We start from the raw sequence: 119,290 nt of genomic DNA, 5'->3' as shown, positions 1-119,290 counted from the left end.
TCGACGTCTTGCTCAAAAACAAATTAAACAACTTTTTGCGTGCTTTGAGGACAAAACAGTGCCACTGACACAGCCCGCTACCAAAGCCTGTGGGCTCTCCTTCTCCGTGGCCAACGTGAGTAAAACATTTAAACGTGTTAACCCTCGCAAGGCTGCCAGCCCAGACGGGCATCCCTAGCCACGTCCTCAGAGCATGAGCAGACCAACCATCTGGTGTGTTTACAGACATATTCAACCAATCCCTATCCCAGTCCGTTGTCCCCACATGCTTCAAGATGGTCACCATTGTTCCTGTTCCCAAGGAAGCTAAGGTAACTGAACTAAATGACTATCGTCCCATTGCACTCACTTCCGTCATCATGAAGTGCTTTGAGAGACTAGTCAAGGATCATATCACCTCCACCCTACCTGAAACCCTAGACCCACATCAATTTGCCTTCCGCCCCAAATTGTCCACTGACGATTCAATCGCCATCACACTACCCTATCCCATCTGGAGAAGAGGAATACCTATGTAAGAATGCTGTTCATTGACTTCAGCTCAACATTTAACACCATAGTACCCTCCAAACTCGTCATTAAGCTCGAGACCCTGGGTCTCGACCCCGCCCTGTGCAACTGGGTCCTGGACTTTCTGACGGGCCACCCCCAGGTGGTGAAGGTAGGAAGCAACATCTCCACCCCGCTAATCCTCATCACTGGGGCCCCACAAGGGTGCGTTCTCAGCCCTCTCCTGTACTCCCTGTTCACCCATGACTCCGTGGCCATCCAACTCAATCATCAAGTTTGCAGACGACACTACAGTGGTAGGCCTGATTACCAACAACGATGAGACAACCTACAGGGGGGAGTTGAGGGCCCTCGGAGTGTGGTGTTAGGAAAATAACCTCACCCAACGTCAACAAAACAAAGGAGATGATCGTGGACTTCAGGAAACAGCAGAGGGAGCACCCTCCTATCCACATCGAGGGGACAGTAGTGGAGAAGGTGGAAAGTTTTAAGTTCCTCTGCGTACACATCACGAACAAACTGAAATGGTCCACCCACACAGACAGCATGGTGAAGAAGGCACAACAGCGACTCTTCAACCTCAGGAGGCTGAAGAAATTTGGCTTGTCATCTAAAACACAAACAAACTTTTACAGATGCACAATCGAGAGCATCCTGTCGGACTGTATCACCGCCTGGTATGGCAATTGCACCGCCCTCAACCGCAATGTTCTCCAGAGGGTAGTGTGGTCTGCATCACCGGGGACAATCTACCTGCCCTCCAGGACACCTACACCACCCGATGTCACAGGAAGGCCAATAAAATCATCAAGGACAACAACCACCCGAGCCACTGCCTGTTCACTCCGCTATCAACCAGAAGGTGAGGTCAGTAAAGGTGCATCAAAGCTGAGAGACTGAAAAACAGCTTCTATCTCAAGGCCATCAGACTGTTAAACAGCCATCACTAACATAGATAGGCTGCTGCCAACATACAGACTCAAATCTCTGGCCACTTAAATAAACAGACTTAATAAAGGTATCACTAGTCACTTTAAATGACGGCACTTTAATAATGTTCACATTGAGATGTCACTTTAAATAACGCCACTTTAATAATGTTTACATACCCTACATTACTCATCTCATATGCATATACTGTATTTTACACCAGCTACTGCATCTTGCCTATGCCGCACGGCCATCGCTCATCTATATATTTATATATACATATTCTGTTCATCCCTTTACATTTCTGTGTATAAGGTAGTTGTTGTGAATTTGTTAGATTACTTGTTAGATATTACTGCATAGTTGGAACTAGAAGCACAAGTATTTCGCTACACTTGCATTAACATCTGCTAACCATGTGTATGTGACCAATATGATTTGATTTGAGCAATAAAACTGCAGCTATATAAATCTCTAACAGCATCTCTCTCCTGCAACAGAATCCATAATCCCTGGTGCATCTCTCTCCTGCACCAGAATCCATAATCCCTGGTGCATCTCTCTCCTGCACCAGAATCCATAATCCCTGGTGCATCTCTCTCCTGCACCAGAATCCATAATCCCTGGTGCATCTCTCTACTGCACCAGAATTCATACTCCCCGGTGTATCTCTCTCCTGCACCAGATTTCTCATCTGTCTTCACAGTGCCAATGATTTTGGTCGGCACACATTTTTAGCAGTCCCCATGCCTCTCCTAATGTGCCAACTAAACAGCACAACTCTGGAAAAAATTCCACAAGAGATGCTTCAGTCAGAGCAGGCTGTTCAATTATTCATCAACAGAAAGTTAAATGAGAATGTGGCCTATTTACAAATCACCACAATCAACACGGCTCCAAGTGGCTGCTCGGGGCTCCAAACCACAAGACCTACAGTATGTCTGATTCCTATTCCAAGATCACAAAGTAACAAGCCATCCAAACCCTGGTTCAAATGCTTTCACCTCACATTGTACTCTCAAAGACCGTTTCATTCTCTACAACTAGAGTATTGATGTTTTTCCATGTCAGGGTTTTTGTGCCAGCCATGCCTCTATGCCTCTTAAGGACAATCTACCCAATTCCCCCATTATGTTTCTCCCAGTCCTTTTAGCTGTTTCATTTCACAGACAGGAGGCACAGAGACAGTGGATAAAGCCAGGGAGAATTCCGCTGCGAGCTTTCAGGCTGTATTGATTTGAAGGAACCTACCCAGGTGTCTCAAATATCCTAGGGCTGTGCTGTTAACCTTTATGACATAACATGATGATGTTGTAGTAAAGCAGCAAAGTGACTTTTAAAACCTCTTCGATGTAAAGTCCCCTCTTTTGGAGACCTGCGTGGTCTTGATACCGGTTTCGCCTATAAATCGCTATGTGGACACCATAGATCGAAATGGATTGCATTGAGTGGTAGCCCTGATTCTCACGGACACAGGAAGATGTCTCTTCTGCCTGTGTGAAATATGATGTGGAATCTGACTCCACTTGAAGCTGGGATGTCCTTCCGACTGTCCTTCAACCCCTTGCTGAACCCTATGTCACAACCACTAACAATGTATATGCCTGGAATCCTTCTCATAGTGCAGCAGGAGAGAGTGGGTTCGTCACTGTAGCACATTCAGAGATCGATTTACAGCCAGTAATCAAAAATATTTAATTGATTTTAAACAGAAAACACTTTCTGTTTGTCATAGATGGACAAGATTAATATGAGATGAAAGGTGAGTTCCTAATAAGTTTAGGTGTAAGGGGTGCTACTGGCGGCAGAGAAGTCAGGTGCAGGAGAGCAAAAACTGTTTCCAACGGCGCAGTTTAATAATAAAAATCATCGGAAAACAGAACAATCAATCAATGGGTACAAAACCCGTCGCACACCAGACATAACGTGAACTTACACTAAACAATTCCGGACAAGGACATGGGGGGAACAGAGGGTTAAATACACAACATGTAATGATGGAATTGAAACCAGGTGTGTGGGAAGACAAGACAAAACAAATGGAAAATGAAAAGTGGATCGATGATGGCTAGAAGACCGGCAACGCCGACCGCCGAACGCCGACCGCCGAACGCCGCCTGAACAAGGAGAGGAACCAAATTCGGCGGAAGTCGTGACAGTACCCCCTCCCCCCTTGACGCGCAGCTCCAGCAGCGCGCCGACACCTGCCTCGGGGACGACCCGGAGGGCGAGGCGCAGGGCAATCCAGACGAAGACGGTGGAATTCCTGCAGCATTGAAGGGTTCAACACGTCCTTGACCGGAACCCAGCACCTTTCCTCCGGACCGTACCCCTCCCACTCCACGAGATACTGAAGGCCCCTCGCCCGACACCTCGAATCCAGTATGGAGCGAACGGAGTACGCCGGGGCCCCCTCAATGTCCAGAGGGGGCGGAGGAACCTCCCGCACCTCAGACTCCTGGAGCAGGCCAGCCACCACCAGCCTGAGGAGAGACACATGGAACGAGGGGTTAATACGGTAATCGGGGGGAAGCTGGAACCTATAACAAACCTTGTTCACTCTCCTCAGGACTTTAAATGGCCCCACAAACCACGGACCCAGCTTCCGGCAGGGCAGGCGTAGGGGTAGGTTTCGGGTCGAGAGCCAGACCCGGTCCCGGGGCCTCACTGCGGTGACTGTCTGTATTCTCTTTTTGGCGCAACACGGCCCGCTGAAGGTGAACACAGGCAGCTTCCCATGTCTCCTCCGCACACCTGAACCAGTCGTCCACCGCAGAAGCCTCGGGTCTGGCTCTGATGCCAAGGCGCAAGAACCGGCTGGTACCCCAGTACACACTGGAAGGGAGAGAGGTTAGTGGAGGAGTGGTGAAGCGAGTCCTGTGCCATCTTGGCCCAGGGCACGAACGCCGCCCACTCCCCCGGCCGGTCCTGGCAATAGGACCACAGAAACCTGCCCACATCCTTGTTTACTCTCTCCACCTGCCCATTACTCTCGGGGTGACACCCTGAAGTAAGGCTGATCGAGACCCCCAGACGTTCCATGAACGCCTTCCAGACCCTAGACGTGAACTGGGGACCTCGATCAGACACTATATCCTCAGGCACCCTGTAGTGCCGGAAGACGTGCATAAACAAGGCCTCCGCAGTCTGTAGGGCCATAGGGAGAGCGGGCAGAGGGAGGAGACGACAGGACTTAGAGAACCGATCCACAACGACCAAGATCACGGTGTTACCCTGTGAGGGGGGAAGATCGGTAAGAAAATCCACAGACAGGTGCGACCAAGGCCGTTGTGGAACGGGTAAGGGGTGTAGCTTCCCTCTGGGCAGGTGCCTAGGAGCCTTACACTGGGCGCACACCGAGCAGGAGGAAACATAAACCCTCACGTCCTTAGCCAAGGTAGGCCACCAGTACCTCCCGCTCAAACAGTGCACTGTCTGACCGATCCCAGGATCACCAGAGGAGGGTGACGTGTGGGCCCAATAGATCAACCGGTCACGAACAGCAGACGGGACGTACAGACGCCCAGCGGGACACTGGACAGGAGCGGGTTCTGCACGTAACGCCTGCTCAATGTCCGCGTCCAGCTCCCACACTACCGGCGCTACCAGGCAGGAGGCGGGGAGTATGGGAGTGGGATCCATGGAGCAGGCGTTACGTGCAGAGCCCGCTCCTGTCCAGTGTCCCGCTGGACGTCTGTACATCCCGTCTGCTGTTCGTGACCGGTTGATCTATTGGGCCCACACGGGAATGGGTGAACACAAAACGGTGAAAAATATGGCCCACCTTGCCTGGCGAGGGTTCAGTCTCCTCGCTCCCCGGATGTCCTCCAGATTGCGGTGGTCAGTCCAGATGAGAAAAGAGTGTTTAGCCCCCTCAAGCCAATGTCTCCACGCCTTCAAGACCTTGACAACAGCCAACAGCTCCCGGTTGCCCACATCATAGTTTCGCTCCGTCGGGCTGAGCTTCTTCGAGAAGAAGGCACAGGGGCGGAGCTTCGGTGGCGTACCCGAACGCTGAGAGAGCACAACTCCTATCCCAGCATCGGACGCGTCCACCTCCCCTATGAACGCCAAAGAGGGATCCGGATGGGCCAGCACGGGAGCCGAGGTAAACAGAGCCCTCAGGTGACCAAAAGCCCTGTCCGCCTCAGCCGACCATTGCAAACGTACCGGGCCCCCCTTCAGCAGTGAGGTAATGGGAGCCGCTACCTGACCAAAACCCCGGATAAACCTCCGGTAGTAGTTGGCAACCCCTAAGAACCGCTGCACCTCCTTTACCGTGGTGGGAGTCGGCCAATTACGCACGGCTGAAATGCGGTCACTCTCAATCTCCACACCTAAGGTGGAAATGCGGTCCCCTAGGAAGGAGATGGACTGCTGGAAGAACAGGCATTTCTCAGCCTTGACGTACAGGTCATGCTCCAACAGGCGACCAAGCACCCTGCGACCAAGCACCCTATATCAGAATGTCATCAATATACACCACTACACCCTGCCCGTGCAGGTCCCTAAAAATCTCATCTACAAAGGCTTGGAAGACTGATGGTGCATTCATCAACCCGTACGGCATGTCGAGGTACTCATAGTGCCCTGAGGTGGTACTGAAAGCCGTCTTCCACTCATCTCCCTCCCGGATACGCACCAGGTTGTAAGTGCTCCTGAGATCTAGTTTGGTGAAGAAGCGCGCCCCGTGCATTGACTTAATCGCTGTGGCTATGAGCGGTAGTGGGTAACTATACCTCACAGTGATCTGGTTCAGACCTCGATAGTCAATACACGGGCGCAGACCTCCTTCTTCTTCACAAAAAAGAAACTCAAGGAGGCAGGTGAAGTGGAGAACCGAATGTACCCCTGACGCAGGGATTCAGAGACATATGTTTCCATAGCCTCCGTCTCCGCCTGTGAGAGGGGATACACATGACTCCTGGGAAGTGCAGCGTCTACCAGGAGATTTATCCCACAATCGCCCCGTCGATGGGGTGGTAATTGAGTCGCCTTCTTTTTGGAGAAGGCGAGAGCCAAATCAGCATATTCAGGGGGAATGCGCACGGTGGAGACCTGGTCTGGACTTTCCACCATAAAAGCACCAACGGAAACCCCTAAACACCTCCCCGAGCACTCTCGCGACCACCCCGTGAGAGCCCTCTGTTGCCAAGAAACAGTTGGGTCATGACAAGCTAATCAGGGTAGGCCTAGCACCACGGGAAATGCAGGAGAGTCAATAAGGAAGAGACTAATTCTCTCCTTGTGACCCCCCTGCGTCACCATGCCCAGAGGAGCGGTGGCCTCCCTAATCAACCCTGACCCTAATGGTCGACTATCTAAGGCGTGAACGGGGAAGGGCACAGCCACGGGAACAATGGGGATCCCTAAACTATGGGCGAACGATCTATCTATAAAATTCCCAGCTGTGCCTGAATCGATGAGCGCCTTATGCTGGGAATGCGAGGAAAACTCAGGAAAAGTGACATACAAAAACATATGTGCAACAGAGGGCTCTGGGTGAGAATGGTGCCGGCTCACCTGGGGTGACGCCAGAGCGCCCTGCCTGCTGCCTCGATACCCAGAGGAACCAACCCGGCACCGACCGGCAGTGTGACCTCTGCGGCCACAGATGGTGCACGAGCTGGAACCCCCTCCGGTCTCCCTGCGCACCGCCCCTCCCAGCTCCATAGGTATTGGAGAGGGGGTGCGGGGGGATGGAACCGACAGACCCCGATCTGAACGTCCGCGGGTAGCCATCAGGTTATCCAGCCTGATGGACAGGTCCACCAGCTGGTCGAATGTGAGGGTGGTGTCTCTGTACGCCAACTCCCGACGGACGTCCTCACGCAGACTGCAGCGATAATGGTCGATCAGGGCCCTGTCGTTCCATCCCGCGCCGGCAGCCAGGGTCCAAAACTCCAGGGCAAACTCCTGGGTGCTTCTCGTCCCCTGCTTCAGATGGAAGAGGCGTTCACCCGCCGCTCTACCCTCGGGCGGGTGGTCGAAGACTGTGGGTGAACTCCTCAAACTGGTCCAACGCCGCATCTCCCTCTCTCCACACGGCGTTGGCCCACTCCAGGGCTTTCCCGGTGAGGCACAAGACGAGGGCGGACACCCTCTCACGGCCCGAAGGAACCGGGTGGACGGTTGCCAGGTATAAGTCTAGCTGCAACAGGAACCCCTGGCAGTTCGCAGCCGTCCCATCGTATTCCTGGGGAAGGGAGAGACGAATCCCACTGGGACCAGGAAAAGGAGGGGTGCGTAGTGGAGACCCTGGTTGTGCTGGTGGAGGCGCTGGTAGAACTCCCTGTCTCTCCCAGCGGTCCATTGTCTGGACAACGCGGTCCATGGCGGTGCCAAGATGGTGGAGCATTGCTGTGTGCTCCCGGATGCGCTCCTCCACCCCTATACCCGGGGTACCTGCTCCTGCTGACTCCATATAGTTTGGTCCGTAATTCTGTAAGGGGTGCATACTGGCGGCAGAGAAGTCAGGCGCAGGAGAGCAAAAACTGTGTTTCCAACGGCGCAGTTTAATAATAAAAACCACCGGAAAACAGAACAATCAATCAATGGGTACAAAACCCGTCGCACACCAGACATAACGTGAACTTACACTAAACAATTCCGGACAAGGACATGGGGGGAACAGAGGGTTAAATACACAACATGTAATGATGGAATTGAAACCAGGTGTGTGGGAAGACAAGAAAAAACAAATGGAAAATGAAAAGTGGATCGATGATGGCTGGAAGACCGGCAACGCCGACCGCAGAACGCCGCCCGAACAAGGAGAGGAACCTACTTCGGTGGAAGTCGTGACATCAGGAGGCCAAGCTAGAGCTCTGAGACATTCACAGGAATGGTGTCAGACATTTTGATCAACAGAGACCTTAAGAAAATATATACATTTTCTCTAACACTAAATATATATATATGTATTTTACATAAGCAGAGGTGAAAGTAGATTTTATTTCTTACCCGTACTTAACACCCAACGCACAACCATTTATTTTTATGCTACAAGAATGACAGGGTAGCCGCATGGCTGGGTCTCTCTGTTTTTCACTGACAGTTGCAATTTAACAATCATATTTGGTATGATTGCCCTTCTGACTGTAGGCTATGTGACTGTAGGCTATGTGACTGTAGGTTATGTGACTGTAGGCTATGTGACTGTAGGTTATGTGACTGTAGGCTATGTGACTGTAGGCTATGTGACTGTAGGTTATGTGACTGTAGGTTATGTGACTGTAGGTTATGTGACTGTAGGCTATGTGACTGTAGGTTATGTGATGAACCTCTCTGGCCAAATCATGCTTTCTGGCATAGTAGACCAATGGTGTTTTATTTATTTCTGTAGTCTATAGACAGGAGAAAGCTAATTTGGGTAAATCATTTTGGCAATTTAATAAAATGTACTTTATGGAAAGCTTAGCTTCCCCTATTCTTATGGACACGCCGTCTAAGGCTTTTAATGTGGCATAAACACAACCAGTCATGATGTTTTAATGTTATTGTCAAACAATCACTTAACAAAGGAGCTCCTGTAGGCTACCCGCGAACATTCGTTCACTCACAAAATAATTTCAGCATCCAAACCCCAACAATGGACTGTGCACCTGCAATTTAATGAATGGAAAGAGACATCAGTTACAAAACACTTACGTGTAGTGTAATGAAATTCTGTGATTGTCATTAGGCCTACACTTGTAGCCTGAATTAATGCATCCACTGTTATCCATGCGTGCCTCGGTCTCGGCCACTCATCTTCGCTTTGACAAAATATAAGTGTTCTCCTCAAACCACAACGCAATTTGGAGCGTACACCACCTGGTTTCCAGTAAATTCACTAATGTTTCATGCGGCTGACATGCAGTAATGGTGTAATAGCCTATAGTTTTGGGGCATGTTGTATTAACTGTGATAGGCTAAATCTTATAGTTAAGATTAAGATATACATTAAGATATACATTAAGATATACATTTATAAAACGACTAACTATAAGATTTAGCCTATCACAGTTATATATGCATTTCAAGCCTTATTCATGCAGTTTTGTTGAATAGGAAATACATAATATACAATATTTCATATTTTCATATTTCTATCAAATTTCTACTGTGTATTTGAGATTGTGTCCTCAAAAGTTACTATACCTCAGCAATGTATAGGTATTTGTAACAGAAAGGTGAGATTTTAACCTTTCTTGGAGTATGCAGCATTACTTGTTAGCCTATTGTATAAGGCCCTCATGATAAAAAATTACTTTTGGGGATTACATAGATTACATTTTCGATTACATTTAGTTACATTTAAGAGGTTGTAGCCCTTTCCTGCAGTAAAATGACCAAATCACCCTTTTGTGGTCTCATGAGTGGAACTGTATTCATATTTTTCATAATCAACAATATTTCACAAAATCTGCAGAAAATCCGGTGTTTATGTCAAACGGTTTTGTTATATTTCAATCTTCTGTGGTGTATATAAAGTGTAATATTGGGATGCAACCAAAACATTTTACATATCAACTCTATAACTGACATGGTACAGGTGTCTTGTTTTTTTAAAGCCCATAACCATGGGTGTGAGGTGTATACCTTTATTTCAAAGTAGATTTGTTTAAGACTACCAAGACACACTCTGTGTGACCCACTGCAGTAAAAGGTCAAATGACACTTTAGGGAATGCTAACGTGTCTTCTCCCTGTTTTCATCCCAAGCATAAGTGAAATGGGAAACTAAAACTGTGTGCCTGATAGGCAGCCACTGTGAGAGTGAATGAAATCAGACAGAATAAGAGGAATAAGAGGAAGGACTATGAATTGGACTATGGTTTGAGTGGGATATTCTGCTTCAGTATTCTCTTCCTATATGAGGTTACTAGCCTACTATATTCAGCAGGGATTTAAGACTAGCTCAGTGGAAATGTTCCTATGTATAGGTGCTCCAGGCATGCAGGCAGCAAGCTTGATCAATGACCAGCTTTGTCCTCCTCACACACCTCCTAAAATGTGTGATCTGGCCATACACACGCACGCACACACACACACACACACACACACACGCACACGCACACGCACACACACACACACACACACACACACACACACACACACACACACACACACACTCCTTGAACCATATCCCCAAAATATGCAAAAAGTACAATGTTTTGATTAACACTATTGAAATGTGGTGAAGGTTTCCGCTGACTCTGATCCCCATCGTAGCAGTACCAATAATATTTCATCGCATCAATGAAACTGAGGGGAGAGCGTGAAAACGAACGGAACTGACGTCAGTCATGTAAACTGTTGAAGTGATCCATGGTAACCGAGTCCTTAGCAGTGCAGCAACCACTCAGCCTGTCATAGCTAGTTATGCATTGAAGAAACCACTCTTCGGACCGGCTCTCTCCGGTGCAAAATATCGGGTTCAACGTGAGTAACATCAATTCACCAAGCTCTTTCATTCGTGCAAATACAAATCGACGAATTTCCGGAATTTGAGTGTGGTCAAATGAATGCTACACCTAACGATAGCCATCTAACGTTAGTTAATGCTGAGGACCTCTTCATGAAACTGCAACATTTCTGTGAAGATGGTAGGCACTGTTAATTGGTTCAGCAAATAAGGGCAAATATTACAACGTTATGCTAGCAGCTATTGCATTAGTTTCTTTCCTGCGCAAAATGAGAGATTAATATCCAGCAGTTGAAAGATTGATGTCTTGATGTTGTTTTATTTTACGGTTTCGAGGAGAAAGATCCCGTTGCAGGAGAACCTGCTTTGACCATTGTGCCATTGATCGCTACATCACATTCTTATAGTAACAACATTTGAAGGATCGTGAAGATGGCGACTGGAGCGGGTTGGCAGCAGTACTACAGCCCTGCTGTTGGCAATCCATCGACCGGAGCAGGGAAATATAATTCTGGCTCATCATCAACAATCACCATGGAATATACCCAAGATCTGCACCTCAAAATGAGCAAGAAAATAGCACAGCTGACAAAGGTAAGGATTGTAACTGTTATAGTTAGATATTCGGGTATCAAGGGTCCTTGTATCAGGTGCTGTGACCCTGCTACTGCACCTGTCAAGGGCTCGGGTGCTGAGGAGGTAACTGACCCCGATCCTGGCGTCCATCAGCGAATCGATGCTCTGACTGTACAGAACGCAAATGTAACAATTATGTTGCTAGTTAACGTAGTCATTACGTTTGTAGAAAATGAAATGCCTAGTTTGGTCATGGGTATTATTCAATCATACAATTGAACACGGGACGCCATTACTGTATTACTCAGTGTCTTGTACTGCTCAATAATAATAACTTTTAACCCGAGGTGCTAACAGCTGTTTATGCCACCAGCTGGAATGAATTGATAGTGTGTGTGTGTGTTAATCACATCCTAAAGCCATTTTCAAATTGAGAACATTTAATTGTTACCCCTTTTAATAAAGCCTATGTTTTGCTACAAGATAATTTAGGAGGCAAGTATCCCATCCACACTAGGAGCAAGATCCATTGAAGTAAAGAAGAGCGAGTGGTTCCACATTATCCTAGAACCTGACCTTGTATGGGCTATTAACCCTTTAAAGTGGGCACAGCTTTTGCTCGTGGCAGGGTTTCACATTTCAGTACATTATATGTGAGTCGGCTAAAGTACAAGACAGACTAGGCCACCAGACTAGTACTTTACCTACTCTAGCCTTGCAGTTTTCCATTTGATAACCAATCCAAAAGGATGGTCCTACGAACTAACCCAAAGTGTGTGTGACCATGTTGTTTGTACACCCCAGCAGCCCCTCTCCTCTGTCTGTGCTTCATCTGTTAAGATATTTATTTGTCTTGTTCCGCCCTGTCAAACAGACACAGACAGACCTCAACTGATTTAAAGACTAGTGGCAAGTGTCCTCTTGTCCAGGTCATAACTCAGTCAAAACATTGCAGTAGTGGACATGGGTCTGAAAGGGGATACATCTAACCTGCCCTACAGAAGCATTAGAAGGCAGCTCCATTGTCTGTTTCTGAAGCTCTAGTTTGGTCAAACCACTGTCTCCTACTCCCTGCAGTAAGGTCCTGATTCATAACGTTGGCAGTGTCATTCCGAGTAGGTTGACACTACAGTATTTTGAAGCTCATTGGGATGCAAGACTCATATTTCTCAGCTTTACAGCACAGCATTAGATGTTTGTTTCAATCTCATAGTCACCTGAATGAGTGATGCAGAAAATAAAGTTTGGATGCAAAGGCATTTCAAACTGATGGGCCATATTTTAGCCTACTGTAATCATCTTTTTGAACGGAAGCCTAATATCCATGTGATTTATATTTCATTTATTGGTATTTTTAATCAGATCTTGTGTCACACCGTTTGCACAAAATCCTTTCTGTAAAATGTTTATTTTTCTTGTACCGCTGCCTGCGCGAGAGCGGTATTTTATTGTCCGTTGAATGTTATATAGGATGGCTGTCAAGACTGTAAGTTGGCCATAGCAACCAGCTCCATATAGTTCAAGGCAATATCATGCAGGTATTAAGATGCATGTTTTTCTGAAGCAACTGGCCTTAACCAGTCTTTTGTCCTTAGCTTTGGCTATGAGTCAGGTTATGGGTTTCTAGATAAAAACACCTGAAAACAGAATATTATGCAGATATATTATGCACCCTTAATATTGTTCCAAGGACAAACAGGGTACTATGTGCAAGGCAGTCTAATTGTATAGCCTATTTTAAGTACAGAGCTGATAAACAGCTGGATCTAGCTGTAGGCTTTAAAAGCTTTCCACCTGAATAGTCAAACTACAACACTATCATACACAACAGGGCTACAGACTTCGATAATTTAGTCACATTTTTGCGACCCTTTGAAATGGCTGTGCGAGTTATATTTTTAATTGGTAGCATCGGTGCGAGTTGCACATTCTACCTGGACACCGCAATCAAAACGGACTATTTCTTGCGTGGATAAGACCATGATTTGGTCGAACAGTAAAGTGCATTATCCTCATTATTCCTGAAATGATTGTGTCTGCCCTGCGTCTGTGCCTGTTTCGTTAGGGTCGGCTGCTGTGATGAGCTCACTCACTCACTTTCCTCTTACGTGGGCACTGAAAAATGCATTCTCTATGTATAACATTTAAAAATGCAATTTGGAAGCAACTACTGTTGTACTTGTTGAAAAGCCCATCTCCACTTTCTGTACTGTAGGTATACTTTTTATTTTTAAACTCTCAATATTGAGCTAGAAGCCCACTGTTTTATAATACTTAATTTCATAAAACAACAAACCTTTGAATGTAGTTTTTATAACCGTGTGTTGAGCTACTTCTGCGCATTTAGCCCCCCAGTCAGCCCTGACATCAGTATACTATTTTCCCCACTTCATTGGCAATTACAGGCTCCCACTGAACAGTTTCCACAAGACCCAAAAGAGATCAATGCAAAACACTCAGTTCTATCATGGTGAAAATCCTGTGTTCCAACGGCACGTTGTGTTAGCTAATCCAAGTTTATCATTTTAAAAGGCTAATTGATCATTAGAAAACCCTTTTGCAATTATGTTAGCACAGCTGAAAACTGTTGTTCTGATTTTAGAGACGCAATAAAACTGGCCTTCTTTTGATTAGTTGGGTATCTGGAGCATAAGCATGTGTGGGTTCGATTACAAGCTCAAAATGGCCAGAAACAAAGATCTTTCTTCTGAAACTCGTCAGTCTATTCTTGTTCTGAGAAATGAAGGTTTTTCCATGCAAGAAATTGCCAAGAAACGGAAGATCTCGTACAACGCTGTGTACTACTCCCTTCACAGAACAGTGCAAACTGGCTCTAACCAGAATAGAAAGAGGAGTGGGAGGCCCCGGTGCACAACTAAGCAAGAGGACAAGTACATTAGTGTCTAGTTTGAGAAACAGACGCCTCACAAGTCCTCAACTGGCAACTTCATTAAATAGCAAAACACCAGTTTCAACGTCAACAGTGAAGAGCGACTCCGGGATGCTGGTCTTCTAGGCAGAGTTGCAAAGAAAAAGCCATATCTCAGACTGGCCAATGAAAAGATTAAGATGGGCAAAAGAACACAGACACTGGACAGAGGAAGTTTGGAAAAAAGTGTTATGGACAGACAAATCTTACGTTTTTGAGGTGTTCAGATCACAAAGAAGAACATTCGTGAGATGCAGAAAAGATGCTGGAGGAGTGCTTGACGCCATCGGTCAAGCATGGTGGAGACAATGTGATGGTCTGGGGGTGCTTTGGTGGTGGTAAAGTGGGAGATTTGTACAGCGTAAAAGGGATCTTGAAGGAAGGAAGGCTATCACACCATACCCTGTGGACAGCGCTCAATTAGAGCTAATTTCCTCCTACAACATGACAATGACCCAAAGCACAGCTCCAAACTATGCAAGAACTATTTAGGGAAGAAGCAGTCAGCTGGTATTCTGTCTATAATGGAGTGGCCAGCACAGTCACTGGATCTCAACCCTATTGAACTGTTGTGGGAGCAGCTTGACCGTATGGTACGTACGAAGTGCCCATCAAGCCAATCCAACTTGTGGGAGGTGCTTCAGGAAACATGAGGTGAAATCTCTTCAGAACACCTCAACAAATTGACAACTAGAATGCCAAAGGTCTGCAAGGCTGTAATTGCTGCAAATGAAGGACAGAATAATTATTTCAATAAAAAAATAATTATTTACAACCTTGTCAACGTCTTGACCATATTTCCTATTCATTTTCCAACTAATTTCATGTATGATTTCAAATCAAATCAAATCAAATTTATTTATATAGCCCTTCGTACATCAGCTGAAATCTCAAAGTGCTGTACAGAAACCCAGCCTAAAACCCCAAACAGCAAGCAATGCATGTGAAAGAAGCACGGTGGCTGGGAAAAACTCCCTAGGAAAAACTCCTGAGAAAGGCCAAAAACCTAGGAAGAAACCTAGAGAGGAACCAGGCTATGAGGGGTGGCCAGTCCTCTTCTGGCTGTGCCGGGTGGATATTATAACAGAACATAGTCAAGATGTTAAAATGTTCGTAAATGACCAGCATGGTCAAATAATAATAATCATAGTAATTGTCGAGGGTGCAACAAGCACGTCCGGTGAACAGGTCAGGGTTCCGTAGCCGCAGGCAGAACAGTTGAAACTGGAGCAGCAGCATGGCCAGGTGGACTGGGGACAGCAAGGAGTCATCATGCCAGGTAGTCCTAGGGCTCAGGTCCTCCGAGAGAAAGAAAGAAAGAGAATTAGAGAGAGCATATTTACATTCACACAGGACACCGGATAAGACAAGAGAATACTCCAGATGTAACAGACTGACCCTAGCCCCCCGACACATAAACTACTGCAGCATAAATACTGGAGGCTGAGACAGGAGGGATCAGAAGACACTGTGGCCCCATCCGATGATACCCCCGGACAGGGCCAAACAGGCCGGATATAACCCCACCCACTTTGCCAAAGCACAGCCCCCACACCACTAGAGGGATATCTACAACCACCAACTTACCGTCCGAAGACAAGGCCGAGTATAGCCCACAAAGATGTCCGCCACGGCACAACCCAAGGGGGGGCGCCAACCCAGACAGGAAGACCACGTCAGTGGCTCAACCTACTCAAGTGACGCACCCCTCCCATGGACGGCATGGAAGAACACCAGTAAGTCAGTGACTCAGCCCCTGTAAAAGGGTTAGAGGCAGAGAATCCCAGTGGGAAGAGGGGAACCGACAAGGCAGAGACAGCAAGGGCGGTTCGTTGCTCCAGCCTTTCCGTTCACCTTCACACTCCTGGGCCAGACTATACTTAATCATAGGACCTACTGAAGAGATAAGTCTTCAGTAAAGACTTAAAGGTTGAGACTGAGTCTGCGTCTCTCACATGGGTAGGCAGACCATTCCATAAAAATGGAGCTCTATAGGAGAAAGCCCTACCTCCAGCCGTTTGCTTAGAAATTCTAGGGACAATTAGGAGGCCTGCGTCTTGTGACCGTAGCGTACGTGTAGGTATGTACGGCAGGACCAAATCGGAAAGATAGGTAGGAGCAAGCCCATGTAATGCTTTGTAGGTTAGCAGTAAAACCTTGAAATCAGCCCTTGCCTTAACAGGAAGCCAGTGTAGGGAAGCTAGCACTGGAGTAATATGATCAAATTTTTTGGTTCTAGTCAGGATTCTAGCAGCCGTATTTAGCACTAACTGAAGTTTGTTTAGTGCTTTATCCGGGTAGCCGGAAAGTAGAGCATTGCAGTAGTCGAGCCTAGAAGTAACAAAAGCATGGATTAATTTTTCTGCGTCATTTTTGGACAGAAAGTTTCTGATTTTTGCAATGTTACGTAGATGGAAAAAAGCTGTCCTTGAAGCAGTCTTGATATGTTCTTCAAAAGAGAGATCAGGGTCCAGAGTAACGCCGAGGTCCTTCACAGTTTTATTTGAGACGACTGTACAACCATCCAGATTAATTGTCAGATTCAACAGAAGATCTCTTTGTTTCTTGGGACCTAGGACAAGCATCTCTGTTTTGTCCGAGTTTAAAAGTAGAAAATTTGCAGCCATCCACTTCCTTATGTCTGAAACACAGGCTTCTAGCGAGAGCAATTTTGGGGCTTCACCATGTTTCATTGAAATGTACAGCTGTGTGTCGTCCGCATAGCAGTGAAATTTAACATTATGTTTTCGAATGACATCCCCAAGAGGTAAAATATATAGTGAAAACAATAGTGGTCCTAGAACGGAACCTTGAGGAACACCGAAATTTACAATTGATTTGTCAGAGGACGAACCATTCACAGAGACAAACTGATATCTTTCCGACAGATAAGATCTAAACCAGGCCAGAACTTGTCCATGTAGACCAATTTGGGTTTCCAATCTCTCCAAAAGAATGTGGTGATCGATGGTATCAAAAGCGGCACTAAGATCTAGGAGCATGAGGACAGATGCAGAGCCTCGGTCTGACGTCATTAAAAGGTCATTTACCACCTTCACAAGTGCAGTCTCAGTGCTATGATGGGGTCTAAAACCAGACTGAAGCGTTTCGTATACATTGTTTGTCTTCAGGAAGGCAGTGAGTTGCTGCGCAAATTTCATGGACAAGGACATTTCTAAGTGACCCCAAACTTTTGAACGGTTGTGTGTGTATGTATGTATGTATGTATGTACAGTTGAAGTCGGAAGTTGACATACACCTTAGCCAAATACATTTAAACTCAGTTTTTCACAATTCCTGACATTTAATCCTAGTAAAAATTCACTGTCTTAGGTCAGTTAGGATCACGCACTTTATTTAAAAAATGTGAAATGTCCGAATAATAGTAGAGAATTATTTCTTTCATCACATTCCCAGTGGGTCAGAAGTTTACATACACTCAATTAGTATTTGGTAGCATTGCCTTTTAAATTGTTTAACTTGGGTCAAATGTTTCGGGTAGCCTTCCACAAGCTTCCCACAATAAGTTGGGTGAATTTTGGCCAAGTTCTCCTGATAGAGCTGGTTTGATTGAGTCAGGTTTGTAGGCCTCCTTGCTCGCACATGCTTTTTCAGTTCTGCCAACAAATGTTCTATAGGGTTGAGGTCAGGGCTTTGTGATGGCCACTCTAATACCTTGACTTTGTTGTCCTTAAGCCATTTTGCCACAACTTTGGAAGTATGCTTGGGGTCATTGTCCATTTGGAAGACCCATTTGCGACCAAGCTTTAACTTCCTGACTGATGTCTTGAGATGTTGCTTCGATATATCCACATCATTTTCCTTCCTAATGCTGCCATCTATTTTGTGAAGTGCACCAGCCCCTCCTGCAGCAAAGCACCCCCCACGACATGATGCTGCCACCCCCGTGCTTCACGGTTGGGATGGTGTTCTTTGGCTTGCAAGCCTCCCCCTTTTTCTTCCAAACAAAAGGATGGTCATTATGGCCAAACAGTTCTATTTTTGTTTCATCAGACCAGAGGACATTTCTACAAAAAGTACGGTCTTTGTCCCCATGTGCAGTTGCAAACAGGAGTCTGGCTTTTTTTATGGTGGTTTTTGAGCAGTGGATTCTTCCTTGCTGAGCGGCCTTTCAGGTTATGTCGATATAGGACTCGTTTTACTGTGGATATAGATACTTTTGTATCTGTTTCCTCCAGCATCTTCACAAGGTCCTTTGCTGTTGTTCTGGGATCGATTTGCACATTTCGCACCAAAGTACATTCATCTCTAGGAGACAGAACGCATCTCCTTCCTGAGCGGTATGACGGCTGCGTGGTCCCATGGTGTTTATACTTGCGTACTGTTGTTTGTACAGATGAACGTGGTACCTTCAGGCGTTTGAAATTTCCTCCCAAGGATGAACCAGACTTGTGGAGGTCTACAATTTTTTTTCTGAGGTCTTGGCTGATTTCTTTTGATTTTCCCATGATGTCAAGCAAAGAGGCACTGAGTTTGAAGGTAGGCCTTGAAATGCATCCACAGGTATACCTCCAATTGACTCAAATGATGTCAATTAGCTTATCAGAAGCTTCTAAAGCCATGACATAATTTTCTGGAATTTTCCAAGCTGTTTAAAGGCACAGTCAGCTTAGTGTATGTAAACTTCTGACCCACTGGAATTGTGATACAGTGAAATAATCTGTCTGTAAACAATTGTTGGAAAAATTACTTGTGTCATGCACAAAGTAGATGCCCTAACCGACTTGCCAAAACTGTAATTTGTTAACAAGAAATTTGTGGAGTGGTTGAAAAACAAGTTTTATTGACTCCAACAGAAAGGGAATAATGTGTCCCTGAACAAAGGGGGGGGGGGGGGGGGGGGGGGTCAAAATCAAAAGTAACAGTCAGTATCTGGTATGGCCACCAGTTGCATTAAGTACTGCAGTGCATCTCCTCCTCATGGACTGCACCAGATTTGCCAGTTCTTGCTCAGAGATGTTACCCCACTCTTCCACCAAGGCACTTGCGAGTTCCCGGACATTTCTGTGGGGAATGGCCCTAGCCCTCACCCTCCGATCCAACAGGTCCCAGAGGTGCTCAATGGGATTGAGATCCGGTATCTTCGCTGGCCATGGCAGAACACTGACATTCCTGTCTTGTAGGAAATCACGCACAGAACGAGCAGTATGGCTGGTGGCATTGTCATGCTGGAGGGTCATGTCAGGATGAGCCTGCAGGAAGGGTACCACATGAGGGAGGAGGATGTCTTCCCTGTAACGCACAGCGTTGAGATTGACAACAAGCTCAGTCCGATGATGCTGTGACACACCGCCCCAGACCATGACGGACCCTCCACCTCCAAATCGGATCCCGCTCCAGAGTACAGGCCTCGGTGTAACGCTCATTCCTTCGACGATAATCGCGAATCCAACCATCACTCCCGGTGAGACAACCATGACTCGTCAGTGAATAGCACTTTTTGCCAGCCTGTCTGAATCTGTGGTATGACTTAGATTGCTGTACGCCAGTGGAACCCATCCAACTTGAAGGAGCTGGAGGAGTTTTGCCATGAAGAATGGGCAAAACTCCCAGTGGCTAGATGTGCCAAGCTTATAGAGACATACCCCAAGAGACTTGCAGCTGTAATTGCTGCAAAAGGTGGCTCTACAAAAGTATTGACTTCGGGGGGGGGGGTGTATAGTTATGCACGCTCAAGTTTTCTGTTTTTGTTTAGTCTTATTTCTTGTTTGTTTCACAATAGAAAATATTTTGCATCTTCAAAGTGGTAGGCATGTTGTGTAAATCAAATGATACGAACACCCCAAAAAATTAAAATTTTATTCCAGGTTGTAAGGCAACAAAATAGGAAAAATGCCAAGGGGGGTGAAGACTTTTGCAAGCCACTATGTGTGTGTGTGTGTGTGTGTGTACAGTTGAAGTTTACATACACTTTGGGGTTATTAAAACTCGTTTTTCAACCACTCCACAAGTTTCTTATTAACAAACTATAGTTTTGGCAAGTCGGCTAGCACATCTACTTTGTGCATGACACAAGTAATTTTTCCAACCATTGTTTACAGTCAGATTGGTTTTTGATGTGTTACGGCTCTGTGTTACACAAAGTTTAATATTCCATAGAGGTATGTGTGTAAAGCTATTTTGTAGGCAAACTGAATGGTCACAACAGTAAACAGATAATCTCATAGATAACCTCACCTGAATACCATATTCATAATGTACCTAACCATAAACATCAATGCCTTTCTTAAAATCAATGCACAAGTATATATTTTTAAACCTGCATATTTAGTTAATATTGCCTGCTAACATGAATTTCTTTTAACTAGGGAAAATGTGCCACTTCTCTTGCAACAGAGTCAGGGTATATGCAGCAGTTTGGGCCGCCTGGCTCGTTGCGAACTAATTTTCCAGAATTGTACATCCTTATGACATAACATTGAAGGTTGTGCAATGTAACAGGAATATTTAAACTTAGGGATGCCACCTGTTAGATAAAATACGGAACGGTTCCGTATTTCACTGAAAGGAAAAACGTTTTGTTTTCGAGATGATAGTTTCCGGATTCGACCATATTAATGACCTAGGGTTCGTATTTCTGTGTGTTTATTATATTATAATTAAGTCTATGATTTGATAGAGCAGTCTGACTGAGTGGTGGTAGGCAGCAGCAGGCTCATAAGCATTCATTCAAACAGCACTTTCGTGCGTTTTGCCAGCAGCTCTTCGCTGTGCTTCAAGCATTGCGCTGTTTATGACTTCAAGCCTATCAACTCCCAAGATTAGTCTGGTGTAACCGATGTGAAATGGCTAGCTATTTAGCGGGTGCGCGCTAATAGCGTTTCAAACGTCACTCGCTCTGAGACTTGGAGTAGTTGTTCCCCTTGCTCTGCATGGGTAACGCTGCTTCGAGGGTGGCTGTTGTTGATGTGTTCCTGGTTCGAGACCAGGTAGGAGCGAGGCGAGGGACGGAAGCTATACTGTTACACTGGCAATACTAAAGTGCCTATAAGAACATCCAATAGTCAAAGGTATATGAAATACAAATGGTATAGAGAGAAATAGTCCTATAATAACTACAACCTAAAACTTCTTACCTGGGAATATTGAAGACTCATGTTAAAAGGAACCACCAGCTTTCATATGTTCTCATGTTCTGAGCAAGGAACTTAAACGTTAGCTTTCTTACATGGCACATATTGCACTTTTACTTTCTTCTCCAACACTTTTTGTTTTTGCATTATTTAAACCAAATTGAACATGTTTCATTTTTTATTTGAGGCTAAATTGATTTTATTGATGTATTATATTAAGTTAAAATAAGTGTTCATTCAGTATTGTTGTAATTGTCATCATTACAAATAAATACAAATTGCAAAAAAATCTGGCAATTAATCGGCATCAGCTTTTTTGGTCCTCCAATAATCGGTATCGGCATTGAAAAATCATAATCGGTCGACCTCTTCTCAAGACATCAGTCAGGAAGTTAAAGCTTGGTCGCAAATGGGTCTTCCAAATGGACAATGACCCCAAGCATACTTCCAAAGTTGTGGCAAAATGGCTTAAGGACAACAAAGTCAAGGTATTGGAGTGGCCATCACAAAGCCCTGACCTCAATCCTATAGAACATTTGTTGGCAGAACTGAAAAAACATGTGCGAGCAAGGAGGCCAACAAACCTGACTCAGTCACACCAGCTCTGTTTGGAGGAATTGTCCAAAATTCACCCAACTTATTGTGGGAAGCTTATGGAAGGCTACCCAAAACGTTTGACCCAAGTTAAACAATTTTAAGGCAATGCTACCAAATTCTAATTGAGTATATGTAAACTTCTGACCCACTGGGAATGTGATGAAAGAAATAAAAGCTGAAATAAATATATCATTCTCTCTACTATTATTCTGACATTTAAATGGCAATTTCTTTTGGGGGGGGGGAGTATTTGGATATCTGAAAAAATGTAAATGCCTAGCCTAAGAGATATCTTATATGGTTTTGAGATACGGATTGTGCAAAATGCGAATCGGCCGTTGCAAGTGTATACACAGGCCTCATTGGTGAAAAGTTTTTTAGGACATTACATTAATAATACATGGCTTCTAGAGTGGGTTTTATATTTAGAGTTAGCGATCAGGCTCATGCGTTATGAGTTTCCACTTCCTCGGGTCAATTAGCCCTAAATCATGAATCAGGCCTATGTGATATTAGTGCACATAAAGATGTAGGCAAATTCATCTCTATTGAACCATTCTGGAACCCTATTTTGACAGTAAAATATAACAACAATAGCCTAATGTCATGAATTTTGGTTTGACAAGTCATTGGATTAGGTTGCACATCAAATGATCTTGTGTCATGCATTCCTGCTTGGACATGTTAGATGAAACAACTTACAGTATTTATTGAATTCCATCTCAATAGTCTATGACACTTCTAAATAAAGAACTGTGAATGACTTTAATGACTGTATAAGATGATTACAAAAAAAATGTATTGCGTGGCGCTAAATAATGTTTGTTTTTTGTGCGACCAAATCATGGGCTTGTGTCACCAACTGCAAAAGTTACAGTAGTGGAAACATTAGTCGCAAGCCTTGCAGCACAGTTAAAACATGTTTCCTCATTTACATAGAATAAACCCGTTAGTTACATAGTTATATTATCTTAATGATTCAGATTCCCGTTGGTAACGAAATATTGCCGTTACAGAGTGAGTTGGAGCCAGAGAGTCAGCCCTCCTGTTCTCCAAGCACTGCCCTGTCAACCTTTCTTCTGGAGCATGTTTCACTTTGGTTTCATTCTATCTCTGATTTAGCTCCAGCTAGCTCCCAGCACCCTGTATTTACTTCTGAAATGGAGAGGATTGCTCTCTGTAAAGTGATGACAACCACACTTGAAGGAATGTGTTTCTCCCCTTTAGCCCAGCCGTGCCAAGTGGCTCCGTCCATCCCTTCTCCCCAGTGGATTTCTCTCTGAAGTGAGATCACTCTAGAGGATGGGCTCAGGCTGCTGTGCTGCGTTAATACCTCTGCCAGAGAGAGGAATGTAGTGCACTGCACTGTCTGCATGTGTCGTGCCATAATCCCAGGAGTTTAAAGTGATTTGATTTCTTTGTCTTATCAGGTGGCAGGATTGCCTGGGCTGTGCTACAGAGCAGATGGCTGTGGCCCAGGGCTTAGTTCCAATAGGTATTGCTGGGAGGAACTGTAACAATATGTTATTTTAGGAAACAGCTTCAGCGTTTTCCGGTTGACCTCAGACTGAAATGGCACTGCAGGCTTAACAGAAAACACTTATTCTGCGTAAGCATGTTAACGCTACAGTACCTATGAGTGGGTAGGAAATGTACTGCAAGATTGCAACCAAAGATGTGCTCCAGAGGGATTGCAAGAAAGAAAGTCTGACATCTCAATCTTTCTCAGGAAATATGCCATTTATGGAGAGAAAAAAAATTGCACATTTTATAGTCAATAGTATTTTGTGGTGAAGAAAAAATGCTTGTTATTTGAGAACACATTGTCCATGACTTTACCTGCAGGCACTGGGGATATTGAACATTATTTCAATTACTCTCCCAGAAGGATTCAGAGAGGGGTCAAAATCAAATGAGAAAACTGTCAAGATCAAACCCTGCTGTAGATAAAGGCAGGGTTGTTATTAACCTTGGCGGGATGCTTTTGGATGAATCCCATGTCAGATTTCATTAAGATACGCTCTCATACCCCATGGCTACCTTGTCACAGGACACATGAGGAAACTTGTCTCCGATTCACCACCGACTGCCAAATCAAACTTTATTTGTCACATGCAACGAATACAAGTGTAGACCTTACCGTGAAATGCTTACTTACAAGCCCTTAACCAGCAGTGCAGTTCAAGAAGAGTTAAGAAAATATTTACCAAATAAACTAAAGTAAAAAATAATAAACAGTAACACAATAATGCGACTATGTACAGGGGGTACAGGTTAGAGGTAATTTGTACATGTAGGTAGGGTGACGTGACTATGCATAGATACTGAACAGTGAGTAGCAGCAGTGTACAAAACAAATGGAGGGGGGGTGGGGTGTCAATGCAATGGTCCGGTGACCATTTGATTAATTGTTCAGCAGTCTTATGGCTTGGGGGAGAAGCTGTTAAGGAGCCTTTTGGTCCTAGATTAGGCGCTCCGGTTTTGTTTGCCGTGCGGTAGCAGAGAAAACAGTCTATGACTTGGGTGACTGGAGTCTCTGACAATTTTAATGGGCTTTCCTCTGACACCACCTATTATATAGGTCCTGGATGGCAGGAAGCTTGGCCCCAGTGATGTACTGGGCCGTATGCACTACCCTCTGTAGCGCCAGATGCTGAGCAGTTGCCATACCAGGCGGTGACGCAACCGGTCGGGATGCTCTCGATGGTGCAGCTGTAGAACTTTTTGAGGATCTGGGGACCCATGCCAAATCTTTTCAGTCTCCTGAAGGGGAAAAAGTTTTGTCTTGCCCTTTTCACGACTGTCTTGATGTGTTTGGACCATGATAGATCATTGGTGATGTGGACACCAAGGAACTTGAAACGCTTGACCCGCTCCACTACAGCCCCATTGATGTTAATGGGGGGCCTGTTCGGCCCGCCCTTTCCTGTAGTCCACGATCAGCTCCTTTGTCTTGCTCACATTGAGGGAGAGGTTGTTGTCCTGGCACCACACTGCCAGTTCTCTGACCTCCTCCCTATAGGCTATCTCATCATTGTCGGTGATCAGGCCTACCACTTGTGTCATCAGCAAACTTAATGATGGTGTTGGAGTCGTGTTTGGCCACGCAGTCGTGGGTGAACAGAGAGTACAGAAGGGGACTAAGTACACACCCCTGAGGGGCCCCAGTGTTGAGGATCAGTGTGGCAGACGTGTTGTTGCCTACCCTTACCACCTGGGGGTGGTTGCAGAGGGAGGTGTTTAGTCCCAGGGTCCTTTGCTTAGTGATGAGCTTTGAGGGCACTGGTGTTGAACGCTGAGCTGTAGTCAATGAACAGCATTCTCATTTTTTATTATTATTTTTAATTTTAAATTTTTTTTAGCCCTTTTTCTCCCCAATTTCATGGTATCCAATTGGTAATAGTTACTGTCTTGTCTCATCGCTGCAACTCCCGTACGGACTTGGGAGAGAAACACAACCCAGCCAAGCCGCCCTGCTTCTTGACACAATGCACATCCAACCCGGAAGCCAGCCGCACCAATGTGTCGGAGGAAACACCGTACACCTAGCGACCTGGTCAGCGTGCACTGCGCACGGCCCGCCACAGGAGTCGCTAGTGAGACAAGGATATCCCTGCCGGCCAAACCCTCCCTAACCCGGACGACGCTGGGACAATTATGCGTCGCCCCATGAGCCTCCCGGTCGCGACCGGCTGCTGCAGAGCCTGGGACCCAGAGTCTCTGGTGGCACAGCTAGCACTGTGATGCAGTGCCTTAGACCACTGCGCCACCCGGGAGGCTCTAATGAACAGCATTCTCACATAGGTGTTCCTTTTGTCCAAGTGGGAAAGGGCAGTGTGGAGTGCGATTGAGATTGCGACATCTGTGGATCTGTTGGGGCGGTATGCGAATTGGAGTGGGTCTATGGTATCCGGGAGGATGCTGTTGATGTGAGCAATGGCCAGCCTTTCGAAGCACTTCATGGCTACCAACGTGAGTGCTACTGGGCAGTAATTATTTAGGCAGGTTACCTTTGCTTCCTTGGGAACAGGGACTATGGTGGTCCGCTTGAAACATGTCGGTATTACAGACTCTGTCAGGGAGAGGTTGAAAATGTCAGTGAAGACACTTGCCAGTTGGTCCGCGCATGCTTTGAGTACACGTCCTGGTAATCCATCTTGCCCCGTGGCTTTGTGAATGTTGACCTGTTTAACCTGTTGGGGATAGGGGGCACTATTTGCACGGCCGGATAAAAAACGTACCCGATTTAATCTTGTTACTACTCCTGCCCAGTAACTAGAATATGCATATAATTATTGGCTTTGGATAGAAAACACCCTAAAGTTTCTAAAACTGTTTGAATGGTGTCTGTGAGTATAACAGAACTCATATGGCAGGCAAAAACCTGAGAAGATTCCTTACAGGAAGTGGCCTGTCTGACCATTCCTTGAGCTTCTTGACTCTGTTTATTGAAGACTGAGGATCTTTGCTGTAACGTGACACTTCCTACGGCTCCCATAGGCTCTCAGAAGGCGGGAAAAAGCTGAATGATGTAATTCCAGCCCCAGGCTGAAACACATTAGTGCTTTTGGCAAGTGCTCTATCAGAGGACAATAGGCTTAGGCGCGTGCACGAGTCGACCCCATGCTTTTATTTTCTTTTGTCTTTTAACCTAAACACAAATTCCCGGTCGGAATATTATCGCTTTTTTACGAGAAAAATGGCATAAAAATTGATTTTAAACAGCGGTTGACATGCTTCGAAGTACGGTAATGGAATATTTAGACATTTTTTGTCACGAAATGCGTCGTGCTCGTCACCCTTCTTTACCCTTTCGGATAGTGTCTTGAACGCATGAACAAAACGTAGCTGTTTGGATATAACTATGGATTATTTGGGACCAAACCAACATTTGTTATTGAAGTAGAAGTCCTGGGAGTGCATTCTGACGAAGAACACCAAAGGTAATAACATTTTTCTTATAGTAAATCTGACTTTGGTGAATGCTAAACTTGCTGAGTGTCTAAATAGCTAGCCCTGTGATGCCGGGCTATCTACTTAGAATATTGCAAAATGTGCTTTCACCGAAAAGCTATTTTAAAATCGGACATATCGAGTGCATAGAGGAGTTCTGTATCTATAATTCTTAAAATAATTGTTATGCTTTTTGTGAACGTTTATCGTGAGTAATTTAGTAAATTTTTTGTAAATTCACCGGAAGTTTGCGGGGGGTATGCTAGTTCTGAACGTCACATGCTAATGTAAAAAGCTGGTTTTTGATATAAATATGAACTTGATTGAACAGACATGCATGTATTGTATAACATAAAGGTGTGTCATCTGATGAAGATCATCAAAGGTTAGTGCTGCATTTAGCTGTCTTCTGGGTTTTTGTGACATTATATGCTAGCTTGAAAAATGGGTGTCTGATTATTTCTGGCTGGGTACTCTGCTGACAATCTAATGTTTTGCTATCGTTGTAAAGCCTTTTTGAAATCGGACAGTGTGGTTAGATTAACGAGAGTCTTGTCTTTAAAATGGTGTAAAATAGTCATATGTTTGAGAAATTGAAGGAATAGCATTTCTAAGGTATTTGAATAACGCGCCACAGGATTCCACTGGCTGTTACGTAGGTGGGACGATTTCGTCCCGCCGACCCTAGAGAGGTTAAAGGTCTTGTTCACATCGGCTACCGAGAGCGTTATCACACAGTCATCCAGAACAGCTGGTGCTCTCGTGCATGTTTCAGTGTTGCTTGCTTCAAAGCGAGCATAAAAGGCATTTAGCTCGTCCGGTAGGCACGCGTCACTGGGCAGCTCGTGTCTGGGTTTCCCTTTGTAGTCCGTAATAGTTTTCAAGCCCTGCCACATCTGATGAGCATCAGAGCCGGTGTAGTAGGATTCAGTATGTGGACACCTGCTTTTCAAACATCTCATTCCAAAATCATGGGCATTAATATGGAGTTGGTCGCCCCTTTGCTGCTATAACAGCCTCCACTCTTCTGGGAAGGCTTTCCACTAGATGTTGGAACATTGCTGAGGGTACTTGCTTCCGTTCAGCCACGAGCTGTGTGATGCAACCCGTGGTAAACAGTCATTGCCATACTTACTACATACTGCTCATCTGCCAGAACACAGCTCTGTGGTGACAATAATGCAGGATTTAGCCTGTACAGTTCTGTAAAGTGGCTTTGAAGGTGAATTCCTAGCTCAAATTATTTCACCTCAAGTGTCTATGACAGACTCCAGCCTGCAATGAATCCTGGGAAACAGTACCCTTCTGTCCAATGAGTGTGAAAGTAACCCATGCATTTCTAATGTGATAGGCCCAAGCATTTACCAAGGCTATTTGAGTCGGCTGGCTGTTTGTTGTTAGGGGGACCATATTGCACTGCAGTGGTTTCCAATCAGGATTACTAGGACCCCTGAGGGTACTTGGCCTATCCACAGGGGTACTTGAGATGACTCGTGACCATACGCTTACTGGTAAAATGCAAATTGGGGGGTACTTCAGGCGTACTCTGGGCAGAGAAATTCAGTTGGTGGTACAGTAGCCAAAAAAAGTTGGGAACCACTGCTGTCCTGTACTGAGTTTCAACAGGGATGTGAGGAATTGAGAAACCCCAGAAAAAAAACAGGTGAAGAAGATTAGAGAGGGCAGGTTGGAGGTGTCAGGTGGGGAGCTGATGATAACACAGGAAGGACACGATCCTGAATGACAGCACAGGTCAGAACACGAACACACGGACTGACTGTTGGACTAAATAATAATTGTTATTTACATCCGTTTGGAATCCTATCTTGCGTCATTCTTATAATGTTTTGAAATTGAAATGCATCCACTGTCATAATCAATGGCTTTCCACTAGATGTTGGAACATTGCTGCAGGTACTTGCTTCCATTCAGCCACAAGAGCATTACGGAGGTCAGGAGCTGATGTTGGGCGATTAGGCCTGGTTCGCAGTCAGCGTTCAAATCGCAATGGTATTCAATGGGGTTGAGGTCAGGGCTCTGTTCAGGCCAGTCAAGTTCTTCCACACCGAGCTTGAGAAATACTTTCTGTATGGACCTCGCTTTGTGCACGGGGGCATTTTCAAGCTGAAACAGGAAAGGGCCTTCCCGAAACTGTTGCCACAAAGTTGGAAGCACAGAATCATCTAGAATGTCATTGTATGCTGTAGCGTTAAGATTTTCCTTCACTGAACTAAGGGGCCTAGCCCGTACCATGAAAAACAGCTCCAGACCATTATTCCTCCACCAAACATTACAGTTGGCACTATGCATTTGGGCAGGTAGCGTTCTCCTGGCATCCGTCAAACTCAGATTCTCCGTTGGACTGCCAGGTGGTGAAGCGTGATTCATCACTCCAGAGAACATGCTTCTACTGCTCTAAAGTCCAATGGCAGCGAGCTTTACACCACTCTAGCCGACACTTGGTATTGTGCATGGTGATCTTAGGCTTGTGTGCAGCTGCTCGGAAATGGAAACACGTTTCATGAAGCTCCCGATGAACAGTTCTTGTGCAGATGTTGCTTCCAGAGGGATTTTAGAACTCGGGAGTGAGTGTTGCAACCGAGGACAGAACCGCACTCGACGGTTCCGTTCTTTGAGCTTGTGTGGCCTACCACTTCGCGGCTGAACCGCTGTTGCTCCTAGTAGTTTACACTTCACAATAACAGCATTTACAGTTGACCGGGGAAGCTCTAGCCAGGCGGAAATTTGACGAACTGACTTGTTGGAAAGGTGTCATCCTATTACGGTACTACGTTGAAAGTCACTGAGCTCTTCAGTAAGGCCATTCTACTGACAATGTTTGTCTATGGAGATTGCATGGCTGTGTGCTCGATTTTATACACCTGTCAGCAACTAGTGTGGCTAAAATAGCCGAATCCACGAATATAAAGGGGTGTCCACGTATTTTTGTATATACAGTGTATGAAACATAGCTAGCTAGTAAAATTATTTACAGTTGCCGATGTTACACATTTCCTAAAAAGTTATGAACGCGAGGCGTGGTGCATAGCAAATTAGGAAGCACCAGGCTAACTAGCTAGCCAATTCAAGTCATGTGCTAACGTTTGCTGGTAGGTGGCTGTAGGTGTCTGGTTGTAATGTTAATGCTTGCTGTTTAATATCCATATCTATATACAGTATATCCCTGATTTGTAAAACTATCTTTTTAGTCATAGATATGGCTACAGGTAGTTTTTCAGCTAACTTAGCCCAAAACATATTTCCCCCCACTGTAACACAGAAGTATGTTTGCCAGCAATACCAATAGGGGTTTCATTACGTAAACTTAGCTAGCCACCGTATTTGCCACCTGCCCTCTTGGTTCTGTCATCGGCAATAGCTGAGTTTCTGTTCTAGCTAAATCCAACTCTTTGTTTCAAAATCTGTTTGCTATATTCAGGTTGAAACATGTATGGTTGAATGTCACCATGTACTGTAGCTAATAGAAAATAAAAAAATGCTCCATAGTCGTGCTAGTGAGAGGAATCACTTGAAGCCATTGCATTCTGGTCAGTGCTTTCAGTTGTGCCCGAACAGTGTTTCCAATCATTTTTCAGTGAGATCCCTATTAGCTCCTTGATTTGCCGATAGAAGTTGCTAGATAACTTTTTGCCGTTGCTACGATGACGTCACAGCACCAATTTGCCTTGCTGCGGCACACCACATCCCCCCGTCCCTCCATACACCACCTCCTCCCTCCCTCCGTACACCACCTCCCCCCTCCCTCCGTACACCACCTCCCCCCTCCCTCCGTACACCACCTCCCCCCTCCCTCCGTACACCATCTCCCCCCTCCCTCCGTACACCACCTCCCCCCTCCCTCCGTACACCATCTCCCCCCCGTCCCTCCGTACACCACCTCCCCACCCGTCCCTCCATACACCACCTCCCCCCTCCCTCCATACACCACCTCCCCCCTCCCTCCGTACACCACCTCCCCTTGTGTTTCTCTGCCTGTGTTGCACAGACATTTTCACCAACTCTCGTTTATGGCAGAATTTAGTGGGAAAAGTCGCTAAATGCTATCAAAACCATAGAAACAGTGTCAAAACTCCCCAAAGGCAGCCTGAAAAGTAGCTTAATTTGGCGCTAGAGCTTTTTTACAAATAAAAGTCACAGGAGGGGTCTGAAAAACGAATTAAATATAGCAACAAAGTCGCTAATTGGGCAACATTGGGTGCAAAGGATTTTGTGTGTCCACCTCCCTTTAAAAAATGCCTACCATGGAGGAGGGACGAGGTCAGAGCACAAGGCACCGCCCCACACGAGTTGTAGTCTTTCACAGAGTCGAAAGAATTTGTCAACTTGTATATTTAGCAATGAATCCACCGATAGGAACATTACTGAAAGATGTCCAATGGCTCTACCAAACAAGGACAACATATCTACACACAGAAAAGCATACGATGCAATTGGTATAACATAGAGGCTTCGCGAAATGCCACAAAACAGGAATACATTTATTTTCGGATCTAGCACACCCCTTTAATACACCGGAAGTCATCATAGGGTGTATCGTTTGGCGCGAAGCCCAGTCCCGCCCTCTTCGTTCCCAATTATGTGTAAAACAAATCTCACTGACCAAGAAATCCCTTGGACATGCTCAAAACAAACCCAGGTGTCCCCCAGGGTGAAATGCCTCTTTAATGACCGCACAGGTCAGAACATGAACACGCAGACTGTTGTACTGGCGGCCGTGTCACAAAGCCATGCTCAGCCATGCGTCAAACCCTTCGTTTCCCGACAAGCTCGGGCTCACACAGAGTTAAGACTCATCATCGATAATCTGCGTAAAACATGTTCCTGTTAACCGTTGTGTGTGTGCTGCTCATGTTCAGTGACGTCATGCAGGCATTTAATGACAAGGATAAGATGTCATACTAGAGTTCTGATCTTCTCCCCCCACCTCGAAATACTTACAGTGCATTCGGAAAGTTCTCAGACACCTTGACTCTTTCCACATTTTGTTATGTTACAGCCTTATTCCAAAATGGTCCTCTCATGCTCTGTCAAGTGGAATGGGGAGTGTCGCTGCAGAGCTATTTTCAGGTCTCTCCAGAGATGTTCGATCGGGCTCTGGCTGGGCCACTCAAGGAAATTCAGAGACTTGTCCCGAAGCCAGTCCTGCGTTGTCTTGGCTGTGTGCTTAGGGTCATTGTCCTGTTGGAAGGTGAACCTTTGTCCCAGTCTGAGGTCCTGAGCGCTCTGGAGCAGGTTTTCATCAAGAATCTCTTTGTACTTTGCTCCGTTCATCTTTCCCTCAATCCTGACTAGTCTCCCAGTCCCTGCCGCTGAAAAACATCCCCACAGCATGATGCTGCCACCACCACGCTTCACCATAAGGATGGTTTCAGGTTTCCTCCAGACGTGGCACTTGGCATTCAAGCCAAGAGGTCAAACTTGGTTTCATCAGACCAGAGAATCTTGTTTCTCATGGTCTGAGTGTCCTTTAGGTGCCTTTTGGCAAACTCCAAGCGGGCTGTCATGCCTTTTACTGAGGAGTGGCTTCCGTCCGGCCACTCTACCATAAAGGCCTAATTGGTGGAGTGCTGCAGAGATGGTTGTCCTTTTGGAAGATTATCCCATCTCCACAGAGGAACTCTGGAGCACTGTCAGCGTGACCATCGGGTTCTTGGTCACCTCCCTGACCAAGGTCCTTCCCTCCCGATTGCTCAGTTTGGCCAGGCAGGCAACTCTAGGAAGAGTTATGGTGGTTCCAAACTTCTTCCATTTAAGAATGATGGAGGCCATTGGGTTTTTGAGAATCTTCAATGCTAGAAATGTTTTGGTACCCTTCCCCAGATCTTTGCCTCGACACAATCCTGTCTCGGAGCTCTAGAATGAGGCTGTAACCTAACAAAATGTGGAAAAAATCAAGGTCTGAATACTTTCCGAATGCACTGTACATTGTGAGTTCAGACTGGCCTCTCCAACACTGAAGTGCCAGTTTCCTCTATTGTAAGATACATTTTGTGGTAATTTGCACCCTTGCAGCTTGTTGTGAATTCTCAATGTGGCCTAGTTCATATTTAATTCTGCACTTCATGCCTGTCTGTCCTGCTGGGTTGGGAGGGACTTAGAGAAACATGACACCCCATCCTCTCACAAAACAATGCTCATTGTTTTTCTATCGGCCTCACAAATTGTCCCATATGATGGAGTCATTTGGTTTATTGTCTCTCGCACATTGTCTCCCCACGGTATTGTCAGCTATTACACTGCACGTTGGCTTCTCCAGCTCTCTGTTTTTGTATCCTCTCTTCTCTCTGACACACATATTGGTGTCAAGCTTCGTTGACGGTTTCGACACATTGGTCTCTGGCTCATGCACACACACTCACATACACACAGATTATAACACCACACGCAGCCAGAAACATCCTGCTCCTACAGGGAGGGTAGAGAGAGCACTAGCCTGTGAAACAAGATAACATAAACAAATCTATATTCTAACTGGTTGAGGGGCTACAGGTGAGAGTGTACAGCTCCTGCTGTGTCATGGTTACAGAGAGATGATGGAAGGGGACAGGGGCTTTCCCCAGGGACCTCCGGAAGGCCCTCTGCTATTACAGCCCAGCCGCCCCCTCTCTCTGCTGCCTCACCCCCCTCCATCAACCCCCCGACAAAAAACATAAACATCAAGGGGGCAAGAGAAAGGAAGGATTTGCCTTTGCCCTGTTCTTCTTCGTCGTTGTTAAAGTGAGTACAGTCTCTCTAGCCTAGCCTACTCTGGTGCATCTCTGGCTGTGAAGTGCAGGAGCTAGTACCCAAGGATGGGTTGCTTTTGTTTGTCAGAGGAGCCTTGCCTTAGTGCTGACAGGATGCCTCCCTGAGTCCAAGAATATCCCAATTAAGATTAGAGGGAGCCGATATGACTTGGCCTTTCTCATCAGACGGCGGGAAGTTAATAGATGTTGACTCAAGAACCCCTCCACCTGCGGCCTGTAAGCGGGAGGCGTGGGGTGAGAAAAGAGGCTAAGTAAGTCGAGGACTGCTCGCTCTGGCAGGCTTTGAGGCAGCCATTTACCGCCTGGTAAATGGCTGCCACATCAGCATGCCGAGTCGGTGCAGTCTGGGGGACGGGGCTGCCGAGGTGGCCGGCTCAGTCATCCAGGCGCTGTAAAGCGACTCATATCAGTGAAAAAGGACTGGCTTGGGTCAGGAGCTGTCCTACCATGCGTACTGGAAGACACTGCTGCAGGCGCTGCGTCTAAGTGTAGCTGTCTCATACTCTGTCTCCGACTTGTCAGTTTCTCGGTTCTGCAAGCTTAGCTCTCCCCCTCCTGCTCTTTTTCTCTCTGCTTCTTACTATCACACATCATCCCAGCCTCCAAGGTAAATACACAATGAATGGTAAAATGCTTTCACCTCAACCACCCCTCCCATTCCTCGCTCACGGAGCCGCGGCGGGATGTATAGCGCTGACGGCAGAGCTAATGTTTAACACTGTGAAGTAAAGTCAGTGGTATTAAACTAGCGTTGAGTTGCGGACCTCCCCAAGATCTTTGGAGTTGAATGGTTATAAATCTCTTGGCTTGGTGTTGGGCTTGTTTGTGTGCCCGACAACAGGTGTGATTGTGAGTGTATATTGTGTGTAGAGTGCTACTCTCCCCCCCCCCCCTATAATCACAGTTCTCCCGAGCTCCGCCACAAATCTGTTTTACTGGCCTCGTTGACATCGTACTTGGTTTTAACACCCAACGTGGTGCTGACAACTCAACGCTCATCATACTACAGACCATAGATCAGATTGGAATTAGCTCACAGTGAAACCCTCAATGGGAACAACTTAGCAGAGGAGTCCAACCCCAGAAAGTTGATTTAAATACGTAGCCTAATTGATGTAGTGTTTCGTTGTCTTACTGTTCCAGTGTCAAATCTCAGGATTTCATGGTGCGTGTCTATAATGCTAGTTGTGGTCACTTGGCTTTTAGGGCCTATCTCTGTGTGAGACATTAAACAGGTGAGCTGTGTCAGCCCGCTACCTCTCCTCCTTTACTCCACTATAAAGCCAGTTTTAGAGAAGTCTGATCTAGAATTCTCCCCCAGGACTGACTGACTGGCCTCTCCCACAGCCTTCATCACCCTTTCATGATGCTCCTCTCACCTCATGATGTGCCTCTCAGACAGGCCTAATGAGGGAGAGTGGTGGCACAGGCTCTCTCTCTCACACACACAGACACCAGACTAATGTGCAACACGTCGGCAGCGGCGCTTTTAAATAAAGATCCATTGTTTCTTGAAGTAGAGATGAGGGGGATTTACGTGTTTTTGAAATGCTGGGGGCCAGCTGTGCAGATCCTAATGCTGCTTTGATCTATCTATCTGTGTGTGTGTGTGTGTGTGTGTGTGTGTGTGTGTGTGTGTGTGTGTGTGTGTGTGTGTGTGTGTGTGTGTGTGTGTGTGTGTGTTAGAGGTCGACCGATTTTATGATTTTTCAACGCCGATACCGATTATTGGAGGACCAAACAAGCCGATACCGACTAATCGGACGAATTTAAAAAAAAAGTTGTATTTGTAATAATGACAATTACAACAATACTGAATGAACACTTATTTTAACTTAATATAATACATCAATAAAATCTATTTAGCCTCAAATAAATAATGAAACATGTTTAAATAATGCAAAAACCAAGTGTTTGAGAAGAAAGTAAAAGTGCAATATGTGCCATGTAAAAAAGCTAACTTTAAGTTCCTTGCTCAGAACATGAGAACATATGAAAGCTGGTGGTTCCTTTTAACATGAGTCCTCAATATTCCCAGGTAAGAAGTTTTAGGTTGTAGTTATTATAGGAATTATAGGACTATTTCTTTCTATACCATTTGTATTTCATATACCTTTGACTATTGGAAGTTCTTATAGGCACTTTAGTATTGCCAGTGTAACAGTATAGCTTCCGTCCCTCTCCTCGCTCCTACCTGGGCTCGAACCAGGAACACATCGACAACAGCCACCCTCAAAGCAGCGTTACCCATGCAGAGCAAGGGGAACAACTACTCCAAGTCTCAGAGCGAGTGACGTTTGAAACGCTATTAGCGCGCACCCCGCTAACTAGCTAGCCATTTCACATCGGTTACACCAGCCTAATCTCGGGAGTTGATAGGCTTGAAGTCATAAACAGCTCAATGCTTGAAGCATTGCGAAGAGCTGCTGGCAAAACGCATGAAAGTGCTGTTTGAATGAATGCTTACGAGTGTGCTGCTGCCTACCATCGCTCAGTCAGACTGCTCTATCAAATCATAGACTTAATTATAACATAATAACACACAGAAATACGAGCCTTAGGTCATTAATATGGTCGAATCCGGAAACTATCATCTCGAAAACAAAACGTTTATTCTTTCAGTGAAATACGGAACCGTTACGTATTTTATCTAATGGGTGGCAACTCTAAGTCTAAATGTTCCTGTTACATTGCACAACCTTCAGTCTTATGTCATGGCAAATTAGTTCGCAACGAGCCAGGCGGCCCAAACTGTTGCATATACCCTGACTCTGCGTGCAATGAACGCAAGAGAAGTGACACACAATTTCACCTGGTTAATATTGCCTGTTAACCTGAATTTCTTTTAGCTAAATATGCAGGTTTAAAAATATATACTTCTGTGTATTGATTTTAAGAAAGGTATTGATGTTTATGGTTAGGTACAGTCGTCCAATGATTGTGCTTTTTTCGCAAATACGCTTTTGTTAAATCATCCCCGTTTGGCGAAGTTGGCTGTCTTTGTTAGGAAGAAGTCGTCTTCACACAGTTTGCAACGAGTCAGGCGGCCCAAACTGCTGCATATACTCTGACTCTGTTGCAAGAGAAGTGACACAATTTTCCTAGTTAAAAGAAATTCATGTTAGCAGGCAATATTAACTAAATATGCAGGTTTAAAAATACATACTTGTGTATTGATTTTAAGAAAGGCATTGATGTTTATGGTTAGGTACACGTTGGAGCAACGACAGTCCTTTTTCGCGAATGCGCACCGCATCGATTATATGCAACGCAGGACACGCTAGATAAACTAGTAATATCATCAACCATGTGTAGTTAACTAGTGATTATGATTGATTGATTGTTTTTTTATAAGATAAGTTTAATGCTAGCTAGCAACTTACCTTGGCTTCTTACTGCATTCGCGTAACAGGCAGGCTCCTCGTGGAGTGCAATGTAAGGCAGGTGGTTAGAGCGTTGGACTAGTTAACCGTAAGGTTGCAAGATTGAATCCCCGAGCTGACAAGGTAAAAATCTGTCGTTCTGCCCCTGAACAAGGCAGTTAACCCACCGTTCCTAGGCCGTCATTGAAAATAAGAATGTGTTCTTATCTGACTTGCCTAGTTAAATAAAGGTGTAAAAAGAAAAAATAATCGGCCAAATCGGCATCCAAAAATACCGATGTCCAATTGTTATGAAAACTTGAAATCGGCCCTAATTAATCGGTCGACCTCTAGTGTGTGTGTGGTGGTGGTGGGGGGCACAGGGACCCACAGGGACCCACAGCGTAGCTATTATCAGGCTTTTATTTCCTGTAATGATTTTCCACCTCACACAGACAGCAATAGGATACAGCTGCCCTCTGTGTGATGTGTGTTGTTTATGTTAAGTCTACATCTGATACTTTGCTGTGGTAAATGGCAACCCTTGGCTTGGGGATGATTTTCATTGCCGGAGTCTGATGGAGAACATATTGTTACGTGACCTTGCAGTGAGGGAACCAAGGTCATGGCTGTCATTTTCTGTAAATATTAAAGGGCTTCAATTTGATCAGCTCTGTATATTCACCTCGTTGTGAGTCATGAGTGACGTATGCTCACTAGTAGGATAGTGCTTCAGCTATAGCTGGGCAATTCCAATGTTAGAGTGATGCTGAGACACTGACGATGCAAAGTTTCGTAACAGAATGGCAAACTTTGCATCTGCACTGGTCTTTAAGTAAACGTGTTTTTGTCAAATGTTCAGGGGAAATTGTTCAAAGTCGTCCTTGTGCATAGAGTTGCATGGTTTGTTTAACTTTGCAGTCATTTGGTTTTCGTTTGACATACATTTTAAAGTCTCTGCATCACAGCTTCACTGTTACCGTGGAATTGCCCAGCTGCAGTCTCTTTTTTTTATGCCATTTTAAAAGGCGGTGATTTGGCGAGTCCTTTCTTACCTGAAGAATGCCCCTGAATACAGGAAACTGATCAGTCTGCTCAATCCAGCCTATCCTTCTCTCTGGTAAATAGCCACACCGCTCTGGGCTCTACAATAGAAGATAAAAGCCAATGAAGCCAATCTGTCCACATGTCTTTGTGTCTGTGCCTATAGCAGCTCTATTGATTAGACTCTTTTGTAAGACAGAAGTGAATGGGGTAAGCTATATAGTTCCACCACAGAGGTGATGGCGTGTGTGAGCGAGCCAAAGCATTGGACGTGCATGGACTCGAGAGCACTGAGCACTGTGTGTCTGGACAGGAGAGGAGGGCAGAGGTAAAAGGCCTAGGACACTGGTGTTTCTGAGGGCAGTTTCTGTTCTGTGCCTCTGCCCATGAGAGGCTGTCAGTATGCTCTGCTCTCTTCTGTTTTTACCAGGCTCAAAGAGGAGACTCAGCAGTAATCTCCAAAGGTTTGGTTCTCTGGCTTCAAGCATCACTCTGCAGGATACAATTCTACTAGAATGAATGTGGTCTATTGAGCTGTCGTTGCTGGTGCCCAGTACTGGAATGAGATGCAAGGGAGAGAGGGAGTTATTGGGTCTCAGCTTAGCTGGGTCTTGTTCTTTCTCTCTCTCTCACCCTTTTTCGCTCTCTTATTATATTGGTTTCCTCTCCTGCCAACTGACTCAACGAATGGCTCAGGTGTCCATGAATACACAGGTTCATTGGAATGTTCTTTGTCATAGACTGAAGTAGCCACAGTGATGGAAACCGATGTTCCAAAGCATGAAAAGAAACGACTTTACAAGAAATATGTTTACTGTTTTTAGTTTTGCTTCGGGGCTAGAAAAAAGAGAAGGTGTTCTCCACACCTTAGTGGGGGACTTTGAAACATTACTTTTGATGTGCTCGAGCACACTTTTATTGCAGAGACAAAGCACCCTGAAGGGGTAAGAAACAATCAGCTTCGTATTCATGCGGTAGTGCTTTTGAGATGGCGAGGGAGGCTGAGGTGGGATGCTGTGCGTTAGGCAGCCTAGCCACAGAACACTGGCAGGACGTGGGCTTTTAGTGTGTGTGTACCTACCCATCCATCTTCCTCTGTCAGAAAGCAGCTCCCAAATCCTCCTCTTCCCCCATCCTTCTCCTCATCTTCCTACTCAGACGTGTCCACTGGAGGTTTCATTATGTCCTCCTGTGTGTAATCTTACGGCATATTCTCTCTCTCTTCTCCATCTGCCTGTCTGTCCCTGAGAATGCATCCCCTGTGTGAAGAATTCTCTGTGTGTAACCCTGTAGTGTAACCCTGTAGTGTGTGTGACCCTGTAGGGTGTGCATCCTGTTATGGGCAGGAGGTCTGTCTCTGCATCCAACCTGGATCATAGCTGATACACCATTTCACAGCTGGCCTATCCATCAGCCACACAGGGCCACCGCAGTCAGGTGACAGGGCACAGGGCCGCCCCAGGGCGTGACCTCACCTAGTGGGCAGACAGACTCCCTGGGCTCGGCTGTGTGTGTGTGTGTGTGTCTACCAGACAAGACCGGGTCACGTCTGTTTAGGTGGCGTATGGTGAAGGGGACAGCTAGAGAAAGGGATGGTTAAATGGACAAGTAGCTAGACCATACAGATGAATATGAAGTCAACGGACCCAACATTTATTCATGGTCTGAAGTTGAATTGCTGTTGCATAAGCATGTTGGCACTATTCTCTCCCTCTATGTGTCTGCCTCTGTCATGATGAAAGCTGAATTTCACATTTGGATGGCAGTACATTCCCTGGTTGGACATGTGCAGAGATAATTCCTAGTGTGCTACAGGTGTGTGAGGCTGTGAGCGTGGCTGTGTGTTTGTGACAGTGTAGACAGACAGGCTGGATGAGGAGGTATTAAAACAGCAGCTGTGGAAGACGACCAGGAAGTCAACAGAAACAAGTAAGAACTCGTGGTAAACACAACTAATCAAAATGATAGCACAGATTGTAGTCAAGTAGAGGGTTTACAAGTTAAAGACCTGCCTTAAAAGCTTACAGGCAATTGATTCTGTGTTTTTCTTTCTGGCGTGCAGTGGGTGTACATTTAGTGTGCTGTTATGATGGATGCTAAGGTGAAACAGAATCTTAATGATTTCGAATTGAAGGTTGCTGCTACTGAAGTGCAGGTAGCGTGAGAGCCGGACTAGATGCTCCTCTCCTCTCGAACATCAAGGCACTGCTATGGACTGGTGACTCATCCAGCTTGATTCTCTCTCTGCTGCAGAACATCAGCAGCCAGCTAGATACCTTTATCTCTCTGGCACTGGCTCTGTAGAATCTAACACACACACACACGTATCAAAAGTATAAATCATTTCAAATGTCTTATTAAGCAAACCAGATGGCACAATTTTCTTGTTTTTTTAATTTACGGATAGCCAGGGCATGCTCCAACACTCAAACATAATTTACAAACAAAGCATTTGTGTTTTGTGAGTCCGCCAGATAAGAGGCAGTAGGGATAACCAGGGATGTTTTCTTGATTAGTGTGTGAATTGGGCCATTTTCCTGTCCTGCTAAGTATTCAAAATGTAACAAGTACTTTTGGGTGTCAGGGAAAATGTATGGAGTAAAAAGTACATCTTTTTTTTAGAAATGTAGTGAAGTAAAAGTTGTCAAATATAAATAGTAAAGTACATACCCCAAAAAACGACTTAAGTAGTACTTACACCACTGTGTACAGTATATGATTATGTTACATAGGAACAATGGTGCAACACTAATAAAAATAACACTATTTTATAACAAATGCACTTTCTCCCGCTTTGGATAGTGGTCGCGGTTCATGTTGCTATGTGCATAATAGCAAAGCTAATAAGCATATTGGTGTTGAGAGCAATGCGGTGGAGGCAGCAGCAGAATGAGGAGACGAGAAAACAGCCCTTGACTTATTGTCTAAGAAAAGTGAGGAGAGAGGAAACCACAACTAAATAATGTCTATAATCAATAACCTAACTGTTAAATGTGCCTGGCTTTATAAATCATCAATATATCTACAGAAATAAGACAGATCCTGCTTTTGTTGTAACGAGGGTCGTATAAAGGGGACCAAGGCGCAGCGTGTAGAGTGCTCATACTTTCCTTTAATGAAAACACTTAAACAAAACAACAAAACGACAGCCAACAGTTCCGTCAGGTATACTAACAAAACGGAAAACAACTACCCACACCAACACAGGAAAAACAGGCTGCCTAAGTATGGCTTCCAATCAGAGACAACAATAGACAGCTGCCTCTGATTGGAAACCATACCTGGCCAAAACATAGAAAACAAAAACATAGAATGCCCACCCACCTATCACACCCTGACCTAGCTAAACAGAGAAAACACAGCTCTCCTAGGTCAGAGCGTGACATTTGTTGCCTGTTTGAGTGTTTAACAGTTTACTGATTCCGTGAGCACCAAGCCTGTCAAGGAAAGAATTTCACAAATGTGTCTGTTTTTAATCTTTGCTTTGCTGTGATAAAGAGCTTTACACTATACCAAAGATGGTTTGGTACGGTTTACAAACTTGGGAACCAAACTCGAGTTATCAGTGGACATCACCTGGACATTTTGAAATACTGTATCTTCACACCTAGAATAAAAACCTCCAGGCTTCCATCATAATTGTCAATTTCTAAAAATAAAAAACTAATCCTGTCTGAATTGTCCTCTTGAATAAAGGACATTCTGGAGTAATAATTACATAACCAACATTCTCTAGTAATACTAGTCCCGTGCGAGGAATAGGGAATGTTTTTCCTAAATAAATGAGCAATTTTGGTAACAACTTTTCAGTGGCTGTAATTATGTTGCAGCTTTAGCAACATGGACAGCGCGCTTAAACATATTGAATTGATGTTCTGTGGTGGTCGCTACTGCAGGGAGGAGGGAGAGACAATGGGTGCTAGTCACACAGTCACTTGCTGTCTTTTTGCTTTTTTTAACACAGCGCAGCAAGTCTGGTCGGACTCCCTCTAATCATTTGTGTGTCTTAATTATTTAATCAAACCGTGTGCTTAAAGCATCAGACAAGCTCAGTAAATATAGTTTATTAATGTCCAGAAGGGGCCAGTCTAAATTGATAAAAGGGCCGGATCTGGCTCACGGGCCTATTGTTGAATGGCCCTGATGTAGCTAGACATGGCATTTACAAGTTAACAAATGTGCAAAATGTTGATGGTAATGATTCCACTGTAGCCTGGCTTTGCTGGTCTGACCAACACACTTGTTTTTTTGTCCTTGATACACTTTTCACATAGGATTCACGGTATGTTTCCTGTAATAATAATTGGGCAATGTTTATATGATCCCCTTTCAAACAGACCCATTTTTACCTCTTTCTTGTCAGCATTCACCTTTTTATATAGCCATTACTTAGCCGGCAAGGAGCAAGAGACATTCAACTTTGACCCTGTTGTTGTGACCGTTGTCTTGGTAACCTGATGTGACAACAGCAAGTTCTAAATTCCTCCTACAGAATGCACTGCATTCTTTTCTTTGCATTCACAACAGTAAGTTAGCAGCTCCTCGTGCTTGTAAATAATTACCTTGTAATGTGTTCATTTTCCTGTTATGGTGAATAAAAAGTTGTCTAACTCCAAAAGTTGTCAGATATGTTCTGGTAATTATATGAGCTGGCTAGCCAGCTAGATAGATAGCTAGCTAACATCGAACCAAAACAGTGTCTAGAAAGTTGCTATTAGTTGCCTGGCTTGTTAGATTCACATATCCTAAATACATTTTTAAAATTATAGGTTTTTTTTGTGCAAAAATAGGACAGGTAACGTTGCTATTTGGACAAGGCTGCTGCGATGTCATGCGTGTGTGTGTTTATACTTTTTCATAATGACAAGGACAAGTTTGATGTCGGACAACAGAATGTTCATGATTTAATGGCGTCAAAGACGCTAAGGGGACGTTTATACTAAGGGGTTGGCAGGACTTTTAAACATATTACTGATTCATAACTACCGCGGTTAGCGGAATAAAAGTATACGCTTTTTTACAGGCATTACCTTTCAGATATAAAGAAAAGGCGGACAAAGGTTGGCAGTTTTTCGTCTTGGTTTGAAGGGGGTTTTAGAGACAGACGCATGCTGTTCCGTCTTTTTTTAATCAGCCTGGAACTTAATGGCCTTGATAACAGCAGTTAGTCCAATCAACTGATTTCTGCATAATGTCAAATTATTGCATGTATGTATGAATATCTTAACTCAATCACATCTTTATGTTTAGTGCGTCAACAGCTAAAGTAAATTACAGCGAGGAAAATGACCCGACGGCTCGGATCTCGCCACAACCTCTCTGCGGAGGCAGCTGTTGCCACGGCAACTCTCTTTCTTTATGTTAGATTTGCTGTGTCAATCAGGAAGGCAACAATGTGCCTCAATTCCCTGATTCTCTGCCGTGGTGTGCAATTATAGTCCTCCCACACAATGCTAACTATAGCACACCACCATACAAGGCTTAATATTAACTTTCTTTATGAAACTGCTCTTTGGTGTGCTCTCAATACCATTATAATGCTGTAGGCATACAGTTACTTTTTTTACGCATAATGTTACATTGTGGATTTCTTTAGTCTTTAAAACATTTTAAACAAACAAAGTTGCTCAGCATGGGATATGAGGCAAAAGTAAAACTCATGACTGATACAGGCTTTTCATTGTGCCTCAATCCCATTGCCTTTACTATGCTAATAAAACCAGGCTGATGTATTTTTTTCCTTTTGGTCTCGCTGGGTTTCATTTAGGGCCTTTGTTAAACACAGTGAACTGTAACAAGTGGTGTAATTAGGAGAGGACCCTCTCATTATAGCTCTGGTGATAGTCAACCTGCCGCAGGGTACAGATAACACGGGCACCAGTTCAGAGGTGACATGTTACAATAGTTCCCCACTGTGTGGTCTTGAACCTGACTGCCATGACCCTTAACCTTCACTGTGAGTTATCGACTAGCCTACTTCCACTCATAATCATCTTGTTCTCTGGGAGTCTTTGGCCAGGGACACATTTGTTTGTGCAGGTCACCTCTGCTACAACAAAGATAGACATTCTGGAACAATCCCAACTGAGAAAGCAGTGATTTGTGAAGATCCTGATACAAATTGTCCCTCTGAATGGCTGCTGGCCAACTCTCCAGATCTCCAACCCTCATATCAGAGAGAAAGCTGAGTGACTCTCCCCCCATAGGTTTTAGCTGGGCTTTCAAATGGCACCTGCAATCTGTCTCATAGTGAGGATTTAATTTGACACTCCCAGCCAGCCATACTGTAGAAAGGTCTTTCTAAAATGCTATCTGCTTCATCTCTATTTTCCGTATCTAAGCTACATCATTAATGTGGTAATATGTCTGTCTTTGCTTGATCAGAGAATTGAAAATAATAATTAGTAATTGATTGGAGAAGTCAAATAGCGTTCAATCCCTGAAGGGAAGATGAAGGAATAGAGCTGTCTCTTCTCAATCCTCTGGCCTAAAGCCTGAAACCTGTGTAGTCAGCACTGTATAACATCAATACCAGATGTTGATATCAGTCAGAGATCATTTTGAAACAATTATTTAGTTGGACTTCATCCACACAGGAAAAACTACTTGAAGAGTGAAACAGAGGAAGGAAAGGTTGTCTTTGTACAGGTTTTTGTTATACAGTGCATTTGGAAAGTATTCAAACACCTTTACTTTTTACAGCCTTATTCTAAAATGGAGTAGAAAAAAATATAATAATCAATCTACACACAATAGCCATTAATGACAAAGCAAAAATAGAATTTCTTACAAATAAAAAACTGAAATATAAAATCGACATAAGTATTCAGACCCTTTACTCAGTACTTTGTTAAAGCACCTTTGGCAGCGATTACAGCCTCAAGTCTTCTTGGATATGATGCTACAAGCTTGGCACATCTGTATTTGGGGGGTTTGTTCCATTCTTCTCTGCAGCTCCTCTCATTCCCTGTCAGGTTGGATGGGGAGCGTTGCTGCACAGCCATTTTCAGGTCTCTCCATGTGTAGTTTGGGTTGTTGTCCTGTTGAAGGTGAACCTTCGACCCAGTCTGAGGTCCTGAGCGCTCTGGAGCAGATTTTCATCAAGGATCTCTCTGTACTTTGCTCCATTTATCTTTGCCTTCATCCTGACTAGTCTCCCAGTTCCTGCTGCTGATAAACATCCCCACAGCATGATGCTGCCACCACCATGCTTCACCATAGGGATGGATGGTGCCAGGTTTCCTCCAGACGTGACGTTGGCATTCAGGCTAAAGAGTTCAATCTTGGTTTCATCAGACCAGATAATCTTGTTTCTCATAGTCTTTAGCCTGAATGAGTCTTTAGGTGCCTTTTGACAAACTCCAAGTGGGCTGTCATGTGCCTTTTACTGAGGAGTGGCTTCCGTCTGGCCACTCTACCATAAAGGCCTGATTGGTGGAGCGCTGCAGAGATGGTTATCCTTCTGGAAGATTCTCCCATCTCTACAGAGGAGCTCTGTCAGAGTGACCATCGGGTTCTTGGTCACCTCCCTGACCAAGGCCCTTCTCCCCTGATTGCTCAGTTTGGCCGGGCAGCCAGCTCTAGGAAGAGTCTTGGTGGTTCCAAACTTCTTCCATTTAAGAATGATGGCGGCCTCTGTGTTTTTGGGGACCTTCAATGCTGCAGAAATGTTTTGGGACCCTTCCCCAGATCTGTGCCTCGACACAATCCTGTCTCGGAGCTCTACGGATAATTCCTTCGACCTCATGCATTGATTTTTGCTCTCACATGCACTGTCATCTGTGGGACCTTTTGTATAGACAGGTGTGTGCCTTTCCAAATCATGTCCAATCATGTCGTAGAAACATCTCAAGGATAATCAATTGAAACAGCTCAATTTCGAGTCTCATAGCAAAGGGTCTGTTTTCACTTTGTCATTGTGGGGTATTGTGTGTAGATTGCTGAGGATTAATCAATTTTAGAATATGGCTGTAACAAAATGTGGAAAGGTCAAGGGGTCTGAATACTTTCCGAAGGCACTGTATGGATTCAAAGACACCCCTCCCAGGCAGCATACAAGCATCGTGGACTGAAGGTTGTTCGTCATAGAGATCCAGTGCCCACGTCTGATGTAGGAAGAGTAGAATGGGACTGTGTGGGATAGATTCTGCTGTGTGGGGTGGTTAGGCGCTGCTGGTATCTAGAGTCTTTAGTGATAATTGTAAGTCCAAGCGTCATTCCTGCGTCACTGCAGTGGGTTGGAGGAGAGATGAAATAGACGAAAAAGGGATGCATTGGAGGGATGAGCCAGCGTGTGTGTGTGTGCGTGTGTCTCTCCACAGGGACTCTCAAGCTATCTGTGTCAACAGACAGGTGGGAGACCAGGTTGTGTTTTGTATTAAACAACATAAATGGTCTTTCTAGTGTTGAGTCAACAACACCAATGTCAGCATCTGATGGTCGACACTGCGGGAGGGATCATAGTCTCAGATTAAACATTTAGCACAGTGACTTGACAGTGGCATTACTGCTGAATGTTGATCTCTGGGTTGTCATAGATTTTACAATGATGTTGCCTGTCGCAAAGTGAAAGGAGCCAATCAATTTTCCAGCTCGGCATGTTTTCCATCACATCGTCTATAAACATTGCAGACAGATGAGCGAATAAACTGTCAAGCGAAGCAACGTGGTGTCATAATGATATCGTTGAATCCACTCAAACCATTTTGCACTCCGAAGCATGATTTTGTCAGAGAATCCTGTGAAGTTTGGGAGACTGTTTTAGCCTCAAATTAGCCAGGACAAACATATTTTCCCGATGTCACTAATATAATCATAATCAATAAAATCATAGCACGTTATTGGGCTCATTCAGTAGTTTTTACCATATAATTGTGTTAAAACAGAATTTATATTCCTAAAACATGCATTAAATGATACTGTTGCTGCTTCCTGTTGTCATCGCTTTTAGATTCATGGCAGAGTGTTAAAACACTGGTTTTTGATGTCCAAATTCGTAATCAATATGCTGAAATAAGTTGTGATATTTTGAAGACCAATACACAAAAGTGACTCCCTACACACACGTCACACTTGTCTTCAGATTAATTGTATTTTGCTAAACTAGAACCTGATAAACTGCACACGGAAACAATATTGACCAAGCGGTCACTCTAGACTAGAATTGATTAGCTTGTTCTACTGTAATCAATAGTGTGTACAAATCACTTGCATCAATATTGTATTGAAATCAATGGAACTGGGACAGTAACCATGGCGATGTACCTTCTGAGAACCACATTCAGTACAGTTTGGGGAGAAGGGTTTCATTTTATAGGCTCATCCAAGCCAAGCATCAGCCAAGCATCAGCTTCTTATAAAGTGCAATTTGCCAGGTTCACATTCATGACCCCCCCCCCCCTGATTGAAGCATAGAAACATGTGGATTCATAAACCATGTCTGTAAAATGGTTATTGCTGTGTGGTAAACAAATGTGGCTTGTAACAGACTCCTTATTTGAGTTGATAGACCAGGTGGTGCTTAGCTAGTTTAGTGAGGTAATAGGAATCCCTCTGAGAATTCTTTAAGGGATTTTTTACGACACGGATGTAGTGAGTGGGTTTATGAATGGGAATGGAGCAGTGAGTAGTATGTGAGGGCTTTGATATAATCAGGACAGAATAGAATAAATGAGAAGTGGGAAGACTGTGCAGCTGTGTGATACAGGTAGGTTTGAGACCAGCGGTCTCTAATGAGTAGGAAGCATTCCCTCATCCCCACGTCTTTCCAGCCAAATAACCTTCTGTAGAAGCCCATAATGAATAGCTAAGAGTTTGAATAGTAGGGATTTCTGCTTCTTTTCTCCTAATTTCTCATCAAATCCTAGTGTTCTTTGGATTTTCCATGCTGCTCAAGGATAGAGCTGATATTTAATTAACTTGGCCCACATCCTGAAACTTGGAGCCTGTCTGCGACTACCTTCCCAGAGGCTGCGTTGAGTTACCTTTAGATAGTTGCTGGGTATTGAGCTGAAATTACAGCACACTCTCTTAAATACACATCACTTTGTCCAATTTCTTCCCATTCGCCACAGGTAAAGGTGAGAGTGGATGGATTCAGCTGATTTCGGTTTAATTTTAGGTGTAATGTATTTGCACCAAGGAAAATAAGTGCTAAAGAACAATACAGATAAAATAAATAAATGGTGTGTAGGTGTGGTTGGTAGCCCATGGGCTTATATAAAAACCACACCATAAAAAAACTATATACAATATATAGGTACAAAAATAAATAAGGTTTGTAAAAGCCTGGTGCTATTGGCTGCTGACCTACTTAATGTAACTTTGTTCTTTGTGCAAAATCGCCTAGCCTGAACTTAAAATCCCTCTTCTGTACCTTTTACGGTCAGAAAGCTACAGATTGCTGTCTGTTGCCCAGAGGAGAAATGTAAAGTCCAGAGGATAAATGTAAAGTCTGGAGAGTCTAGAAAGGGGACAATGGTGCTGTGGACCAAAATACCCCCCAAATAATTAAAAACACCTCACTGAACCAGCTGACAGAAACGGCATTCGTGCTGTTAAGTCCGTTTCTGCGGTAATGTGGACTCTTAACAACATGATGAAACTTTGTTGCACCTTGCTGAAAAAGCAAGGGGTTGGAGCAAATGAGTCTTCGGTTGCCAAGGCAATGCCCCCCTCCCTGCAAAAGCAGCACACATAGAAATAGAATGAATTAACATGCTTAGAACCTCTAACCCTGGCAATTTTTTTTTACAATATATTTATTGGCAAACCTGGCAATTTGACTGGTACACGTGCAATAACTGCCTGCAATTGTGACGCAATAATTGCCATGGTAATGTAGAATGTTTATTGAAATGATCTTAACTGATGTGGCTCATGCAATGGAATGTATTTAAAAAATATATAATTTCAGTTGAGTTGACTCAACAAATCACAGCACATATTGATGGGTGCAGTACACTTCCTGTGTTGCTCCTATTGGTACACTTGCAATGGCCGCCAGTCCACCCATTATGTCATGACTTGAATGGGGACACCCGTTCTATTCATTCTATTTCTATGTCAGCACATTCGGTCAGGAGGAGAGGAGAAAATGTGCGTCTTTGCAAGACTGTGGTAATTTGGCTGGCCAATTACCGTCATCTAAAATTCACTGCCCTATCTGTTAGTGCACTGAAGAATGTGCATAGTGTGAGATCAGAAGAACCAGTTATTGTAGGGAACAGCCCCTACCCAGCTTCCTCTCTTCGATCACTAGAACTCCAACTCAACAACGGCACTGTGAGCTTTCAAAGACTGAGCTTTCTCCTGGCTTACACTTCTCCAGTGGAGTTATGCATTCACGATGTGACAAGCCCTGTTGACAGGTCTGAGATCAAGGTGGTGATTTGGGAGGGGCCCATGGGCCATGGTTGTGACGATAATAGGCTGCGGGATGGAGGCTGACAGGGATTGAACCCCCGCCCCCTGCACCTCCCATGCTTACTCTCACATGGGTTTTTCTCCAGGCAGCTTGATGAGCCCAGTCTTGATGAGCCCATGCATGGGCAGGGCAGACCTGCCCTGTGTGGGTAGAGCTGATGTCTCTCTCTGCCCATACTCTCGGTTAACCTGGAACTAAAGTCTTGTGTCATGCTCAATTAAGTTCTGGTCCATACAGTGCTAAGAGAAGAGAGAGAACGAAGATCGGAACCGGAAACAAAGAGCTCCACCCTCTCTCTTTGCAAGTTACGGGCAAGTGTATGGCTAAATGTCCCCTCCCATTCCGAAATTCGAAAGATGCTAACACCTGCAAAATAGTAATTTACCCAAATAATCAGTGAGGGGAAACCCAAGCACCGGAAGTAATGCTGCTTTATCTCACTCATCCCGTTGTGTCAGGACAGCTCTACGAAACCATTTTATGTTTACGTAGTCTGTCCATGAGAGATTATGCTGCCCACCACTACCCAGTCCTGTTGGGCTCTGGAGATGGTGAGGAGAGACAGCCAAGAGACAAACAGACCGACCGACCAAGTGGGCAGCTGGTCTCCATTCACTGGCCCAAGGAGATCCCCCCCCCACCCCCCACCCTCACCACTGAGCTGTCAGTGTGTCCAGACAGACTGTCATATCAGGGTCACTGACACCGTGGAATCTCGTTGTCTGACCCACATCCCTCCCTGTTTCAGCCCCCCAACAGAGAGGCCCACTGAACCCAAGTAACTGAGGAGTGGAAGAACACTTACCTCCTTGGCAGACAATCTGATTCCATATTGCCTCGAGCAAGGAGCATCATGTAACCTGGACAGCTCTTTTGAAGTAAACATAAAACACTGTTAAGATGATGGCGTGACTATTGGAATTGGGATTGAGTATGTCAGACTTGGTAGCGTCTGGAATGTATATCCGTAATAGCTCTCTCTACTCCACAACCGTCCAGGGCCTGGTTTCCAAGGCGATGCTTTAGAAAGTTTAGTCACTCTGCTGATGGAGCGCTATGTACAAGGCCAATCAAAGTCCTCTAGTATTCCACTCCCTCTGCCTTGCCTCATTTCTCCAGCTTGTCCCTGGGATGAGGGGGAGAAAGGAGGCCAACAGAAGTGCTTCTTCTTCCCCGGCTGATCAGCCTGTTTCCCCCTAGGGCGATGGATCACATAACAAATGCTCCACAGCATTCTGCCTGCGATGCACTCTGAAAAGGATGCTCCGAACCCCACTAGGAGATGCCTTGTCTGTCGCCTCACTCAAAAAAATAGGCTCCAAAATACTGTTGTTATTTTGATGTGAAGATATTGATCTATAAAGAGCTTTTCTGTCATTTCCAGATCTTTAAACCATTTTGTCCTCTTGCATTGTTCGAGGTGTCATCCAGTCATGTGTGGAGACATGATCACATGCACATTTATTCAGGCAGCTTCTCCAGCAATGCCACAGTCTATGTTCTCATCATGTTCTATGGCAAATAGCTACAGAACAAAGCAAGTCATACATACTGATATTTTGACCAATAATGTCTGTCTCTCTACTCGAAGTTATCTGAATTGAAATGTTATAAAATGACCTCAAAGTAAGAAATGTATTTGAGTGGCTGGTAAGACGTAGTAGGTCCAGCCCTGGACACATTCTCAGACAGATGTTTACACTGTTCCTTTCCAGCAGATACTTACAGATGTGTTCTGCTTTCTGTGTTCTGCCCTGCTCACAGCCTCCACCTCCTAGAGAGGGTGCTGCCCAAGTTGGATGACATCAGGGGAATGGCAACCATGCCTTCCAGCAGCAGGCACTAAATCCCCCTGGTAAACAGACTAAACCTGTCAAGGCCGGCTAAGGAAATGGGAACCACTGTAATCAAGGCCTTTTCTCACCACCCAGTGCTGCAGCCTAGTACACAGTATTAGAGATTGATCAGGCAGTATCCCAAAAGTTGGCATGAGTCCTCTGCATTAGTATCTGAGTCCTCTGGTTTCATCTGCTTCATTATCTGAGGAAGATCAGGGACCATAGACGATGCTGTTGGAAGGAAGCATATTTACAATATTAAAATGAGAGGCATGTGATTTAATTATCTTAATCAACCATTACATTTGTGAAGGAGGAGATTGCAGTGCTTTAGAATTAGATCTCATTCAGTAAGGCTTTCAGGGTAGTTAGATGAATCAGACAAATTGGGGCATGACTCATTTGTTTTGCACCCACACACGAAAGGTAACCACTCCACCATCCATTAACACAGGCACTTCCTGTCTGAAGGCAAGTGGAGCACATCACTTTCTGTGACCTTCGCCATGCGTCTCGGTTGTAATTAAAATGTGTTCTGTAATAAGGCTGAATCTCAATGGAAGACCGATAGGGAAGTCAACGTTTTCTAATCTCAGCCTACAGTACAGTGCATCATGATTAGACCAAGAGTTGTAAATGAATATTGCAGATTATAGAGAGCCGTGTGAAATATTCATCAGTGTAATGAAGCTGTGGAAAAAACATCTATCCCAATAACTAAGAACGCACCAATACAGTTACGCAACAGAACAGAGAGAGGAACACCAACACAACATCATCAGTGAGTGTCTGTAGTTTCTCTATGAAGAAACACCACTGCATTCGGGAGCAATGACGCCCAGAGCAATGACGCTGCAATCAATCAAACCTGCCTTAGATAAGATGATGCAATGACTTGTGTAAAGACTATTTACACAACTACTGCCTATGTACGCAAACCATAATCTTCTGTCTGAGAGAGGCTTAAAAATGAGAGCGGGAAAAATAATACATTAATATGTGGACTACTGCTAAGTCAGGCTTTTAAAACAAACATATTCACAATCAGGCCATGTAAATGCTGCAGTGGGGGAAGTTTTGGTTCACACTGCTGGAGAAGCTCATCATAGTGTTCCCTCTGTATGAAACCAAGTAGCGTTTACAGAGCCAGCCCAGTCCTACCCCCTCATCTGCCTTAATTACCTCCTGGATTAAGGTGCACCTTGCAGTTTAGTGGAAAATGTGCATGTAATTACTGTAATTAGCACTAGGCTATCTTTCGACTTCATTCAATCCTTTTCCACACTTAATTCAGTAGCTTAGCGAATCAGCATCTCACTTCTTTAAGGGGCCTCGAAGGTGGTTGATGTGCTACAGTATATTTGTACGTTACTTAGTCCAACTAATACGGAATACGAGTCAGGAATTAGGTTTACAAAACTGGAAACATGACTGGGGGAAAAAAAGTCACATAAGCAAGATTGCCTTTATGTTGGCTTCAACTGAATACTGATGCAGACAGTCAATGGCAAAGCAGCTGAACATTGATGACCGCCCGGGCATTGAGATGGCAGTCAGTCATTCTGCAGGGCTGTCCGTTAAGACCGATCTCCAGCACAGAGCAGAATGTGATTGCAGCCTCACCGAGGCAGTTACCACCGCTCAAAGCTAATTTGGTCCCGTTTACCGAGTGCCCCATTGTACTGAACAATATGTTACCCTTCCGCACTGCTCTACTAGAACGTTTTCCTCTCACTTATCCAGGCAGCAGCAATCATTTGCTGTTAGGAGTTTGCAATCAATACATAACTATGACGTCGATATTTTTGAGAGGGAGCGAGAAGGAGAGAGAGAGGAAGACAGGCAGGCCAACACGGTTCCTCTCAGGTCAAATGGAGGAGAGAATCATTATGGGATGATGACATCACTGCACGCTTCTTTGCTTCTCAGTCCACTGCTTTCACCCGCTGAGCCTATGGGACTGCAGACCGCACTCTCTCTATCATCTCGCTCTCTCTTTATCTCACTCTTTATCACTCCCTCTCTATCTCTCTCTCTTCATATGTGGCTGGCTAGATTGCCGCGCTAACACCAGATAGGCCCAGAACTTTTAGCTCTTTCCCCTAGTCATTTGTCAAAACAATTATGGAAATGAATTCTGACTCAGCCCTCATCGCTCGTGAGAAACTTCACAAGCTGGGGCCCTTTCATTCCCATAGAATGCCTTTCATTGAGGGTATTAAAAGATTAATATTATGTTTATAATGGGAATTGAGCTGGGATCCCGCTGCATAGGCCTTTTTATCTCATTTGAGAGCTTGCCATGCGATTGAGAGATGGCACAGCAGTAGAGGTCACAATAGCAAACAACAAATGCCTGTTGGTTTAGTATTTTCTTGAATAAACCTTTGAATAAAATGTTGTCCTACCTGGCTGGGAACAATGTATTGTATCTGCTCTTATTTGATGGAGAGCTGTAACGGACAGTCATACGAGTGATGCCAATAGGAGTCGGTTTAAAAAGGAACATTTTCTGAACATTTTAACATATTAAAAACACAGGCAAGTTGGCAACACGTTTAAGAGATGCACAGTCCTCCCCCTGTTATTCACCCTGGCATATAAAATATGGATACAATTCTCTGAAAAGGGCATTTTATTTTCCATTTCTACTCTATCTTCTTATGACAGGCGTTTTCAAAAGTATTAAAGTGATGAATTATTGACTAGGTTTATCTGGTGACAAAACAAATAGCCTTATTCCGTAGGGCAGCAGCCTCGAGCCAGCACCCTGGATCAGTAGAGGGGAGGGAGGATTAAGATTAGGGGGAATTTCTCATGGCTTTTGAACTGTAAATGTAAAACGTATTTCCCCCCTAAATTCTGTGTGACCAGAAAATCACTTTGTAGCCAGATTATCCAGGCTTTCAGTTGGAAGTCAGTTTTGGGATTTAAAGGTCAGCCACTCACTTAACTGTCAATCATCTGTCTCATAAGTATTTTTTGACTGCTGCAGGAAGTCAAAGTAATGATAAACCTTCAAGGTATCCCTTTTAGTTTGAGGACAATTCTAACACATCCCCACACAGTTTTAACTTTCTTACTGATGAACATTTACTTTGATCTCCAGCACCCGCTCAAACAAGCCATTGGATGTGTGTTTGTTCTATGCTGTCCTTTTTCAACCACCATACTGATGCTCTCTCTGCCTCCCCAAGGTGATCTACGCTCTGAACACCAAGAACGACGAGCACGAGGCGGCCATCCAGACGCTGAAGGAGGCTCACGAGGAGGAGGTGCAGCAGATCCTGTCGGAGACGCGGGAGAAGATCATGCAGTACAAGAGTAAGATCAGCGATGAGATGGACCTTAAGCAGCGCATCCAGTCGCTCGAGGAGTCCATGGAGCTGCACGAGCGCATGAAGCGCCAGGCCCTCGCCGAGTTCGAGACCTACCGGCAGCGTGTGGAGGACATGCAGCTCTGCACCGAGGCCCAGCACACACAGCGTGTTGTCACCATGTCCCGCGAGGTGGAGGAGATGCGGCACTCGTTCGAGGAGAAGCTGCGCTCTTTCGGCATGGCGCAGGCCCAGTTTGAGCAGGAGAAAAAGCTGGCCCTGGAGGAGCTAAAGGCCAACCATCGGCAGGAGGTGTCGGAGCTGCTCCGCAGCCACCAAAGCCAGAACCAGAACTACAGCAAGGACCAGGAGAAACTGGGCCAGCTGCACAAGGCGGAGGTGGAGTCCCTGTCAGAGCGTGTGGAGGAGATTAAGGGGGACAAGAAGAGACTGGTGGAGGAGTACGAGACCAAGCTCAACAAGGCCCAAGCCTTCTACGAGCGCGAGCTGGAGGCCATGAAGCGCACGCAGCAGCTCACCGCAGACAACCTGCAGGCCTGGAAGAAGACCGAGGCGGAGCTGCGGAGGGAGTTCCACATGCAGGAGGCAGCGCTGCAGAAGACCCTGGGGAAGCTGCGCTCCGAGCTGCAGAGGGTGCAGGAGGAGGCCCAGGAACATAGGGAGAAGTCCCACAAACTGCAGGCCTCGCTCACTGCAGCCGAGAACAATATCAAGGTAAGAGAGCCTGTGGAGATACCCAACTGTGGCTTAAACATCCTAATGAAAGCCCCCAAAGCTATTAGAGTCTTAAAGAGATACATGAGTGAACTTCATAGTAGAGGATATGTAGCATTGATGTTAAATTATCACTGTAATCTTTAAACCATGTAATCCTTAAACCCAGAAAGCAGTTAATATCTTAATCCTGAAAATCCCATTGTGGTTTAATAGTCATTTAATGAAATGATTAGAAGTTAAAATCAAACTTTGAAGTGCACAGGATTAAAAAAGTGCAATCCACAGTTTGATCTAAATTTAAGGGTCCATTTAAATTGCCATAATTAGACCTCTTCATCATTCACTCTCCTAATGTCTAATCATGGTGATTTTAGCAAAAATGCTCCTACCTAGAATGCTCCTACCTAGGGTTACACGATATGGGAAATGTTTTTATCAAATATTGCGGTTGCGATTTGATGTGCGATATAGATTAAAACAGTTAGGTGAACTGTTGGAATCATATATAATTAAGCAATAAGGCTTGAGAACCTGGGGATTATTGTGTGATAACTCCTGAATAAGGCCTGTTTTTAGGAGAGGGTTATCACACGATAATCCTGGGTTCGAGGGCTGTATTGCTTTTAGAAAATTGGCAATATATTTTAAATATTAACATGCTTTCATTAAAAACGTTGTTTTAATGAGAACATTTGTTTTATTTCATCCTTCCACCAGACGATATAGTCCGGGCAAAAAAACAGTTCTTAGTTCAGAAGTTGCTAACCAAAGGCTAGTCGTTAATTCTATTCTCATGTTTTGATCCTGTCGTTCATTCTATTCATTCCATGTTGAGGTTTAATGAGGATGAGAGACAATGATGACAGGATAAATCATTTATAAATAGGCAACAACCAGCTGATTGTCCAATAAAATATTGCTAGGCTAACGTTACTAGGCTAACATTACTTCTTCTTTGCTAGCTAGCTAGCCAACTGAAGCTAACACACAATCACATCAAGCAGCTGAAATGGCAGCAAACTATGTGCACTTCAGTTTGTTTTATCTTAGTTTCTATTGCAATTCCTTTGGATATATCCATTATAATTATTCTAATGAATGAATTTGCCTGGCTCAGAGAAGCTGTCAGTCTCGTCACGTTCATATGCATGGCACGGTGGAGATTGCAAAAATAACTTTGCTTTGACTCTGGTTGTTACAAATATTCCCTTTCAGTCAGCCAAAGGCCTAGTCTCTGTAACATGTATTGGTGGATCTATGTTAGCTACTTTCTCTGAATGTATTTTAATGGATAGCTCCCAAGAGCTCTTCCAGTCAGTTTAGTATGGGATGGGTGCTCAGGTGTGACACGATGATATCAGCCATGTCGCCACAATTAGATTTTTCATTAAGGGAAACAAAACAAACTGTGAGGGTGATTTAAAGCGTATCCTCTCCACCTGAACAGCTCATCACACACACACACACCAGAAACTGCTCATCAGGGAAATCATACCACACGGACCAATCAGAATGCATCCCCTCTCTTACTCCGAACAAGATGTTTATTTTACTTTAGCTAGCATTGTTTGTCTCTCTACAAAACATGCAGATGTAATTTAAAATCAAATCAAATGTTATTTGTCACATGCGCCGAATACAACAGGTGTAGACCTTACCGTGAAATGCTTACTTACAAGCCCTTAACCAACAATGCAGTTCAAGAAATAGAGTTAAGAAAATATTTACTAAATAAACTAAAGTAAAAAAAAATATTAAAAAGTAACACAATAAAATTACATAATAATAATAATAATAATAATAATAATAACAAGGCTATATACAGGGGGCACTGGTACCGAGTCAATGGGTTAAAGTGACTATGCATAGATAATAAACAGCGAGTAGCAGCAGTGTAGGGGGGGCTCAATATAAATAGTCCTGGTGGTTATTTGATTAATTGTTCAGCGGTCTTATGGCTTAGGGGTAGAAGCTGTTAAGGAGCCTTTTGGACCTAGACATGGCGCTCCGGTACCGCTTGCCGTGCGGTAGCAGAGAGAACAGTCTATGACTTGCATGACTGGAGTCTTTGATCATTTTTTGGGTCTTCCTCTGACACCACCTAGTATATAGGTCCTGGATGGCAGGAAGCTTGGCCCCAGTGATTGGGCCGTACGCACTACCCTCTGTAAGTGCCTTACGGTCGGATGCCGAGCAGTTACCATACCAGGCGGTGATGCAACCAGTCATGATCAGTCTATGATCAGCTCCTTTGTCTTGCTCACATTGAGGGAGAGGTTGTTGTCCTGGCACCACACTGCCAGGTCTCTGACCTCCTCCCTATAGGTTGTCTCATCGTTGTCGTTGATCAGGCCTAACACTGTTGTGTCGTCAGCAAACTTAATGATGGTGTTGGAGTGGTGCTTGGCCACGCAGTCGTGGGTGAACAAGGAGTACAGGAGGGGACTAAGCACGCACCCCTGAGGGGCCCCGGTAGCTATAAGGATAGATATAAACCGGACCTTATGAGGGAATGTGGCACTTAAGGCCTAAGATATTTTACAACTCCATCTTATCTTCAAATTGATATTTGGCAAGATTTATGTGATTTCCACCGAGGCATTGTTAAGTTGAATATCATATTTTAGCTTGAGGACATATAGTCCTGAAATCAATGCATTTAAAAAAACAAGTACTCCCCACACCGATCCTTCAGAAAAAGGTTTACATTTTAAATTGAAATCTTAGTTATTTAGCAGATGCTCTTATCCAGAGCGACTTACAGGAGCAATCAGGGTTAAGTGCCTTGTTTAAAGGGATACTACGGGATTTTGGCAATGAGGCCCTTTATCTACTTCCCCAGAGTCAGATCAACTAGGGGATACCATTTTTCTGTGTCTGTGTCCAGTATGAAGGAAGTTAGAAGTAGTTTTGCGAGCCAATGCTAACTAGCGTTAGCGCAATGGATGGAAGTCTATGGGTATCTGCTAGCATGCTACATTAGTCTACTACCTCTTAGCTTCTTTCATACTGAACACAGAGACATATAACATGGGGAGTTACATAAAGGGCCTCAATGCCAAAATATTCCTTTAAGGGCACATCAACGGATTGTTTTTCATCTAGTCGGCTTAAGGATTCGAACCAGCAACCTTTCGGTTACTGGCCTGATGCTCTTAACCTCTAGGCTACATGCCTCCCTGCTTCGTACTGCCCCACCAGACAAGTCAATATATTTACCAATGCATTAGAACTCCACTTCCATATGGACTATATTCCCATGGGAAATGTAAATCTAAGTGACTATTTCATGGCCAGTCCTTGAGAGCAGTAGAGAACATGCACCATACTGTAAAAGCTGTCCAATTAAGAATGAAAAGTGGCTAGTTTCTCAAGCTCTACATCTCTACAGAGAGAGTGCAAATGCAGGAAAGAAAAAAGAGTGATAGAGAGAGAGAGAAATTTAAGTGATTATTAGAGCATATGAGTGAGTGAGTCGTGTGTGTATACACTGTTTCATTGTTCTGGCAGAGAGAATGAACACGGGTCAGGAAGTTGACCCTGTGCTATGTGTGTCTGTGCCTCAGGAGGGTAGGCTAACCTGTGCTCTGTGTGTCTCTGTCTATGCTCCAGGAGTTGAGCAAACAGCTGGACGAGGTGACGCAGGATGCCGAGATCGTGGAGATTCGACAGAAGGAGGCGGAGTGTGAGCTGGAGGCCACCAGAGATCGTGTGCAGCAGCAGGCCACAGAGATCCTCCTCAAAGCCAGTGAGCTAGCATGCCACCCTCCTCCCCAGCCTTCTTATCCTACACTCTACGCTATCCTTCTCTTCCCCTCTTCTTCCCTCCTTTCTCTGTTACAACCCACACTACCGCACTACCTGAACAACACTAATAACCACAATTTGAGTAATGACCCACACCACTCTTAGTCCAAACTTGATTTCCCCCAACGTTTAATTAAGTCTACGGACAGTTGAAGTCGAAAGTTTACATACACCTTAGCCAAATACATTTAAACTCAGTTTTTCACAATTCCTGACATTTATTCCTTGTAATTATTTTCCTGTCTTAGGTCAGTTAGGATCACCACTTTATTTTAAGAATGTGAAATGTCAGAATAATAGTAGAGAGAATTATTTATTTCAGCTTTTATTTCTTTCATCACATTCCCAGTGGGTCAGAAGTTTACATACACTCAATTAGTATTTGGTAGCATTGCCTTGAAATTGTTTAACTTGGGTCAAACGTTTCGGGGAGCCTTCCACAAGCTTCCCACAATAGGGTGAATTTTGGTTCATTCCTCCTGACAGCTGGTGTAACTGAGTCAGGTTTGTAGGCCTCCTTGCTCGCACACGCTTTTTCAGTTCTGCCCACACATTTTCTATAGGATTGAGGTCAGGGCTTTGTGATGGCCACTCCAATACCTTGACTTTGTTGTCCTTAAGCCATTTTGCCACAACTTTGGAAGTATGCTTGGGGTCATTGTCCATTTGGAAGACCCATTTGCAACCAAGCTTTAACTTCCTGACTGATGTCTTGAGATGTTTCTTCAATATATCCACATCATTTTCCTACCAGATGATGCCATCCATTTTGTGAAGTGCACCAGTCCCTCCTGCAGTAAAGCACCCCCACAACATGATGCTGCCACCCCCGTGCTTCACGGTTGGGATGGTGTTCTTCGGCTTGCAAGCCTCCCGCTTTTTCCTTCAAACATAACTATGGTCATTATGGCCAAAAAGTTATATTTTTGTTTCATCAGACCAGAGGACATTTCTCCAAAAAGTACGATCTTTGAACCCCATGTTCAGTTGCAAACCGTAGTCTGGCTTTTTTATGGTGGTTTTGGAGCAGTGGCTTCTTCCTTGCTGAGCGGCCTTTCAGGTTATGTCAATATAGGACTCGTTTTACTGTGGATATAGCTACTTTTGTACCGGTTTCCTCCAGCATCTTCACAAGGTCCTTTGCTGTTGTTCTGGGATTGATTTGCACTTTTCGCACCAAAGTACGTTCATCTCTAGGAGACAGAACGCATCTCCTTCCTGAGTGGTATGACAGCTGCGTGGTCCCATGGTGTTTATACTTGTGTACTATTGTTTGTACAGATGAACGTGGTACCTTCAGGCGTTTGGAAATTGCTCCAAAGGATGAACCAGACTTGTGGAGGTCTACGATTTTTTTTCTGAGGTTTTGGCTGATTTCTTTTGATTTTTCCCAGGATGTCAAGCAAAGAGGCACTGATTTTGAAGGTAGGCCTTGAAATACATCCTCAGGTACACCTCCAATTGACTCAAATGATATCAATTAGCCTATCAGAAGCTTCTAAAGCCATGACATAATTTTCTGGAATTTTCCAAGCTGTTTAAAGGCACAGTAAACTTCTGACCCACTGGAATTGCGATACAGTAAATTATAAGTGAAATAATCTGTCTGTCAACAGTTGTTGGAAAAATGCCTTGTGTCATGCACAAAGTAGATGTCCTAACCGACTTGCCAAAACTATAGTTTGTTAACAAAAAATTAGTGGAGTGGTTGAAAAACAAGTTTTAATGTCTCCAACCTAAGTGTATGTGAACTTCCGACTTCAACTGTATATATCAACGACTTCATGTCATGAAATATTAAAATGATGTTGGTTAAAGTTTACGAAGTCTTTGCACCAGTTTGCATCAGATATTTTCACAGGTACACAGGCTCAAACCTACTTTATATAGGCTTCCAGCTATTCTCAATTTTGTGTCACGGACTCTTTCCTTATCGCTGGTGTGATACATTCCCAGTGGATGGCAGAATGAACCAGAACCCAAATAGACGTTTTTAATTCATTCTGGAGGTAGGTAGCTCCAACTTCAGCTAGTGTACCTGTTGACAGGAGATTGTGCTGTGACAAATCACTTCCCGGTATCCCGGCAACAGAGGTCCAGTGTGCTCTGCTGCCTAGCCCCAGCTCTGCTCCGAGACCTCTTCACCCCCTCCTGGCTCTGGAATGTACCCTGATGGGGAGAGGGCTTACATAGACCCCCTCACCTAGCTCTTACCTAGCCCTGCAACATCTGTTGTGGTTCAAATGCCTGTCATACCGTGGTCAAGGTATATAACAAGGACAGAGAGAAAAATAACATGTTTGCCTTTGTCTGGAATTTTCCATGGTGCCTATTGTGTAGCTGTGTAGTACTGTATGTATCTGTAGCCCCATGTTTGGCATCAGACACAGAGAGGCTGCTGCTGAAAACACTCACCTCTTAGCTGTTGGAGAAACACTTAGAATATTAGCATCACAGCTACTTGGGCTTATCTGAACTGCTGTAGCATAACTGTTTAATGGGGAAATGGTGTATCCCTGCATTAATGGTAGTCATGAGCCCAAGGAGGTGAAAGCCGTGTTCAAATTACGCCCAGTTTAAGGCGTGCTGCACTTTGTACGGTCTATACTGCAGCGAGCCCTGCTGAATACTCACAGCCATGCCTGTGTGATCTCATTTGATTATTAGTGATGCCTTGCTGCGTCAATATTTCATCTGGCAATGAAATACTGGCTCGCCGAAACGTCAATGTTTAAACAGTACATTGACCCAGGTCAACTCTCTATGGTTATACTGCTGTTACAGGTAATGTCATTCTAATAGCCCTGTCTGGCTGGACTGTTTGTCACTGTGTTCTCTCTCTTCATCTCTCTCTTCATCTCTATCTCTCTCTCTCTTCCTCTCCTCTGCAGGTCACATTGGCAGCCTGCAAGCCACTCAGATGAACCACGAGGCAGCCATCCGGGACCTGGAGTCTGAGAAGTCTCGTCTGAAGGACAAAGTGGTACGTCTAGAGGAGGAACGCGGGTCCCTGCAGAACAAGTCCCAGGCACTGGACGACAGGCAGAGGCAACAGATTCTCTCCCTGGAGAAGGTGAGCCTTCAGGGGCGTGGCGAGAACTGGATTTCTGCCACTGGAGACTGGAGTTGTCTGAGGACAGACTCTTATTCTGCACCAGCTCCTCTAAGGAGAAAATATTAGGTTTGAACGTGTTTACAACAGATCTCCCCAGTTAAACACTCCTCACTGCTTTAGTGGGCATCAGCTGCTGCAGGGCCTAAATCCACTCCTCCATGTTTAATTCACTACTAGTGCTGAGCGATTAGTGCTTTGCGAGGTCGGTTTGACTATTAAAAAATAATCACGGTTTTCGATTTGGGTTTCAATTAAATTCTTCCTGACACTGACAGTGGGTTGGTTGAATGCTGTAACAACACAGAATGAAGCAATATGAGCCCTATGACGGTAGGGAATGCCCATTACTGCTTATCACTTATTAACCATCATTATTCACTTACTTTACTTATTTTACTTTAATAAAATATTACAGTTGTGTATATTACTTCGTTTTTTTTGTCTTTTCTTATTTTTAATTCCGTCATCATCTGATCTCTGCTCAGACAGTAGCAGCCAGCCAGTCAACCATCGGTTATCTCACGTTTCTGTGGTGAACTAGGTTTAATATTTGCCTAATGAAAACATTCCAATCAGCCCCTCGTCCCACATAGTTCTTGAGAAATTCTCTCGTGAATGATTTGATTTCTCCCTAGAGAAAACGGCGCGTTGAGCTCGCTAACTAAATGGAATTCAAGTAAATGAACCGACGTTGGTCAATTAGTTGTTAAATAACCAAAAGAAAGCCCAACATTTTGATTAATCGCTCAGCGCTATTCACAAAACTCAACATCTTGGAAAGAGAAGTTACTGGACAAAACCATTTTTTGTTGACGTTTAGCTGATTATTTCGATTTAGCAGACTACACTTTAGCTGTAAATAGACATCCATTTTGTGTCACAGTTCGCTTCATATATCTCAACTATTAGCCATGGCTGCTACTTCCACTGTAGTCAGCATTTTTCTTTCAGCCATGCTTTCTGGTTGTAAAATAGCATTTAACTTCAATTATTAATGTCAGGTTACACATAAAAACTCAGATTTTACGACTAAGTATTTAGATGGCTCCTTGGAAAGTCCTCCGTGCTCTCAGGAGTTACGGAGCCCTGAAATATGCATGGCTTCTGAACACACAACACTGCAGATGGCCATGCTCCTTATTTACCAACAGTAGCGCCGAAGACCAACTGCGCTTCCCCCGTAAATGAATGTCAAGTATCATCTATTTTTCATTCAGCGTTTACATTATGGTAAAATGTACAGTTGAAGCTTTCGCAATATGCCGTTCTGCATGACGATATCAGTGGAGGCTGCTGAGGGGAGGACGGCTCATAATAAGGGCTGGAACGGAGCGAATGGAGTGGCATCAAACCATGTGTTTGATGTATTTGACACCATTCCACTTACTCCGCTCCAGCCATTACCACGAGCCCGTCCTCCCCAATTAAGGTGCCACCAACCTCCTGTTATCAATACGCTCTCAAGACAGGGAGCGTGTTCTGTTGACAGTGACCCGCACCCCTCAATGCTATGTCCCCTGTGTCTCAATGACACATTTTTAATTTATTTAACCTTTATTTAACTAGGCAAGTCAGTTAAGAACAAATTCTTATTTACAATGACGGCCTACCCCGGCCAAACCCGGACGACGCTGGGCCAATTGTGCACCGCCCTATGGGACTCCCAATCACGGCCGGATGTAATACAGCCTGGGTTCGAACCAGGGACTGTAATGAAGCCTCTTGCACTGAGATGCAGTGCCTTAGACCGCTGCGCCACTCGGTAGGCCTAGACACTTTTACCGCAATGCTGTAGCCTGAAAACCTGACCTCATCTCTCCAGTTCCCAGGAAGTCTTCTGTTCTGTTTGCCATTACCATAGCCTTGAGTTAGGTGTTACTATGGCAACCTGCTGTGAATGGAGGTGTGAGTGAATTGAGCAGTAATCCAATGGGCCGCTGGCATTCTAAGAAACGCCGCTCTCTCTCTTGTCTGGTAACAGAGGCCCCTCTCTCCGTTCGTTTTGGCTTGCTGCTTGAGCCTCATCTCTGAATGTGAATAATGTGTCAGAGAGGATTTGAAGCATCTTCAGGCTGTCACTTTCCTCCATTACAAGACACCAGACAGCCGTTCACGTGTTACCTGTATGTGACTGACTCAGGCTCACTCAAATGACCAAGGAAGTAGAAATAAGACAGTAATGACTTTAGCATTGATTTGATTAACACAGGGCATACTGTCATGGTGTTGTCTCTGTGTTGTTCCGTCAGACTCTACGGGAGGAGAAGCAGATGTATGAGAAGGAGATGGTAAACATGCGTGCCAAATACGAGGACGACGCCGCCCACTTCAAAGAGTCACAGACCCGTGCGCTGGAGGAGCTGTCGAAAAAACACCGGACCACCCTGGAGAACACACAGACTACTGCCGAGACGGAGAGGAGCTGGCTACTGGCCGTAAGAAGAGTGTACACACACACACACACACACACACACACACACACACACACACACACACACACACACACACACACACACACACACACACACACTGCAGTGAAACTGCACCTACACACCTCAGCAATGGGATGGGATTGGGATTTCCACTGCAGAAATGATCACTTCACCTCCAAGCTATGATTTGCTATGATTTGGCTGTTGTTATGAATAGCAAATGGCCTTGGCTTACGGTAATACATTATCTAATTGCATTATTGTGCAGATCTGTACCAAACTACACTCCTCTGCTCTTGCAGTGCACAGTGCCATTACAACCACCCTAATGAACCAAGTCACACAGGATCCAACAGCAAGACTAAAGAACAACAGTTGAAACAATGATTCTCTTCTACTATTGAATGTGGGAGAAAGAGAAAAGGTCAATGCTGAGTCTGAACCTTATTATGAAAGCCCAATGATTATCAGTTTGAAATAGGTTTTTAATTAATCACGGACTACAAACAGATGGTGGAACCACTCTGTAGAGACCGAGAAAGAGAGCCGTGGAGAGCCAGAAAGAGAGAGAGGAGAAGGGAGAGGGAGGGAGACTCATTACCAATGGCAGAACAGCTTATCTTTCCTCCAAGTCCCTCCATGTCATTTGCATGCATGAATTCCAGGCTTTGCTGTGCTGGTTTTGGTCTACAGCTTGTCAGAGCTACTTGTCAAGGCAGTCCCATGAGTTTTGAGAACAACTCTATGCTGGTATAGCTTTGAGTACCCTCAAGTGCTGCCTGCCATTCCACACAGAACACAGAAGTGCTGTTACTATGGATGTCTAGTGGTTTAAAATCATACAGAACGAGATTGGTTATATTGGTTGACAACAGACCCATCCCCCAAAAAAATCAAGTTTTCTTGCTGTAATGTGGTTTGTCACTAGTCTCCCTCAGCTTTTAGGGCCCTGTTTTGCTCAGTTCTTGAGTAGGTCTTTCTCTCTGTTCAGCCTTTTCTGTATGAGAGCCCAGTGCATTGTACCTCCGCCATGTCTATCTCTCTCAGGTTGTGTCTATCTCTCTCAGGTTGTGTCTGTGTCTCTCAGGTTGTGTCTGTGTCTCTCAGGTTGTGTCTGTGTCTCTCAGGTTGTGTCTGTGTCTCTCAGGTTGTGTCTGTGTCTCTCAGGTTGTGTCTGTGTCTCTCAGGTTGTGTCTGTGTGTCTCTCAGGTTGTGTCTGTGTGTCTCTCAGGTTGTGTCTGTGTGTCTCTCAGGTTGTGTCTGTGTGTCTCTCAGGTTGTGTCTGTGTGTCTCTCAGGTTGTGTCTGTGTCTCTCAGGTTGTGTCTGTGTGTCCCAGGCCTGTGTCTGCCTCTTTCCCAGTGTGTTCTCTGTGTGTGTCAGGGCCCAGAGCTCAGCTCCAGTCCTGCAGGCAGTAGAGCAGCTCCAGAGCTCAGCTCCAGTCCTGCAGGCAGTAGAGCAGCTCCAGAGCTCAGCTCCAGTCCTGCAGGCAGTAGAGCAGCTCCAGAGCTCAGCTCCAGTCCTGCAGGCAGTAGAGCAGCTCCAGAGCTCAGCTCCAGTCCTGCAGGCAGTAGAGCAGCTCCAGAGCTCAGCTCCAGTCCTGCAGGCAGTAGAGCAGCTCCAGAGCTCAGCTCCAGTCCTGCAGGCAGTAGAGCAGTGAGAGGGCCTGTATCTGGGCCTAGCACCCACGCCTCGTTAAAAACTACCATGACAACTCATCTCCCCACCCCGCCGCGCTCTGCTCAGCCCAACCACTCAAACACACACACACACGCACTGTTCCAGGACCTGCCTAGGCCGAGGTGTTGGAGATGCTGACAGAACCCGGCTCTCACTCTATTAAATAACTAGTCTTTTGTTTTCTATCTGCTTGAAAACATCTGCTGCAGTGACATGACTAAACTGTCTGTTTTGATATCCCTGACTGATAACATATTCAATTAAAGCACTCAAAAGACATGCACGATTGACTCAGCCAAAATGCAATTAGTCATCTTTTTATTTCTCAGCTCGGTAGCTGCCAAAGGCTCCTGTCAACTCGTCCCTCTCTAACATGGTTGCATGATTTACTCTTTATGTAATAAAATATCGGCCAAATGACAGATGTTGGGTTAAGCCGATGTAATTAGCCAGTCCCTTGTTTATATCAGGGCCGGCCAACCTAACGCCATTGTGGCCACTACTCTCTGGCTATTTGAAGGATGACAGTGGCTTTCCTCATGGGCTTTGGAATGTGTACGTGCGTGGGTGTCTCTGACACACAGTCACCCTGTTCATTCTTCATAGTCAACACATTTTCCACTGTTTCGCCTTCTTGTTTTAAATTGGAGGAAATGGAGGTAACGACCCCTCTTGTTCTTTCACCAGGATGGTATTTGAGTTCCGGAGTCTCATCTGCAGAGGAAGACTGTGATTACACCTGTCTGCACCTCACCAGCTGCTTTCAGGAACCTTATCTCAGGCAGACAAACGTTGGTCGATCCCGTGTGTGTGTGTGTGTGTGTGTGTGTGTGAGAGAAATTCTCTCTCTGTCTCTCAATCTATCATCTCTGCTCCTCACTCTCTCAAATGGGAATGGAGAGAGCGGAGAAAGGAGAGCATAATGAAAAAGGGTCTATGTTTGTGCGGCGGTGAGTCACCATAGTCGCAAAGAGCAGCTTGACAAGTCCATGTGGCGGCAGCTGACATCATATTTTGGGCCAACTCCCCCAGGCTCTTCCTCTGCGTACAGCACAGCGAGAGAAGAGAGGGAGGAGAGTCATTTTGTTGTCAGCACCAAGGTGTGGGATGGACCTTTAGTTTGGACACTGAGATAGAACAAGTGACCAGTCAAACTACCGTGGCCTGGCTGACGGAGACTTTGTGTGGCACGTTTAGAAGTTTCTTCACACACACACACACACACAGACACACACACACACATCCCTTAACTTGACACTCAGTGTAAAAAAAACCTGGGGGAAGATGCTAACAGGATTAAATGCATAATGTCTTACATTCTTGTTGGGATGAGCTCCTATTTGCATATGTGAGTGCAGAGAAAGATGAGAGCGCCAAACGATGTAGCCTTAACCTACCAGACATGCACCTACAGTGTGCAGCGCAGTCCCCTCTGAACATGGTGAAACTATACATTATTCAGTCAGCCTTACTTAGTCCATCATGCTGACCAGTCTTCTGCTCATATATAGACCTTTTGAGATTGCACTTTGAAGTGTCTGTCGTATATTCCATTTTGGGTCATTGGAGAGCATGAACACGAAGTTACAGAGGGAAAGGATCATGCTGCAGTGTCAATCCCCATCTGTATCACAGGAACCTTTTAATATTGGAGTGGACTTGGTTCACATAGTAGTCTGTCACTAGTCAGCTCAATGCATTTAGTGTTTATTTGGCAGTCATTGATTTAGCTCCAAGGCGTCTTTTCAGAGTAATATACTAGTCATAATGTTGTGGTGATCAAGAATTCTGTTTTGGTAAAAGTTGAAGGCCTATATGAAGGGGTTTGAACAATGTCCTGTCCACGGTTGAATGCTCAGCGCTGACGTTAACAGATGCAGAGCTGTTGAGAATTTCATGAGAAAATCATCTTTTAGTCATTTCCACGCCTGGTATTAAAAATGCCACTCATTCCTTCCATCTCATTGGCCTGTCCCTGCTATGGTGATGTCTACTGATTATATTGTCACGTTGGTGTCGTCTACCGGCACAAATATCCTGCAATGAGAGTGAAATGGTAGACTAACGATCTATCCCATACGAGAAATGTCTGAAGGCTGCATTTGATCTATGATATCGCACCGTCACAGCGAGAAATCTTTCCTCCCTGAAAATGGAATTCCATAATGTGACATGACCTTTATCAGTAAACGCTGCATCATTTATTTGCTTTGCAGACATCCTTGTCTTGAGTGGCCTGCCGTTGCTTCAATAATGAACTCACTCATGTCATCCATTTTCCCAGCAGGATATTAACCACCTGCCCAGGGTTAAACAACATTTAATGAGTCACTTGTGATTTAAACACACACACACACACACAACCTCCTAAATATAACATCTCTCAATACAAGCCCTCCTCCAAAGAGCTCCACTGAGTCCATATTACCAGATTGTGTAACAACGATACTGACAACTCTTTTTATTCATGTGAATAATGCCAACTATTGTCTTTTCATGTACTAGTCATTCCCTTTAAACTGGCATTGATTTTCCTCATTGATTTTCCTCTAAAAGCACAATTATTGCAGCCATATCTACAAAGTATTTTCAATTCATAAAAAGCCTATAATACTGTAAGCCCTGTAATGGTTATTGTGCTGGTATTATTATAACAGTCTTTGTGGTTTGTCTACAGGAAATGGAGCAGCAGTTTGAGAGGGAGAGGCTCTCATTGGAGGAGCAGAAGAACCATCTCAGACAACAACTGGACAGCCTGAGGGAGGAGCTCGCCGCCAAACTTGAACAAGCCAATCAGGAGGTCAGTCATGAGTCACCCTACCTATCAGATCTCTCCTCTTTCTCAATTCATTTTGACCATTTATTGTGGTCAGCCACATAGAATTAGAATTACTGGTGCTAATTGGTGATCTTTGAATTTCGACGCTATCGATTCTCAGAAAACAAACCAGGTTTGAAAGGAAAATAACAGCAGGTAGAGATGATATAAATATGTCTTGGCTCATTTGAAGTGCAGTTTCCCAACTCTACTGAAGGGAAAGTCTAGGAGTTCCTTACAGCTGGTTAAGATGTTAACGCCTCTCTGCGGACTGAGATAGACTTCTAGAGAACAGCTGCTGATGTGTAGAGTGTGTCTTGACTCATTTCAAGTGCAGATTCCCAATTGTAATTTATTACAAAAAGGAATATATTTGACTCTAGTTTATTACAGCTGTTTTTAAAGCCTGTCTGGGTACTGTGGTGTATGATAGACTTCTAGCCTTTATTCTTGTTCTGTGCTGAGTGTGGGTCTGCTCTCCCTCCCTCCCTGTCCGTCCCCTGGGTGCAGGTGTTGCGCCTGCAGGAGCTGGTGAAGGAGGGTGAGCAGGGCATGGATTCAGCAGAGGGACACATCTCCAACCTGAGTGAGGCCCAGGACAAGCTAGTGGAGGAGCTGGATGCTACCAGGGCCAGACTGAGAGAGACCAGCAACCTGCTGACCGCCCTGCAGGTGAGAGCACTGTTACAGCGCACACACGCAAACACAAACCCACACACACACACACAGACACACACAGGCAGGCACACGCAAACACACACAAATAGATTTTGATGGGTCCTTGGTGGGTTTACCTCATCAGGGAGCCATTGGATTCTCCAACAGGAACCCTAATGATTTTCCTCACCCAGTCCCTCTTCTGACCAGGTATTTATTTATTGTGTATTAAGCTTATTTATGGGGGGTAATAAAGTGTATCTGTACTGAATAGCCTTGAGTCTATTCCCTTATTAAATCTATCACGTCCACCCGCTTTGTCCCAGATTCCAATTCTTCATATGCCGAGCAGGCTTTCCAGCAGCTTTATCCCAGATTCCAATTCTTCATATGCCGAGCAGGCTTTCCAGCAGCTTTATCCCAGATTCCAATTCTTCATATGCCGAGCAGGCTTTCCAGCAGCTTTGTCCCAGATTCCAATTCTTCACATGCCAAGCAGGCTTTCCAGCAGCTTTGTCCCAGATTCCAATTCTTCATATGCCAAGCAGGCTTTCCAGCAGCTTTGTCCCAGATTCCAATTCTTCATATGCCGAGCAGGCTTTCCAGCAGCTTTGTCCCAGATTCTAATTCTTCATATGCCAAGCAGGCTTTCCAGCAGCTTTGTCCCAGATTCTAATTCTTCATATGCCAAGCAGGCTTTCCAGCAGCTTTGTCCCAGATTCCAATTCTTCATATGCCGAGCAGGCTTTCCAGCAGCTTTGTCCCAGATTCCAATTCTTCACATGCCAAGCAGGCTTTCCAGCAGCTTTGTCCCAGATTCCAATTCTTCATATGCCAAGCAGGCTTTCCAGCAGCTTTGTCCCAGATTCCAGTTCTTCACATGCCAAGCAGGCTTTCCAGCAGCTTTGGGTTGACATACCTAATCAGGCTCAGATTGTGAATTCTGTTCTCATCTTTAAGGAGCCCATGTGGCATTGGCACTTCATTATGCCATTGACCTTCTGGGGCTCCCCTCTCTCTTCTTCCCTCTCTCCTCTCCCTCCCTCCTCTCTCGCTCCCTCTCTCTGGTCCTGCATAATGAAGCAGGCTGTAGTCTGAATGAATGTCAGGGGAAGTTCTGGAGCAGCATTGATGGTAGTAGGTCCAGGCTGTTTTCCTCTCCTCTGACTGATCACACAGAGCACTGTCCCATGTTCACACATGGTACCAAGATCCTCATTGGTAGTAATGTGTGTTGAGTCCTGTCCATATAGGGTTAGATCTCATGCTCAATGGTGTTGTTTATCATGAGGGCTAATATCATTACCCTTTCTCTCTTTTTTCCTGTCTTTCTGTCTTTCTCCTTCCCCGTCTCAGGGAGAGATGGGGACCCAGAAGAAGCAGCACGAGGCTAAAGTCATCACTATTAAAGAGGACGAGAAGCTCAAGATGGACAAGATGGCGCTGGAACTGGAGCTCAAGTGGACCGAGACGTTAAGGTGTGTGTGTGTGTGTGTGTGTGTGTGTGTGTGTGTGTGTGTGTGTGTGTGTGTGTGTGTGTGTGTGTGTTTGTGTGTTTGTGCGTACGTGTATTTCTTGTTTTTGGGTCTGCCTTGGCCCTGGGGTTCATTTGGTTGAGATGTGCCAAAGATGGCGATGGAGAGGTTAAGTGAAAGAGTTTGGCTTGCAGTAATTGAAACATTGATTCTAAGACAAGGGCCACGATACAGTGAATCCAGCTTCATACTAATAATACCTGCCAGGGCTGGTCTCTCCCCAGCAGGAGGTCCTTCTCTCCCTGGTTTAGAGGATTATGAATGGACGGCTTCATTTAAAAAGAGCCAGTGCTGCACCACAGATTATGACCACTGAAAAGGCCTGTGACCATTGGAATTATCTTTAGAGGGCTCAGCGTCCACACAGATCATTACAGTAATAATAACACTAATAATGCTGTACTTGTGAGTACTGTAGCTAGCTAGGTCACACATTGAGTTCGTGTGCAAGTGAAAGAGGAGGAGATAGGTCCCATGAGAAATTATACTGCCCCAAAATATGGGCCTTCATTTTTCATAAACATTTGTTCAGCGGCTGCCCTCGTCTACCTCTAAATGTGTTTTTTGTCTGAAGCAAAAGCGGTTGTTTACCAAGGGATTTGAGCCCGAGTGACAACAAGGCTGTGACAAGCCACTGCTTATGAATTTCAAGTGTAAAAACAGTTTGTTGGCACAATAAAAGGCCATTTGAATCTCAATGCCGCCACAGCACGTCGGGGACATGTGAATCATGGTGTGAACAGAACTGCAGCTCAGGGATGTGACACTGGAGATGAGGAGGAGGAGGAAGTTCATCCTAGCTCATCAGACAGAGTCCAATTAGTGTCTCTCTCCCTTGCTGGGGTCAAGAAATGTGTTAATACAGCATTAAGGATTCCTGATTACCAGGAAGGCCCTGCTACACATGGAGTTCTACAATTACACCATCCAGATCAGCTCAAAGTTTTCTCCTGTCCTCCTCTTTATCTCTTGTACTGTAATTAGGTTTCATTTACCCTCCTCTCTCGCAATGTTCATATTTCACAATTGCATTCCCCTTCAGCTCCTTTTCATTTTGTCATTTGTAAATTATGCATTTTACATGCTCTTTAGTTCTGACAGCATTTAGGGTTTTCATTAAGTGAGATAGTAATTAAAACTAAATTGAAGACTGCTTCTTCTTCTCTAGTAAAGCATAATGCAAAACACAACCTCTGGGGGTTCTGATTGTACTTCTGCCATGTCGAACTCGAGCTGACATGCCACTCAGGGAGAGAGAAAGAGAGAGGTGAAGGCAGAGGGAGAGAGATTCCCATTTTCCTCCTCCCTCCTCTGTTCTAGGCCCTTCTCAGTAGGAGGAGGTGCTAAGGAGCGCCTCTCTTTCATGTCCTGTGACGGACTGTCAGACACATCTCTCCTCCTGCTGGTGATGTGGAGGGAGATACAGCAGCAGAAATACCCACATTAAAGCCTCCTCTCTCTGTTTACCTTATGTAATGGTGGGCTTGAACATGAACGGCATTAGCAAGAGGGACAATGCAGATGGGCGGCACCACCCCACCGCACCTATGACAGCCACAGCGCACACCTGCACAGAGAACACATGGAGAATACACACACACACACACAAGTGTAGCGTCACAGACAGAAAAGGATTGAACAGAGCTGGTCTGGCTCGGTGTATGTGCTGAGAGAAATAGTCCTTTAAGTCCACCATTACAGACGGCTAGAATAGGACAGGAAGCTTCGCTACTGTGTGTTTCTTTGCGGTGATGTCAGAACCGGGTATAATGAACATCCACAGTCCGTTTCTATCAGTTGAGATTTACCTCAGTCAAATTAAAGCTTTGTGAGAGATGCAATTATTGGCGATGGTGTGCCCCAGATGTGGGGGGAAGAAATTATATTGCTGTTTAGACAGTTAGTTGATGGAGTCACTGACGTAGCAAACATCCCTGTATGGGGGGGGGGCACGAGCTTTGTTGTTGTTGGGTTAGGGTCCCCACCGCCCCCCGGAGGTCAGGCCACCCAGAGAGCTAATGAACATGTCATAAGCCATGCATTTTTGGGGTGAAATTACAGGAAATTAGCTTTAAAACCGCAACTACTGTAAGTCGCTCTGGATAAGAGCGTCTGCTAAATGACTAAAATGTAATGTAATGTAATGTAACAATGTCTCTCAGCCTCATAGCAAAATGTGTAGAATTACAGGAAATTAGCTCAGGGATTCTTGAAAGTCGGGACAATCCTTGTCCGGCAGGGAAACATAATTTTTTATAGTTGAAAAAAAAAAAAAATTGTTGCATTATTTGAGCTTAAAATGTACATTTAGGGGAATTTTTATGGGAAAATATAAATGTGGAAAATTTTCTAAATACTTTCAATACTAGTAATTTCATGTAGCCTCTATGCCTGAAAATGCCCTTGTCCAGAGCAAAGGATCCAAATTTCAAACTCTCCAAAAAAGTTTTACAATTAAAAAAAACTGCCAATAATGGATATTAATTGAAAAATGTTCTTATGTAGTTTCTTGCAATAGCCCTCTGTGACTTGAAATAATATTTATCAAAAAATGAGATTACTCAAAACTGTGATTCATAAAAGTTGTGTCAGATTAGTCTAAAATTCTAAATGAATCAGGAACGAGCAGGGTCAGCTATACCATAAGGAACGAGCAGGGTCAGCTATACCATAAGGAACGAGCAGGGTCAGCTATACCATAAGGAACGAGCAGGGTCAGCTATACCATAAGGAACGAGCAGGGTCAGCTATACCATAAGGAACGAGCAGGGTCAGCTATACCATAAGGAACGAGCAGGGTCAGCTATACCATAAGGAACGAGCAGGGTCAGCTATACCATAAGGAACGAGCAGGGTCAGCTATACCATAAGGAACGAGCAGGGTCAGCTATACCATAAGGAACGAGCAGGGTCAGCTATACCATAAGGACGCATTATTCATGTCATCATGACCTGTAGTGCAACAAGGGAAAGGGGGGATACCTAGTCAGTTGTACAACTGAAATGTGTCTCCCGCATTTAACCCAACCCCTCTGAATCAGAGAGGAGTGGGGGGCTGCCTTAATTGACATCCACGTCTTCGGCGCCCGGGGAACAGTGGGTTAACTGCCTTGCTCAGGCGCTTAACAACAGATTTTTACCTTGTCTGCAAAGTTCTCTACTTTTGATAGATTTAAAGAAACAATATTGGAATAATCATGGTCACAACCATAAACTGTCAACTCCATCTCCCTGATAGATTTAGAATATTAATTTTGGTTAAAATATGTTACATTTTAATTAGGTTTTAGAGTCATAAAGCAACTGATGAAGAAAAAATATTGCTACTGTGTATGCCACTTGAATGAAGCAGAATGTATTTTTATGTAAACTCGGTAAAACATCAACTCTGTCCTATTTTTGTCTAGCGTCAACCGTCAGAGTTCTGAAAGAGCAGATAGAATGGTTATGTTTTTATTGGGGATTTTCAAATGAATCATTTTCCATATTTTACAAATTGTGTTTTGAGTATCTGTTGTCAAGTCCATCAGTGGCTTGTCAATTCTGTCACTGATGGCTAACCCTCTTAAGATTTGTCTTTGTCATTATTCTGAAATCACTGTTCTGCAACATATGCTTTAAAAACTAAATTCGCCCTGGAGCATTAGTGCTATAAAACAAACGAAAAATAAGTTTGGAGATTTGTATTACATTGCTCTGTTATTTTGAGATTAGCTAAAGCTGCAGTAAGAGGGGAGAGAGGGTCTATAATGCTGTTCATATCAATATTTTATATTTTGATGTTTCTGAAGTGATATTTTGCTGTAAAGGCTAGCATGAGGGACAAATAGCTATCCTCAATGAGATGCGTTTTGACAAAAGTCAACTAACCTTGTAAGTTACCTAGGTATGATCAATCAATCAAATGTATTTATGAAGCCCTTTTTACATCAGATGATGTCACAAAGTGCTTATACAGAAACCCAGTCTAAAACCCCAAACAGCAAGCAATGCAGATGTAGAAGCACAGTGGCTAGGAAAAACTCCTTAGAAAGGCAGGAACCTAGTGAAAAACCTAGAGAGGAACCAGGCTCTGAGGGGTGGCCAGTCCTTTTCTGGCTGTGCCAAGTGTAGATTATAAGAGTACATGGCCATTAAGCCAGATCAAACGTTCATAGATGACCAGCACCTCAGGAGTAAATGTCAGTTGGCTTTTCATAGCTGAGCATTCAAAGGTCGAAACAGCAGGTGCTGTAGAGTGGGAGAGAGAGGGTTGAAAACAGCCGGTCCGGGACAAGGTAGCATGTTCGGTGAACAGGTCAGTGTGTATAACTAACAGGTCATGGTGTATAACTAACTAGCTAGCAACTAACTAGTTCAATTTCTCTCACGATTATAAAGGATGATGATGCTGAATGAACATGGTAGCCTCGCCGTGAGCTCCTAGAAAACTTTGCAGGTTTCTACTTTTTCTAGTGGTTTCTCTCATTTTCTTGCTCTGTTTGTTTAATGCATTACTTCATACACCCGGGTAGAACTATTGGAATATGAATTGCTGGGTACTCACCATCCACCCGATCTTCCCGAATTCCCAGAGACAGCAGAAACAATGGTCTAGCCTCTTCGGTGAGGTGCCAGGTAGCCTGGGAGTCCTACCGGATAGAAGAAAACAAAGACGCTGACGGAGAGGCAGACGTGTAGGGGTCTTAGTGCGATTGAGACGCCGGGCGACCCGTCCTCCATTACATTGTATACTACTCAGTGAATAAACTTGACGAACTCAGAACGAGGATCTCCTTCCAGACGGACATCAGATTCTGCAATATACTTTTTCAGTTTTTCTGAGACTTTCTGACTTTCTGAGACTTTCCTCCGACATTCAAATGGATTATGGAGTTTTACAGTTCATCGAGCAGATAGGAAGTGGGCTCTCTGGCAAGAACAAAGGTGGTGGTGTCTGCTTCAAGACCAGTAACAAGTATTGCGATTGGCGAAACGTACAGGAACTTGCGAGTTTCTGCTCTCCAGACTTTGAATAGTTGGTCATCAAATGTCGCTCTTTTTACCTTCCCGAGAGAGTTCTCAGGGATTATCGCCATGGCTGTGTACATCCTGCCCCAAGCCGACACCAATCGCCATTGCACTGGATACTACCCTCACGCACCTGGACAAAAGGAATGCATACATGAGGATGCTTTTTGACGGGCCGTCCCCAGGTGGTGAAGGTAGGCAACATTACCTCCTCCAGACTGGTCCTTAACACAGGGGCCCTACAAGGATGTGTCCTCAGTCCCCTCCTGTACTCCTTGTATACCCACAGATGCATGGCCTCACACGGTTCCAACTCTATTATCAACTTCACTGACAACACCAGAGTAAACACACAGAGGCGAGGACTTACACATCCCAGCGGATGTCTTTCCATCTTCTGAAGTGTCTTTCTACAACAACAGCCCCATAACAAATGAAAACACACCACAGATACAGTCAACATCAGAAGAGTCTTCATTCAACCTGAACAGTAAACAGAGGAGAGGACGAAAGAGGTGTCTGGTGGATGGCTGCCAGGTCACCGTCATTCACCTTCCTCGTCACCTGCAGCAGGTTCATGAGTGGGGCTTCCCTGTGGCTCAGTTGGTAGAGCATGGTGTTTGCAACGCCAGCATGGTGTGTGCAACGCCAGGGTTGTGGGTTCGATTCCCACGGGGGGCCAGTACAAAAAAAAATGCATGAAATGAAATGTATGTATTCACTACTGTAAGTCGCTCTGGATAAGATCGTCTGCTAAATGACTAAAATGTAAATGTAAAATGTAGTATGCCTGATTACCGATAATAACGAGGAGGTCTGCACTCTGACGGCGTGGTGCCAGGTAAACAACCTCTCCCTCAGCGTCAGCAAAACAAAAGAGGTGATTGTGGACTTCAGGAGGAACCAGGCTGGGCATGCCCCCATCCTCGTCAATGGCGCTACCGTGGAGACGGTCAAAACCTTCCCTGTGAAACTGCACTACGCCACTGGATGGAGTCCATTTGTGACAGACTGCCTGTCATCTCTCTGCTGCTTTCTGATGTTCAGAGTGAAAGCTTGGATCTCAATGGGAATGTCACACTGACGTAATGCCCATTCTCACTATACCCTCCCATTTTCCTCCCTCAACATGCTCCACTGTCCTTCCTCCATTATCCCCTACTGCCTACACTCCTCCATCCTCCCTGCCTACTCTACACACTCACCACCTCTTTCTTCCCATCTCCTCTGCTCACCAGGTGCTGAGTGCCCTCTTAGGTAATTAGCCAGATTGGGGATTCGGGGCTGGGTTATGAATGTGAATGTGAGGCTCTTTACAATATAAAGGCCCTGAGAGCTGCCTGTCTGTTTTTCTGAAGCGATGAGGATCAACACGTGTCCTTGCAGAAGTGTCAGTGGGCACTCTGGTGTGGTGCGTCATAGCACTCACTCACCCTGACGCTCATCTGGTGTTAGGAGGGACAAAAACACTGGTGGCGTCCTGCACTTAACAACGTCGTTCTCTGCTAAATAACGATTAACATGCAGTCCGCACTCCTACTAAAAGGTCTTTGCAGCGCCGTTAAACATGTGGGCATTGAATAGCACTGAGACGGTGAGGTGGGAGATGTCTGCATGATGCCGTGGGGAATTCTACACAGACGTACGCTCTGCTTTGCTCCCAAGGATGTGGACTCTGAACACCTCCAGAACTCCGACAGCCAGCGGCGTGCTGGAAATGTTCAGCAAATACAGGACATAATGTTGAGCTTTAAAACTTCTTAAGGCTAGGGGCCCCGCTAGCGGGACAACTTCCGGTGAAACTGGAGGGCATGCAATTCATATAAATAATCATTAAAATGATGGATATTAAACATTTAGGAACATACAAGTGTCTTATATCGGTTAAAAGCTTAAATTCTTGTTAATCTAACTGCACTGTCCGATTTACAATAGGCTTTAGAGTGAAAGCATGCCATGCGATTGTTTGAGGACGGCGCCCCACATCAAAATATTTTTCCACCAGCACAGGTTTCATAAATTCACAAATAGCGATTTAAATATTCACTTACTTTTTGAAAATCTTCCTCTGATTTGTCATCCAAAGGGTCCCAGCTACAACTTGTAGTGTCGTTTTGTTAGATAAAATCCTTCTTTATATCCAAAAAAGTCTGTTTAGTTGGCGCCATCGATTTGAGTAATCCACTCGTTCAACATGCAGAGAAAGGAATCCAAAAAGCTACCGCTAAATTTTGTTAAAACAAGTCAACATACGTTTCTATTTAATCCTCAGATACCCTAAAATGTAATTAAACTATAATATTTCATACGGGAAAAAAAGTATGTTCAATAGGAAAACGATATTAGCAGGTGCGCGTCCTCTTCGTTGCGTGTAGACTGATTTCCAAGTCTGTATCCCAGTACTAAAACAAATAATTCTTCCTGGTTTGGGAAGAAACAAGCCTGAAACCTTGAACAAAGACTACTGACATCCAGTAGAAGCCATAGTAATTGCATTCTGGGAGCTAGATTTAATATTTTCCCTATACGTTCTATTGGAAGAGCATGGGCTCTCAAAAAGAAAAAAAATCCGGTTCTGGTTTTTCTTTGGATTTTTCCTACCATATCTATTGTGTTATAGTCTCCTACATTATTTTAACATTTCTACAAACTTCAGAGTTTTTTTCTTTCCAATGGTACCAATAATATGCATATTCTGGCTTCAGGGCATGAGCAACAGGCTTTGGGCACGTTAGTCAGCCGGAAATAGAGAAAAATAGACCCTATCCTGAAGTTAACCTCTTAGAGACCCTCTGTGTCCCAGGCGCATGCATTAACATCTTCACTGTTAGTCGGCTCTCTTCTCTCTAATGTTCACTGTACGCACAGTGTGCTCTGGAGATGAGTGCAAATGGATTATGTTTATTAAATATGCACGTAGCGGCAGATTTTTCTCTTTTTTTCTTTTTGCTCCTAACAAATGTCACGGCTGTGCTGCGTTGCTCATTCCAATGAGAAGTGGAGTTTGTGAACGGGTCTTAAAACATGCCACAGATTAAATATTTACAGAAGGGGCTTTTCAAGCATGTGCTCTTGCACGCATGACTTGCATGATGCTCACTAGAATACGTCGACCTAGCGTTACTGTAAACAGACCGCTGTTCTATATGATTTGCAGCAGCTTCACTTTTTTGGGAATTGAGGAGAATATATTACTACTCCGTTAAGTTATTTCCAGAAGGTTTTGCTTTCGGAGTAAAACTGACATTATTTTGATCTGCTGAGCCCTGCATAATCATCATTATCTTGTGTTTATTTAATCTAATGGAAACTGTGTGCATTTGGTGTGTGTGTCCACAGACAGGAGTGTAAGAAGCTGCGTGAGGAGCTAAGGGAGGATCATGAGGATGACAAGAGGGCAGCCCTCATCCAGCTGGCCCAGAACAAGGAGCAGGAGCTGGGCAGTGCCCGCGAGAGCTGGCAGAGGAAGGTGGAGGACCTACTGGACCAGGTAAGAGACAGCTGCACCAACTGGGTGTTGTGATATACACACTGGGCTGGGCTCCAGGATAACTGGACAGTAAGAGAGGACTACATCATCTCTAAGTCCGTCTACTAGTATCATCAGTGCAAAGATTTGGCTGAGATTTCTATAGGGATTTAATATACCTTAAGGTCAATAACATAGGTCGTAAATTTTCACCACTTAACCCATCATATCATGAAACATCCATTTGGAAGTGTATGTCATATAATATTAAATCGTCCACTTCCTTAATGTCCACGAATATGCGAGTGGAGAGTGCTCAGGGCCTCGCCCTATGCATCACAATGAAAGACTGCTGAGAAACCTGTTTTGTTAGCTGTAACTCCCACTGCAGTTATAGCAAGCACTGTCACTTACACTACAGTCTCTCCTCTTTTGTGTATGAAGACACAACATGGTGAGTTTTAGGGTGTCATTTTAATCCCCTCTACTGGATATCTATAGAATTGATTACATTTGAAATCTTCCCAAACTGGCACTGGCAGCCCTGTGAAGGGGACTGAATGGACCAAATCTAATTATAACTGAAACGTTTAAAGTACTTGTACTTGCTAATTGCATTAATATTCTACTTTGCCCTCTTTATTTCCCCCTCACTGTACTGTATTTACAAACAAATACCAGTATATTTAACTGGTGTGAGTGGCTTGCATGATGCTGCTGTGTGTACTCGCTCTGGCTTGCACTAAAGATGCTGGTTTCACTTCAGAGCATCCATTTTCCTTTTGTTACAGTGTGCTGTACGCAGGTCAGGGTTTATTGTGGGCAACACTTGCAGTGTTGTGTTGTTTTGGGATGGATAGAGTATTTTACCTGCTCAGCTCTCTCTGCTGTGCCATAATAACTACAGTGCCTTCAGAAAGTATTCACACTCTGTTACTTTTCCATATTGTGTTGTGTTACATCCTGGCTTTTGATCCATTTAAAATTGATTAAATTTAGATATTTTTTTTCCTACTGGCCTACACACAATGCCCCATAATGTCAAAGTGGAATTATGTTTTTTGATGTTTTTACAAATTAATCAAAAATCTAAACCTGAGGTGTCTTGAGTCAATGTATTTATCCCCTTTGTTATGGCTAGCCTAAATATGTTCAGGAGTAAAACTTTGCTTTACAAGTCACATAATAAGTTGCGTGGACTCACTCTGTGTGCAATAATAGTGTTTAACATGATTTTGGAATGAGTACCTCATCTCCGTATCCCGCATATACATCTGTAATGTCCCTCAGTCGAGCAGTGAATTTCGAACACAGATTCAACCACAGAGAGGTTTTCCAATGCCTCGCAAAGAAGGGCACCTATTGGTAGATGGGTAAATAAAATAAAAAAGCAGACATTAAATATCCCTTTGAGCAAGCTATTAATTACACTTTGGATTCTGTATCAATACACCCAGTCACTACAAAGATACAGGTGCCCTTCCTACCTCAGTTGCCGGAGAGAAAGGAAACCGCTCAGGGATTTCACCATGAGGCCAACGGTAAATTTGAAACAGTTACAGAGATTATAGGAGAAAACTGAGGATGGATCAGCAACATTGTAGTTTGTTACTCCACAATACTAACCTTATTGACAGAGTGAAAAGAAGGAAGCGCGTACAGAATAAAAATAATCCAAAACATGCAACCTGTTTGCGATAAGGCACTAAAGTAAAACTGCCAAAAATGAGGCAAAGAAATTAACTTCATGTCCTGAATTCAAAGCTTATGTTTTGGGCAAATCCAACACATCACATCATTGATTACCACTGATTATTGTCAAGCATGGTGGTGGCTGCATCATGTGATGGGTATGCTTGTCATTGGCAAGGACTAGGGAGGGTTTTTTTTTTTTCATTATAAAAAGAAACGGAATAGAACTATGCACAGACAAAATCCTAGAGGAAAACCTGGTTCAGTCTACTTTCCAACAGACACTGGGAGACAAATTCCCTGTTCAACAGGACAATAACCAAAAACACAAGGCTAAATCTACACTGGAGTTGCTTACCAAGATGACATTGAATGTTCCTGAGTGGCCTAGTTACAGTTTTGACTTAAATTGTCTTAAATCTATGGCAAGACTTGAAAATGGCTGTCTAGCAATGATAAACAACCAACATTACAGAGCTTGAAGAATTTTTAAAATAATAATCTGCAAATATTGTACAATCCAGGTGTGCGAAGTTCTTAGAGACTTACCCAGAAAGACTCACAGCTGTAATCACTGCCAACAGTGATTCTAACATGTATCATGACAACATGAATACTTATCTAATCACGATATATTATATATACTGTATACAGTAACAGTCAAAAGTTTGGACACACCTACTCATTCCAGGGCTTTTCTTTATTTTTACTATTTTCTACATTGTAGAATAATAGTGAAGACATCAAAACTTTGAAATAACACATGGAGTCATGTAGTAACCAAAAAGTGTATTATAGATTCTTCAAAGTAACCACCCTTTGCTTTGATGACAGCTTTGCACACTCTTGGCATTCCAGGTGAAGCTGGTTGAGAGAATGCCAAGAGTGTGCAAAGCTGTCATCAAGTCTCCGGCTTGATGCTGTTTGCTCTCAGGTCCCAATGGAAGGCATTAAGTAACCTCTTATCCCTCTTCACAAGGAGTTGTGATTTTATCAGGGATGATGAGGGGTGCCATTTAGATAGCAGTCACACATTTTGCCCAGCAGGAGATGACTCAGATAATGACTCTGGGCACACCAGTGAGTGAGCATTACAGCCTTACAGGCGCTGTATGTCACCTCTTGTTCACTCCAAGGCAGTGTGGGTATTGATTCTATTGGAGGTGTGAATGTCTTCTGTCAATGGCCCGACTTTGCACTGTCAGCAGCAACCCACGGCTTGATCACCACTAAAACCCACTAGTCCTCTGACATGAACCCACAGACATGTCCACTGACTCCACTTAGATCACTGCAGCCTGTCCATAGATTAGGGCCTAATGAAATTATTTCAATTGACTGATTTCCTTTATACAAACTGTGACTCAGTAAAATGTGTTAATTTATATGTATCACTGTGTCCTCTGCTGCCCAGAGGCAAACTAATACACTCGCTGCATTATAACAGTTTGTCTTTTATCTGCCTCTCTAATGTACTATGCACGCCGTACTGTTTGTTGTCCAAATGTTTCATTATGCAGATGCTGGAAATCAATGCATGTGGGGAGAAGGAGGGCATTCAGCTCCCCTTCTCAAAGGCTTTGCTCCAGATGCTTCCTGGTAGCTAACAGCAGAGTCGGGGTGACTTATGGAGGTGTCACCACCGTGGTTCTCTTCTTCCCATACACTCCTCCTCTCTTGCTCTGGGCCCAGTCAGTCTCATTATTCACAGTACTAATACCAAGTACTAATGAAGCCCTGGCTGATTCATGTGGGATGACTGAGCTGTCATGTTGATCACATGTACAATACAGTACTGATTGGACGTCACCAAAGGTTGCAAAGCAGCCAAAGTTGCTCCAGGCCACCTTTTGAAAGAGCGATTTTTGAGGGCGTAATGGAAAATTACATTTTGTTACACCCTCTAACAAAAATGTCATGTTGTGTTGCTTCAGGTCATAACTAGCGGTGAAAATGGATATCTGTTTTTGTTGTTAACAAAGTAGACGTATGTTAGTCAATGAAGTATACAGACAAACAGCTATCGCACACCTGTAAGAGAGAAACTAATAACACACAGACAATCTGATGTAAACTCTGTTCTTCTCTATTCCCTCTCTTTCTCTCTCTCCCATCACTTTATCTCCCTCTCCCCTTCTCTACTCTTCCCTCTCACCAGATCTCGTTGCTGAAGCAGAGTCTGGAGATGCAGCTGTCTCAGTCTCAGAGCTCCCTGCAGCAGCTCCAGGCCCAGTTCAGCCAGGAGCGGGAGCACCTGAGCCAGCAGCTCCAGGAGCTGCAGCTGGAACACCAGCGCAGGGAGCACAGCCTACAGGAGGCCCACTGCTGCGCCATGCAGGACCTGGAGGAGACCCGCCAGCACGACCTCAAGGTGAGGCCCCTACCGGTCTGTCTACGAAGTCTCCGGTCATAGTAAATGTCCTGACCATCAGACCTACCCAATCACCACCAAGCCCATCCCCTTCTGTCTACTGGGGGATCTAGCCATGACATTCCCTCTGTCCCTGTGACATCACTACCTCTTATCTGTATCATTTGTACTTTATGCCCATTGACATGCACATTGAATCTCTGCTCTACAGGGTGCCCAACCCTCTTCCCTTTATTTACATATTAACTCTGTCAGCTTACAAGTGGCTAGAATCACTGCCCGTGTGAAAGCTCCCATCTGGTGACTTTAGAGCACTAGATTAGATATGAGGCATTATGGGCCAGTATAGGCTCTGATGTGTCAGTAAGACACAGAATGAGGAGAGACAGTGAAGATTTACTGGTGAAATAGCTGGTGACATTGCCAGATGAACTTTTACAACAGTGAGTCCATCAACATTACCAGAGACGTGAAGGGGTTGACTCCTGAGCGGATCAGTGATTTGGACCTGGCCTTGATTGAATCATTGCTGTCTGGGACACACACTATTTTTCAATTCTTCACCCTTCAAAACGAAAAGGCTACATCAGCATAGTATTTGATGGAATTATGATGCAACACAGCTAATATTGTCCCAGGGTATTAAATATGAGTAATGTAGTGCAGTAATGTAGTATTATGGGATAATGTTAATGTTTTGGGAATCTGGCGTGGCATCTGTGTAATAGTAATTCAGATGGTGATGAGTTTGCTGTCAGCACAGCCGGGGGAAATAAATTTGGGTCCATAAGCCAGTGTCATCCAGGTGCCCCAGCGTTAGCATATTCAGTAACTTCATGCTCAGATCCAACTCTTTTAAAATCAGCCTCTCTGCTCATAGAGCTCTTTACAGGACATGGGAGTCATGTAGCAAGATGGCGCTATATCGATTAGCACGGGTCATAAATGTACTTCTATGGCAGCCAGTCAAGCTCATGCATGGGTTAACTGTGTAGGTCTTTGTCAGGAAGACGATTGGCTCTGTTCATTTATTCACTGGTGTTTACTAAGTAAATGCATCTGGGCTGCAGGGTTCACTGTGGCACAATCTCAGCTGGAGCAAGCTGCATTTCCTCCTCGCAAAAAAATGAATACTGGAAAGCCAAAGAGCGGGTACCACTTTGTGGCAGAACAGATATGCCCAGCTCTCCGTCTTTACATATAAGACTTACTGACTGTACCCCAAAACACTGACATCTCAGCACTGGTCTGGGCATTTCATAATCAAGGTTGAAGTATGAATCAGAACTCATTTATCAACCCAGAAAATACCCAGTATGTGAAAATAGACTTCTGAAAAATATAACGACATTCACATTTTCTAACACTGAATCTTTTCTTTCCAAAGAAAAGGGAACAAATGGGTTTTTCTGCACTCAACACCCCATTATACAGTCAAGGCCGTTTTGAAATGCATTTAACCTTACTCAGAGGCTTCGTTTGAGATTCTAAAACCCTCGGATCAAGTTTATGTTAAGGGGTCATGCAGGCGTTATGCAAAGCTGACACATTGTCCCTGAGCATTCTGTCTCACCTCTCCAGCTACAGATTGGATTAGAAGCATAAGACCTGTGAGTCATCGGTGATTGAATGGGCCGAAAAGTCTTTCCTGTCTGCTAATGAAAAAACAGCTCATATACCTCCCCTAGGAACACATTTATCTCAATAGCTGTTCTCTCTCAAAAAGAGGCTAGGTTGACTCAAAGTTGTTTCTTAAATGTTTAAACATTTTGCGGGGATAAATGTAGCTCTACCAACTGTAGCTCAGTTGGTAGAGCATGGCGCTTGCAACGCCAGGGTTGTGGGTTCGATTCCCACTGGGGGCCAGTATGTAAAAATGTAATAAAAATGTATGCACTCTACTAGAAGTCGCTCTGGGTAAGAGCGTCTGCTAAATGACTAACATGTAAAATGTAAATGTATTTGGGTTTAGTTTGTTCTAGACATGTTTTATGAGGAGAAAGTCATTTACAGTGTAGTAAAGCAAACAGAATTGTCTTGTTTGAGGCATTAGGGACAAATCCAGTTTCTCCTTGCCTGCAGGAGGAACACACATCCCCTGATTGTATCTATTTGCATCACAAACTCTGTTATACAATGACTAATAAAATGCTCATTTTGACATCCAATCTAGATCTCTACTTTTTCACAGTAAAACATTTCCTGTAAATCCCCTAGTTCTAGGTATGAACACACAATACGGTGTCTCTTGGGATTCTCGCAAACTATCGATTTTTCTCCGTTCAATCTTATTTTTAATTTGTGCACAGGCTGCCGACAGTATCAACTGAATGAATGAGAGTGCGCACAGACCTAACAGACCCAGGGCTTTGGACCTGAGAGAAAATATATAGATCATTTACTAGCCTTGTCCCATACCATTGTCAACCAATACATGAACGAACACACTTAGGAATTAGCTAAAACACAAACACGACCCAAGGACCACCAGCCTAACAATTATCATCTAGATACTACACTACATAGACTCTGACAAATAGGCATTCAAATAAGCCTTGTTACTGAGGTAACAACATAGCCAGTCCCTCTAACTCCCATGTTTCTACAGTACATGGTTTGATATGGAACTTTGTTTGTGGCGATGGGAGATTTTAGCTTGTTATCTATTCTAAAAGGGCTGCTGTCGCTACGGGGTTCTTCCCCGTCTGAGGTTAGGAACATTGCTTTCTACTGAACTCTCCCAGCAGTAGCCTATTAGAGGACTTGCTGCCTAGCCACAGAATGTCCCCCCTGACGGCCATTAGAATGATACTGACATGACCTAACCTTTTACTTCTCTACAAGGACACTGTGCCGATACACACACACACACACACACACACACACACACTGATGTGGCTCAATCACTAACTGTTGGGTACAGCATTCAACAAACATAATTGCTAAGAACACCATGCCACAGCTGATTTATTCCTGTTTACTTTGTAAGGCCTGTTTGATTGAATATTATACAAGTCATATGTTGATTGAAAGGCACTTATCTTTCTATTTCCATCTTAATCGTGTTTTATCCCTATCAATCTACAAATGGTACAAATACTTTAACCATGTACAAATGGTTAAAGTACAAAAGGGAAAATAAATACGCATATATATGGGTTTTATTTACAATGGTGTTTGTTCTTCACTCACACACACACACTCTCTCTCTCTCTCTCTCTCTCTCTCTCTCTCTCTGTCTCTCTCTCTCTGTCTCTCTCTCTCTCTCTCTCTCTCTCTCTCTCTCTCTCTCTCTCTCTGTCTCTCTCTCTCTCTCTCTCTCTCTCTGTCTCTCTCTCTCTCTCTCTCTCTCTCTCTCTCTCTCTGTCTCTCTCTCTGTCTCTCTCTCTCTCTTTGTCTCTCTTTGTCTCTTTCTTTCTCTACACCCTCCCACCCTCCCTCCCATGATTGGAGATTGTAGTGTGATATGGTGTATTCATGAGGTTTGACAAGTACCAGGTGTCTAGTGTTACTTTATGGAACTGTGACCTTATCCTTGCCATGTTAACGGCTCTGTGTCTACTTAATTGAGTTTAGAGTGGCGTATTGTGTGCTGATTTGCTCGCTGTTGCTGGAAAACCTTCCAAAAGCCTTCCAATAGCCCCAACAAGCTGCTGATGATATGCTTAAGTGATAATTAATTATAATATAATTCCATAGTGATCAGGAATAATGTTTAAAACAAGTATTTTGGCTCCATGGTGCTATGCCGCTGCCTGAGTCCCTCTCAGCCTTTTTGTTACTGAACTACACTTAGTCCAACAGCAACATACAGGTTGAGTTTAACTGATGCTGTTGCAAGATTCTCCCAAACTGATCTTTCTCTTTACCGTCTGAACTCTTCATATATGTTTCAGACTATCCCTTCTAGCGATGAAAACAATGGTTCTTTTTTTCATTAACCAGCACCGTCAACCAGATGAAAACCAGTTATCCGTGCCAAGAAGTTATATACAATGATTTGTATGTCATTTGTTTGTCCTTGTCCTAACCTGTGTGTGTCCCTCCTGACCTCTGAACTTGTGTGTGTGTGTAGGAGCTGGAGCATCGTCTGCGGCAGCAGCACCACATAGAGCTCCAGTCTGTGAGAGAGGCTCACAGACACAGCATTGAGACGCTCAAACAGCAGTCAGAGCAGGAGCTGCAGACTCTACGCTTCGAGCTGGAGGACGAGGGCAAGGCCATGCTGGGTAAGAGCCATGCTGGGTTACGGTCTGATGGGGAATGGTCTCCGGGTGTCATACTGGGTTAACGGCCCAGGCAGGGAGGGGGCCACACCGGGTTGAAGCCATAACAACGAAGGCCATGTTGGGTAAGGACCTTGAGAGAGAAAGGCAATATGTAGTGATAAAGGACGATTCTAGGTAAATGCTAGACTTGGTTGTAGCCTTTAGAAAAAGCCATTGGAAGCTAGTGTTGCTAAACACAGCCTGACGCTCCTCCCTTTAGGAATCAAGGCAACGCTGGAACATTCCATCACATAGCTTATTAGAGGCAGGAGATGTACTGTGTGATGAATGTGTTTTAATTAGCTAGAGGCGAGCTCCCTAAGGACCCTGTCTGTCTCTCTATCTCTTTGGTTCCTAGCCTCTCTGCGCTCTGAGCTGAACCACCTCCATGCCTCGGCCATAGAACATCTACGGCAGACCCACCAACAGGAGACGGCTGCAGCTAAACTGGAGCTGGAAAACGCCCTGGAGAACAGCCGAACACAGGTCAGAGTCACCAGGACATACTGCCATTCCACATATCACTTAGCTAACAGAGATAATGGAAACAATATGGATGGGCCAGCATTAGTTTGTACTACAGTATGATTGGATATTGGCCATGAACAACAGCATTGTAAAAAAATATGTTGGTATTGTAATCGCCTTAACAGCAGGCAATTTTGTATAGTGGCTTAACGATGAGGTTAGACATTAGCTCAATGAATGAGGATAGATAATGATATTAAAAAAGGGAGAAAGAGTAAAAAATCTAGATAATCCTTCTGTGCCTTTTATTGTGCAGACTGAAATGCTTTTTCACTAATGGCCATAGAAGAGAAATATCTGCCTTGGCAACAGCCCTCTTTTCTCCTCTCCACTCTGGCTTCTGTTGCTAGTATATTCACACATCTGAATAGCTGTGTGGCTTGTTGGATACAGCTTGAGCAAGAGTCATCAGTGGGTTGGAACCTGGGGTTCTGGCCTCTAGAGAGAGAACAAGTGACAGCCTCCCACACACACACACACACACACACACACACACACACACACACACACACACACTCCACAGAGATTTTTTTTTTTAAATGCTCAATGCATCATCCATTTGCTCCCGATTTCTCCACTTTCGGCAACAAATCTGGGTGTTTTTTATAACCCTAACATGCGCTATTCACAGAAACAAAGATCTTAACTATTGCCTATTGTACATAACCAATAGCTATGCCACACCCAGCTTACAGTATGTGCAGTTTAAAAGATGGTAATGCGCACGGGGGGAGGCTGATGTGTCAGTTAGAGAGCAGTAAGTTTACCTCCCATAATACCAGCACTCTGAGCCGGCCCAACTCCTGTCAACGGGCTCTTCATCTCAGGCATAAATCACTCTAATTAAGTCTAATGCCCTGGGTCCTCTCTCATCGCCATGGCAGAGCCAGATGTTCAGGGCCAGGCACACAGCTGTTTCTGAGGGGACCTACTCCTACGCTAGTCAGTCTACAGCAAGGTCACAAGGCAAATACAGTTCTACCTGCCAAATAAAAGAAGATATGAGCCAGGGTACCTACTGCAGTGCGAGCAGGTTCACTTTCCACAGTGACACATAAATCATCTAAACCTCTTACAGCAGACAGGCCCCTATCACAACAGAAGCAGGCTACTATGTCAAAGTTATGACAGGGTTTTATTTTGTTTTTGTTTGTCTGACGATGAGGAAAATGGCAGCGGCAGCGAAGCAGAAATGTGTTCCAGTAAGCAATTTCAATGTGTGATCCATCTCCTGTTATAATTCGAGGATACCTGGGAAACAAAACAGGGAATATATTGAGGTCTTTTGAGGTGGGATTCTAACTCTTGTTTGACAGCATCAAATCAAATTTTATTTGTCATGTGCCGAATACAACAGGTGTAGATCTTACAGTGAAATGCTTACTTACAAGCCCTTAACCAACAATGCAGTTTTAAGAAAAATGCCTAAAAAAATAAGAAATAATAGTAACACATAGCAGCAGTAAAATAGCAATAGCGAGGCTATATACAGGGGGTACTGGTACAGAGTCAATGTGTGGGGGTACAGGTTAGTTGAGGTAATTGAGGTAATATGTACATGTAGGTAGAGTTATTAAAGTCACTATGCATAGATAATAACAGAGAGTAGCAGCAGTATAGAAGAGGGGGCAATGCAAATAGTCTGGGTAGCCGTTTGATTAGATGTTCAGGAGTCTTATGGCTTGGGGGTAGAAGCTGTTAAGAAGCCTTTTGGACCTAGACCTGGTGCTCCAGTACCGCTTGCCGTGCGGTAGCAGAGAGAACAATCTATGACTAGGGTGGCTGGAGTCTTTGACCATTTTTAGGGCCTTCCTCTGCCACCGCCTGGTATAGAGGTCCTGGATGGCAGGATGCTTGGTCCCAGTGATGTACTGGGCCGTACGCACTACCCTCTGTAGTGCCTTGTGGTCGGAGGTCGAGCAGTTGCCATACCAGGCGGTGATGCAACCAGTCAGGATGCTCTCGATGGTGTAACTGTAGAAACTTTTGAAGATCTGAGGACCCATGACAAACCTTTTCAGTCTCCTGAGGGGGAATAGGTTTTGTCGTGCCCTCTTCACGACTGTCTTGGTGTGCTTGGACCATGTTAGTTTGTTGGTGATGTGGACACCAAGGAACTTGAAGCTCTCAACCTGCTCTACTACAGACCCGTCGATGAGAATGGGGGCGTGCTCGGTCCTCAATTTCCTGTAGTCCACAATCATCTCCTTTGTCTTGATCACGCTGAAGGAGAGGTTGTTGTCCTGGCACCACACGGCCAGGTCTCTGACCGCCTCCCTATAGGCTGTCTCGTCGTTGTCGGTGATCAGGCCCACCACTGTTGTGTCATCGGCAAACTTAATAATGGTGTTGGAGTCGTGCCTGGTCATGAAGTCATGGGTGAACAGGGAATACAGGAGGGGACTGAGCACGCACCCCTTAGGGGCCCCGTATTGAGGATCAGCGTGGCGGATGTGTTGTTGTCTACCCTTACCACCTGGGGGCGGCCCGTCCATTATCCAGTTGCAGAGAGAGGTGTTTAGTCCCAGGGTCCTTAGCTTAGTGATGAGCTTTGAGGGCACTATGGTGTTGAACATTGAGCTTTAGTCAATGAATAGCATTCTCACATAGGTGTTCCTTTTGTCCAGGTGTGAAAGGGCAGTGTGGAGTGTAATAGAGATTGCATCATCTGTGGATCATGTTGGGGCAGTATGCAAATTGGAGTGGGTCTAGGGTTTCTGGGATAATGGTTTAGATGTGAGCCATGACCAGCCTTTCAAAGCTTCATGGCTACAGACGTGAGTGTTACGGGTCTGTAGTCATTTAGGCAGGTTACGTTAGTGTTCTTGGGCGCAGGGACTATGGTGGTCTGCTTGAAACATGTTGCTATTACAGACTCAGACAGGGACATGTTGAAAATGTCAGTGAAGACACCTGCCAGTTGATCAGCGCATGCTCGGAGTACACATCCTGGTAATCCGTCTGGCCCTGCGGTCTTGTGAATATTGACCTGTTTAAAGGTCTTACTCACATCGACTGCGGAGCGCATGAACACACAGTCATCTGGAACAGCTGATGCGCTCATGTACGTTTCAGTGTTACTTGCCTCGAAGTGAGCATAGAAGTAATTTTGCTTGTCTGGTAAGCTCGTGTCACTGGGCAGCTCGCAGCTGTGGTTCCTTTTGCAGTCTGTAATAGTTTGCAAGCACTGCCACATCCAACGAGCATCGGAGCTGGTGTAGTACAATTCGATCTTAGTCCTGTATTGACGCTTCGCCTGTTTGATGGTTCGTCAGAGGGCATATCGGATTTCTTATAATCTTCAGGGTTAGAATCCCGCTTCTTGACAGTGGCAGTTCTACCCTTTAGCTCAGTGTGGATGTTGCCTGTAATCCATGGCTTCTGGTTGGAGTATGTACGTACAGTCACTGTGGGGACGGCGTCATTGATGCACTTATTGGTGAAGCCAGTGACTGATGTGGTGTACTCCTCAATGCCATTGGAAGAATCGCAGAACATATTCCAGTATGTGCAAGCAAAACAGTCCTGTAGCTTATCATCTGTTTCATCTGACCACTTTTTTATTGACTGAGTCACTGGTGCTGCCTGCTTTAGTTTGAGCGTTGTGTTGCCTTAGCTTTAATTGTGGACCCCTGAGAGATGGACGGTGCTGGCTCGTTTAATGAGATTAGCAGGACTGGTCTGCGGTGTGGATAATTGCATTTGCTGGGGATAGTGATCAGCTGTCCCCACAGATTAAAGCTCAGCTTCTGACAGACAAATGGCTCTGAAGAATGTTTATTTTCTATACTCCCCTGGTACATCTTGTCCCTCCCTCTCTCTCTCTGTTTGTGTGTGTGTGTGTGTGTGTGTGTGTGTGTGTGTGTGTGTGTGTGTGTGTGTGTGTGTGTGTGTGTGTGTGTGTGTGTGTGTGTGTGTGTGTGCGAACATGATTATGTAGAGGTCTGTGCCATATTTCCTCATGTTTTTGTATCTGATGTCTAATCTCCTCACACTGATTCCTCAAAACAATGTCTGTCTATGAGACCCGCCTTAATGAAATCCCACACAGCTCTTTATGCTCAGTGAATCTCCAACAATTGAAGCATTGCTAATGGCTACTCATCCGCAGCGAACCTATTTTTCACAGAGAAGACGGGCCGCGGCCTGTTTGTAAACTGTGATAAGTGCCTCTATTTTCCCAAATGAATGGGCAGATGGGAATGTTTGGGGGAGGTGCGCTCCTGTCATCTCTAATATAGGGATCAATAGAACTGCTCCAGATTTAGGGTCTTAATTTGACCTATATCGTCACAGCAAAATAATAATTTTAGTCCATAATGTTGCTTGATTGTTGGTAAGGCTATTAGCTGGCCAAAAGTAGGCTACATGAAAAGTGCAATTCTCTTCATATAAGTGTGTGTTGGTGTGGGTTTTCAGTGAATTTCTGTAAATCAAGAAGGTCATCTGCCTTCTCAGTGATCAAATGAAGCTCTGTATGTAGCAGTATTGGGAATGATTTGAATTCAAACTACAGGTACTGTATACTTGATCTCCTCATTTCTGGAGGCTGAAGGAAACATTCTGTCTGGTCCTAGGGCTTGTGACCACCTTCCTCTGGCCTTTTGATCAGCCTGCTCTGAAACTATAGAGACAGACAGTCCTGTGGAAGCAGGGAGAGGGAGAGGGAGAGAAGAGAGAGAGAGAGAGAGAGAGAGAGGGGAGCTGGGGCTCAAAGAGTAGACTTGTCTTCTAATCTGCTCCTCGCTGAGACCTGTCTATTCCCAGACCACTGTACTGTGCCTTTTACCCACCTCCATTCACAATACTGTCAAAATAACTCTCAGCCAGCCACAGAAATGACATTTTTCATATATATTTTGTCAAGGATAAGAGATCAAATGTGGTGATTATTGGAGGTGGGAACTCCATCTACCAACTTCCCACCAGTCCCTCAGAAGAAGCTTTTAAAAACTGCTATTTTGTTCCTGTGACATTTTAACCAAAGGCTTTGATGCTTCCTTTGACCTGGAAACGTTCCACCCACAGAAGGGGCTGATTTTGAGGAGTGCTGCTCGAATGGTTCCACCATAGAATTTGCTCTCCAACAGAATTCCCATCTATGTATGGACAATGAATATTGCTATTCTATAGTGTCATCGTGACAGAGTCGGTGGTATTTAGACTGGCCCTCTGGCACCTTACAGCGTGAGTGTCCTTACTGTGAGTATCAGTGCTGCTAATAGAGCTGTCACCACTGTCTCACTTCACAGCCCACACACACACACATGGACACGCCCACGCCCGCGTGCACACACATTCACATGAATGGACACACACACACACACTTTCCTAACCAGCCACAGCCTACACAAATATAGGGTCAAGCGCCAATTACAACCTAGCTACAAACTCCCTTCTCCCACACTGATGTTTAGCCGTTTAACTCTGTTCTCCACTGCTGGCAATGTCCACCTCTCTACCTGTCCTTGTGGAAATCCACAACACAACCATGCAGAGACATGTCAATCATGTGTGCCTCCAAGCCAAACAGGTGGTGATTATTGGAGATGGGAAGGCAGCAGAAATGTCACAGTGAATTTCTGTTAAGCAGAGGACGGAGAAATGATCTTCTATGGAGGAGAGAGCCAGTCCCCTAAAACCAGCCCCCTGCAGCGGCCCACACATGAATAACTAGAATACTGTTATCACAATAATCCGCTGGCATGAAATTATATTTACAGGAATTCAAAGTTAATGCATGCAGATTGTAATATGATAACACAAGAGCCATTAACTTTATAATACCAGTGTTTGGCTTGACGGTATGCTGCGTGAACTGTTAGCCAGATGTCTCTTTTAGAGAGGGAGAGACTTCTAAAAGAGCTGCTGTTGCCAAAGTGGAAAATGACCCTTGAGCCAAGCAAAGCATGATACATCTACACCATGGCTTTACTTCTGGCTCCAGTAAAATCAGGTAGTTACATGTATTTCTGCCTGGCGGAAGGAGATGTTTGCATTTGATATATCAGCCTGGTGAGTTAACTGTTATGTAACTTTGGGAAAGAGAGTGATAATAGCCTAGAGTAGATTCAGATGGCAGCGTTGTCCCTATTACATACTGAACAATTGACTCAATACATGTATTCTAGGGAATGTTTTCCGATATGTTTTCAGTACAATTGACCCTGACTGGAATAGACCGGAGCAGCCATGTTTGAGCTAATAGTCAGGAGATGACTCCCGAGTGGCGCAGTGGTCTAAGACACTGCATCTCAGTGCAAAATGGTTCAAATCCAGGCTGCATTACATCCGGCCCGTGATTGGGAGTCCCATAGGACGGCGCACAATTGGCCCAGCGTCGTCCAGGTTTGGCCGGGGTAGCCTAGTTAAATAGCCTAGTTAAATAAGGGTTAAATAAAAAAATGTAATGCCCTTTTCCTGGGATGCAACCTTTTCCAGGCGATCTAACAGTCCTCTAACACGTTGTTGTAACTCGTACTAACTATAAACAAATACAAGCAGCACAATCAGCACTTTATTTATCAGTAGATCTATTCAGCATCGATATTATCAACCTCCCAACAGACATTTTACATTTACATTTAAGTCATTTAGCAGACGCTCTTATCCAGAGCGACTTACAAATTGGTGCATTCACCTTATGATATCCAGTGGAACAACCACTTTACAATAGTGCATCTAAATCTTTTAGGGGGGGGGGTTAGAAGGATTACTTTATCCTATCCCAGGTATTCCTTAAAGAGGTGGGGTTTCAGGTGTCTCCGGAAGGTGGTGATTGACTCCGCTGTCCTGGCGTCGTGAGGGAGCTTGTTCCACCATTGGGGTGCCAGAGCAGCGAACAGTTTTGACTGGGCTGAGCGGGAACTATGCTTCCTCAGAGGTAGGGAGGCGAGCAGGCCAGAGGTGGATGAACGCAGTGCCCTTGTTTGGGTGTAGGGCCTGATCAGAGCCTGAAGGTACGGAGGTGCCGTTCCCCTCACAGCTCCGTAGGCAAGCACCATGGACTTGTAGCGGATGCGAGCTTCAACTGGAAGCCAGTGGAGAGAGCGGAGGAGCGGGGTGACGTGAGAGAACTTGGGAAGGTTGAACACCAGACGGGCTGCGGCGTTCTGGATGAGTTGTAGGGGTTTAATGGCACAGGCAGGGAGCCCAGCCAACAGCGAGTTGCAGTAATCCAGACGGGAGATGACAAGTGCCTGGACTAGGACCTGCGCCGCTTCCTGAGTGAGGCAGGGTCGTACTCTGCGAATGTTGTAGAGCATGAACCTACAGGATCGGGTCACCGCCTTGATGTTAGTGGAGAACGACAGGGTGTTGTCCAGGGTCACGCCAAGGTTCTTAGCACTCTGGGAGGAGGACACAAGGGAGTTGTCAACCGTGATGGTGAGATCATGGAACGGGCAGTCCTTCCCCGGGAGGAAGAGCAGCTCCGTCTTGCCGAGGTTCAGCTTGAGGTGGCGATCCGTCATCCACACTGATATGTCTGCTAGACATGCAGAGATGCGATTCGCCACCTGGTTATCAGAAGGGGGAAAGGAGAAGATTAATTGTGTGTCGTCTGCATAGCAATGATAGGAGAGACCATGTGAAGATATGACAGAGCCAAGTGACTTGGTGTATAGTGAGAATAGGAGAGGGCCTAGAACAGAGCCCTGGGGGACACCAGTGGTGAGAGCACGTGGTGCGGAGACAGATTCTCGCCACGCCACCTGGTAGGAGCGACCTGTCAGGTAGGACGCAATCCAAGCGTGGGCCGCGCCGGAGATGCCCAGCTCGGAGAGGGTGGAGAGGAGGATCTGATGGTTCACAGTATCAAAGGCAGCAGATAGGTCTAGAAGGATGAGAGCAGAGGAGAGAGAGTTAGCTTTAGCAGTGCGGAGAGCCTCCGTGACACAGAGAAGAGCAGTCTCAGTTGAATGCCCAGTCTTGAAACCTGACTGATTAGGATCAAGAAGGTCATTCTGAGAGAGATAGCAGGAGAGCTGGCCAAGGACGGCACGTTCAAGAGTTTTGGAGAGAAAAGAAAGAAGGGATACTGGTCTGTAGTTGTTGACATCGGAGGGATCGAGTGTAGGTTTTTTCAGAAGGGGTGGAACTCTCGCTCTCTTGAAGACGGAAGGGACGTAGCCAGCGGTCAAGGATGAGTTGATGAGCGAGGTGAGGTAGGGGAGAAGGTCTCTGGAAATGGTCTGGAGAAGAGCGGAGGGGATAGGGTCAAGTGGGCAGGTTGTTGGGCGGCCGGCCGTCACAAGACGCGAGATTTCATCTGGAGAGAGAGGGGAGAAAGAGGTCAAAGCACAGGGTAGGGCAGTGTGAGCAGGACCAGCAGTGTCGTTTGACTTAGCAAACGAGGATCGGATGTCATCAACCTTCTTTTCAAAATGGTTGACGAAGTCATCCGCAGAGAGGGAGGATGGGGGGGGGGATTCAGGAGGGAGGAGAAGGTAGCAAAGAGCTTCCTAGGGTTAGAGGCAGATGCTTGGAATTTAGAGTGGTAGAAAGTGGCTTTAGCAGCAGAGACAGAAGAGGAAAATGTAGAGAGGAGGGAGTGAAAGGATGCCAGGTCCGCAGGGAGGCGAGTTTTCCTCCATTTCCGCTCGGCTGCCCGGAGCCCTGTTCTGTGAGCTCGCAGTGAGTCGTCGAGCAACGGAGCAGGAGGGGAGGACCGAGCCGGCCTGGAGGATAGGGGACATTGAGAATCAAAGGATGCAGAAAGGGAGGAGAGGAGGGTTGAGGAGGCAGAATCAGGAGATAGGTTGGAGAAGGTTTGAGCAGAGGGAAGAGATGATAGGATGTAAGAGGAGAGAGTAGCGGGAGAGAGAGAGCGAAGGTTGGGACGGCGCAATACCATCCGAGTAGGGGCAGAGTGAGAAGTGTTGGATGAGAGCGAGAGGGAAAAGGATACAAGGTAGTGGTCGGAGACTTGGAGGGGAGTTGCAATGAGATTAGTGGAAGAACAGCATCTAGTAAAGATGAGGTCAAGCGTATTGCCTGCCTTGTGAGTAGGGGGGAAGGTGAGAGGGTGAGGTCAGGAGAGGAGTGGAAAGAAGGAGGCAGAGAGGAATGAGTCAAAGGTAGACGTGGGTAGGTTAAAGTCACCCAGAACTGTGAGAGGTGAGCCATCCTCAGGAAATGAACTTATCAAGGCGTCAAGCTCATTGATGAACTCTCCAAGGGAACCTGGAGGGCGATAAATGATAAGGATGTTAAGCTTGAAAGGGCTGGTAACTGTGACAGCATGGAATTCAAATGAGGAGATAGACAGATGGGTCAGGGGAGAAAGAGAGAATGTCCACTTGGGAGAGATGAGGATTCCAGTGCCACCACCCCGCTGGTTCGATGCTCTAGGGGTATGCGAGAACACGTGGGCAGACGAGGAGAGAGCAGTAGGAGTAGCAGTGTTATCTGTGGTAATCCATGTTTCCGTCAGCGCCAGGAAGTCTAGGGACTGGAGGGTAGCATAGGCTGAGATGAACTCAGCCTTGTTGGCCGCAGACCGGCAGTTCCAGAGGCTGCCGGAGACCTGGAACTCCACGTGGGTCGTGCGCGCTGGGACCACCAGGTTAGAGTGGCAGCGGCCACGCGGTGTGAAGCGTTTGTATGGCCTGTGCAGAGGGGAGAGAACAGGGATAGCCAGACACATAGTTGACAAGCTACAGAAGAGGCTACGCTAATGCAAAGGAGATTGGAGTGACAAGTGGACTACACGTCTCGAATGTTCAGAAAGTTAAGCTTACGTTGCGAAAATCTTATTGACTAAAATGACAAATGCTAGTTAACTAACACTAACACTACACTAATCAAGTCGTTCCGTTGTAATGTAATAGTTTCTACAGTGCTGCTAGTCGGTAGAGGTTGGCTATTATACAAAAGCAACTTTGTAGCTAGCTAACATAACACTAATCAAGACGTTCCTTTGTAATGTATTTAGTTTCTACAATGCTGCTCGTCGGTAATAGTTGGCTAGGTATGGAACAATGGCGTCGCGGGGGACGGAAATAGCTGGCTAGCTAACCTCGATAATTACTAAACTACACAATTATCAAGCTATGACAAAGACAACTATGTAGCTAGCTAGCTAACACTGCACTAGTCATGTTCAGTGAAGTCCACATTTAGTTCTGAGAGAGGCAGAGGGATGCCATGGCATGTGAGTGTGCTCACGTATTATGATGTAGCATCCATAGCGCTGTAAAGATGGTGTCAGAAAGTATCACAGTACCCCCTGGGAATACAAGGGGACAGCACAGCAGCACACACCAGTGGGATCACATGCTAACTCAAACTTGTTTTTTTTACTTGTTTTTGTTTGCATATAAATATGTGTGTGTGTGTGTTCCTTTGTGCCGTCGTATGTCTGCCTTTTCCCCGTTCAGGAGAGGGAGTTGCTTGGCCGGATCTCAGACCTGCAGGAGGAGGTGGAAAGGAGGAAGAACCACATTGCTCAGCTGGACCACGAGATTCACACACTGAACGAGAACATCAACACACTCACCAAGGAGCTGGAGCTCAAGGGCAAGGAGGTGCTCAAGATCCGCAGCGAGGCCAACCAGCAGATCAGGTGGGCTGGAGGAGAGTGCAGGAGGAGAGGGCAGGGTCGTGACCCTACCACAGGGCATTATGGGGTGACACACAGGAGGGTTGACACAATAACAGGTCATCTACAGTAAAGCTGTTCTTGTGCATTGCCAAACTTAATTAGGTGAATCTCTGTACGCTGTCTCTGCAGGCGAATGTCTATACCTCGTTTTAATATGGCCACGATGAAGGTTTTTAACACGTTTTGTTCAGATGACTGGTGAATCACAACACGACAAGTTCAGTTGTGTGAATTCCTCTTGTTTAGACGTGACAGTCGGTGGCCATTGGCAGTGCTGGCATCGTTTTTGAGTTACATTACATTTGAAGGATACTGGAAAGAGAGGAGACCAATTTGCCTCTCCCTTCTGGAAGTCCTGTTTTGTGCACTGTTATTCCCTTTGATGACTTGGTCTCTTTGACATTTGTTTTTCTCCTGTAGTTTAATGGTCAAATAAATGTATAAGAAAATATGAAAGTCAGGGTTATTTGGGGCAAGGCCTGAATATAATCTATCATGCTTTTCCCACAGGCTGATATGAATAATTCACTCTTATATGAATGAATAATGTGGTCTGAGGCCTGGATGGAACAAACAGCAGGCTCTCTCATTAGAATTGAAGGCCTGCTTGGTGATGAATCAAAAATGGAGGCTGACGCTTTTCTAGAGCTAGAGATAACCAAGCGCATGGGGTTTGTGTGTGTGTGTGTGTGTGTGTGTGTGTGTGTGTGTGTGTGTGTGTGTGTGTGTGTGTGTGTGTGTGTGTGTGTGTGTGTGTGTGTGTGTGTGTGTGTGTGTGTGTGTGTGTGTGTGTGTGTGTGTGTGTGTGTGTGTGTGTGTGTGTGCGTGCGTATGTGGCGTCAACAACACATATCACTGGTTGGATTCCAGGCCCCTTGCGGAGCACCTTTCACTTCCAATTATGTAACACGCTGGCAAATCCTAGTTTCCTGAGATAAAAATAAATACATTGTAAAAGATTTGTGTCCCTCAGGGAGCGTTACTCAGGGAGAGGCAAACGTATTCCTCTGCACTCCTCGTGCTCTGCCTCTCTCTCTGACTGCAGCAGCTCTACGTGAGCAACACTGCCATATAGCCTACTGAGGGGAGAGAGGGAGTCACTGCTACAATGCAGGGAATTTCAATCAGCTGGTGTAATGCCTTGGAAGAGTCCTGTCTATCTGTCCCACATCAAAATAAATCAATAAGTAAATAGAGAAGAGTGTTTTCCACTTATGGCGAAACAGTGATATCTCTCCTCCAGAGCCTCCTGCTATAAATTATATATGTCTTTCTTGGCAACAAAAAAAAGAAGGAAAGTCAAAGATGAATGAAATTGTAATGGAGCCAGCAGGATCAAAAGGAACGTGTCTGTGGTAATTGTGCCAAGTTAGGATACTGAGTTAGGATACTGTAACACCTCTTCACAGGAGACTGTACCTCAGAGCTGGAGAGGTGTTTAAAGACGTGATCTGAATGGGTTTTAATGATCTGGTCTCTTCTCAGGGCTCACGAACAGGACCTGTCGAAGAAACACGAGCGAGAGATGGCTGAGATGAACGCCATGCACAACAGAGAGACTCAGAACATGCTGTGTGACTTCAACAAGGCCCAGGAACTCCTCAAAGACAAGATCTCTGCTCTGCAAGTCCTGTACGTACAGTACATCCAGTATGTAGTTGATATCGCACTCACTGTGAGAGCATATGTGATAGTGTGATTATATAAAGCCCTGGCAGATGATGAAAGGCCACAGTCCCTGGCAGAGCACAGGCTGAAGAGGTGAGTGTCCCACACAGATACAGGAATGGATGGAAGGAGGAAGGAAGGATTGGATTGGATGGGAGGGAGGGAGGGAGGGAGGGAGGGAGGGAGGGAGGGGAGAGCGGGTGACTGCACATGATCTCCGGAGGTGAATATGGCCCATTGGGAAGGTCCTTCCCTTTTACGAGAGATCTGACAGACCTGTTTTGTTTTCCACTGTGCTGCATGGAGGTGACTGTGTCCTCAAACCCCCACCGCATGCGCATGCACGCACACACACACAAACACACTCTGTCTATCAGCAGCAGTGTCCTACTTGGGATAAACCTCCAGCTGGGTGTGCAGGTCCCCTAGCTTTCAAGACACCACAGTACTGTACACAAACAGTACACACCAGAAAATACGACCATAGACATAGAAATCCCCTGCAATCTACTCTGAATAGATCCAAGGAGATGCACTGTAATGATTATAGGGATAACAGGCAGCTTTCTCTGTAAGGAATATGTTTGGGATATGAGAGAGAGAGGAAGAAGAGAGCGAGAAAGAGAGACTGAGAGAGTTAGATGGAACAGATATACAGGATCCTGGGACTGGGGAGTGACCTCATTTAGTTTCATGTGAATGAGAGCACCATCTAGACACAAAGCCAGCTACTGCAGAGAGAGCATCTGTGATGTCCTCCACCGAATCTTCTCATGGCTCAATCACACCTTTCAAAATGAACTGCTAGTGAAGCATACGTCATCATTTGTGCATGTTCCTCAAGTAAATTTGACTGACAAACAGAATCCAGTACAATCCTGTAAAAATTGTTCACATTAGCCCGACACAGATTTGTCTGTCGCTAACCTTTCTAAAACCAACAAGGTCCAAGCCCCTGTCATTCTCAATTTTCTGACTACTTTCCAAGGCCTTACCTTGAGGTCAACAATTTACTGCCTGCTAATTAAGCACATAACAAATCTATTTTAACAACAGCCCCTGTCCCCTCCCCAATTAATCACCTTGGCAGCCTCGTTCCCCAAAGCCGGTCCCTGGCCACCTCTAAATATTATGCCATTTAAGCTCTATGAATATTTTATCTCATTACATGGGAACTAACACAAGTTAGTTGCCTGATTTGGTTGTTGTTCGTTTTAGTGCTTCCTAGCCGTTGAGTGGAGTGGAGTTGAGTGGAGTGTGATGATGAGCAGTGTTAGGGGTAGGGAACTACATGTAGTTCAACTAGTCATTTAACTCCATTTTGCAGTTGCTTGGTGGTAGTTGAACTAAATTCTAATCTAGGTAGTGTTTACAGTAGTAAAACATTTTTTTTACCATGTAGCGGTGTAGGTAACTACTGGAACTACACACTACTTTTTTGTCTAAAATAAAATATGGCTGAAATAAGCAATACTTTCCTTTCTTTTTCGGCTTCAGCCCTGCCTAATTCTCACTTGAAACATTGTTTTTGTGTTAAATAAGCTAAATTACACATTCTGTTAACAACTCCCAGAGTGATTTGTTCTTGAAATTTGTAGTCTATGACATCAGATTTAGATATGATAATTTATCACGCAGTAGTCTGGATGTAGTGAACTGCTTTTTCAAAGTAACTTTAGTTAAGTCAACTATATTTTCTTAAGGGTAGCTTTAGTGTAGCTAACTTCTTCCAGTGTGAAGTAATTGGTAGTTTGGTAAACTATATTTTCAGAATAGCTTCACCCAACAATGATGACGATATACAAAAAAAATTAAAAGCAAGCCAGCACCAGCCTCCCAGGCTGCATTGCAGCAACATGTTGGTTTCACACTGTTTATGTTTGGAGCATGTGTAGGGATGCAGATGAGTCTGTAGTGAAACGTGAGACTGAAGTAAAGTGTAGTAGATGCTGTTTCTGTCAATTAAGCAACAAATGAACGGATCGCTGATGCATAGCAGCATGACAGAAGCAATTGTCATGATATCCAATACACTTCCTCTCTAATTCAAGTGTGTCCCTGTCTTGCATCTGAGTTTGGTATCACTTGTCATTCCACATCTGGAGTGCTGAGGACGTCATGCCAAACTGGACATGATGGATGCTTCTTTCGAGCAAGAAGAATATCTCAGCGCATTAAAGTCCTCAATCTCAAATTAGAGGCAGCACAAAACTGTGGAGAGGCAGATGGCTTTGATCACTGATAAGAACTCTTCTAAAGAGCGCTCGTTATTTGTTGAGAAGTTTAATTGGAATTCAGAACAACATGTAATGTTTCTCATGTTTTGATCATAGTAATACATGAGCACTAATAGGCGTTCTGATTATGAGATTAAAGGTAGGAGGGTTAAAAGCTAATGCTTTAGTATTGATCTGCAGATGATGGAAGGGAAGCTTTCAAAACATGCTCCCTTAGTGTATGCTCATATCCCCATGCTGATCCAAGGCACTTTGATCATCATGTTACACAAACAAAACGTTGTTTCCACAATGTTACCTGATTCACACTGTGTTGTGAGGAAACTGTGATATGTGAGAGCCCTAATGGCCCCCTCCTCTCCCCAGGCTGGAGGGCACGGAGGATAAGTTCCGGAACAGGGAGAGCCGGCCTGAGGACCTGCAGGTGATTGCTGAGCTAAAGGACATAGTGACTGAGAGGGAGTCCCTCGTCAAGAAGCTGGTGGTAAGTGTATGTACACAGTACAAGATGGCTTACAGGATGCCCTTGTGTGGTTTTACCCAACAATCCTAGACGTGGAACCTGCATGCCTGTCTACCTCCAATCAATAGTAGACCAGACTATGGAGTGCTGTTGCCTTGCGTGATTAAGATTTCTCATTCAGCAGCAGTAGACTCCAGTATGTTACAGCCATTGAGTCCCAGCAATGTATTGTAGACAGCTATTCAGCATACTGTATCTATAGCATTAGAGCTTGGCTAGAAACCCTGTGACTTTTGCGGGTTGTACCACACGGTACTGGTTTTTAAGCCCACGAATGACATTTAATTAGAGTGTGAGGTGTGAGATGCTCCATCAATAACCCAGAGAACCATGACCTAACTGAAGTCTCTCTGTTCACGTGCAGGACGACAAAAAGTTCTACCAGCTGGAATTGGTGAACAGAGAGACCAACTTCAACAAGGTGTTCAACACCAGTCCCAACGTGGGAGTAATAAATCCCCTCATCAAGGTGAGCTGACCGCTGCACACTAACACACCACACACAGACAGACACACAGACAGACACACAGACAGACGGTGGACTAGCACTGGCCATGTGCATTACCTCGTCTTATAGTATATACTCTGCCAGTCGATTAGAGCCATATAGCTTATCTGAACTAATCTTTGACTCTTTGTGAAGACCAAAAGTGTCAGTTGACAATCTGAAACCCTTAGGGAACCATCCCGATCATTACAAGCCTAAACCACTAGCCTGTACATCATTGTAGAAAATGGTTGAAGTGGAGATTTTAAGTTGCCTTTCCACATATCCTTAGTCTTGATTTCCATTGGAACCATTCCATCCCTTAGTGGAGAGAAGTTGTGTCCCATTCCAATGTAAATGCAACAACCCCCTGTCTCCCAGTTGAATGGATCACTCTGCATGGTCAATATGTAACTGTTGACTCCATTTCAAGTTCTATAACTTACGATATTTTGGTTTAGTGTTACATATAGTTTATGTGTGTACATTTGTTTGTGTGTGTGTGTGTGTGGGGGGGGGGGTTAGTCAGTGTGTGTGTGTGTGTCTCTTATCTCACTGTTCAGACATCCAGTTCTCCTTTGCTTTCCAAGCCATTCTTTGTTAGTGTGAACTTTCTGTAGCCTCTTCATCTGATACTTTTTTCTCATCTTAATTCACATATTATAGCTGAGAGCGACTGTTCCTTCGCTAGTTGAGTGGTACGAGCTTGACCTTCAGAAAGCCTCCATCCACATAAATCCTCTGAGAATGAGAAATATATAGATGTATGTATATACACAAGTTTTTTTTTTTCATTGGATTAGTTCTTCCTATTTCCGTTTCTTTGTGTTTTTGTCCCTCTGTGTAGCAAAAGAGAAAGAATGACAAATCAGCAAACCGATTCAGCAGCTCTCCAAACCTCAGGGCTCTGGAGGCAGCAGGAACAGGGATGGGGAGCGGGCAGCCCCAGCCCAACCGCTTAGAGCCTATCCCCAACTCCCCCATTCACCACCTTGACCTCAACACTAGCAAACCTCTGCCCCCACCGACCCCTCCGACAGAGCCCAAGAAATTCATGAGGTGAGCGCCGCCCCTCCCTCGCCGCTGATGCCTCGGTCTGCGCCATGGGCAGGCCCAGGGTCAAGCACACTGACACACAGACATTGCCCTGACCCTCGGCCCATACAGCTGCAGATAGGCGGCTTTCATACAAACCTCTCCAGTCAGCTGCCATATCCCTTTCTGATGGGCTTCAGTCTTTGAAAGAAACTTCTCAATGTTACCCTCACTGGAGGATGTTGATGTTCTTCCCCCGTCTCTCTCTCAGACTTCGCTCTGAGGAAACAGAACAGCTTCAAATCAGGAATTATGGCTTTAAAAAAACAAAAAACCACTTCAGTCTGAAAGTGTAATTAACTTGAATAATAGATGAAGTTGCGTGCTGCCTGTTGCAGACAGGCTGAGGGGTTCGTCCCAGGATTCCCTCTTGATTGCTATTCTATTTGAAGGACATGAATGCTTTTGTCTTTGCCAGCAGTTTTTGGCGAGGCTTTGATTGTGTCCCCAGAGATTTGGCTTTCGGAGAGAGGGAGACCTCCCACAATTACTCCCCCAACTTCTCTGTCAACTTATCTTTACTGTATACCAGGAAGTCATTGGCTTTACTTGACGGTTTCTTTTCAAACACACAAAGGGATATTCCATCTGAACCTACACACACTCCAGGAGATGTATGAACACTTTACTATATTATTCTAAAGCCCCATGCAATACATGAGACTTTGAAAATGGCATTGGAATGCAAAAAGAGCATGTGTGCACCCCACCCGTCACTCTTAACATGTTAGCGTATGTGTTCCTGCTAGCAGTTGCGTCTCTTTGTGTCATTGTGTCTTTGTATTTTTCTCATTGGGTGATGTGTTGTTGTTCTGTTAAACCACCTCATCCTCATCGGCCTCCGGGCGTGCTGCACTTACTGCACTTTGTTATCCACATTGATGTGCAATTGTTTGATTTGTATATGAGGAAAATCTGATTGCGTAATATAGATTGTTGATGTTATTTTTTTTCACCATGCACAGTTCTGTGTGGTGATGTGTGAAGCCTTCGATAACAACAACACTCTTCTCATCAACAAACCCCTCTCTCTCTCTCTCTCTCTCTCGTGCCTTGGCATTGCTTTGCTCGTTGTTGTGTTTCCAGCTGTCGTTTTGCACATGTGTAACAAGCACACGTGTGAATGTGATACTCTCTTGTGCCTGTGTTGTGCTAGCTTGTGTGTCTGCACTCATCCGGTGCTTAGGTTTCTGCCTATTGATGCACTTGTTATCCATCTGTGTGCCTCTCTGTGCTTTGGGTTCCTCTTGCCCTTGCTGCATGCTGCTCTGTATGTAAGTAAGTTGCAGATGAGTCGGCGTGGCAGATTTGTGCGGTGCTGCCCTCCATTGTCATGGGACTCTCCCATCACTGCATCTCACACACGGCCTGTCTGTCTCAGCCCCCGTCAAGGTGACCCTGTTTCCACTAAGAAACAAATGCACCCCCACATACAGTACCTCTCTACTGCAGCACATACCACACTTATGATGCTCTGTATTATACATCTGTTTTCAGATTATATAAAGCTGCTTCTATCTCTGTGCATGCAGTGTCCTTTAAATGCTTCCCTATTTCGATTCAGGAGGCCTATACCAGAATACAAATGTTTTTTAGTACTTGGAGAAGATGCCTAGATCAATAAGACTTCTTAATTCAGCTCACCAGCCAATTTGTACCAATAGAAATTGCATACATATACATTTGCATACCTAATTTAGTTTTCTCTATGGAAAACACTAGTATGCATGCTTATGCTATTTCTCTGCTTTTAGCTTCTGATGTTGTTGAAGTCAGCCCTGTCTGTCTCAGCCCAGGTGTTCCCTAGATCTGGAGTTGGTGATTAACAGACCAGAATGCATGTTCAATTCAGCATTACATTGGATTTGCTGCAATGTAGACTACTGTGACCGAGGAGAGAATGATTGCAGAGGAGATATTTTAGGATAGTTTTCAGAGACCAACAGTTCTGCACGTCGTTAATTGAAAACTCCAGATGTGTTTAGCTCAGTCAGAGCAGTACAGTTTGTGCAGTGCAGACTGTGTTTAATAATTTGTTTTGTATCATCTGGTCATGATAATGTACTGATCAAAATATAAATGCAACATTCAATAATTTTACAGTTCATATAATGAAATCAAATCAAAATCGAATCAAATTGTATTGATCACATACACATGGTTAGCAGATGTTAATGCGAGTGTAGCGAAATGCTTGTGCTTCTAGTTCCGACAGTGCAGTAAAATCTTAGTAATCTAACAATTCTCCAACAGCTACCCAATACACAAAAATCTAAAGGGCTGAATAAGAATATGTACATTAATATGTATATGGATGAGCGATGGCCGAGCGTCATAGGCAAGGTGCAATAGATGGTATAAGGTACAGTATATAAACTCAGCAAAAAATGAAATGTCCTCTCACTGTCAACTGCGTTTATTTTCAGCAAACTTAACATGTGTAAATATTTGTATGAACATAACAAGATTCAACAACTGAGACATAAACTGAAGAAGTTCCACAGACATGTGACTAACAGAAATGGAATAATATGTCCCTGAACAAACGGGGGTCAAAATCAAAAGTAACAGTCAGTATCAGGTGTGGCCACCAGCTGCATTAAGTACTGCAGTGCATCTCCTCATGGACTGCACCAGATCTGCCAGTTCTTGCTTTGAGATGTTACCCCACTCTTCCGCCAAGGCACCCTCCGATCCAACAGGTCCCAGAGGTGCTCAATGGGATTTAGATCCGGTCTCTTCGCTGGCCATGGCAGAACACTGACATTCCTGTCTTGCAGGAAATCACACACAGAACGAGCAGTGTGGCTGGTGGCATTGTCATGCTGGAGGGTCATGTCAGGATGAGCCTGCAGGAAGGGTACCACATGAGGGAGGAGGATGTCTTCCCTGTAACACAGCGTTGAGATTGCCTGCAATGACAACAAGCTCAGTCCGATGATGCTGTGACACACCGCCCCAGACCATAACGGACCCTCCACCTCCAAATCGATCCTGCTCCAGAGTACAGGCCTCGGTGTAACTCATTCTTTCGACGATAAACGCGAATCCGACCATCACCCCTGGTGAGACAAAACCGTGATTCGTCAGAGAAGAGCACTTTTTGCCAGTCTTCTCTGGTCCAGCGATGATGGGCTTGTACCCCTAGGCAACGTTGTTGCCGGTGATGTCTGGTGAGTACCTGCCTTACAACAGGCCTACAAGCCCTCAGTCCAGCCTTTCTCAGCCTATTGCGGACAGTCTGAGCACTGATGGAGGGATTGTGCGTTCCTGGTGTAACTCGGGCAGTTGTTGTTGCCATCCTGTAATTGTCCCGCAGGTGTGATGTTTGGATGTACCGATCCTGTGCAGGTGTTGTTACACGTGGTCTGCCACTGCGAGGACAATCAGCTGTCCGTCCTGTCTCCCTGTAACGCTGTCTTAGGCGTCTCACAGTACCGACATTGCAATTTATTGCCCTGGCCACATCTGCAGTCCTCATGCCTCCTTGCAGCATGCCTAAGGCACGTTCATACAGATAAGCAAGGACGCTGGGCATATTTCTTTTGGTGTTTTTCAGAGTCAGTAGAAAGGCCTCTTTAGTGTCCTAGGTTTTCATAACTGTGACCTTAATTGCCTACCGTCTGTAAGCTGTTCGTGTCTTAACGACCGTTCCACAGGTGTATGTTCATTAATTGTTTATGGTTCATTGAACAAGCATGGGAAACAGTTTTTAAATCCTTTACAATGAAGATCTATTTGGATTTTTACGAATTATCTTTGAAAGACAGAGTCCTGAAAAAGGGACGTTTCTTTTTTTGCTGAGTGTACATATAAGATGGGTAGTGTAAGATATGTTAACATTATTAAAGTGGCATTGTTTAAGGTGACTAGTGATCCATTGAAATTAATTAATTAGGCCCTAATTTATGGATTTCCCATGACTGGGCAGGGGTGCAGCCATGAGTGGGCCTGGGAGGGCATAGGCCCAACCACTTGGGAGCAAGGCCCACTCACTGGGGAGCAAGGCCCAGCCAATCAGAATAAGTTTTTCCCCACAAAAGAGCTTTATCACAAACAGAAATATTCATTAGTTTCATCAGCTGTCTGGGTGGCTGGTCTCAGATGATTCCGCAGGTGAAAAAGCCGGATGTGGAGGTTCTGGGCTGGCATGGTTATACGTGGTCTGCGGTTGTGAGGCTGGTTGGGAGTACTGGCAAATTCTCTAAAACGATGTTAGAGGTGTTTTATAGTAGAAAATGAATATTAAATGATCTGGCAACAGCTCTGGTGGACATTCCTGCAGTCAGCATGCCAACTACACGCTCCCTCAACTTGAGACATCTGTGGCATTGTGTTGTGACAAAACTTCACATTTTAGAGTGGCCTTTTATTGTCCCTAGCACCAGGGTGCGCCTGTGTAATGATCATGCTCTGGCACCCCAATGGTGGAACAAGCTCCCTCACGACGCCAAAACAGCGGAGTCAATCACCACCTTCCGTAGACACCTGAAACCCCACCTCTTTAAGGAATACCGGGGAATACCCCCCTCCCCCCCCCAAAAAAATATAGATGTACTATTGTAAAGTGGTTGTTCCACTGGATATCATAAGGTGAATGCACCAATTTGTAAGTAGCTCTGGATAAGAGCGTCTGCTAAATGACGTAAATGTAAATGTAATGCTGTTTCATCAGCTTCTTGATATGCCACACCAGTCAGTTGGATGGATTATCTTGGCAAAGGAGATTTTTAGATGCACTATTGTAAAGTGGTTGTTCCACTGGATATCATAAGGTGAATGCACCAATTTGTAAGTCGCTCTGGATAAGAGCGTCTGCTAAATGACTTAAATGTAAATGTAATTTTGGGGATCTTTTATTTCAGCTCATGAAACATGGGACCAACACTTTACATGTTGCGTTTATATTTTTGTTCAGTAAAGTCCAACCTTTTAAGTTTAGAGGCTGTTATTTGACATGACAACTGTGGAAATAGCCATGGTAGGAAATTAAAACTTGAATGTGTCTTAAGTTACATAGTTCTTTATCAGATCCCATTTAGCAATTTCCTTGCCTTTTGTGTTTCTCAAATATGAACTGTAATATGAAGTTATGAGTCATATATCATAGAGATGTTAATCTTGAACTCTTTGTGCAGTGTCGTTGTTGAGAGGAGAGGCCTTCTCATTATTACTGTATGTTCTGACATTTCATTGAGAGTTCTCCTCCCACTCATCCTCTCCTCTCCTTTGGCTCTCCAGACCCTCGGATGTCAAGCCCTTCTTAGATAGGAGGCATTTGGTGCCCGTCAACGGGTTAAGACCCCTGGACAGAAACTGAGGGAGGGGCCTAAACACCAGACAACCAGTCAGTCAGTCAGCAAGTCATCCAGACAGGCATACAGTCAGCCAGATAAACACCAGAAGGATACCCAGCGCTATAAGCAAAGAGCAAAGGTTATTTTATGTGGAATAAAGCTGTAACATTACAATACAGTGAGGTTTGTTGGTGTTTATTGTGAATTTCCAATGCCAAGGCTATGGTCAAGCCAGCAATCCAGTGAAATGCATTAGGTTGAATAGGTTACATCTTGGGTAGACTGCATAGAACAAACCACAATAGGCAAGTTTGTGGTCTTTCAATACATTTTCCCTCTAACATTCTTTCCTTGGGCTTATCATTGGATTTGCTTTTCAGAAACTACAGAGTATGAGGAGAACAAACACTATTTGGTATTCAGGATTTTTAATAGATGCATTCACATTGTATAACCAAGAGAGCATAATCCCCTAAGGACCTGAGTCAAGGATTAACAACTACATGGTCTTGTTGTAATTCAATCTCACAAAACCCCATGGTTGGATGATCATGTAGAACAGAAATGGTTGTTTTAATACAACCACAGGCTCTCTTAAAAATGAGCAAACTTAACACGGTTAAAGGCTGATTAGTGCAACAGAAATGTTATTGTTTTCGAGGAAGAATTTACACTCGAGAGCAGATAATCAAATCTATAGATATACTGCCTCAATAAAATGCTCTGAACTGGATGAATGACTACACTGACTTCAAACACAGAACATAAGCATAAAAACCCAGAGCCTTTAAATACAATACAACTACTCTCAACCCTGAGGTGCAATAAGGATTTCTTAGTCAATAATGTCCTGTATAACTGTTTGCTGCTGTTGTGGTGTGTGCCCCCCTGTGTAGCCCTCCTGAGACAGAGGAGTCACCCGTAGGATCCCCTGACCCCCAGCGCCAGGAATGGTTCGCCCAGTACTTCACCTTCTGATTTTTGCAACTCGAGAGCATGTCAACCATACAAAACGAAAAAGACTTTAAAATATATATATATTATTTAATGATCAACCACTCCATTGCATTCTGTTGATTACTTCACTGTGAATGGGTTCCTTGTTTGTACAATGCCGATGAGTATGTTTGACGTTTTTCTTTTTTGCAGTTTGTAATGAGTGGTACATATGCTGCTATCATTTGTTAAAAACAGTATACAGTAAATTGTCCTCTCTCTGTACCTTATTTTAGGATGGCACTGTAATGATAGTTTGTTACAGCCGCATAAGACATTTTGGTAGAATTAAACTGTTTGTATGGTTGTCTCAACACAGATATAATGATGTCTCACCAATTTTAAAAATAAATTGCATATTTTATATTTATATTATACTGTGTATGCTTAACTAATAAATACTGATTATTGTGACATTTACTCATGTGTGTGCTGTCAATTATGTGGGCCTTTTAAATGTATGTATGATTTGTACAAAACAGTACTATGTGCCATAGAATCCCAACTTCAGCAGAAAATATTTAATGATAAGGTTCATGGATTTTTTTTTAATAACTCTATGATTGTGTTTCACAATGTTTTAGGTTATAGTATGTACAGGTATTACTGTGTTCAGGTGATGCATGAGTTTTACCTCTGTGGGCAGAGCCGGTAGAGGGCACTGAATGGCTCTGGTCCTGCTGTGTCGGTTTTGACCAGTGGTGGAAAAAGTACTCAATTGTCATACTTGAATGAAAGTAAAGATACCTTAATAGAAAATGACTCAAGTAAAAGTCACCCAGTAAAGTTCTACTTGAGTAAGTAAAAGTATTTGGTTTTTAAATATACTTAAGTATTAAAAGTAAATAGAGTTTATAAAATGTACTATAAATCATTTCAATTTCCTTATATTAAGCAAACCAGATGGCACAATAAAAAATATATATTGCTAGTGGCACACTCCAACACTCATAATTCACAAACGAAGATGTGTTTAGTGAGTACACCAGATCAGAGGCAATAGGCATGACCAGGGATGTTCTCTTGATAAGTGTGTGAATTTGAAGATTTTCCTGTCAAAATATAGAGTACTTTTGGATGTCAGGGAAAATGTATGGAATAAAAAGTACGTTATTTTCTTTCGGAATGTAGTGAAGTAAAAGTTGCCAAAAATATTAATAGTAAAGTACAGATACCCCAAAAAAATACTTAAGTATGACCTTTTACTTAAGTACTTTACACCACTGGTTTTTGACTAAACGGGATGCAGCTAATGTCAGAAGTGACTTTCTCACTGTAATTTGCGTAGCAGATTATGAGAATTCGGTTAAGGTTATAGCATCTAAAATGCTAAATTCTCCCCGACGCGACTGCAATATTCAAGTTTTGACGTCACTTTTGACGTTATCTGCGTCCGTCCCAGACATTCCCTACTCTGGCATGTGAATCTGAAGACCTTGCGGCTGCGCACTTTATTTCGCTATAGGCGAGACACTACCAAGTGAGAGAAGATAGGGGGTTCCTTCCATAAAAGCCTTTTCACATTTTGTGAGACACCCACGTGTTTTCCATTCTATTATTGTTGATTTTAAAATGTAGTATTTAATTCATGGTAACTATTTTAAGACATTGCTATGAAGTTTATTTAATATTATAGTTTGAACACCCCTGTGGAAGTAGTGTGTGAATCCAGCGGGAAGTACCAAAGTGCTTAGTATGTTCGTGGGACTTGTGTTGATATCTCTAGCTGTAGAGAAACTAAAACGCTCAATAAAATAGGGTATGTATAAAGTTATATTGTTTGCTAATGCATATTACACGTTGTTAAAGATTACATTTAGATTTTGGAATCATGTGTAGCTGTTGTCCAACTTGCCTCCCTGTTAGCTAGCTGAAGTTAGCCAAACAACCAGATCTGGGCCATCGTGTTATGGCATAGACCAATTATTTTCCAACTTTGTTTAGTGACTGGCTTCAATATACTTTCGTTACTCAAGTAAAAATGTTGTTAGTGTTGACAAACATTTTTCCATAAATGCTAGGTGTTTCTCCAAAATAGGCCACACTGGGTCTTGTCCATACGCGTGCGTCTGATCTGAAGCGAATGTATCTCGTAAATCTTTGCCTTAGTACAGATCCGACGCACACGCGTGGACCGCAGCTAACGTAAACTCACCCCATTCCGTACAAATGTGCGCAACCGCGACATTCAAACGAGGCCACAAGGAAAACTAATGGGACTGTGTTGACTTCAAAATCTGGGGTGTGAACTAAGTTTCTATTCAAGCGTTGATCGACATGGTAATGGCTCTATAGTATTGGAGAAAAGTAGAAAAAACTGACCCTCCGTTACATCGTGACGTGTCATGCCGTAACGTACAGCACGCATAAAGCAACTATTTCTGCCTTACAATCTCTCTCCACACCTGGTGTAGCACTTCTCTCATCGTTAAAAAACAAAAAATGGACAGTGATGGGGTAAGGGGGAATACCTAGTCATTTTTTGCATCATCACTGTAAGCGAGCATGACTTTCAAAGCCGCTGTTTACTTCTGAAGATCACTTTAGCACCGCCCTAAAAACCAGATTCAAATTCGACACAAACCTTTAAATAGGTATGTAATGACACATTATATAAACTCTTTATAGTGTTACATTTACATTTTAGAGGCGATAAGGTGATAAGTTGGACAGATCGAGTGAAAAAAAGCAGTTTTCCCACACATCTCCTCTCCTCCTCACTATTACGCATTAGTTTCGCTTCCCCACCCGCCATTTTTAAAAATACCCGAAGGAGCTCATTGCCTTCTTGAATTATGCAGAAACAGGCAGCGTGGAGGTCATGTCATTAATTTTGTTGGAAAGGGGAGAAATTGTGCTTTACAATGGTATTGACATTACAGTTGATCTGGAAGTATTACGTTTTTGGGGCGCTAAAATAGGGTCAATTGTACGGACCAAGGCGATGTACAAAAGTGAGTGAGTTTACGTTACTATTAATAAAGGATATGCATTCAACTGAAATGTGTCTTCCGCATTTAACCCTACCCCTCTGAATCAGAGAGGTGCGGGGGGCAGCCTTAAATTGACATCCACGTCTTCGGTGCCAGGGAAACAGGTTAACCCCCTTGCTCAGGGGCAGAACGACAGATTTTTTACATTGTCATCTCAGGAATTCGATCCAACAACCTTTCAGTTACTGGTCCGACGCTCTAATAACTTCACCAGGCTGAGTTATCAAAAATAGTGTCAGCACCCCTTCACCTCTGCAACTAAATTGCCATTCTTCTTTGTTTTTCAATCTCTGACTTTGCCACTACTATTAATGTTACCTTCAGTTTACAAGCCTGACACTACAGATGAGCTAAAGCATATTCACCCCTCCAGATCCAGGATGTTGATAAACCCAGAGCAGGTAGCTCTGATAGGGTAGGTGTTTGAGGCGTATGTGACAGAGCACCACAGGAGTGACATCCTGCAGATCCTTCAGGAGCCTGATGAGGATGCCCACTACCCGGTGGTTATCAACGCCATGACACTGTTTGAAGCCAGCATGGAGGTGGGCGACTACTTCAACGCCTACCCCAGCGAGGTCATCAACATCTTTGACAACACCCTTCACCGAGCCGCTAAGACAATGTCAGAGAACTCTACACAGCAAAGGTGGCACAAGGTCAAACACCACCTGCATGCCCGAATCACAGGTAAGAGGCTCTTACCCACTTCCAAATCGACACCTAGCCCCTACCTCCTAGGCACTTGTATAGATCTGAAAAGATAAGCAGTATGTTGTAAGTTCGTTCCACCTAGCCTATCATAGAGCAAATTGTAGTTATTGCTATAATTATTTCTAATTAGTTATCCAATCTCTTTATTTACATGAAGACAAGTGCATAGAGAGGTCAATAATATGAGAGTCTAGAGAGCTCTTTCTGCTCCCTTCTATGAATGAATTGTCCTCGTACATAGTAATGGCCCTCTGCTGAAGTAGCTTTATGTAACGTCTGAGATCTACAGTACCAGTCAAAAGTTTGGACACGCGTACTCATTCAAGGGTTTTTCTTTATTTTTAAAATGTTTTACTACATTTTACTACATTTACATTACATTTTACATTTTAGTCATTTAGCAGACGCTCTTATCCAGAGCGACTTACAGTAGTGAATGCATACATTTCATACAATTTCATACATTTTTTTTTTTTTTTCTGTGCTGGCCCCCCGTGGGAATCGAACCCACAACCCTGGCGTTGCAAACACCATGCTCTACCAACTGAGCTACAGGGAAGGCTTACTACATAATAGTGGATGCATCAAAACTATGAAATAACACATGGAATCATGCATTAACCAAAAAAGTGTTAACAAATCAAAATATATTTTATATTTCAAATCAAATTTTGTCACATACACATATTTAGCAGATGTTATTGCGGGTGTAGCAAAATGCTTGTGTTCCTAGCTCCAACAGTGCAGTAGTATCTAACAGAGTAAGAAGAATGGAATTAAGAAATATATAAATATTAGATTGTTCAATGTCGAAGTGGCATTGAATAAAAAAAAGTAGAATAGAATACAGTATATACATATGAGATGAGTAAAGCAGTATGTAAACATTATTAAAGTGATTAGTGTTCCATTATTAAAGTGGCCAGTGATTCCAAGTCTATGTATATAGGGTAGCAGCCTCTAAGGTGCAGGGATGCGTAACTGGGTGGAAGTCGGTTAGTGATGGCTATTTAACCTCTTGGCGTTCCCCTAGGATAGGGGGCGCTACAGCGATTTTTGAAAAAAATTCGTGCCCATTTTAAACGGCCTCCTACTCAAACTCAGAAGCTAGGATATGCATATAATTAATACTTGTGGATAGAAAACACCCTAAAGTTTCTAAAACTGTTTGAATGGTGTCTGTGAGTCTAACAGAACTCATATGGCAGTCAAAACCCCGAGACAGATCGAAACAGGAAGTGGAATTCTGAATTGCGAACTCAACTTCATCATGTTGCCTATTAATCACACCGTGAGCTATGGTTCATTGAGCACTTCCTATTGCTTCCACTAGATGTCCCCAGTCTTTACAAAGTGATTTGAGTCTCCTACTGTGAAAACTGACACAATGACACGCTGTGGAACGTGGTCACATGGAGAGGGCCATCACCATTATGACGCCGGCGCCAATGGTTACCCTCCCCTTTCGAAACGTTTTGAAACACAATGCAATCGTCCCCCTCGAATCTTATTGGAGCTCTCGTTGAAAAAGGCCCTACAGATTTATGTTATACAACGTTTGACATGTTTGAACAAACCTAAATAAGAAAAAAATGCATTTTGTTGAAAGAGTAGCCCCGCGCACGTCGGAACTTTTGATTCAGCCTTCAGAACGCGCTAACAACAACAAGCTAATGGAACATAAAGGATGAACTTTTTCGAACGAAAATACATTTGTTGTGGACCTGGGATTCCTGGAAGTGCCTAAGGATGAAGATAATCAAAGGTAAGGGATTATTGACAATAGTATACAAGACTAGATTTGATATGCGATTGTTCCAAGATGGCTAGCCTATTGCTATTGCTAGCCTATTGTTCTGAGTATCGCATCCCCTTTTATCGCAAAGTGTGATTACCCAGTAAAGTTATTTTTAAATCTGGCATTACAGGTGCTTTCAAGAGATATTCATCTATAAATCTTAGAATGACAATATTACATTTTAAAAATGTTTTCGAATAGTAATTTAGTAAATTGTAGCACTGTTTCACCGGATGCATTTGAGGGAAAATAGTTAGTCAACGTTATGTGCCGATGTAAAATGCTGTTTTTATATATAAATATGAACTTTATCGAACAAAAGAATGCATGCATTGTGTAACATGATGTCCTAGGTGTCATCTGATGAAGTTTGTAAAAGGTTAGTGCTGCATTTAGCCGTTTTTTGGTTATTTGTGATGCATGTGGTTGGTCAGAAAATGGCTATGTGGCTACTTTTACGATATACTCCTCTAACATAATCTAATGTTTTGCTTTTGCTGTAAAGCCTTTTTGAAATCGGACGACGTGGTTCGATTCAGGAGAGATGTATCTATAAAACTATATAATTTGAAAAAAAATATATATATATTTTTTATTACATTTTGTTATGCTAATAGCGATAGGATTTTTCGCTGGATGTCCGTCCCGTATGGCCGCACAGGGGTTAACAGTCTGATGGCCTTAAGATAGAAGCTGTTTTTCAGTCTCTCGGTTCCAGCTTTGATGCACCTATACTGACCTCGCATTCTGGACGATAGCGAGGTGAACAGGCCGTGAGATTCTTCAGTGGCCAGCCTTTGCCTTGATGACAGCTTTGCATACTCTTTGCATTCTCCCAAACAATTAACAGGTGTGCCTTGTTAATTTTTGGAATTTATTTCCTTAATGCGTTTGAGCCAATCAGTTGTGTATGCCACCCCTACAAGGTATTTATTTATTTATGTTTATTTGGTAAAAGACCAAGTCCATATTATGGCAAGAACAGGTCAAATAAGCAAAGAGAAACGACAGTCCATCATTACTTTAAGACATGCAGGTCAGTCAGTCCGGAAAATTTCAAGAACTTTGTATAAGTTTCTTCAAGTGCAGTCGCACAAACCATCAAGCGCTATGATAAAACTGGCTCTCATGAGGATCGCCACAGGAAAGGAAGACCCAGAGTTAGAAATTGCAGCCCAAATAAATGCTTCACAGAGTTCAAGTAACAGACACATCTCAACATCAACTGTTCAGAGGAGACTGCGTGAATCAGGCCTTCATGGTCAAATGGCTGCAGAAGAAACCACTACTAAAGGACACCAATAAGAAGTAGAGACTTGCTTTTGCCAAGAAACACGAGCAATGGACATTAGACCGGGTGAAATCTGTCCTTTGGTATGATGAGTCCAAATTTGAGATTTTTGGTTCCAACCGCTGTGTCTTTGTGAGACGCAGAGTAGGTGAACGGATGATCTCTGCATGTGTGGTTCCCACCATGAAGTGTGATGGTGTGGGGGTGCTTTGCTGTTGACACTGTCTGTGATTTATTTAGAATTCAAGGCACACTTAACCAGCATGGCTACCACAGCATTCTGCAGCAATACACATCCCACCTGGTTTTTGTGCTTAGTGGGACTATCATTTGTTTTTCAACAGGACAATGACCCAACACACCTCTAGGCTGTGTAAGGGCTATTTGACCAAGAAGGAGAGTGGTAGAGTGCGGCATCAGATGACCTGGCCTCCACAATCACCTGACCTCAACCCAATTGAGATAGTTTGGGATGAGTTGGATCACAGAGTGAAGGAAAATCAGCCACCAAGTGCTGAGTATATATGGGAACTCCTTCAAGACTGTTGGAAAAGCATTCCAGGTGAAGCTGGTTTGTCATCAAGGCAAAGAGTGGCTTCTTTGAAGAATCTCAAATGTAAAATATATTTTCATTTGTTTAACACTTTTTTGGTTACTACATGATTCCATGTTTTATTTCATAGTTTTGATGTCTTCACTATTATTCTACAATGTAGAAAA

The 119,290-nt window shown here is 44.4% G+C and overlaps 2 protein-coding genes across 15 annotated transcripts in view; both read left to right on the top strand.

Moving 5' to 3' along the window:
* Positions 1 to 10,742: 10,742 nt before the first annotated feature.
* fam184ab (family with sequence similarity 184 member Ab) lies at positions 10,743 to 112,192 on the top strand. Of its 13 annotated transcripts, none has more exons than XR_003871848.1 (19): positions 10,743 to 11,442; positions 54,631 to 55,485; positions 59,101 to 59,236; positions 62,187 to 62,368; positions 64,660 to 64,845; positions 69,198 to 69,320; positions 69,849 to 70,010; positions 71,352 to 71,473; positions 79,880 to 80,030; positions 83,860 to 84,072; positions 88,148 to 88,301; positions 88,699 to 88,826; positions 99,248 to 99,432; positions 100,957 to 101,103; positions 103,743 to 103,866; positions 104,264 to 104,368; positions 105,234 to 105,445; positions 110,723 to 110,917; positions 111,675 to 111,754. XR_003871848.1 is itself a non-coding variant. In XM_029733778.1 (19 exons), the coding sequence occupies exons 2-19, from the start codon at positions 11,281 to 11,283 to the stop codon at positions 111,754 to 111,756; spliced, it is 3,429 nt and encodes a 1,142-aa protein (XP_029589638.1). In that variant the 5' UTR covers positions 10,744 to 10,865; positions 11,256 to 11,280; the 3' UTR covers positions 111,757 to 112,192. The 13 variants fall into 13 exon arrangements, 10 of the variants coding, with proteins under 10 accessions (XP_029589639.1, XP_029589641.1, XP_029589642.1 ...); XM_029733778.1 differs by lacking the exon at positions 110,723 to 110,917 and having other exon boundaries at positions 10,744 to 10,865; positions 11,256 to 11,442; positions 111,675 to 112,192; XM_029733777.1 differs by lacking the exon at positions 110,723 to 110,917 and having other exon boundaries at positions 10,744 to 11,029; positions 11,256 to 11,442; positions 111,675 to 112,192.
* A 1,177-nt stretch (positions 112,193 to 113,369) lies between these two features.
* Positions 113,370 to 119,290, top strand: part of LOC115174840 (DNA helicase MCM9) — an 18,372-nt gene continuing 12,451 nt past the window's right edge. The window contains exons 1-2 of one of the 2 annotated variants that reach the window (XM_029733774.1): positions 113,370 to 113,533; positions 115,141 to 115,457. In XM_029733774.1, coding sequence (XP_029589634.1) covers positions 115,286 to 115,457 — 172 coding nt within the window. In that variant the 5' untranslated portion in view covers positions 113,370 to 113,533; positions 115,141 to 115,285. Of the gene's footprint in view, positions 113,534 to 114,212; positions 114,232 to 115,140; positions 115,458 to 119,290 lie in introns of those variants that run through there. The other variant, XM_029733775.1, reaches the window with a different exon arrangement.

Source organism: Salmo trutta, chromosome 35 (assembly GCF_901001165.1).
Source record: "Salmo trutta chromosome 35, fSalTru1.1, whole genome shotgun sequence".
Lineage (NCBI taxonomy): Eukaryota > Metazoa > Chordata > Actinopteri > Salmoniformes > Salmonidae > Salmo > Salmo trutta.
Note: the sequence above shows the minus strand (reverse complement) of the source record. Positions and strands in the feature narration are given on the sequence as shown.

Bases quoted from the DNA above. Each gene is read 5' to 3' on its own strand.
- fam184ab (XM_029733778.1), top strand. From the start codon at position 11,281: ATGGCGACTGGAGCGGGTTGGCAGCAGTACTACAGCCCTGCTGTTGGC. The intron at 55,486-59,100 runs GTAAGAGAGCCT...TCTATGCTCCAG, and splicing joins CAGCCGAGAACAATATCAAG to GAGTTGAGCAAACAGCTGGA. The intron at 64,846-69,197 runs GTAAGAAGAGTG...GTTTGTCTACAG, and splicing joins AGAGGAGCTGGCTACTGGCC to GAAATGGAGCAGCAGTTTGA.